Genomic DNA, 144179 nt, shown 5'->3' on the forward strand with positions numbered 1-144179 from the left:
TACTTCCGTCAGCCTTCTCTATGATCAGAATTTTAATAAACATACAGCGTCTTAATAATCAGAGGAAAATAACACAAGCGTCATCTATAAAAAAAAAAATCCACCGGGAAGATAGAATACACGTAGTTTTCCACTCCTCCCACTAATTACAACTAAAACTCCTGGATGGTACAAATATTTATGTTTCTATTTAGGTATTTATAAGTTAATAAGTATATATCATTCATATCTTACGTATGTACTATTACATATCATTTATATATATGTATACAGTTTTGTTTTTACATATAAATACAAATAATTTGTTTATGTACATACAAATCAAACATTAGAAGGCCCTGGAAAATGGAGAAGAGAAGGCAGACTGCCTACAACCTTGGGTCTTGAGGAGCCAGCCACCCGGCGGTGAGCTCCCTGGGTTTTCTTTTTGTCTCATATATCCCAGACTCAGAACTGGAGAAGCCGGAAACCCTTCTATGCCAATAGGCACAGACAAAAACAAAAATCTGCACTCTGTAACCAAAAGACCGGGAGAGGGGCAGCTTAACATGACAGGTAACATTTGGATAATGGCCTCCCTACGCCAGACAAATGCCACCAGAAACACTTTGTGGGGAGGTGGAGTGGGAGCCTGAACTTCCTCCCTCCTGGGCCTGTAAAAAGGAACCACAACACTTGCATCAGGGTCATATCGGAGCAGACCAAATAAGGAGTCAGGACATTCGTCCCCACCAACTGATAATCAAGCCTGCCCATCCCCCCATGCCCCATCCAGTGGTGTCAGGGGACACCGTGAGGGGAGCCAGAACCCACACCCACACTGCCACTGCAGTGTCAGAGAAAACCAGCAAAAGCAAAAGGTTTAAATAAGATCCAGGGTCTCGGAGCACGATTCAAGTATGTCCAGGCCGCAACTGAAAATAATTCGTCATCCCCAAAACCAGGGTGATCTCAAATTGAACGAAAGCAGACAATCAATGGATGCCAACCCCAAGACGACAGAGATGTTGGAATTATCTGACAACGATTTTAAAGGAGCCGTGATAAAAGTGCTTCAACAAGCAATTATAATCATGCTTGAAACAAACGAAAAAATGGAAAGCCTCGATTCAGGTAACAAAGGACACAACTCCACACGCATAAATTTGGCACCTTGTAAGGACACGGAGCACTTCTCCAAAAAACAGAAACAAAAACTACCACAACTCACCCAACATTAAGGGATGGTTCGAACAGCCCCCCTAACGATTCAGGAAAATGAATTCATAACTTTTAAATTCCCAAAAAGAAATTTCAAGGCCCAGATGGTTTCACTGGATAATTGTACTAAATAGCTAAATGAGAATTAACACCAATGCCACACGATCTCTTTCAGAAAATAAAAGAGAAGGGAACATTCCCCAACTGATTTGTAATACCAGTCTCACCCTAACACCAGAGCAAAAAGAAGACAGTACAAAAAAAGAAAATTACAGACCAATAATCCCTCATGAATATAGATGCAAAAGTTCTTTGAAAAATACTAGCAAATAGAACTCGGCAATACATAAAAGAATTTATATATCATGATCACTGTAATCTAACATATGAACAGACTGAAGAAGAAAAATCACATGATCATATTAATCATTGCAGGGAAAAAAAAAGCATTTGAAAAAACTCTACGTCCATTCATGATAAAAAAAATTTCTTTGAAAAAAAAAAAGTCCTACCACACTTCGATAATCAATTCTCTTCCTCCTTTTATGAGTATGATCTTGGGTAAATTACCTAATCTTCCTGAACTTCAGTTTCCTCATCTGAACAAAAGCGGGATAATGAGATCTACCTCACTGAGGTGCTGGTGAATTATTATTGTATATAATAATTATTATAATTAGAAGCACACTTGTTGAACAGTGTTTTGTGGAATGGCTTCTTTCCTGGTTATGTACACTCTGAGCATCACAATATGGCCTCCAAAGTTGGGTGAGACCCTCTCAGTTCAAGTATCTACCTGCTATCATCCTAAAAGTGCCCTCTAATTCAGAACATTATACACGGCCCAAAACCATAAGTTGTGCCTGAAGAAAGTGAAAATGAGGATCATGTATATTTCACTGTTCAGTTAATGTAGGCAATAAACTAGAATTGCTTTATAATGATGATCTGGTATAAACTTCTAATCACTCCTCAGTAAGGGATTAGTGAAAATCTTTAATCAATATAGGTCACATTAATAACAATAACAACAACAGTGATAAAGGGATCTCTTTTGGTCTGGTCCACATATCCCTTTTCCCTGCATTTTCCACATCCTTTTAATTTTTTTTAATGTTTATCTCTTTTCGAGAAAGAGAAAGACAAAGTGTGAGCAGGGGAGGGGCAGAGAGAGGGAGACACAGAATCTGAAGCAGGCTCCAGGCTCTGAGCTATGAGCACAGAGCCCGATGCGGGGCTCAAACTCCCGAAGTGCGAACCTCAAGATCATGACCTGAGCCGAAGTAGGATGCTTAACCGACTGAGCCACCCAGGCGCCCCTGCATTTTCCATATTCTGCTAATCCTTCTGCTGCATGTTCAGTGCAGCCCCTTTCCCGTCTCAAGTTGCTCAGGGGTAGAGTCTTTTTTGTCTCGTTGCCCTTATTACTATTTGCAGAAAATCATTGGTCTTCGCAGACGTACCTGCTAGGTGTATATCTAAATACTGATTAGCAATGTCGCCTCTACGCAGCCTGGGTTATTCTTCAACATACATCTCAAAACTGCCTGCCTGTTATTTCCTACTGAAGAAGGACAGCTTCCCTTCTGCCTGGTTTGCGGTGCCCCAGGCTTGCCCTGGGACCTCAGTGCTCAGAGTTCTGGTCTACCATCTCAGGACCCTGCCCCAGGCTTCTCCACAGTAATGTAGCCAGAGGAGGGGCAAATTCTGCAGCTTTGGCAGGAAGAAAACTTTTCTGTTTGGGGTCTGAGCTAAAAATGGATTCCACTGCCCTATGTGAACAGCAACATCTGTACTTTGCCATTTTGTGTGTTATGATTAAACGTCTTCCCGAGTTGCCGGAGTTCAGAAGATTTACTATGGAGTCGTTTTGGGCTTATCATTGTGCAGACCATAAATGCTCAAAAAATACTGAATGAATAAGTGAATATCTACTGGCGCTGCAGGCCAATCTGACCTGAGAGGACGCATGTACACACACATACACACATACACAACACACACACTCCAAACACATGAAAATGAGAGATAAACTTTTTTTTAACACAGCCAAACTCAAAAGCAAGGGAAGGAAATCCCCAGATGTCAGAAATGAAGGACAGCTCGAAGGAAAAGTAGTGGGGGCTGAAGCCAAACATACAACTGGGGTGTTTAAACAGACAGAGCCTAGTAGGCTAGGGATTCAGCTTTTTTTTTTTTTTCATTTATTTATTCCAATATCTTTTGATTCTTCATTCTTTTTTTTTTTCTTGTTCAGGTTTTTATTTAAATTCCAGCTAGTTAACATATAGTGTAATGTCAGTTTCATGAGTAGAATTCAGTGATGCATCATTTCCATGTAATACCAGTGCTGATCGTAACAAGTGGCCTTTTTAATACCCATCACCCATCTAGCCCATCCCCCACCCACCTCCCTCCATCAACCCTCAGTTTTATTCTCTCTAGTCAAGAGAGACTCTACAGTGTCTTGACTCTATAGTCAAACTCGCTTATAGTTTGCCTCCATCTCTCTCTCTTTTTTTTATCTCCCCTGTGTTCATCTGTTTCGTTTCTTAAATTCCACCTACGAGTGAAATCATATGGTATTTGTCTTTCTCTGATTGACTTGCTTCACTTAGCATAATACATTCTAGCTCCATCCACATCATTGCAAATGGCAAGATTTCCTCCTTTTTTATTGGCTGAGTAACATTCCATCGTATATAAATATACCACATCTACTTTATCCATTGACCAGTCAATGGACATTTGGCCTCTTTCCATAATTTGGCTGTTGTTGACAATGCTACTACAAACATTGGGGTGCATGTGCCCCTTCAAATCAGTATTTTTGTATCCTTTGAGTTAATACTCAGCAGTGCAACTGCAGGGTCATAGGGTAGTTCTTTTTTTAACTTTTTGAGCAAATACCATACTGGCTTCCAGGGTGGATGCACCAGTTTCCATTCCCACCAACAGTGGGAGGGCTCCCCTTTCTCCACATCCTCGCCAACATCTGTTGTTTCCTGTATTGTTAATTTTAGCCACTCCGACAGGCATGAGATGGTATCTCAGCTTTTAATGCCTTCACAGGGACAGAAGACAAAACCTGGAGCCCACGAAAGGCAGGGGAAAGAAGCTAAGCTCCCATATAAAACTGGGAGCCCTGAAACCTTGCCGGTACTGTGACACCGAATTTAGGTACTCAGAGCACTGGGCAAGGGAGTCAGCAAGGAAGACTGCCATCAGCTTAGGGCAATTACTATAAAAAGTTACCCACAGGAAGTAGAAACCAAGATGCCTCTGTACACATCTGTAGTGTTTTTGTGGTGAGAGAATCCCAACTGAAAAATGAATACAAACACTGGCACAGCAATTCGACTCCTTGGTATTTATCCTAAAGAATCAAACACAGGGTCTCAAGGAGATATGTCTTTTTTTTTTTTTTTTAATTTTTAACCTTTTTTGAGAGAGCAAGTGGGGGGAGAACAAGTGGGGGAGGGGCACAGAGAGGGAGACAGAGGATCAGAAGGAGACTCAGCACTGTGAGCACAGATCCCAATGTGGGGCTCAAACCCACGAACCATGAGATCATGACCCGAGCCAAAATCAAAAGTCGGCTGCTTAACCCACTGAGCCACCCAGGCTCCCCTCCAAGAAATGTTTCTACACCCATGTTCGTGGCAGCATTATTCACAATGGCCAAATGTTCATCAGCAGGGAATGGGTAAACAAAATGTGGGGTATATATAAAAAATATTATGCAGCCTTAAAAAGGAAGGAAAATTTGGGGTGTCTGGGTGGCTCAGTCGCTCAAGCATCCAACTTGGACTCAGGTCATGATCCCATGGTTCATGGGTTCGAGCCCCATGTCAGGCTCCGTGCTGACGGCTCGGAGCCTGGAACCTGCTTCGGATTCTGCGTCTCCTCTCTCTCTGCTCCTTCCCTGCTCACACTCTGTCTCTCTCTCTCTCAAAAATAAACAAACAGTTTAAAAAAAAAAAAAAGAAGGAAACTATGACACATGTTATAATACGGATGAATCTGGAGGCATTATGCTAAATGAAATAAGTCAATCACAAAAAGACAAACACCGTATGATTCCACTTACATACGGTTATCTAGAGTAATCAAACTCATAGAAACAGAAAAAATGGTGGCTGCCAGGGGCTGGAGGGAGGAAGGAATGAGGGTTCACTGTGTAATCGGCATAGAGTTTTAGTTTTACAATATGAGAAAGGTTCCGGAGATTGGTTGCACAACGTTGTGAATTTACTTAACACTACTGAACTACACACTTAAGTGGTTAAATTGGTAACTGTTGTTTGCGTCTTTCCGTGATTAAAAATTGAAGACAAAAAAAAATTACTGGTACAAGACCACTGAAACTCTTTAGGCGCCAGCAAGGAAACGGAAAACAGATGAGAGCACAATCAGGAGACTGTGTCACTCTGGAGCACATCCCGATGAAGATGAGCTCACACTCAAAGATGACAAACCTGGGGAAATGGGTCACCATGTGAAAAGTTGTTCTCCAAGAGATACAGACAACAGAAAAATCCGAGAGAATGTAAAGCATACATTCTTACCGAAAACATAAAAGACTGTCTAGAAACCATAAGGAAATAACACAAAAGTAAGGGAGTTACAGGGAAAGGGAGGGGAGAGGTATGATTTTTTTTTTTTGAACAACTAAATGGGAATTCTAGAAATAAACAAATATACTGCCATAATTTTCAAAAAAGAATCGTTGGATGGATTAAACACTGGTCTGACTGATACTGAATCCAGAGCAAGGAAAAGAGCGACATGTTTTATTCGGACCCGAATCTTTAACCAGCGAATTACATGATTTATGAGCCATGATGCAATATCCATTCTACAGCCACAAACAAAATAACATCAGGAATCCCTCCTGCTCATTTTCAAATGGTCAAACTTTGAGTCAGGCACTGTCCTAAGCCCCAAAGATGCAATTATAAATAAAACAGATGAGTTCCTTAGTCTTCTGGTTCTTTCAATCTCATACTGTGTTGTCTAGACAACAATGAGTAGGCAAAAATATAATAATTTCAGATACTTTGATGCGTACGATGAGAAAAAAATGGTACAGAACAATAACAGAGAGTAATGAGGCTTCTCGGGCCTACCTTACAGTGGGCGTTCACAAAATGCCTCTCTACAGAAGTGGCATTTAAGCTGAATTTGGAAGAGTGGGCACCAACCAGGCCAAGATCTGAGAGAAAAGCAGTCCAAGGACAAGAAAAAGCAAGGACAAAACTCTGAGACAAGAAAGAAGCATTGTCATTTAAGATAGACATAGGTAGAAAGGAAGGATAATGATGTTTCCCATCAAACATAGCAACTAAAATGCCATGGAACAAATACATTCAGTTGTTTGCACTGCCAGATCACCGTTGGTTCCCGTAAAGTTCAAGTTGCAACTGAGTTCTAGGATACAGTTGGTGTGGGAGACCCAGAGCCAGGCCCTGAGCCTCGGCCAGAATTACACTGCCAGGGGCAGGCAAGGAAACGCATTCTCTCAGAAGTCCACGGATGACTCTTACACTACATAGTGTCCCTGCCTGAGTCAGCACATGAATTGAGTGCACACTGGATGATAGACACCTGGGACCCCTCAAGCGTCACCCATTCTCTAAAGCAAAGGTGGCAACCTTTTTCTGTAAAGAACCAGAGAGTGAATAGCTTAGGCTTTGAAAGTTGTACCATCTCTGCCACAACTGCTCAACTCTGCCATTGTGGTGTAAAAGCAGCCCAAGATAATAGGAGAACAAATGGGTGTGGCTATGTTCTAATCACACTGCATTTATACAAAACAGGCTGTCATCTGCCAATCCCTCTTCTGCAACAATGATCTCCAAAGTGGTTGAATCCAAGATGAACCATAGGGTGCGGAAAAAAGCATCAAGGCTTTTGTTTATGTCTTTTAGCACAAGAGAGGAAGGAAGGAAGGAAGGAAGGAAGGAAGGAAGGAAGGAAGGAAGGAAGGAAGGAAGGAAGGAGAGATAGAAAGAGAGAGAAAGAAAGAAAGAGAGGAAGAGAGGAAGGAAGGAAGGAAGGAAGGAAGGAAGGAAGGAAGGAAGGAAGGAAGGAAGGAAGGAAGAGGGAGGAAGGCAGGAAGGAAGAAAGGGGGGAGGGAGGGAGGAATCGATCTATTAGTATTTCATACATGGGTTGACATTGGTGCCCTCATTGAATCCAAGTTCCTAAGAGCCCGTGTACAGCATGGAAGGAACTACAAGGGAAGAAAGGATGTCCCCAAATGCAGCATTGTTGGCAGTGGGTCCTCGCCCTTCCCTTCCTTGTCAGTGTGTTGTCATCCAGTACAACTGTATTTGTAACACTCACAAAACAGGCACGTGGCTTCAAAGATTTCAACAAAAAACCTTCAGATGGAAGAAAATACCAACAACCTAGGCACAAGTGAATAACTCACAAACGGCAAAGCCAACGCTTCTCCACTTCCTAGTATGAACACCTGTTAGACACACAGAAGACAAAAATGATCGAAAATTCCCACTGGAAAAAGTCTAGAAAAATATTCAAATCTATATGAGTTATCCATTGTCGTGCCACAAACACCCCCAAACACAGTGACAGAAAATAACACCGAACATTTAGCATCTCACACAATTTCTACGGATCAGAAATTTGGGTACAGCGTATTCAAGTGATTCTGGCTTCAGGCCTCACAAGAGGTTGTAGTCAAGACATTGGCCACAAAGCAATCATCTGAAGGTTTGATTCGGGCTGGAAGATCTACCTTCTAGATGGCTCACTCATCTGGCCAGAAAGTTGGTGCTAGCTGTGGGGAGGGGCCTCATTGTCACCAGGGGTCTCTCTCTAGGAGGCTGCTTGAGTGTCCCCAAAACATAGCAGCTGGCTCCCCCAAGACTGAGGGATCCCAGAGAACGAGGAAGAAGTGACAAAATCTTTCATGACCTCAGAAGTCATAGTGGTCACAGAAACCAGCCCTGATGCACTGTGGGAAGGAAGGGAACAGGTCTGAATACCAGTCGGCAAGAATCAGGGAGGGCCACCGTGGAGGCTGGCTACCACAGTCCACCCTCTGACCCCCAATGATTTATGTCCCTCCTACCCAAGGCCGTAATCAACCCCTCAGGCAGAGAGAGCGACTTCTCTCTTCCCTCACCTTGTGCTCTGTTCAGGCTTCCCACAACTTTGATGAGGCCCACCCACGTCGGGGAGGGCAATCCGCTTTACCCCGTCTACCAATTCAAACTGTTTTGTTTTTTGTTTTTTCAGTTTTATGGAAGTATAATTGACAAAACTGTGTGATATTTAAGGTGCACAACGTGATGATTTAACGTAACCGATTTAACGTAACTGATTTAACGTGAGCATCTTGGCTGTAGGCATCTGTCCCAGAGCATTTTTACTGCGTAACTAATTTGCCATGATGCAATTTTGCCATAAAAAAATAAAGTAACTGGTTGACAGTTTGGTTTCACTTCTCCACTGACAAATCAACTGTCTTCAGCAGAGTTAATGTATCGAAGCTAAGTTAGCAGTTTGGTTTCATTTCTCCACTGACAAAGTTCCCATCTTTCTATTCTATAAATCTCAGCCAGCTCTCCTAAGTGTCGATAGGGCGACTGGTAGACATGGTGATCTCCCAATAGTGGATGATAACAATTACGTGTATTGACTTGATAAAAAACACAGGGATAAAACACACTGGAAGCATGAATAAGAGCATGTGAAGCCAGACTGCCTGCTATACTCTACTAGAAAATGATAGCGTATCAGTGACAATGATAACAAAGCTCCATTACAAATGCGTTACGGCATTAATATTTCTTCCACAATTTCCACAGAACTTTGGAACCATCCATCAATGGACATGTGACAATATGCCAAGAACCAACAACCGTGTAGAAGGCTTTCACAACATAATACAAAGCTCGGTTGTAAATATGGATCCTGGTATTTGGAAAACTGCTACCTCTCTTAATGAAGGCAGAAATTAATAAATCATTTTATTAATTTTTTCATGTTTCACTATGTCCTTCTTAATATCTCCCTTTTATTTTTCATTGTTTTCTCTTTTACAGCAAAACTACCTTATGGCCAATTAGTTATGCAAAGAGGTCTACGACAAGGGTGCCCATAGTGAAAATATTGGACACGGAGAGAATGCTTATCGTGAAAGTACTCCTCCCATTGTCCCATTGAGTGAATCAACACATCCATCATCTCACATGTTTACTTTTTTTTTTTATGGTGAGAACCTTTAAGTTCTATTCTCTTGGCCGATTTCAGTGGTATACTACAATGTTATCAACTATAGGCACCGCATTATACACTAGATTTTCAGACCTTATTCATTTTATAACCGACAGTTTGTACCCTTTTACCAATGTCTCCCTGTTTCCACCCCCAACTCAAATGTTCACCTCATCTAGAAACACCCTCACAGACACACCCAAGATAATGTTCAGCCTGATATCTGGCATTCCCTGCCCCCATCATGTTGTCACTTACAATTAACCGTCACAACCATTAACATAAAGTAAAATAAGTTGGCGTTTAAAACATGTGTTCTTCCGTAATTCTCATCCTATCTAGTTTGTCTTTTTGCACACGCTTCACGATGCACGCACAAGACCGTTACGTATCTGTGCGTGTGTGTGTATGTGTGTGTGTGCATCTCATACACGCACACCGTGTGCTCACACACTCTTTTTCAGAGGCAGAGGTACGAACTCAAAATTTTGGAGACGGCTGAAAGTGAATAGAAGCCCATTCTTTGCTTCTATCTTCAGTAATCATTTGTCAGGCATCTATCTTGCGGTCGGTAAGTGGTGTCCAAATGCAGTGACCAGCTTGACTGCCGTATTAAGAAGTGGCATAAAATGACGTGGTTTTGATGTTAGAATCAAGGACAAATTTCCCTTTTAAAAAGCCAGGAAATGCATGATCCATGTAAAGACCAAAGCAATGAATACCTAAGACAAAGTGCCTAGGGAAGATTTTCAGGGGGGCAAAAAAAAAGATTTTCTGTTTCGGTAAAAATTGTGTCTTATATTTTAAAAAGGCGGGGGGAGGTATAGAGATTTGCCAGGAAGGAAAGGAGGGAGGGAGGTTGAGACGCGGTGAATATCTACCACTGTTAGCTGCCAGCTACTTATTCAAAACACTCTGACTCCCCTTCTCCCCTTGATTCTCCCTTCTACGGAAGCTTTCTTTTCACAGAACCAAGTCATAAGAACAAGCACACTGCCATCCTTTGCCGGTGGGCTCTCCACTGTGGAAGCTCAACTCAACACCTCGATCCGGTCACCACAGACACTCCAAGAACCCTAGTCTCGTGAGCCTGTTCATCCTCAGCCATTGTGGACCAATGTGGAATGTGCCAATCGAATTAATCGAATTGCTACAGTAGGTTGGACACCAACGCACACAGCTTAGAGTAGATGTACTTACAATGCACATTGTGCAATATAGTTTAAGTCACAGGTGAGCACCAATTGCATAATGAGCTCTGAGTTAAATCATTATTATTAAGAATTATAGTCTTGGCCACAAGCAACATCTACCATTGAGTAAGCCCCTTTGTTGAGCCAGATACTCTCTATGCATGATTTTCATACACTGTGTCATTTCATCCTTCCAGGAACCCTAGGAGGTAGGTACTCTTCACCATTTTCTAGAAGAAGAAAGCAAGACTTAAGTAATTTGCCACAGGCCCAATCAGCGGCAGAGGCAGAATTTGACTTCAGAGACTGTCCTCTGAGCTACTATACCAAGAGTTCATCATGTGAAATATTGCTTAAAATGCAAAGTTCTAGGGAAACCTGGGTGGCTCAGTCGGTTGAGCGTCCGACTTTGGCTCAGGTCACGATCTCTCAGTTCATGGGCTTGAGACTCGCATCAGGCTCTGCAGAGTCTGGAGCCTGCTTTGGATTCTGTGTCTCCCTCTCTCTCTGCCCCTTGCCATCATTCTCTCTCTCTCTCTCTCTCTCTCTCTCTCTCTCTCTCAAATACAAACATTAAAAAAAATTAAAAAAAAAAAAAAAAAACAAACAAGTTCTAAACCCCACCCCAAAGATTCTGACTCAGCAGGCCTAAGGAATGCCCTGGAAATTTGCTCTTTTCCTAAAACACCCCAAACAATGCTGATCTGGGTCGTTAGTAGCTTTGTGGAACACACATCATACTGCATTATAAGAGATCTCTTAAACTGGTATTTCACTATAACCAAATATATTGAACTACGTCTTAGATGTTAAAGGTTACTTTAGGGAAGCGGCCGACTTCGGCTCAGATCACGATCTTGCACTCTGTGAGTTTGAGCCCCGCGTCGGACTCTGTGCTGACAGCTCAGAGCCTGGAGCCTGTTTCAGATTCTGTGTCTCCCTCTCTCTGACCCTCCCCCGTTCATGCTCTGTCTCTCCCTGTCTCAAAAATAAATAAACGTTAAAAAAAAAAAATTAAAAAAAAAAAAAAGGTTACTTTATAACTAGCCACCATCTCTGACGTTAGGAATTAAGAGAGAAGAATACCCACAAACACACACAAACTTTCAAAAGTACAAAACGAAAAGGCCAGAGGTTATGATTTGCATTACAAAATTATTCTTCAGTTTACAAAAAGGTTCTTTGCAGTGAGAAATTTGCCAAACAAGGTGCTACATCGCACTGCCCATAAGCTGAACAAAATTGGTCACTGAAACCGAAAAAAGTAAAATGAAATTAATGGCAGAATTCCCAATACATAGAAAAGCACAGACTAGTGACTAGAAGTTTAACCATTTCAGTTTTGTCTCCCATACATTTTTCTTAAACATCTAGTCCTGTTCTTGAGGGAGAGTCGACCAAACAGCAAGTAAACAACCAAAAAAAAATCCTGTTGGAAAGCAGTCAGAAAGAACCAATCATGCCACGTTTGGCAACCTGATCGTTTTTGAGGATTTTAGGCTTGTGGTTTTACATCGTACTTATATGGCACAGTCATACCTTCTGCCGGTAAGGTGGTCCCTCGCTCATATGGGATTCCTGGGTATGTTTCCTCATTGTGGGTCTGGTGTGGACTTCCACTCACACTACCATCTGAATGCGTTTGTGAACAACCAGCCTACGAAGAATTCCATTTACACCATTTCAATCATGTACTTCTCAGAAACACATCGATTACGTAACGTAGCGTGTGAAAGAAAGAACTTTGCTTTTCAACCGTTGATTAAAATTGCTCTTCTCGTAGCGACTTTCCAGCAGCGACGGGAGCCGGGAAGGCCACATCTCTGAGAGACGTGGAGGGGGATGACGCACGAGAACTCGTGCATGGGGCCACTGCACATGATCACCTCTGCTCTGCGGGAGGAGGACATCTCTCGGCAAAGACAAGTGGGAGGCGTCTTTGGACGAGTGGGAGGACATCTCAGGGCAACGAGTGGGAGGAGCCCAGGGGGACATGCTGGACACAAAGCCCGACCTCTGCTCCCAGCTGTTGACAGAGGAAATGGTATGTAAAGAGCCTCCAGGGATAACTAAATGCAGATTCTACTTGGCACTTCTGGATAGAATCACCTTTAACCACCAATTATGCATCGGGCTAAATAGCAGTTCAAGGAAACAGCTGAGGGGTAGCCCTTGAGTGACAGGAGGCAGACCCCTCCGAAAGGGCAAAGGAGACACTTGGTGGATGACTACAGGGCTGAAGAAAGCCCAAGATGATGTCTAGGAGCCAGAGATGGCTTGTGCCTAACAATGGCCCAATGCTACCCAGCCAGGGGCACTACAGTCCTCCAACCCGTCCACCGACTCACCCTCGGTGCCACTGGCCTCCTCATCCTAGGGACAGTCTGCACACATGGATGGAGATGGCTCATCCTTTGGAGCCATAACGCATCCTTTGGAGCACCTCCCCTCCTGTGGAGCCCTTTGCACCTGCTTAGACTCTGCCTTCCCTCCCATGTGGGCTAGTTACAAATGTGTCCTCATCTTTTTTTAATGTTTTGTTTACTTTTGAGAGAGAGCACAAGCAGGGGAGGGGCAGAGAGAGAGGAGCAGAGGATCCGAAGCGGGCTCCACATTGACAACAGCAAGCCCAATGTGGGGCTCAAAGTCCCCAACTGTGAGATCACGACCTGAGCCGAAGTCAGATACTCAACCAACTGAGCCCCCCAGGCACCCCCACAAATGTGTCCTCATCTTTCATTCTATGCATCCAGAAAGATGCTGGATGGATTGCATGGACCTTTAAATGCCTTGACTTGATTCAGCCCATAGGTCCAAGTCCACATTCACCTCTAAGAACACCTGAGAAGCAACCTATCTACAAATGGAAATTGCCACAGAACAAACGAGTGCCCAGGGCTGAGGGGATGCGAGTCGGGTCAAAAAGGGGAAGGAAACTTGAAGAGCATCAACTTGACCGGGTAACACTCTGAAGGGAGGAGGGAGCTGAGAGAAGCTGGCCCACTCCCATCTTCTATGGATTTCTACTACCCCCTTCACCATCCCCAATCAGTCAGGACAGCACTACCAGGCAATAATGATATGAAACTGTTGGAGAAAAATCTTTGCATGCCAATTTCATCTGTATTGTACAGTTGCTGTGGTGGTTACGACCACTGTAATTCCTCATTTAAAATAAGAATGCCTAGGGACACCCAGGTGGCTCAGTTGGTTAAGTGTCCAACTTCAGCTCAGGTCACGATCTTGTGGTTCGTGAGTTACAGCCCCACATCCGGCTCTGCGTTGTCAGCATGGAGCCCACTTCCACTCCTCTTTCTCCCTCTCTCTGCCCCTTCCCACTCCCACTCTCTGTCTCTCTCAGAAATAAACATTAAAAAAAATAATAAAGTAAGAATGGTTAACATTAATTAAATACTTTCCGTGTGCCATGCAGCGTGTGAGGACTCACCTATATTATTTCACTTATTTCTCATGTTGGCCCAACAAGATAGGCATTGCTATCTCTCTTTTACAGAAAAGGATGTCGAGGGGCACCTGGGTGGCTCAGTCGGTTAAGCGTCCGACTTTGGCTCAGGTCATGATCTCACAGTTCGTGAGAGCGAGCCCCACATTGGGCTCTGAGTTGACAGGTCAGAGCCTGGAGTGTGCTTTATATTCTGTGTCTCCCTCTCTCTACCCCTCCCCCATTCATGCACACACTCTCTCGCTCTCGCTGTCTCTCAAAAAACAAAAAAGAACAGGGGCGCCTGGGTGGCGCAGTCGGTTAAGCGTCCGACTTCAGCCAGGTCACGATCTCGCGGTCCGTGAGTTCGAGCCCCACGTCAGGCTCTGGGCTGATGGCTCAGAGCCTGGAGCCTGTTTCCGATTCTGTGTCTCCCTCTCTCTCTGCCCCTCCCCCGTTCATGCTCTGTCTCTCTCTGTCCCAAAAATAAAATAAACGTTGAAAAAAAAAAATTTTTAAAAAAAAAAACAAAAAAGAACAAAAAAAAAAAAAGGTATCGAGGCCAAGAAGAGTAAAGTAATGTGCACTAACTCCGAATGAGCAGCAGTCTGGGGCCATCCAGAATAGCCAAGTGGTCCTAGGGACATAGCGGCCTGTAATGGTCTTAAGCGACAGCCCTGTTTTATAGCAAGGCATAACCAATAGATATAAAAATGTCCCCCAAATCACTGAGATAAGCGTCCATCATGCTTGTGGAAGCCAGGCAAGAAAACAGGTGTTTAAAACATTTGAGAAAGATCGCTATTCAAAATGACGGAAACAAACTAAATTTGGGGGCTCAAAGAAGTGAAGTTCAGTCAGCTGGAAAATGTCGCTGTTGGAAACAGCTCATCACTGATGATGCTGGAGAAATGAAGTGTTGCCATATAGTAATAGTAATAGTCAGAGCAGCACGATTAATAATGTCAGTCAAGCTGCGATGGTTGGACAGATGGCTGTAGGAGAGAAGGGAGGGATTTGAGAAACATTTGGGAAGTCGTCCCCGTCTGACAAGTGTCAGAGACACTTGGGCCGCACCGGCCCACCTGCCCCTTCCCACCACCCACACTCTTGCTCAAAGTGTAATGATGTTTCCAGGTAACATATTCACTTCTTACAACGAACACTTGGCTCTTCGCCTCTCACTGTGAAAGCCCAGCCTCTGGATGCCTCTGGATGCCTCTGGACTTTGGTGCTGGCAGCATCTGAGAATATATATGTGCTGCAGCCCCCGTGCACAGTTACAAGGCCATAGTGAAAGCAAACGGATTCTCCTTGTCTGGTATATTGATGCCGTGAAGCAGAAAGCCAATAAGTGCATGACCTTCTTCCACACACAAATCCGTTCTTTTAACAGGCTTTTCCTCTAAGGCAGCAAGTCTGCATTGGTAGGGAGAACAGAATGAATTTTCCTTTTAAGAGATGTATAAGACAGTACTTGTTTTTTCCAGCCTTTTTTTTTTTTTTGTCCTTTATTTTCCCAGTTTTGTAAAATGTGCTTATAAAAGCCTTTCCCTTCTTGCACACAATGATATTAGCCAAACCGTCTTGCCAAAGGGCCTTCCTTTCTCTCTCTGTTGCTGGAAATGGACCCCAGCCACATAGACTCACGCCAGTTCAGATTCTTATCAGTTACAGTAGAGACGCCATATTTCTGCCTGTATTCCTACCCGACCTCTTGACTACATCGGACACGTGGATATATGGAGGGACAGAAAGACAAATAATGAGATGCTACAGGTCGATAACTGCTTTCGAAACCCATGCTATAATTAAGGAAGCACCGGTTTGATTTTCCTGCTCCCACATGACTCTTGTGTGGGGTGCACAAAGTGGAGACCGAGTCATGTCATAGCACACCATGTGATTGTCCCGATGCGCTACACGGGATCTAGCGTCCGAGCATTCTGTGTCCTACACTTGCCAGACATCCGCCATGTGCCAGGCACTGGGCTAGGTGATGGCCATTCAAAGGTGGATACAAAAAGAAAAAGGCAAAAGAAAACAAAACAAAACAGAACCTGCAACAAAAGGGCAGGGCCACACAATGAGGATTAATGAACACCATTTTTGAAAACTGTTTGAACACCGCTCCATGTTTCAGGCTGAAACCCACCCCTTTCTCCCTCCACCCGTAAGTCAGTCAAGAGCAAAAGGAAGTGATTCGGAATTTTTCTTTCTTTCCAAGCACCTTGGGAAGAGCCAGGCATGGAGACAAAAAGGAGGGGGATTCTGCTAAGGAAAAACACCACCCTGTTTGGCTTTGATGGAAAAAAAGAAAGAAAGAAACAACGGCGTCGTGTGTCGAGGCTCGAATGATGTGTATAGGAAAAGAGTGTTTTTATGGATGACTGCCATGGGCGAAACAGCAGATCTAATCAAAAGCACTACACACGTGGATGTTCCCAGCCTCTGGGAGAAGGGAACTCTTACAACGGCTGGGTTTCTAAGTTTTTCTTCTTCAATTCAGCAGAGGGGAGACAGCCTTACAATGCATAAAATATTCCTCGCAGCCTCCCTGTCCTCCCAGAAGGGGAAAAAAAAAAAGGCAAGAAAGAAGACTCATCACTAAGACAAACCATTAATTCCACATTAATTCCAAACTAATAAAATTCTCTTATCTCCATCACACAGGTGAATTGTGGTGTGAATATCCGTGAGGTTCCATACATATGAGCAGCCAGAATTGTCACTGCTATCCCCTCTCCCTTCCTAGGAGCACAGGAGCGGAGTCTTGGCTTCGGGAAACAAGAGCGCTCAGATTACGGAACCCGGCCCCCTCCCTCTGCCCACCTCTGCCACGTCCCCTTCGTCCCCTTCGTCCCCTTCGTCCCCTTCGTCCCCTTCGTGTTTCCCACCCGACAGGCAGTAACCTAGCGGGCCACCGCCGCGGTCGCCCTCTAGAGGGCGCTGTATACTCCAGGCTCAGGAGGCCTCACCAAGGTCACCTGCGCAGAGCCTGTTCTCCCACTTCCAATTTTTGGAAAGTCTGAACGCGGAACAGGCCTGAACAGGCAGAGAGGAGTGAGAGAGGGAGCCGTGAGAGGAGGCAGGGCCTCGCTCAGAGGGCGAGGAGGAGGCGATCCGGAGGAGAGGCGATCTCCCCGGGACCGCTTCCGGTGTCTGCAGCTGATTGCACCCCTTGGCTCCAAGTTCTCCCCTGCGTGGTGGCAATCACTAGGACAGAAACCAAGGCAAAACAAGAGGGCGGGAGAGGGAGGGCCCGGCTGATGAAGGGCGGGCAGGATCAGATCAAAGATACCAAATCCACCAGGAAACTTCTTTACCAGACCCCAAATAGATGCCTTTTAAAACCAGATCCAGGGGACGCCTGGGTGGTTCAGTAGTTTAATCATGGACCTCTTGGTTTCTGCTCAAGTCGTGATCTCAGGCTTTTGGGGATCCAGCCCCACATCCGGCTCTGTGCGACCTGCTTGGGATTCTCTCTCTCCTCTCTCTGCCCCTCCCCCTCCCCCCCCAAAAAAGAAATAATTTAAAAAGAAATGTTAATTCTTTAAAGCGAAAACAGATCTGGACTCCGCTATTTACTAGATATCCCTTGACAATCCCCCAAATAACCTGACGGCCACGGCTAATAGTCACACGTGCACTTGGGTCATGCCTGGCACCATGAGTTTGTGTGGATGCCTCCCTTGTCTCCCTCCAGCGCACGTGTGATTGCATCCCTCTTAGGGACGAGGAAAGGCACACCTGGAGTGAAAACTTACCCAAGGGAACCCAGCCAGCAGCACAGGAGCTGGGATCTGCACCCTGCTGATGCGACTCCAGGGTCCCCATCCCTAACTACAACGTTCGTTGGACGCTACAGGCCCCGCCTCTGGAAACAGCCAGAAACACTTCATAGCCTTCCAAACCCAACTAGTAAAAGTCAACTCGGTTGAACTCCATCAACCTTGCCAAGATGGTAGAGCAAGGATGTCCCCAGTTTCTACTCTTTCTTGTTTAGCAGAGGCCAAAGGGTAAGGAATATAGAAAAGAAATTAGGCTCCTATGAAGAGTTCATGAAACCCCTGTTAGAAAAACAAAGTATGTAGGCACCTGGGTGGCAGAGTTGGTTAAGCCTCCGACACTTGATCTAGGCTCGGGTCATGATCTCACGGTTTCGTGGGCGCTAGCCCCGCATCGGGCTGGGCTCTGTGCTGAAGGCGCGGAGCCTGCTTGAGATTCCGTCTCTCCTTCTCCCTGCCCCTCCCTCGCCTGTGCGTGCACGCGCGTGCGCACTCGCTCTCAAAATCAATGAATAAACTTTTTTTAAAAAGCAATTAAAAAAAAGAAAAAGAAAGTATGTAAGTTAAGCCTAGCAAATCAGGCTCCTCGAATTTTACTAAGACCCGACATGCAGGATATTCCATAGATTTTTTTTTTTTTTTTAACCAATTGGAGCCCACCCCAGACTTTGAGAACCCAGCCAGGTCAGGTCCTCCTCCTGTCCCCGAGGTGCTCTCAGCTGCGGGCTACCCCACCTGCACCAGGCCCTCTGGTCTGAATCCCTTCCCCTCCCACCTCAGACTTGTTTGCTCCCCACTTTACGGAGAAGCTCCGGCCCCTCCTACCTGAATCTCTTTCGGTTCTTCCCTTGTCACCTCAACAGTTCAATACATCTTCCCTTTTGGGGGTTTTTTCCCCCTTTCGTTTTGGCAAAACAGATGTTCTTTCTCCTTTCCAAAGCACTTAGTCTACTCAAGCACCCGGACTCGACCATTATCCCTCTTGCCCCTCCGTCTGTCCTACTCTCAGCCTCTTCCCCTCTGTTTGCAAACCTGTGTTACCCCCACCCTCTAAGAAATACAATAAACTCATGAAAAAAAAGGTGAAACCTTCCTTTTACCTATGCCCCTCTTCGTAACCGGGTTTACAAAATTTGCTCAGTCATGAGAGTCACCTGGGTGCTCTTTAATGCTATACATTCCCAGGAACTTTCCCCTAGATATTGACTTATCAGGTCTGAGACAAGGCCTGGGAATCCACGTGATTGGGCAAGTTTGGGAAACAGCTCCTTCCAGCTCTCTCTTCTGTGCCTGCACACGCTGAGCCCTTGGGCTACAATCACGGCTGCGTCCTCCCCTCCCGCTCACCCAGAAGCACACTGCAAAGCTCCCACCCTAACAAACGTTTCTCTTGTGGGTATTTTGTAACATGACGACAAAGCCAAGTTGAACTACAAGTCCCAGAATTTCCTAACCTGAAAGGTTCTGGGTGAGAGCCGGCCACTCAGAGAAGTCTGCACGAAATTCATAGGGCAGGAGACAAGCAGCAGGGTCGTGCCCTGATGGAGGTCGGTGGAGGGCCTACGAGCTGCTGGCTCCGTGTGTTGTCAGGGGTGCACTCAGACCCACGGCTCTTCTTCCCGTGGGATCTCCTCCTTCGCTTCTCTGAGTCCTGGGCCAAGCATGTGTGTAGCTCCATGGCAAAGAACAGTGGCTTCTGTGGGTCACCCGTGTCATCAAGGTTGGAGGTGGTGAGAGACAGGTGCAGGTTACAGTCTGTCTTTGTGGGATTCGTTTGTCTTCACAAGTTCCAGTTTGTCCTCAATTCCCACTGCTCATATCCAATCTTTCTTCCCAACTTCTGGCCCCCACCAGACACAGAGGCAACAGCCTTCCGTAGACTTCTCTGTGGGGTCCAGTTGCTATAAGAAATTCCACATGCATGCCTCCCACAGTGGTTCTACTTCTCTGATTCAACACTATTTGATGGACATATTGGTACTAGAAGTGACTCCAGGGGAACAGAACCTTAAAGCTGGGGTTCCTTGACTCGGAACGGGTTTATGTAGAATTTATTCTCTGATATGATTAGACTGAAAGGCATTAATGGCCCTGTCACCAGCGGCAAAAGGGACGCTGGTAGCCAGTGGCATGCAATGGCCAAATGTTCATTAAATTGTCACAAAATACTTGTAATTGTCTAGAAGAAAAGGCTTTTCATGATCAAGTAGTTACTGCTATCATGGATTTTGGTGCAAATAAAGAATGTAACGGTTGCTTTGAAGAGTACTAGAAAACTTAACCAAAGAAAAGGATACATTGGGGGCCTCTAAATCCCAGGTTGAGGTTTGAGGAAAGGACCACAAAGCTTCTAGGACTGCCCTCACAGAGCTCCTGTAGCCAAGATTTCTAGGGCGAAGAAAAAAAGAAAAGACCAGCCTTAAGGATTGCTGAATCACAAAACAAATTGAATTCACAACCCTGCGGGATCTCTTATGTTTAGTTATGTTAAAATTGTTATGTGTATTTTATCACAAAAAATCCTTGCGGAAGAAAAATCTGCTTCATCAAATGGGTCGCTCTTTACACTGTGATCCTCAAACTTTTTGAATTGGAGGAAGCTTTTTAACATTACGAATTTTCATGCCTCGCATTCCTGCCAACACACACACAGAATCACATGATGGTGGTTGTACTTTTAGTGTCCTTTGAAAGAAAAATTAGATAAAGGAAGGTAATACTTAAAAAAAAAAAAAAGTATCAGGACATTGATTGAAATGCTGAAAACAAGAGTTTCTGACAAACCTTATTTGTCAGTGGAAACACCTCTTCCTCCTTGTCTGAGTTTTCTCTTTTTTTTGTTTTGTTTTTTTAACGTTTGTTCTTGAGAGAGACAGAGCATGAGTGGGGGAGGGGCAGAGAGAGAGAGGGAGACACAGATTCTGAAGCAGGCTCCAGGCTCCGAGCTGTCAACACAGAGCCCGACGCGGGGCTCGAACCCACAAACTGTGAGATCATGGCCTGAGCCCAGATCGGACGCTCAACTGACTGAGCCACCCAGGTGCCCCCGAGTTTTCTCTTTCTGAGCTCTTCCTGGCCCTGAGGAACTACAAAGGTCTCCACTGAGGAAGTTTCCTCAGAGAGGATTGCTGATTCTTCCCAGGACCTATCCATATGACTCCATTGCTTCTAGACCTATGACCAGACGCAAGGCCCAGCAGGCCTCAGGGGCTACAGCACCAAGTGTGACCCATGAAGAAGTACAACACACACCAGAAGTACAAACATTCTGTCAACTCTTATCAACTGCATCCTGGGAAATATGCTTTCGAATGAACCCTACATGTGTCGGGTCAGGGTAGAGGGAAACTACTGGATCGGGCCAACTCTGTTGACAGGGTACACTGAGCAGAGATTCTAGATTTAATGCTTTAACTCAGGCCGCTGGGAGTGCTTCTAAAAGTTTGTGTCATTGGTCTCCTGAAACACAGAGAAGAAAGTGACCTATTCTGAAAGAAGTTGAAATGGCAGAACTTCCTTGGCAAACAAAAGAAGGTATCTAGAGGCTATGGAAGATCAGAATTGTAGAGTGGATTTATCATATCTGACCTGTTCTCTCACTCCCTGACTGTGCCTGCCACGAGGGTTCACAGTCCTCCTGTCACCAAGCCTGTGAGAAATGAGTTCATGAGGATGGCCCTGGTATCCTTGAAGAGCTCTATGGTGGCTCTTAACAGCAGGCCAAGAGTAACCATGGGAACTGCTGCCATTAAACTACAAAATTCATTGGGGGGGGGGGTGTGGGGGGGGTGTCCTGGGACAGCAGGGGGCCTTAGTCGTAAAGTTGAGGTTAGCCAGGTTACAAGAATGAGCAGGAGAGCCAAAGCAAGGATCATAAGGATTTGAACCATCAAAATCTTTGGCATGGACAAATAATCTTGGTATCCCTAGACCTGAAATAGATGTACCACCTCCTAGATCTAGTGACAAGAAATCTGAGGCAAATTCTCACACTAGAGAGCAGTGGCCCCTCAACAATTTCCTAGATTTGAGTTAGTTCACCACGCCCGAGCCTTTGGAGTAAGGGTAGACTGGTTCCCCTTGAGAAAGGTCCCCGCTACACAGCTAATGATTAGCTCATACGTCTTCCAAAAGTCGGCTGTGACTTCTAATCGCCAAAATGCTTGCGGACGACAACACTTGACACCGCGGGCCTCCTCCCCCTCGTGACCTCCAATCCGCCGCATCCCTAGAATCACGTGCTTCTGCGCCTTCTGCTAAATCTCTGATTCTCCTTCTTTCCAACCCCTACATGTGAGCACTCCTGCCTTTCTATCCTGCTCCCTTTTCTCTTCTCATTTCCTAAAACACTTACTTTAGTAGTTCCTGTATCTCCTCGCCACAGAGGCTCCGAACCTCTCTCTGCACATCAGCCCTGCTTTTCCGTAACTAAGCATTGAACCCCAGGGGGGCACTGTTGCCGCCTCAAAATCATCCCCTATCTGCTCTGGGCTGAATGTGTTCCCCTAAAATTCACATGTTGGCTCTCTACCCCCAACGTGATGGTTTTAGGAGGGAAGGCCTTGGGAGGGAATTAGGTCACAAAAGCGGAGCCTTCATAAATGGGATGAGTCCCCTCGTAAAAAGGACCCCAAAGAGTTCTGTTGCCCTGGTACCACCATGTAAGAATACCAGAAGTGGGAAGTCTGCACCCCGGAGGGGGCTCTCACCAGATCCCCCCCAAGCCAGCCCCCTGATCTTGGACCTCCGGCCTCCAGAACTGGGAGAAATACATTTCTGTTGTCTATCAGCCATCCGGCCTGTGGTATTCTGTTAGAGCAGCCCAAACAGACTAACACAATACCATTTCCCTTCTGTTCTCCTATTACCAATACCACGATCTCCCTGCTCAGTCACACTAGAAACATCAGGCTTCCTTGACTCCACCTCTCTCGTCCCTTCCCACATCATCACAAAATACTAGCAATCACAAAATCAGTCACAAAATCAGTCACAAAATACTAGCGATTTTATTTGGAGAGTCTCACCGGTCTATGACTAGAAACACAGCCCAAGCTCAAATCCGTGTTATCCCTGGAGGAAAGACAGCAGCTTTCCACTTCTATCCTCTCTCCCAAACATCCAGCCTACTCTTCTTCATATGTGTTCTATCTTGCTTGTGAAGTTCCACTATTCAAAAATGCCCCATGATTCCTACATTCCTATAAAATACAGTCCAAGCTTCCGAGTTTCATATTTTTGCCCTTTATTAACAGGCCCTCAATCTGCATTCTTCACATCATGACATTTTCAGGGCTTTTCCATCAATATCCCAACCAAACCCTACCATTCACTGAGTATGACCCACACGTTCTCATTTCTCCGTCTTTATTCACTCAACATTCCCTGTCTGCCATGCCGTCCTCATCTACACCTGTTCACTTATTCCATAAATACTATTGAATATCTCCCACATGCAAGGGCTTGTGCATATCAGGGCATTATTCTTCCCTTGGATTGTTTGGAATCTGGCCTGTTGAAATCCTATGATTCCTATAGGGTTGGTCCATGTGCCATTTCCATGGACTTCTCCTTGGTCTCCTGGCCAAGGGTGACTGCTGACCACTGCACTCTTCACCTCATACTATGTGTCCATGCTGGATGTTAGTCATTCATCCCTAGGACCTTTGTAATTGCTGTTCCCTCTGCCCGGTAAGCTGTTCCCAGATTCCACAGAGCCGAGTCCCTCACCCCCTTCAGTCTCTGCCCAAATGGCACATCCTTAGAGTCTTCTCCACCACTATACCTAAAATACTCTCCAACTTTCACCTACTTCATTTTTCTTCCTTGAAATTATCAGTTCTTTAAGTGTAAGTGTGTGTGTGTGTGTGTGTGTGTGTGTGTGTGTGTGTGTGCGTGCGCGTGTGTGTGTGCTCATACGTGTACAGCTTGTTGTAAGTTTAGGTAGCCCCAGTGGGATACAAGCTCTATAAAAGTAGGGATGCTGTATCCCCAAAGTGTCCCTTAGAAACAGCAATCACCTCTCCCTAATCACCCATCTTCGCTTCATGAAGAATACCCAACTATGAAATTGTAGTTTATATGTTCTTTGAGCCAGATCGAGTTCTTAGGGCTTCCTCTCCCCGATAATTATACCCACGAGCAGAAAGGGAAAAAGATATGCATTTATTTTCTCCTGTCCAGCTCTTGGTTTTCAATTTTTGTTTCTGGTTATACCTAAGATTCTTTTTTTGTTTTTAAGTTTTATTTATTTTTGAGAGAGACAGAGACAGTACACGCGGGGGAGGGGCAGAGAGAGAGGGAGGGAGGGAGAGAGAGAGAGAGAGAGAGAGAGAGAATCCCAAGCAGGTTTTGCACTACCAGCATAGACCCCAACACGGTGCTTGAACTCACGAAACCATGAGATCATGACCTGAGCCGAAACAAAGAGTTGGACGCTTAACCGACTAAGCCACCCAGGCACCCCCTGGTTATACCTAAAACAACCACTGCCTTCTTCCCAAACTTAGCAGAGTATAAATTAAGAACTTCGCAAATGTCTCTGAATGAATCCCTCTCCCCAAGAAACAGAATGTTGTATCCCTCTTCCACTGCTCGATATCCTCCAGGTGATACTGATGGCACTAACCACTGACCACAGTTCTCTTTTAGGGCCACCGCCTTCAGTGGGGACTATCACAGTCCCTTCCCAGAGAACAGCCAGGGGACCAGGAGTTGCAAAAGCAGAGAATGATAGGAGCGGGAGCAAAGATACTCAGCCCCACGTCCACCTGGCTTTAGGGCAGAGCCATCTCTTCGTGTCCCTTTCTCTCTAGAAGGAAAAGAACCTTGGGAGGGGGCTTCCCTACTTATCTGGATTCTCCAGAGCTTTTATCCTTTAATTTCGTGTATAACATGGAATCAGTATTTTTTACCACTGCCGACGGGATGAGGGGTCTCAGTTGGAGCCTCAGTTGTCCTAGGTGGCGGTGACAGCTCGTTCTCCCACGTGTCTGTCTGAGACCACTAAATTGGTAGTGAAGATGTGTGGTCCTTTCCTCCCCTCCCCACCCCCCCCCCCACCCTGGGCGCGATTGTGAGCACCCAGCACAGAAGGGAAGCCTCGACTCTTCTAATGCCATGTATGGCCCCTACTGAGAGACCAACCTCAGAAAGGCCTCTCGGGACGGGGTGAAGCACCCAAACGTGACACCACTGGGCACGCAGAGCAGGGCATGCCAGGACAATGGGCTCTGCACTAAGGCTTCCACGAAAGAACAAAGCCGGGCCAGTTCCCTTTCCCGACCCTGAAGTGCCACTCATGTTCAACCCCTTCATTTGCAGCCCCCCTGGGCGAGGTTACTTGTTCTGTATTTGTGGTCTCTACGACAGGTAGGTCCCTACGCTACGCAGCTCTGCAGCTCTTCAGCCATCTTCCCCCGGCTTCCCACCAGCCAGACAGGTCCCTTCTGCTTCTCTAAAACGTGGCCTGATCTAGGACTTGATTATCTCACCTCGATTAACTTAATCCACCGCAGAACTGGGCCAACTGAACACTGTCAACCCAAAGAAATTCTTCGCAGATTCTCTGGTGTATTTCTGAAGGGAATGACAGGCTGTCACTCTTAGACAAGTGGCTTGATTTCGCCGGGCCTGGGTTCCCTCACAAATGAAGCGATGGAAGGAGATTTGTTGGTGGCTCTAACCCTGACTGCATACTAGAATCGTCTGGGGAACTTGTAAACCAACCATGGGGCCTAAGCCCCTCCTTCCCAGACCAATTAAGTTAGAATCTGGGGGGAGGGGTGGAGGCCAAAGCCCCGGTATTTTTTAAAAGCTCCCCGGAGATCCTCCTAGGCAGCCAACTTTGGGGAACGATCAGCAGATTGAATGATCCCTCGGACCGCTTCAGTGCCGGCCTCACTTTACCCAGAAGGCCTCCCACGATACACCTTGAGCAGCTGTTATTCGAGTGACCTAGTGTTGAGAGCCATCTCTAACAGAGCGCTCGCTCTGAAAGGAAAGATAGCCACGACACTGTTAACCCACCGGGTGACGTCTTATTATACAAAGTAGGAAGTTCAGTTACAAACAAAATGGCCTCTTGGAGGCTTCCTGTGTCTTTCAAGAAGACAGGCCCGGAGGTCTTCAGGATTTTCTCTGGACCTTCAATTTGTTAAGCAATGCACAGAGAAGACAGTCGTCAACCCCCATGCCCTCACTGCAAAGGGAACAGGCCCCCTTCCACCTGCCCTTACTCATTCTCTCCCCGATCTCTCATGCATTCATTCGTCCAACACACAATTCCGGTGATTCACACAGGCACTGTTGTAGGCCCCGGGCATGCAGTACTGAACAGAAGCAGACCAAAAAAAAAAAAAAAAAAAAAGGGCAGGAGAACTGGGTAGGGACGATGGGACAAGCTGGGAGAAGCAGCCAGGGTTAAGCTAAAGTAACAGAAAGGCCTCACTGATGAGGCGCGACCTGAGCGGTGCCATTATTTCGCGTGTGAGTCCCTTTCTCCATGACATTTTCTGACTCCATACAGCACAGAGCATGTAGTTGGCACTGAGGGAAAAAAAAAAAAAAAAAATCTTCGAGATGGAGGAAAAAGGCAGAAATAAGGCTACGGGGCTAGAGGAAGTGGCGTTACCTGTAATACAACGCATGCCCCTGGGCAGCACCCGCCAGGGCCCCCCCACCCCCACCCCTCACGACTACTTAAAGCCCATGCCAGTCATGCCCCCGACGCGCTGTGCTCCCCACACCGGCAGCGCTCCCTCCCAACTCCCTTCGCCTCCAGAAATGTGGCCAAATCCACTTATAGAGCAGCGTTTTCCAAGGTGCAGTGTTTTTCTGTAGTGAACCTGCCTGCCCCTTGGCTTCTCTCTCAAAGAAGACAGAGACAGCAACCATCCCTTCAAATGAGCAGTGACTTTAGCATGAAACTGAAATCTACCACTGTCTTTCGAAGCTCTGTTAAGCCACGCCCTCTCGGATAAGCACAAAATCACTCACTCCTTCGGTGGGCATCAGAGCTACAGAGTAAACGACAAACCGCGACTCAATAGAAAATGGGAATTTTTTTAAGTGCCCTTCTCTCTTGAAAGATTCTTTGACTTCAACACCACGTAAGGTTCATATCAGCGCCGAGTCTGATTGCCTACTTCCGGCCTAGCTTGTTTGGGAAGAAATAGTCTGATTTTTTTTGTTGTTTTTCATTTTCCAAGTAAAAAGTACCATGATATTGACAGTGCTTTTCCAAAACGACACAGGGTCCTATATGAGGTGTTACCAGGAGAAGGCAAAGCTGTATTTTAAACTATGATGACCTAAGAGCTAAACGATGCCAAAAACACAGCAGTTTCTGGAATGAGCACACAGCTTGGAACCAGGCACCATGTTTTTTAATTCAGGTAATAGGGACCGCTTTGCCAAGCCTGCGTGATTTGACTCTACAATCGCGAGCTCTGAAGCCTCAACCTAATTCTCAAGATTAGTGAGATCTTAGGGCTTGTCCTCAGTACCATCGGGGACCAGAGTGGAAGGCAGATGAATGGGAACCAAGTACATGCGTGGAGCCTTAAAAGAGAAAAGGTTTATGTGTCTGCAGTCTCCAGAGGTTTATACTGGAGCCTCAGTAATAGCCTGGCTGGGAAAGAGGCAGGGGCCTGTCGCTTCCTCCCCCGGAGGCAGAAATCATGACAGTGTCGACTAGTGGGAAAAATTAAAAATTGAAAATGTTACCAACAAGAATGTTGGACTGAATGGCAGACTGCGTTATACTCTGTTGTCCTTTGGATTCAATGATAATATGCCTGACGGTGATTGTTCTCTGAGCCTTAGCGTGTGGCTTAAATACCGACGGGGAAACTCCAGTCTTTTCCACGCTCTCGAAATTGTTCCATGATTTGCTGCAGCCTTGTCACTATTTGTTGCTCTGCCGCTTAGGGTCACAGTGAACCTGAAGCCTTTACTCCGAGGGGAAGGAGTTCATGCTTTCCTGCCCACAGCGAGGTGATCGGCTCATGGCTGTGTTTTAAAAGAAGTCGATGCTACAAAGGATAGCTGAGGAGCCATCTTGCTGTAGGGGGGACATTCCTTCCCCCAAAAACCTAGGGAACAGGGAAGCATGCAATGGCAGTCAGAGACATTGACTAGAGAACACAGACCAAGCCTCCAGTCTCACGGCTTCAGAGAAGAGAGTCACGTCAACCACAGTTGCCATTTACCAAGCACCTATACCAGGGCTTTCCATTCCATACCTGATTTAACCTTCACACCAACCACGCCACATAAGGATTATAATCTTCATTTCCAGATGAGGACACTGATGTCCAGAAGAATCAAGTTATTTGTCAAGGGTCAAAAAGTTAATAGAGGGGCGCCTGGGTGGCGCAGTCGGTTAAGCGTCCGACTTCAGCCAGGTCACGATCTCGCTGTCCGTGAGTTCGAGCCCCGCATCAGGCTCTGGGCTGATGGCTCAGAGCCTGGAGCCTGTTTCCGATTCTGTGTCTCCCTCTCTCTCTGCCCCTCCCCCGTTCATGCTCTGTCTCTCTCTGTCCCAAAAATAAATAAACGTTAAAAAAAAAGATTTTTTTTAAATAAAAAAAAAAAAAAAAAGTTAATAGAGAGGACTTCTGGTTTCCCGTCCAGCATAGAAGGAGCTGAAAGTAGTCGTTCTGTCCTAATAAGTAACAAGCTGAAAAAAAACTGAAAAATCAACAATTCTTCTTGGGTCCATCAAAGAAGTGCCCCCAAACTACTGCCCCCAGAATTGGAGAGACGGATGAGCAGATGTGGAGAAACACAACGTGCCACACCAGACACCAAAGAGCAGAAGCCAACACAGAAACCAGAGCCAGGGCAGAAGAACCTGAATGATAATGACAAATTGCTAGAGCCTGGGTGTGGGCAAATCTCAAAGTTAAAAACGCCAGGGGGACCCGATCATAAGGGGGAACCCACACTTTTGTGAGTCTCACCTCCAAGAGCTCAGCTGGATCCTCATAGTAAGTATCAGAGAAAAATCCCCATGCTTCTGGCAGGAAGAGGGGAAAGGAACCATTTGGAAATATGTCACAGCATTCTATTCTTTTTAACAAGGCCTGCCCTCAGGACAACCTATTGTATCAGAGCATAACCCCCTTAGGGGAAGGAGATGGCCAACTCTAGCCTTCTCCAGCCACCCTATCCCACTTAAGGGGGGAGAAAACTGAAACACACTGGTGAAGTTCACAGTCCAGGGGACCAGGCTCACCAAAAACCTGAGACCTAATCATAGGACTACAGAATGCTTCCCCTCCCCCCACGCCTTCCTACCACATTACTAAAGCCCTACTTCCTGTTCCTTTCACCCAGTACATCACGCCCACCTTTCAATAAAAAATTACAAGGCATACTAAAAGGCAAAAAACAAAAACAAAACAAAACAAAACAAAAACCCACAGATTGAAGAGCCTGAACAAGCATCAGAACTAGTCAGGTATTATAGAAATGCTGGAATTATCAGACCAGGAGTTTTCGAAACTGTGATTAATATGCTAAGGGATTTGACAGAAAATGTAGACAACATGATAGGATGGATGGATAGTATAAACAGGAAAAAAAAATGGCAATTCTAAGAAAGAACTGAAAAGAAATGATAGAGGGACTCCTGCGTGGCCCAGTCAGCTGAGTGTCTGACTCTTGATTTCAACTCAGGTCATGATCCCAGAGTCTCGGGATGGAGTACCCAGTGCAAGCCCACTTAAGATTCTCTCTCTCCCTCTCCCTCTCCCCCGCTTGTGCCCTTGTGTATGTATGTATGTGCTCTCGCTCTCTCTGAAAACAAAAGAAAAAAGAAATGTACACTATTCAGGGAAAAAAGCCAGTGTGAAAAGGCTACACACTATATGATTCCAACTACGTGACATTCTGGAAAATGCAAAACTATGGGGTCAGTAAAAAGAAACTAGTGGTTGCCAAAGGAGGGGTTGGGGTGGGAGAAGGATAAATAGGCAGAGCACAAAGGATTTTTAGGGCAGCAAAACTATAATATAACGTACCTGTACCACACTGTAATGGTGGACATATGTCATTATACATTTGTCAAAACCCATAGAATGTGCAACACCAAGAGCAAATCTTAACAGAAACTACAGGCTTTGGGTGATCATGTGTGTCAAAAGTAGGTTTATCGATGGTAACAAAGGTACCACTGTGTTGCCGAGTGGGGACGGTGGGGGAGCCTGTGCGTGTGTGGGGTTAGGGAGCGTATGGGAAATCTCAGTACTTTACGCTAAAACCTAAAAATGCTCTAACAAATAAAGTCTATTAATTAAAAAAACAATAAGTTTTAGAGCTCAGATTTGACCTCGGGTAAATTTAACTGTAAAACCTTTGCTTAACTTGGCAATGCGACAACATCGTAAGATTAAAGCAGCAGTTCCCAAGCCACTGAGTTGGACCCTGTAGCACTCTCTGTTTCTTTGGCCCCTTCTCTTAAGGCTTCCCAATTCTACCTTCCAACAGCCAAGCGGATCATAGCGTCACCCATGCAGTGAGGAGCTGTATGACCATAGGCAGGCAAAATCATTAAGGAAACACTTCAGTCTCATCAATCAGCACTAAATTCTACTTTATCAGTTACATATTGCTAACAAACAAACCACCGCCAAACCTAGGGGCTCAAAACAAGTTTTCTATTTCCCATGATACCATGCATTAGCCAGGCAGGTCCTCTGCGCTGTCACTTCAGCCAACTCATACAAGCATGTTCAGTGGTAAACCAGCTGGGGCCTGTGCTCAGCTCAGATGGCTGAGATAGCTGAGTCTCCCTCTCTCTGTCTCTCTGTCTCTCTGTCTCTCTCTCTGTCTTTTGTGCTGGGCTTTTTCACAGCTTGGTGATCTCAGATGTTCAAGACAACCAAAGCAGAGGCTCGAAGCCCTCTTTAGCCCTAGCCTCCAAAGTTGTACCTTGTTGTTTCAAGCTATTCCCATTGGTCAGAGCCAGTTACAAGACCAGCCCTTATTCACAGAGTGAGGAAACAGACCCACCTCCTGATGGGAGAAGCAGGAAAGTCACATTGCAAAGAAGCACAGACACAAGAAGGCACGATTCACTGGGGGCCATTATTTTACATACTATTGTACCACAGTCTTCCCTTTGGCCTTGGTGACTGACATGCAAAATTCCCAAGGTCTCATCCAATTCCAGCATCAGACTCAGAGCCCATGAGCTCATGTAGGTCAAGTCCAAGTAGAAAGAAAGGAATAAGATAACTGCAATAGACGCTTCCATTTAAAAAGGAGAAAGAGAGGCACAGAACTGTCACTGGTCCATAACAATTCTGAAATCTGGCCAGGTGCATGTTTCAAGCTTCCTCTCTAGAGAATGGGGAATGTTCCTTTATTGGGAACCAGTTGTGTTACTGGGAGTGGACCCCTCAACTACTCGTCTCCCCAGCTTTGTCCTCTGCCCCAGACTCATGGCTTTACCTTCTGAGACGCCTGCCTTTATCACAAAAAAAATGGCCCCAAGTTTGTAGCTAAGCTTTCTTAGTCATTTTCCTGTCCATGGAAAGTTGGAAGCCCAGAGACCTTGTTTTCATTTTGAAGTGTCCCTTTCAGTCCAGGCTGGCAGCGTTCTCTTACATACAATACTCTCAAAACTTCTGTGGGTTTCCCGTGAATTTTATAGTGTTGGCCTCCGTGTCCCAAAGATGCACATCCATCATTCCTTTTAACACATCCCTGTCTCAATGTTAGACATGTCAAATTGCTGTGAGATATGCCCTTAGAGTTCTTAGAAAACAATGTGTCTGGCTGAGAGGGTTACTTAGGCACCTCCTTAAATTTTTCAGAAGTCTGAACAAAGATCCTACGGCCACACCCTTGATTCAATGTTTACCTTGAGTCCATTTCTTATTTTGAGAATCTTTTGCTGACTGGAGACACTAGAAATGTAAAATCTGTTTATTTTCTAAACAAACATGTCCTGGCTTGTCTATATTTCTGGTAAATTCTAATTTCAAACTAAGTATTTCCTTCTTCAGTTCATTTCTCTCTTCCCAAGTTAAAAAAAAAAAAAAAAAAAAAAAAAACAACCAACAGACACTTTCAACATTTTGCCTTGGCCAAGTGCACAAGGTCACCGAGCACAGTTTCCACACCCCTCATCCCTGTGGCATCGGCTTGCTCACAACACAACGTGGGTCACTCCCTTCCAGCCTCCAGCAGCATTTCTCTCACTGCCCTTCCAGCCTCTGCTGTAAAACCCCATGCTATCCTTTGAGCCTCCACTGACTCAGTCCCAAAGCCAAGGCCACAAGTCTTGGGGTTTTGCTTCAATTACACCCACTGCCAGATACCAATTTCTGTATCTGTTACTTATTATTGTACAACAAAACGCTCCAAAATTTAGTGGTTTCAAACAACCACAGTGTATTCCATCTCATTATTCTGTGGACTGGCTGGGGAGTTCTTCTGCTGGTCTTTTCCTGGGCTGCAATCAACTGGCAGGTTGGGTTCACCTGGGCCTTGCTCTCCAGCAAGCCTTCCAGGCTGAGCCCATAAACACACAAGCATGGTAGTCTTGGGACTATGAGAAAGCAAAGGCTCTAGAATCCAAAGCCTCTAGCTTAGCCTCAGAGGTCACCCGGTGTCACTTTCGCCTTATCCTGTTGGTCAGATCAAGTCACCAGGCCAGCCCATAGTCAAAGGATGGAAAGACATACTCCACATCCTGACTGAAGGGACAGCAAAAGACGTGCATTACAGGGAAATGTAATGCATTAGGGGCTAGTATTATAATAACCTACCACATGATATATATTTTTATGTGGAGAAATATGTGAAAATATCTGCACAACATGATAGTGTTACATCTGAGTTTGGAATGGAGATATTTGCTTTACTGGTTTATTTAGATAAATATAGTTGAGTCATAATACTTTACGATAGTCAGCTAGTGAATGGCCCGTAGTATATTTGGCAAAAGTAATGAATTCTTAGTGATTTGAGATTTTCCGAGGGCTCCTGGCTATAAAATGTTTCCTGTGAAGTAAAATGATATTGCTGAGGAATTTGGGTGGAAATTATAGGGTTTATGGATTAGCAAAGTGAGAATTAATGAGGTTCCTCTGTCTTTACTGCCACCTAAGAACTGAGATTCCTATAAAGAAATTAGTTCTAAGAGTGAAGGCCTTTTTCAAATCATTCTGGCAAAAATGGCATCATATTGAAAGCAAAAAGCTGTAAAAGCCTAAATTTTGCCATTATAGACATCATTTTTATTGCAATGCATAATTTTCATTAATTAAATTTTCACATGGATAACTTAGCAATAAAGTTATTTTTTTAGCAATGAAATCATTTATAATCTAAGTGTACGTCTATAATCTTACCCTGTAATATATTTTTCACAAAGGCTTAGGACAATATAAGCTGTGTGTCCTATCTTTATTTCTCAGAGTCGCTTTTACTGTTTAAATCAAGAAACTTTTATCCATTAAAGTATAACGTCTTGTTTCTCAGATATTTGTGAGTGAAATAAACTGTTGTTTTTACTATCTTCAGAAATGTGTAAAATGAGCGATTATAAAAATACGCCACAATAGCATTCATCGTCTTTCATACGTCAAGGGAGCTAACAACAAAGTTGTGCTAAGGAATGTTTAATAAAATTGTTTTCGCTGGAAGACACGCTACATATAGAGGGAAGATCCAATCAAATGAAATGAGATAGGCTCTCATGACTTAATTTATAGTATTATTAGGCCGTCCCAATTGTGCAAATAGTCTTTATCAGGCTAAAAGTTTTGACCCCATGGATAGTAACTTGAAACACGTTGATACGGCCAGCTTCAGAAGACATTACGTATTCACGGAAAATTAAAAATCTGTGTGCAGAACACTTAAGTGCATTAAAAATTTCAGTAATTCATCTTGTAAAATCTTTCTCCAGCTCCCCTTAGAGTCTGACAGCCATTCCGCCAAAAAGCTGAAAATGTAAAATGATTCCATGAGGTACCGAGAGGAGTCAAATCCATGACAAAAGACAATGGGAGTTTCCGGAGCATGGAAGAAGGGAAGGAGGGGGAGTTCTTAGGGGCGGATGGTGGTGATCATTGCATAACAAATATGAATGCACTTGATGCCACTGAACTACACTCTTAAAAGTGGTTACAGTGGTAAATTTTATTTATATAAATATTTCCCCGCAATTTTAAAAATGTAAAATGCAATCAAAATACCGTAACTACGAAATAAGTGCAAATCAGAACGGTTGTGGGCCCAAAAGAAAACATCTGAGGCTATGGAACAGAATCAACATCGACAAGGACACGAGGGCATAACAGTCAAAAAGTAGAAGAAGAAAACTGCTTTCTCAAAATGGCAGCGCCTACCCACTAACTCCGATGAAACCCTGTTTAAAAGGGTGAGTCACCTGCAGGAGAAGCCTTCACTGTGAGGGCATCCGTGAAAGTGGGCACATTCAGGTCTGAAAAACAGCTCATAGGCTAGGTGACCGAACGATGATGTCTTACATTGGTCACTGTTTACATTTTCTTTAATATCAGGGCTAGCTTAAGCATCTGTCTGTTGAGAGGGAAGCCATGATGAGCCACCATGGAGACACGGCAAAACCAGCCCAAGACAGCAGCAAGGGGTGGGATGCAATTTCGGCCAGTACTTTATAAGAAGGCATTGCACTTTGCCACTGGCGCACGCCAGAAAGCAATTTCTGTTCCAGCAGGTTACTGTTAACTATCTCATTCAGAATACAATTCTTGAAGAATCCGTGAAGGGCTGTGAAGAGGGAGAGCTGACCCATTTGCTCCTGGCAAAAAAAAAGCGTTTTCAACCAAGCTCATTACGTGCATATGTACACAAATATGTCAACCAGATCAAGAAAGCTTGTTTTAAAAAATCTGTCTAAATATTTTATAGTAAATGTAAGAAATAACACAAAAACATTTTAAGTACAAATTAAGCTGTACTTTACTCATTTGGGAGCCTCAGTTGATTTCCTGCCCATGCCTCCTGCCCATTCCCTCTTACCCTGCTTGGGTAGAGCTACTCGTGATGGAAGAGACGTCTGGTGACCTCCATAGCCCTGGGAAATGAAGCACCTGGTAGATGGAGCAGGTTTCAGAGGAAAGCGGGTCATACCCAACTATTCCTTCTACATACAAACCACTGTTTACTCTCGACCAAAGACGAAGGGGCACTGACCATATTACACACAGGAGGTATATATTCCCAAGATGATCACTCGTTATTATAAATGCTAGAATGAAGAAAAGAAGATACTAAATCTGCCCTTTTTGGTGGCTCCCAAACTGGTGGAAGTGTGTCCTCCTAACGTCTCACATTTCGAAAATCCCAGGAAAGGTAGGACTACATCAGAAAGAAGCAGAAGGAAAGAAATTCCTATGAGCAAAGGCCAGCTCAAACCCTGGAGAGCCTCCCCCGCCCCCCCCAACACACAAGCACATGTTATAGAAAATAAACAATATTTTCACTTAACAACAGATGGTTCAACACTCATTGCTATGCCAGGACCTAGCAGTGAATAAATGGCTTCTCTTTCTTGGAATAAGCATTTTCTCTTCCCAGTTGGACTCTAAGCCTGGGAGGAAAGGGTTTACAAAATTCTGTGTCTCGTGTTGCCAGCATCCAGCCTAATAGCCTTCAGGAATAAAGGCTACCGTGGTATTGGGGGTGGTGAACGATAACCCAGGGACGGGATGAAAGGGGCAGGTAAGATACCACCAAGCAACTAGGGTATTTTATTTATGTTTATTCAACAAACCGGTGTAGTACGTACTGTAAAATTAAGGTATTGGTGAAATCTAGCATTCGCTCATTTTATATAGTCATCATTTATTATTCCTCACGGTTCTACGAGTTAATTGAGCTCAGCTGGGCACTTCTTGCTTGGGGTCTTTCATGCAATTACAGGTAGACAGCAGCTGGGGCTGGAGTCATCGGAAGGTTCAATGGAACTGCACGTCCAAGATGGCAAACTCACTGGTGGGCAGTTGATGTTAATCTGTCGGCTGGGAATGCATTGCTGGGAGTAACTGCATGCTATCAAGCTGCACACGACAGGTAACCTGGCCTCCACATGCTTCTTGAGGAATGCAGCTGGGTCCTGAGAGGGAGTGTCCCAAGAAGGAACATTCAAAGAGACCCAGGGTAGAGAGGCAGCGAGATTCTTTAGGATCTATCCTTGAAAGTCATAGACTGTCACTTGAGCTGCAACCCAGATTCAAGGGGCTACACAGGAGTGTGAATAAAGGAGGCATGGCTCCTGGGTGGGAGCAACTTTGGAAAAAAGGGGAAAAAACTGTATGTATATTTCCAGACATTACACAATGTGCTTTACATACATTATTTCATTCACAAAAGACCTAGTAGGTAGGTAGAAGCACCCCTAATCTGACAGATGAGGAACCTGAAGCTAAGAGAAGCCAAGTTACTTGTCTGATGCCACATAGCAAGAATTCTCCTCTGTGAATGGATTCAGGGTGTGGTCAATGTGTGATCACTATTAACCTGAAATACCCTTCCTTATCCAGCGCTCTCTAGAGTGCCAGGCTTTGTTCTCAGGAGCACCGTTGGAAATAGGAAGGAGAAAGGAGTGAAATCCCCTTCTCCCAAATATTTTATAACCCAGGGGAGCTCGAAAATATTGAATTTATCCTTGCTGCTGAACAAGGAAATCTCAATTTTGACAGATCCTGCTCTATCCAAACTACCGAAGTGAAATCAGGGGAATATCCGAGGGAAACTGCCCTGAAAACTCTCCTTGCTCCTTGTTGTGTTCTTCAGAGAGAAATAAGGGGAGAATAAGGAAAACGGGCTAATGGGCAAGCCCCGAGAATGCAGGAGCCCACAGAGGCACCAAGAGACTATCCACCATTGCTAGCTGGATTCCCTCAAAACAAGGAAGGAATTCTGTTAAATGCGTAAACATTTAAATGCTACTGATTCCTCTCCAAGAGGCCATGCAGACAGGGTGTATACTTGAGTTTTTGTGGTAAAGAGTGGGTTTAAAAGGCTTTTTTTCCCTTTCCCACTCTAGTAGGTAAATAGCCAGATAACCCTCAACCGTTTTTATCGCCCCACTGATCACTTTCTCCACCTACAGGACAACAATTTTCCACTCTGCAACCCAGTCAATAGGCTTTTACCTCCCCACCCTACCTACCCTTCTCCTCACACACAGATACCAGAGTTTCTTTAATATGTTACAACTTTTTTTTTAAAGTTTCAGAGTGAAGGCTGGGACATCTTTCAAAGCTATTAGTTTAGTTTTTGATGAGGAAAAACACACACACACTCACACACAAGCAAGTGCATACGTTCTTGCTCTCAACTGTTAAAAGCCTGAGAGTTTAGTTTTAAGAACTTGAGTCACAGTACACCTTATTTGTCCCCTTGTGTCTCTCTACTGCAGCCCTAGGTGTTTTGTATAATGCATGAGTGAACCCCGCTTAGAAATAGAAATGCATTTTCAATAAGTATTTATTATGTTGTTCTGAGCATACAGCTTTAAATTTGCCCGCTGTAGCTTGAAGCATTACACAAACTGTTGGTCTGCTGACTGCCTCTCTGGCAGCAACACACACAGAAAATAGATTGCTAAGGGGTTTTTTTCCCCCCTCCTCCCCCTCTCCTTCTCTCTGTCTCTCTCTCCTGTTTCTTTCTTTCCTTTTTTTTTTTTTTTTAAACCAGTCGTGAACATTTTTTAATCTTGTGGCATTTTTAATCAACACGTATTTCCTTCCAGGACCTATGATCCTCTATTGATTCCCATTAAAATGCTTTTCTTTTCTTTGCCCCCTCTGCTGATCGAATTTCAGATCAGCCACAGGATATGCAACTAACCTTCCGGCACTACTGAACCCAACCGAGCGAGGGTGATCAAAAGGCTTGATGCATTCATTAAACATTCCCATCGCCCGGGCTGGAGCTCTAATGGAAGCTATCTCTTTGCATTGCAATTTTTTTTTTCCTTTTTGTCTTTTCCCCCCACCTCCAAAAAAATGTTTTTTCGCCTTTGATCGCAAGGGGGGAGGTGGGGGAAGAACACGAGAACAAAAGAGACCTATCTTTTTCCCCGGGGCTGACGTCAGTTTGATTTTACTGACAACTATTCGAGCGTGTGTAGCAGTTGGAAGCGGCCCCTAGCCCGCCCCCCGCCCCCCACACCTTCCACTTTGGGGAGAAAACAAGACTTTTAGCGGCTCCGGAGACGCGCCCTGAAAATGGCCCGCTCGGGCCCTGCGCTCGATGCCCTCCCACCCGCTCGGCAAAGGGCATGCCGGGCTTATTTGTGTGGCACGATCTTTACTGGGGCGGAAAACACGCGGCGGGGGGAGGAGCGGGGACAGGCGCTGGCCGGGCGGGGAGAGCCCGGAATGTTCCTCCCCGCCGCGGGGAGAGGACGACGGGCGGGGAAAGTAGTCCCAGCCGGCGCGGGCCGCGAGGGGTCCGGGGCCGAGGCGGCTCCGGGCGGCTGCGGGCGGGGCGGCGGCGCGAGGGTTCCGGGAGCGCGGGGCCCGGGCGCGGGGACCCGTCGCCCCCGCGGGCGCGCGTGCGCGGCGCGGCCCCCCACGCCCCGGCCGCGGCGGCCTCGGCGGCGCCAGCTCCCTGCTCGGCGAGCGCGGCGGCGGGCGGGTCGCAAAACCCGGGCCGGAGCCGGCGCGGACGGGGTCGGGGCGGCGCGGCGGGCCCGGGGAGTCGGGGAGGCGGCGCGGCGGCCGCGAGCCGAGCCGGAGAAGCCCCGCCGGCCCCGAGGGCGCGCGCCGCGCCGAGCGGACCCCCTCCGCGAGCCCGCACCGGGTGGGGGCCCGGGTGTGGGGCCCGCGAGGCCCGCGCCAAGTCCCCGTCGGGCCTCGGGGAGATGCGTCCCCTCGGGGCGCAGCCCGTCTCCAGTCGCCGGGAACCCGAAGATCTATAACCGACCGAAACCATTTCTGGAAAAGTCCTACTTTCCAGGCTTTCGTGAAACAGTCATTACTTCTAGTCTAAATCCGGCGGGAGACGCGCATCCATTTCAGGGGAGAAAGAAACGTGAAAAGTAGACCGATTCTGGGAAACGTGGGTAATGGGGTTGGACCTGTGCCTGCCGTCCACCCGCCGGTCCCTTCCCCCCAGCACACCTGAGCCGGCCGTCCTTTAAGATCACGAAGCGCGGTGGGTGCCTGCTGTCGACTAAGTACTGCGGCACATTCGGCCGGGACCAAGAGGTGGATTTGAAAATGGATCCCACCCCTCAGGATCTTGAATAATTTTATTAAGGAAAACATGCCTCAAATAAAAGTGACCCACTGTTGGCTGGGGCCCTGTTATTCCCGTGGCGCGTGGCCCCTACCTGCCTTTCACTACCTACCCGCCTGGATTGAAATTATGTGTTCACTTACCTGTCTCCCCAGAGGCTGAAGATTCCCAGGGAGGGGGTAGCAAGCCTGGTTCTTTGCATCTGTCCCCACACTTCGGAGCACCCCATTATTAGTGCTTGAGTACGTGTTTTTCTAAACAAGTGCGTACTGGAGGTGATAGGAAAATGCTGCGAAGCACAGAGGCAAGAACGCTTAATTTCGGTTAAGGCGAGGGGTCAGAGAAGGCTTCCTGGAGGAGCAGACATTTGGGCTGCACTCTGAAGACCAGCCATTGATGACAGGCCATTCCAGACTGAGACCACGTGAGTGAAAGAGAGCGTGCGCAGTGGATGCAAATGTGGCGGATGTGAGCAGGGGGGAGGCGGGGGCATAGAAAAAGAAGCCAGAAGAGCACCTGGGTGGTTCAGTCGGGTGAGGTCCGACTCCTGATTTGGGTTCAGGTCACGATCCCAGGGCTGTGGGATGGAGTCCTGTGTTAGGCTCCGCACTGAGCGTGAAGCCTACTTAAGATTCTCTTGCTCTCGCTCTCGCTCTCGCTCTCGCTCTCTCTCTCGGCCTCCCGGTCTGCCCCTTTTCCCCTCTTCCCTGCTCACTCTCTCTCTAAGATAAAAACAAAGAAAAAACAAAAGGAAGCAAGAAGCCTGGAGCTGAAGGCAGTGAATGCCTTGCCATAGTGGCAACAGCCAGGAAACTCACAAAAGATCCCATTTAACGATTCTAGAAGATGGACATGCAAATATAAAATATAAAAAAGAGGACGGATATATTTTTTGAAAAAGAAGAAAAGAAAGAGAAAAGTCAAAAGAAGAAAAAAAAGAACATTTTAGGGGGGAATTTCAGAAAAAATTATATGAAACCAAAAAGAAATGCCTAGGAAAATCCCTCACTTGGGACTCTGAGAAACAAAATAGCATTTGGGGGGGAGGGGTCTGCATGGAAGAGGGAGAGAAGAAAGGTAACATTACATAGTCTCTTATTGATGAAGGCATGTATTGTTTAAAAAAAAAAGATATTAGACATCACTATTAAGAAGGAAATGGAACTCGAAACAAGAGAACAGCAATACATTGAAACAAGATAAATGTCCATCATTAAGGAATTCTAACTAAATTGTGGCACAGTCAATAGACTATTATGCAGCCATTAAAAATGAAGTGTATTTTGGGGCACCTGGGTGGGTTGGTGGGTTAAGTGTCCGACTTCGGCTCAGGTCATGATCTCAGGGTTAGTGAGTGAGAGCCCCGTGTGGGGCTCTCCTGACAGTTCAGAGCCTGGAGCCTGCTTGGGATTCTGTGTCTCCTTCTCTCTGCCCTACCCCTGTTCACACACTCTGTCCCTCTCTCAACAATAAAAACATTAAAAAAAATTTTTTTTAATGAAGTGTATTTATTGGAGAAATATTCACAATATATTGTTATGTAAAGAAGCAACGTTACAAGTCAGAATGTCTGGAAGGACATAACTAAAACGTTAGCAATGGTTCTCTCTAAATGTTACGATTATTAGTCATTTTTCACTTTCTCCTTCAAACCTGTGTTGTCTGAATTTTAACATTGAGCAGTTATTACCTTTTGATTAGAAAACAAACACATGGGGCGCCTGGGTGGCTCTGTCCGTTGGGCATCTGACTCTTGGTTTCGGCTCAGGACGCGATGTCCTGGTTCGCGCCCTGCGCTCGGCTCCATGCAGAGCCTGCTTGGGATTCTCTCTCCCTCTCTCTCTGCCTCTCCCCTGCCATGTGCTCTCTTGCTCTCTCTCTCTCTCTCTCTCTCTCTCAAAATAAATAATCATTAAGAAAATTTTAATACGAGAAAAAACAAACACATGATTAAATAAAGTTTTAGTTTTTCTCAACTGTAGTTCTTATGAAACCGAAGTGATGTTTGTGACATTGGAAATCCCTGTCAAGTGGAAAGAAGACGAATATGGAGGCAGGTTGACCTGAGAGCTGCACAGGATGCCATTTTTTTTTACTCCCTGTGCCATTTGGCTCAAGATACTTCAAGACCTGTCTGGATGCAATAACTTTGCCTGTAAAATGAAGATAGTAATAGTGCCTGCCTAACAGGGTTGTTGGGAACACTGGCTATAATGTCTGTAAAAGGCTTTGCACCGTGTGCGCCTGGTTCCTGAGAGGTGGTCTGTGAGCGGAAGCTTTCATGGAGGAGAAAGAGCACAGGCTTTAGAAAACACCTGTCTTAGCAGATTCCCCCCTCTGCTGCCGTGGTAGCCATTAGAGCCGCCTATAAATATTCCCCCTCTACCCCTCAGACGGTGAGATTGTACTTCCTCACCTATTTGACGGTAGGAGTGGCCACGTGACAGGCCCTCGCCAACACAACGAACAGAAGGAACATGTGTTACCAGTTAGCATTTTGCCATGTTCTCTTTATCCATCTGCGCGACGACCAGCCATTTCCAGGCAGTGGCTGCTCTCTCTGCCCAAATCCAGATTGAGGAGAAGCAGAAACCAGTGCCTCTCCAAAACATGTAGCCCGAGTGAGGAGTAAACCTTTGTTGTTGGAAGCAACTACGGCTTGGGGGCTGTTTGTCACAAAGCCCAATGTAACTCATGCTGACTGACACTTCCTCGTTCTGTGACCTTGGCAAAGCTACTTAACCTCTCCAAGTTTCCACTTCCTCCCCGGTGAAATGTAGATGTTGATATTCCCATTCCATAGGTGGGTGGAAAAAACAAATTAATGTCTAAAGTGCTCAGCCCTGTACCTGGCGCCTGGTGGGTACCTGTGAAACAATAGGGATTATGATCTCACCATAGGGGCTCTTCCCCATCTGTCAAATGGGAACGGGCGTCTAGACTGAGGGGATCCAATGATGCTTGCCACCTGTCTTTCTACCATAGCAACCATATAAAGAGACTTACACATGAATAAGAGATGGTCAACGTAGGTAAGAAAAGTCACTCAAATATTGTTGGTCATCTCCTTTTCGTCCTTGAAGAAAGGCCTCACAACTAGTAGAGTTAGCAGTCACATAGCCAGTAGGTCACATCTCTACCATGACAGCCAAGGTGGGGTGAGGGGGTTGGAACACAGGAAGGTCCTAGTGATCCTCAGAGTCACAGATAGAGTCATTCATGTGAGTGTGATTGAGAGAGTTGGCTAGGACACTGACCACCAATTTCTTCTAGTACAAAACCATCTTCTGTCATCTCAGAGTCTTAACAAACACAGTGGTCTATAACATAAGAGAGAGAAAGAGTTGTGTTTCTGGGTTGTTCCGATGTTCTGTGTGCTTCACTGTGTAGACTGTGGAGTGAAGAGATCACGTGGCCATAAAAAAATCTGATTTTCAGGGCATAGAAAGGCTTTGTTTCTGTTGCTACATAATCAGGAAGTCTCACGGTTCTGACAGAAAATGAACAGTCCTCTGAGGATGTTTGGGCACGAGGCCAGACACCTCAAAGAATCCAGAAGGAGTGGGAAAAGTGGCTCTTCTCCCCAGTGGGGCTCGGCAGGGGGTATCACAGCACCTTCCCAATTTGAGAAGGGAGGCGAACCCGACAAAATTCTCAGGCGACACACAATGGAGCCTCTATTACCTGGATTTCAGTTACGCAAGGCTAATGGTAAATGAGGCACTCAGAAAACCTCTTCACGAGCTCTAAGAAAGAGTCGCACGCAACAATAAGAGTAATGAGCAATGAATAGTCATATCTTTACATTCTCAGGGTACTTTACAGTTAACCAAGAGTTTTCCCATACATTTAGTCCTTTCATCCTTACGGTGAAAGGATCAGCCAAGCTACAGAGAGATGTTGCTTCTACTGTGCCTCTACTTGACTGACTGAAAAGCATAGCCGTTCAAGACTAAGTATTCCGCCAATACGGAAGGCAGAAGCAGAAGTGGAGGATAGGCAGAAAGTTGGCTCTGGGACTTGACAGCCCATCTGAAATAAATATCATCAAGCAGTCGTCCCACAAGTTAACCATAACACAGGCAAGCGATTTCTATTTCCATCACAGCCAACAAGAAGCCACCTCTCCGTTTCCAAAACCACTCCACCGAGCCACTCATTAATGACCACATCCTCAGATGGCTTCCTACCTCCTGCTTCTGCACATGCCCTCCCATCTTCCGTGCTGATGCCCGACTAAGCATCACTTTCACGTCACTTGCTCACGTAAAAATCTCTGGTGCCTACATACAAGTTCCTAGGCCCGTGGTCCAGGTCCCCTGTGGGCTTGCTGGTCTACCAACTCTTAGTCAGACATCCATTCCCAAGTTGTTTCCACCCTGGCTGGAAGGCCCCTCCTTCCCCTTGCCACAAATCAAAATTCTACATACAAGGCCAAGAGATGTCATACCCTCCATGAAGATGTCACGACACCTCCAGCTGACGAAAGCTTTGCCACATCCCCGAATTACAGTAGGTTTTCTACCTTTTAGAACAATCATCCTCAAAGCAGATACACCTATTCCTCTAGGGTTTACTAAGGCTTTCCAGAAGGGTACACTGTCAAGGATATTTGGAGGGAAAGCAACATGCAGATCTTCAAATTCAATACTTGCCTTTTATCGCACACCCCTTGCCCCCCTTTCCCGACAGCTCTCCCCTCACTTTACAAAAGAAAGGTGTCCCCCTCTCTCGTATTCCCAAGCCTACTGGAGTGCGTTGCTCTGGGGTTTAAAAAACCCTCCCGGGCGCCAAGTCAAGGAAAAACGGAAAATATTGGTGTAGGTGGTGGGGAGGTGAATGGCTGTGAGGACTACTGTGTATTAGTTTGCTAAGGCTGCAGTAACTAAGTACCATGAACAAATAGCTTCAAAAAAGAGGTTTATTGCTTCACAGTTCTAGAGGCTAGAACTCCAAGTTCAAAGTAGGGACAGAGTTGGTTCCTTCTCAGAGCTAAGAGGAAAGGATCTGTTCCAGGCTCCTTGGCTGGTAGATGGCCATCTCCTCCCTGTGTCTTCACATCCTCTTCTCTCTGTGCATGTCTGTCTGTGTGTTCAAATTTTCCCTTTTTATGAAGACGCCAGTCATAGTGGCCTAGAGCCCACCCTAATGACCTCATCTTAACTAATTATATCTGCAACAACATCTTCAAATAAGATCATATTTTGAGGCATTGGGAGGTGGGACTTCAACATATAAATTTGGGAGGGACACAGCTGGACCCATCACAGACTGGGTATAACAAACCCTTTGCAAGCCAGGTGGTTTTCAATACCCTGCTTTCAACAAAATGGAAGGAGAAAATAGTGAAATTGTCAGCTGACAGATCAGTGAAACTAATATTTGATAATGGGTTACCCTTTGATTTGGGACAAGTAAGTCAGAAGGCATTCCAAACATTTAAGGATGTTTTTCTAAAAACAAAATTCTTTCAATTCCCATTCCCTTATTTATAAGAACAAGGGTTTTTCATCTCTAAAAAATGAAAACTAGACATAGAATGAATGCTAAACACAGTCATTCTAGCAATAAAGTAAGACGTATCCATAACATCTATAATGTTTAAAAAAGGACCGTATCATCTATCTTATTAAGAAATGCAAACTTCCAATAAAACTTTACTTTCAATGTTAACATTTATCAAAATTTTCTACTCATTTAGGCTGTTTTGATCGATTGTGTAATACTAATAATTATAATGGTAACTCAATCCAGAAAATACTTACAGCCTATGGTCACCGGAATTTAGAAGTGTATAAATTTCAATTTTTATGCAAATGTTTGATAGATAACAATATGATGGAGACTCAGTGAAAGATGTACAATCATAAATATATTAGCATAAAATTCTGAAGGGGAAGTAAAATGTAAATAAAATTTCAAAGAGAAAACAGCACAATATGCAATTTTTGCTTGCTAAAGATGAGCTTGTTTGTGTATTTCTTAAATGGATGATGGCAAGTAAACTGTAATGAGATGGGGATTCCATGGGGATGCATTTAAAACAGTGACGTAACAGTGTCATCTAAAAATGTCAATATTTATGATATTCCAGAAATGATAACTCTTTGCAACAATTTAAATTTAAAATAAAATTATGAATATCAATTAAAAAAAATTTTAAGTGTTTATTTATTTTTGAGAGAGAGAGAGACAGAGTGCAAGCAAGGGAGGGGCGGAGAGAGAGGGGACACAGAATCTGAAGCAGACTCGAGGCTCTGAGCTGTCAGCACAGAGCCCGACGCGGAACTCGAACTCACCGACCGCGAGATCATGACCCAAGCCAAAGTCGGACACTTAACCAACTGAGCCACCAGGCACCCCATAAATATCAATTTTTAAATGTGCGAAGAAAAGCATAGTTTTCTAAACTCTTTTAGGGTCTTTGAGCAAAGCCTTTAAAGATTGATTCCATATACAGCACCAAATTTTGAATTGTCTTGTAGGTGTCTGAGTGTCTTAGGGAATATACAGAATATGGTTTTTGATAGCTCGTTGTCAATCCAAGGAGACTAACTGAATTTAGGTCTTGACCTGGGGTTGTCATAATTTCTGCCCACAGATGGAATGGTGGAATCGGATACATGCGGCAATCTTCGATCCCTTTCTGAAAGACAGCATGGCGGCATGAAAAGTGCGTGGTCTTAAACCACAATGAGATACCACATCACATCCATTAGGATGCCTATTATCAGGAAAAGAAGAAGGAAGGAAAAAGAGAAGAGGAGGAAGGGGGCAGGAGAAAAGAAAGAAAGTGTTGGTGAGGATGTGGAACCTTTGAGCACTGCTGGTGGGAATGTAAATTGGTGCAGACACTGGAAAACAGGATGGCGTTCCTCAAAAAATTAAAGATAGAATTACCGTGTGATCCAACAATTCCACTTCTGGGTATATACGCAAAAGAACTGAGAGCAGGGATTCAAGCAGATATTTGTACACCAGTGTTCATAGCATTATTCACAAGAGCCAAAGGGGAGAAGCAAGCCATACGCCCATCAACAGAAGAACAGACAAAACATGGTACGTACACAAAATAGACTATTATTCAGCCTTTAAAAAGAAGGAAACTCTGACACCTGCTGCAACATGGATGAACCTCGAGGCCATTATGCTAAGTGAAATAAGTCGGGCACAAAAGGACAATATTGTATGATTCCACTTACATAAGGTACCCAGAGCTGTCAAATTCAGAGAGACAGAAAGTAGAAGAATGGTTTCCAGGGGCTGGAGGGAGAGAGGGATGGGGAGTTGTGTTTAATATCAATGTTATTGTTATGTTATCGTTTAATGGGTACAGAGATTCAGTTCTGCAAGATCAAAGAAGCTCTTAGAGATGCACGGTGGTGATGGCTGATCAACAGTGAATGTACTTGTTGCTGAGCTGTTCACTTAAAGATAGCGAAAATGATGAGTTGGGCGGTGTGAGTATTTTACCAGTTTTTTTTTAAGTACCTGGTCTTTGGACTCAGACCTAAGTTCAAATCCAACATCTGGTAGGTATGTGACCTTCAACAGGTTGCTCTCTCGGTCTCCGAGACGAAATAAGAATGCTTAAGTTGGGGGCGCCTGGGTGGCTCAGTCAGTTGGGCATCCAACTTCGGCTCAGGTCATGATCTCACGGTTCGAGGATTCGAGCCCCGCATCAGGCTCTGTGCTGATGGCTCAGAGCCTGGTGCCTGCTTCACATTCTGTGTCTCCCTCTCTCGCTGCCCCTCCCCTGCTCACTCCTCTCTCTCTGTCTCTCAAAAATAAATAAACATTAAAAAAAAGAAGAAGAACGCTTAGCTTGGAGGGGTGTTGAAAGAATTAAAACATTAAAACATGAAGGGATCTATAGAGGGTGCTGGGGATGTGCCACCCAGGTATGCTTTTGGGGACTGCGGTGTCATGGCCCCAGTGGCTGGGGTGTTGGCGGCCAGTGGCCCAGAGCGGCAAACCTCTCAGGTGTCAGCCCTGAAGGGGGCTGCCTTGCCGGGATTGGAAACCCCTGTCAGGAGACATCAATTGGTTGAGGCCAGCTTACAAGGTCCAGCCCTTTGCCGCAATCTGGGAAAACTCTGAAGGGTCATTCCAACCTTAGAGCCTCCGGCGGGTCAGCTGAGATCTTTGTGATCTCCCCTGTCCTGCTTCTCTCACATGCTCACGACCAGGAGAGAACTGCTCCTGTGGGTGGATCTGCAGCTCAGAGTCCCTTTCCAGAGAACTCTCCCCAGCTCCTGATTTCTGGAGAGCTTCCCATTGTCCTCAGAATGAAATCTGAAAAGCTGATCTTTTCCCTTCAAGGCCCTACATGGTTCACACCGGCCTGTCTCTCTTGCTGTTCTCTCTGCCTGGGGGCATTCCTCCTCTGGTAGTTGCGTACCTCATGGGTCCCCTCTCCATCCTTCTGGAGAGGCCTGCCCTAAAATGTCCCCTACAGGGGCCCCTGGCTGGCTCAGTGGTAGGCACGTGACTCTTGAGCTTGGGCTTACGAGTTTGCGACCCACATTCAGCGTAGAGACTATCTAGAAATTCAGTTTTAAAGAGGAGCCTGGGTGGTTCAGTTGGTTAAGCGTCTGACTGCGGCGCAGGTCATGATCTCACAGGTCGTGAGTTCCAGCCCCGCGTCGGGCTGTCTGCTGTCAGCACAGAGCCTGCTTGAGATCCTCTGTCTCCTCTCTCTCTCTGCCCCTCCCCCACTCATGCTCTCTGGCTCTCTCCCTCTCTCTCTCAAAAATAAATAAACCTTTTTTTTAATATTAAAAAATAAAATAAAATGCCCCCCCCCCACACACACACACACAGAATCCTGCTTTGTGTCTTTACCCTGCTCTACTGTTCCTCATAACACTTACCATCACCCGAAATGATACTATATACTCACTTGCTTGTAACCACAAGAATGTGGTTCCCCAAGGGCAGAGACTTCCTCTTCCCGGTGACCTGTGGTATTCCCAGCAACTAGAAAGCCTGGCACATAAGGCACTCAAGAAACATTTGTGGAAAGAAGTCATGAATTAGAGATAACGTACCCCGAGCATGTAACTCAACGCATGGCACAAGTCAGGGGCTCAACAGATGGTAACTATTATTTTTTTTAGCATGTTTCATACCTGTCCAATTCAGATGGCGAATGTCATATGCCTTTTTATAGTGCGAGGCTCCAAATCCCTCCAGAAAGAAATACTTTCCAACTGGACTTGATTCGTTCTAAAGCCAGTGGTGAGGGAGAACTGAGATGATTTTCGTCCAAGCTGGCCAGCTGGCTCTGCTTCATTTGAATGGCCAAGATTCTATCGCATCACGATAGGTCTCTATTAAAATTAATTATGATCAGACTCCATCCATCGCTTCCCCGGGAGAGAAGACAGAGGCTTCCGGCAAAAAGTCGTCCTGGCCACTCTCAGAGACAGAGGGCTTCTCGGAGGCCCTACGTGACATTTCTTCACTGTAATCACCAAATACGGCTAATATTATTCAATAATCTTCTAGAAACTATAAAAAGGGAGGTAATAGATGTGAACTCTGCCCCCAAATCATTTAAAATCCAAACTTGTCAGAGCAGAAGAGAGAAGAGAGTTCCCATTATTTTTCTCCTGTTCCCTCCACCCCCAGCAAATTCCCCTTTCTCCTGAGCTCTGTTCCCTCCAGGTCTGACAGGAGCGTACAGCCTGGCATTCCTATCTGTTTGACATCCCACGTTCTTGGCTGCAGAGTGACAGTGCATTTTATGAATTATATGGCACACAGTATTTCCTGCTTTGCCATATTCGGGGAGCGGCGAATACAAATGTGCGATTTAAATGCTGTTCCCTACTCTGCAGTCACCATGAAACCAGCCTTTAGAATGCGGTGTGGAACTTGCTGATAATTCTTAGCTCTCCTCCTCTTCTTTTGCAGATTCAAGAAAACCTAAGAGAGGGAAGCCCTGTCCTCACCACGAGGAGCACACACTAAGGAAGGGGCAGGTGGCAACAGCCAGGAGACAGGTACCGTGCTTGGGAAATTCACCTGCATTTTGTAATTTCATCCACACCACAGCACTTTGAGGTAGGTATTATTATCGTCAATTTACAGATGAGGTAAGAGGTTAGAAAGATTAAGTAATATACGTTGGGTCACCCAGGTGGCAAGTAATAAATTGAGATCTGAATTAAGCTTTCTTTGACCCCAAAGACTCTTCTAAGACTTTGCTATGTTGCCATGCACTCCTAGGCTGATTCCTTACTTCATTGGGCCCAAACGTGGGTTTCCTCCTTTAGAGTGCCCACTCTAGAGGTGCCTGGGTGGCTCAGTCAGTTAAGCGTTGGACTCTTGGTTTTGGCTCAGGTCATGATCTCATAGTTCATGGGTTCAAGCCCTGCATCAGCACAGAGCCTGCTTGGGATCCTCTCTCTCCTTCTCTCTGCCCCACCCCTCCTCTCTCTCCCTGTCTCTCTCTCAAAATAAATAAATGAATAAACTATAAAAAAAAAAACAAAAAACCTCCCACTCTACACTGGATCCTATCTGAAAAACCAACAAACCCATAAAAAAAAGTTGCACTACCAGATTAAAAATATTGGAAAGCCATGATAATTAAAACAGAATGGCAAGCAGTATAACAGTAGAGTTCAGAAATAAACTCAGGTATATGATAAAGGGAGCATTTCAAATCATTTCAAAAGGAAGAAAAAGTGAATTATTCTAAAATGGTCCTGGGAAATTGGTTAGTAAAACAATCATTAGGTGCCCAAAAAGCATCGGTAATAACCAATGTACCTGGTACAATTAGATGAGATGACGTGTGCCGTCCAGCCCTCTCGGGGACTGCTGAGAAAAGAGATTCAGAATACCTTTTTGAGTTCTGGGCTTTTTAAATCTCTGGTCTATATAGCACTCTGTTCTTAGTTCCTCACACAATCTCCAACGATACTTTGAATTTACAAAGTGTTTTCACTACCCTGTTAGTACAGAACAGGTGTTATTATTCCCACTGTCTATATAAGGACACTGAGGCTCAGAGAGGCCAAGTTCACAGCGGGCACGGCGTGTAAAACTTCAGCACCCGGCTTCCTGATTCCCGTGTCGCGGGCGGACTATCCCCCTCTATACAAGTCTCTCCCCACCCTGCCCTCATTTTCACATGCACACGATTTAAACAGTGGAAAACAAATATCCCCACATCAACGTTCACACGAGAACTATGTTAATTTCTCAGTATTCCTGTTCAGTCTTTGTCCAGAGCACACATATTTTTACCTAATTGCAATCCTAGTTTAATCATAATTTAGTGGCCCCTCTTTCCCCTTAACGTCGTACCCGAAGTCCCCAGTGCTGTTTACGGTTTTGTAGCAAATGACTGATGTTCACCTTCACTGTCTCTTACATGCTCCTCTCCTTTAAAGTCGTCCACGTAAATCTCCATCTCTAATCCAATTGCTCTTAAATGAATTTCTTTCACATGAGCGAGTGCGGGCCATTGTGTTCCTCTTTTCAGGCATCCATTTGTCTCCTTTCCCTCAATGAGGACTCCTGTTTCTTTTCCCAAGCTATGGGTAACTTCACATAGTGTGCTTGGAAGCCTCCGCTTTCAGAATCTCTCTCCTGTGGGTGTACATCCCAGAGCTCTTGCCCGGGTGGGGCGGGGGGGAAGCGGCAGAAGGGGGCGTCTGTTGCCTGCTGGGAGTTTATGACCACTGCATTCCTGTTAAGGATTCACTCCTCACTCCTTTTTTAACCTGTGGCTTCTCAATTTAGCTTGCTTAGGACAGTCATCACTAAAAGTATGATTCACCCCCATGGTTTCCTCCCTGGCCAGGGAGAAATTTCAAACTGAACATTTTCATCACCGTTATGTGTACAGTATGATTCATGGAGAACAGACTCTGCTTAGAGTATTAAATAAGTCATTGTTTTCAATCATCTCCACCGTGTGTTAAAAAAGAGAGACAGTTTGCATATGTAATGTTCTATTTCCCTCCATTTCAGCAGATAAAAATGGCCTCATGGAAACATACCCTGACTTGACTGGTCTCTGTTTGGAAACAAGCAGATATAGGCAGGACATGGAAATACAAGGAGAGACATGGAAAAGATACATTTTTGGTCAGTGTCTGTCCTAAGTGCTCCATAAGGTCAAGTTCAATCTACTTAAAATAACAGTGTTACGAGACCTTAAGAAGTCAGTGCCCTTGTTGGGATGAGTACCAAGTGTTGTATGTAAGCCAATTTGACAATAAATTATATTTAAAAAAAAAGAAGAAGAAGGCAGCGCCCAAGAAGGTTGTCAATAAACACCTACCGGGGGCACCTGGGTGGCTCTGTAGATTAAGCATCTGATTCTCGGTTTCAGCTCAGGTTTGATCTCACAGTTCATGAGTTCGAGCCCCAAGTTGGGCTCCATGCTGACAGTGCAAAGCCTGCTTGGGATTCTCTCTCTCCCTCTCTCTCTGCCCCACCCCTGGTTGTGCTCTCAGTCTGTCTCTCTCCCTCTCTCTCTCTCTCCCCCCTCTCTCTCTCTTAAAATAAACAAACTTTTTTAAAAAATTTAAAAATAAAAAAAGGAAATAAACACCTTCTGAATGTCTACACACAACTCTATTGGCTCTCGGAAGGAAGTTCACTGTCCCCGCTCTCAAGAAATTGATTCTCTACACTGAGTTGTCTGGCCGACAAACACACGGGGAAACTGTCAAAAGAGGGTGATATAATAAGAGGGCTGTAAAGTTTTTGCAAAAGGCTGGTTTTGATCAGGCTTCTAACCGTGAAGTGCTTTTACTTAATGAAAATGGAGATCGGGGCGCCTGGGTGGCGCAGTCGGTTAAGCGCCCTACTTCAGCCAGGTCACGATCTCGCGGTCTGTGAGTTCGAGCCCCGCGTCGGGCTCTGGGCTGATGGCTCGGAGCCTGGAGCCTGTTTCCGATTCTGTGTCTCCCTCTCTCTCTGCCCCTCCCCCGTTCATGCTCTGTCTCTCTCTGTCCCAAAAATAAATAAACGTTGAAAAAAAAAATTGAAAAAAAAAAATAAAATGGAGATAATAAAGCTACAGAATAATAGCAACGGCAATAATAATAACAGAGAGATGCTATTATAACTCGGTTTTGCTTTCAGAAAATGTTTTGCTTGCAAAACATTTGTGCAAGAGGAAGAATAAGAATGAGTTTGTTTCTAAGAACAAATGCAACTATTTTCTCTGCTGGCCATTAAGGAAACTTTCCTGGGGAAGGAAAAGTCCTAATTCCATTTTGGGAGGAAATTAGGGGAATTTATGATTTAGTACGTCCCAGATTGATTGTAACTTTTCATGACCGGGCTAAGATGGGCTCGGAATGGCCAAACACGTTTGGATGTTACGTTTCAGTGAGGCCCGGGCGTTGCCAACAGTTGATAGTTACGGTAGCTGTGATTCAGTTGGGGGAACAGCAGCCTCGACCTGAGAAAAATGTAGTGCTATAGTAACAAGTCAAATTGTTGGCATTGTCAGTAGCTGTGATTTCACTTTATTGATTGTCTCCTGTGAAACATGAGGCTCTTTATTTGAATCATTTGTATAGGTGTCATATTGGGTTAATTGCAAAGCAATTGGATTTAATAATAATATAACGGTGTATCCACGTACATCGATTGCTAGAATTGTGAGATATGAATTGCACTTGATCGTGAGGTTGTGCTTCCAGTGCTATGATGAGCAAGTCCCAGGCTAATCGTGTAAATGTAAGCTGCCCAGGGTGAGCTGTAACATATATGCCAGTCGAGCTTGTAATTGCAAATACTTTACAGGGCTGGAACATGATTGGATGCCCTTGAACTTGAATTGTTTTAAAAAGCACAGCTTTATGTTGAGTTAACAGCGAGCCGTTAAGATCAGTACCAATGTAAACACAGAGAATGAAGGCTTTCTGTTGGCCACGCTTTCCTGCAGATTTTCATAGTTGCTGAAATTATTTTGCTCTTAGCTAAGCTGTTTTGTCTTTGTTGGTCCTTTCAGTAAGGAATGCAAGAAAGATGGTTCTCAAAGTGAACAGAAATTCCCAAAAAAAGCAAGGACACATACAAAATAAAGCAACAACCAAGTCCATTATTTCACAACAACTAAGGAAACAACACAGTCATATATTTGCATAATTATTTTCACATTTAAAACTCGTGGATATTTTTCAGTTCTCCAGTTGAAGAATGTTCCTTTCCAAGAGGGAGGAAGCAGGGGAAAAAATAGACTTTCTGGGAAATTTTCACATCCATATGATGAAGAAAAACTAAAGAAAAAATTCAAGTCAAATCTGAGTAGGAAAATTTCAGAGGTGTCAGAGAAAGAAGAAAAAGGAGGATGAGGAGGTGTTATCAAATGAGAAGGTTAACTCAGTACATATAGTCTGGTATGCTATAGACACTCAATAAACATCTCTGAATCAATAACTCGATTAACCAAGCTTAAAAAAAAGTTGTGAAGTTGGTAATGCATCAAAACATATTGCCCAGATTGCAGTCTATCATGCAGCTAAAAAGGAATAACAAATGTTCTTTATTAGGCCTTTATGAGGCCATTCTTTATTAGGCTACGTGAATTTACCTTAACGTGTCTTCATGTTAGATTTACGTTGTCCACCATTTTCCCCAGCATCATTGCTATAACATCTTCTTAGTATCATTTGACTCCCTGGTCAAATTGGAGAGGTCACTGGGAGAATCACTGACTTCTAGAATTCAACCAAACCCAGCAAGTAAAATCATCCACCTACCCGCAAATTCTTCCCGTTTCCCGACCATCTGGAGAAGCTGACTGTCTCGCCAATTCGAAGACAACTTTGGAGGGTACTAAATCCAAAACAAAAGTAGATACATTGAATGAGCGTATTTATCTATTAACACATTAGCTATGTTTATTAGTCCCCTACAGGGTGATCTCTTTATGAACACAGAGCCATGCTACAAGCTGGTTTTTAACTGTCTTCCAGAAACGTCCGAATGAACGTGCTAAAGACTGAGCTGCAGGTGCTGTCTACACACTAATGAGTTCCATGACCACGTGCTCCGAGTAATGCGTCTATGACCACGTGCTCCGAGCTGCTCTGGGGCGCAGATGACAGCTGAATCAACTGAAAGGAACTGCGGTAAAAGGGGACAAGAAAGGAAGCTACCTTTATCGTGCACGGATCTTTATTCTAATTGAGTGTGGATGTAGTGATAATCTTGCAGACTTAGAAGGAATGCAGGAACCTAGGAAATTGTAAATGGGAGGCCTAAGTGAGATGAGACACTACCAAGGGGAAAACTTTATTTATTTATTTATTTTGTTTAACGTTTATTTTTATTTTTGAGAGACAGCACGAGCCGAGGAGGTCCAGAGAGACAAGGGGACAGAGGATCTGGCGGGCTCCCGGCTGACAGCAGAGACCCCGATGCGGGGCTCCAATTCATGAACTGTGAGAGCGTGACCTGAGCCGAAGTCGGATGCTCAACCGACCGAGCCACCCAGGCGCCCCCAAAACTTCATATTTCTGACAAAAGGTGAGTGCACGGCATTTCCCAGTGTGATGAGGTAACAGGAAGCAGAACCTCCGCTGTGCTTACAGTCCTGTCTCCTGGGCCTTTTGATTTCACCACATAGATGCCAGACACTGGCTTTTCTTAATTACGACAAGACTCCTATTAAATAAAAAGAAAAGAGTAAGAATCAGCCAAAGAAGGAAAACAACATGAAAATAACGAATCTTGGGGCTCCCGAGTGGCTCAGTCAGTTGAGAATCCGACTTCGGCTCAGGTCATGATCTCGCAGTTTGTGAGTTCGAGCCCCACGTCGGGCTCTGTGCTGACGGCTCAGAGCCTGCACCCTGCTTTGGATTCTGTGTCTCCTTCTCTCTCTGCTCCTCCCCCACTACACCTCTGTATCTCTCTCTCTCTCTCTCTGTCAAAAATAAATAAACATTTAAAAAAAATTTTTGACTAAACAATGAATCTTGCCTGACTATTCAATTTTTTATGGAGTTGCTCATGAAGACTCCTGTTGTATAAAAAGTACAGCAATTTTTTTAAAAATTTTGTTTAATGTTTACTTATTTTTGAGAGAGAGAGAGAGAGAGAGAGAGAGAGGCAGACCATGGGCAGGGGAGGGGCAGAGAGAGAGAGAGACTCGGAATCCGAAGCAGGCTCCAGGCCCTGAGCTGTCAGCACAGAGCCTGATGTGGGGATCAAACCCACGAACCGTGAGATCATGACCTGAGCCGAAGTCAGACCCTTAAATGACAGAGCCACCCAGGCACCCCAAAAGTACAGCAATTTTTAACTGTTAGGATGACCCTTGGACCCAAGACCCAAGAAAAGTAAAAACCATGAAGTGCTTTTCTTATCCTAGGAGATTCTTCCTCTGAATGAACTAATGTTAGTTACATTTTACGTATTCTATGGGCACTTTTTTCTTTGTTCATAAGCGTTTTATTCATAGCCTGGAAAACACAAAAATTAAAAATCCTATTTGCTTTTGGCTCTATCTACTCTTGAGTCCTATCTTCCCTTTTCTACCTTATTTCTAAGGCCTCTCCATTATAACAGCAAAGAAAACCCAGAAGCCTACGGTGTCTGAGCAAAATCTCACCAAAATGCTCCACCCTCCAACACCTGTGCCCTGTGCCCCACGGGCAAATACCTACTAAAAAATGGGGCTGGGAAGGGAGATCAGAGAGGGGGGAGGAGAAGGAGGAGGGGCAACTGGGTTGAAAAATGTAACCTGGTAGCATACTGTGGGAAACCTGTGCTCACGATCTATTTCTCTTCAGCTTGAGTTTCTATCTTATGAAAGATTTGCAATCTTTATCCTGTCACGGAACAAATAGAACCATGACTATTGTTTCACAATCTATGAGGCCAATTGCACGGACTGATTGCATGTTTCTTCTTCTATCACATTTCCAACAGTTGCAAATATTTCTCCCGCTGGGAAGTCAGGATGTCACCTTGGTTTACTATGGGAGGCGGGCATTCGAACTGGAAAGACGGCCAGTGATTGGCTCTTGGGGGCGGAGCACAGTTGGTGATCCACCCACCCCCATCCTGTGCTCCGATTACGCACTGATCACTGGACTCATTGCTTCACCAACACCTATTTCGTTTCCAGGCACTTGTTCATGTCCACACCGACCATATTACAGTCCCCAAAGCAGGGCCCCTGCTCTAGCATTTATGGCCATACTTGCCGGACTATCATTATATTTGAAATCAAACTGTCTCAGAAGATGGAGAATACGAGGTGGTCATATTCACTGTATTTTTTCCTGTCCTTTCATCTATTACAATCTATCCCATTTTTTTAGGAACTTCTCTAAACGGTCCCCCTTCAAGAAAACTCTTAACTATTCCACCGTATGACTCTCTTTCTGAACTAATAGTTTGAAAAATGTTGTCTTATATTAATTATGTTGATTTACATCTATTGAACGTATTATTACAATGTTATATTATAATCTCATCCATGCTATTGTTTTTTACCATGTGAAATAAACCCTGCCTCTGTTACTTTCATAAAAATGTAGGGGTGTCTGGGTGGCTCAGTCAGTTAAGTGTCTGACTTCATCTCAGGTCATGATCTCATGGTTTATGAGTTCGAGCCCTGCATCAGGCTCTGAGCTGTCAGCCTGCTTCAGATACCGTGTCTCCCTCTCTCTCTCTGCCCCTCTCCCGCTCATGCTCTGTCTTTCTCTCTCTCTCAAAAATAAATAAACGTTAAAATTTTTTAAAAAAAATGCAGAAGAGGGGAGTTTTTTCTTGTCAAGTATACTACGTGTATGACACATATATACTGGAGTTTATTCACTACATATATATGTTGGGAGTTTTTAGCTTCCTAAGGCTGTTTGTGTTTAAAAACTACTTTGCCTGCACCCTCAGCCCTCTAAAAGAGACACATATATAATCAATTTATTTAAGCAATTATAGATGAAGGCACACACTGTGGATCATCTAACCAAAGATCCTTCGTGACAAGCCTTAAAAATCTCATGCCAAGATAGGAACAGCAGTAGGGAACCTATTCCTATGGGCTGTGCCAGTCTAGAGACACAATGATATCACCTCATAATTATGCCTTGTATTTTCTTGTTTCCTTATTTACTGTCTCTGAGTTTTTAAATAAAATGTTAGAACTATTGGAGTCTGAAGGGCTCAGATATATGCCTCTCTCCCACCACTAACACTACTTAGAATGTCTACTGACATTTTCTATACCTGGTCATCTGCTCTTTGCTTGAACAAACGCAGTGGACATAACATTTCTAATATTGACGTTCACATTATCAGGAAGCTCATTCTTTTTTTTTCAACGTTTATTTATTTTTGGGACAGAGAGAGACAGAGCATGAACGGGCGAGGGGCAGAGAGAGAGGGAGACACAGAATCGGAAACAGGCTCCAGGCTCTGAGCCATCAGCCCAGAGCCCGACGCGGGGCTCGAACTCACGGACCGTGAGATCGTGACCTGGTTGAAGTCGGACGCTTAACCGACTGCGCCACCCAGGCGCCCCAGGAAGCTCATTCTTATAGTGACCTGAAATTTGATTCATTACCTCTAACTTCTAAACTTTGGTCCTAGATACGCTCTCTGAAGGAATAAAGATCAATCTACCCACTTTTCCTAGGAAGCCCTCTTTCTGCGTGCAATGTTTCAGCTTGTTCCGCATGAGTGTTCTCTTCTCCAAATCAAGTCTACTCCATTCTTCCCGTGGTCCTTCTAGGCGTTTCAGCTTCCTTCATCTTCATTCACTGATTCACTTTTACTGAAGATCTACTAAGTTTAAAGTGTTGTGCTGCCTATGGTCTGTATAATGATGGGCAAAAGCGGACATTGTTCTGGTTCTCCTGGAACTCAGAGTCAAGGCAGAGAAGACAGACATTCATCATCCAGTCACACTAATGGATTGATAATTAAAAGCTCAGCTAAGTGCTCTGAAAGGAAAGAGTGGCATTCTGTACAAGCAGATGACGGCAGAACCTGATCTGGTCAGGGATCCAGGGAAGGTTTCTCCAAGAAAGTGGTGATTGAGCTGAGGTTTCAACAAACAGTGGAATAAAGGGTGAAGAGAAGGACAGACAAAAGAAGAGACAGAGGGATCGGCATGTTCGGGGATCCCAAAAGAGAGAGTACAGGGTCAAAGAAGGAAAGAATAGTATGGTGGAGTACAGAGAATGAGGGATAAAGAGGTAACTGTTAAAACTGGGGAGTCCAGGACAGAGAACATCACCAGGAGTCTTGCAGGCCTGGTAAAGGTTTGGGATTTCATCCTCAAAACAATAGGAAGCCACTGAAGGGTGTGGTGAATTGTGGCAAGTTCCCGGTCGCCAAATATTCTGGCTTTACTTCCTCCAGTGTTCCGTCCTGTGGGAAGACCGTGCATCCCTCCCTACTGAACTCAGGGGAGACTTTGTGTCCTGCTTTGGCCAATGAAATGCGGGCAGAAGTGGTGTGTGTCCCTTCTAGGCAGAAGCTTTAAGAGCCAGCATGTGGATCACACTTTCTCTTCAGTCATGTCATTGCTACCATGACCAGCAATGTTCCATACAGAGGCTGCTCCATCAGTGTGAATTCCAAAGTGAAATTTTCATGGAGCAAAGCCACAGACGTGCTGTGAATGAGCAGTAACCTGCTGTTGGTGAAAGCTAATGAGATTCCTGGGGCTGTTTGTTACGACAGTATGCCCTAACTCATTCTGACAGATACAAAGGATTTTACGGGGCATGACCAAATTTGTGTTTTGAAAAGATGAGTAACTACTGTTAAGAAACCAGACTGGAAGGAAACCAAAGTAGATTCTGGAAAACAAGTTAAGTCATTATTACATTGATCCAAGTAAAGGATGATAATAAAGTGGACATTGGTGAACACAGAAATACAAAGATGTAGATATAGCCAAAGCTATTTAGGAGATAAAATTTTCAGAGCTTAGTGATAGGTTTGGATCCTTGGTGGGAGAGGGGGATGGAGAAACAGAGGTATCAGAGATGATGTCTCAATTTCTGGCTAGGTTTCAGATCGACACAGATGGCTCATAAAGAAATGGGTAAAAGAAGAGGAGAACAATACTTAAAAGATCATGAGGTTAGTTTAGAACACACTGAACCTGAGGCACCTGAGTGGCTCAGTGGGTTAAGCGTCCAACTCCGGCTCAGGTCATGATCTCACGGTTCGTGAGTTCGAGCCCCGCGTCAGGCTCTGTGCTGACAGCTCAGAGCCAGGAGCCTGCTTCAGATTCTATGTCTCCCTCTCTCTCTGCTCCTCCCCTGCTGGCACTATGTCTCTCACATTGTCTCAGAAATAAATAAACATTAAAACACACACACACACACTGAACCTGAAGTACCTTTGAGGCAGACAAGTGTTCAGTGGGCTACTGGCCACAGGTCTAGAACCCAAAGGTCAGGTTAAAGAGACAAACTTAGGAATCACTGTATATGGATGGTAACCATGAGCAGCAGTCAGTTTGCTAGGTACAGAGTAAATAGTAAAAAAGATTTAGATAGATAGATAGATGATGGATAGATAGACTGATTTTAGGATTAAATGTTTGACTTTTTTTTTTAAGTTTATTTATTTATTTTGAGAGAGACAGAAAGTAGGGAAAGGGCAGAGATAGAGGGAGATAGAGAATCCCAAGCAGGCTCTGCACTGTCAGCACAGAGTCTGAATCGGAGCTCGATCCCACAAACCATGAGATCATGACCTGAGCCAAAATCAAGACTCGGACGCTTAACCAACTGAGCCACCCAGATGTCCCTAACTTCATTTTATTATCATTATTATTTTAAGTAGCCTCCACACCCAGCATGGAGCCCAATGTGGGATGAATTCATGACATTGAGATCAAGAGTCAGATGCTTAACTGACTGAGTCGCCCAGGTACCCCTAAGATTAAATGGTTAGAAGCTCCAAAATTTAACATCTGGGGACAAACTTACTCTTATCAAGAAGAATTGGCCAGAGAGGAGGAAGGAGAATCAGGAGAATATGATGTCTCCAAAGCCATAAGAAAAGACTTTTTCAAAAAAGATGAAGTGATTAAGTGTCCAGGCTGCTCAGAACTCAAGAAAACCACCATTGGATTGGGACTCCTGGGTGGCTCGCTGGGTTAAGCCACTGACTTCAGCTCAGGTCATGATCTCATAGTTTATGGGTTCGAGCCCCACGTCAGGCTCTGTGCTGACAGCTCAGAGCCTGGAGCCTGCTTTGGGTTCTGTGTCTCCCTCTCTCCCTCTGTCCCTCCCCTGCTCACACTCTCTATCTCTCTCTCTCTCTCAAAAATAAACATCAAAACAAATCGAAAAGAAAAGAAAAGAAAAGAAAAGAAAAGAAAAGAAAAGAAAAGAAAAGAAAAGAAAATCACCATTGGGTTTAGCAACATGAAGGTCACCAGAGGCCTTTGCCAAAGCTAGTTATTACCAGAACGATGAGGCGGAAGTCTGGCTGGTATGGGGCCACACACAGCTCTCCGTGTCCCTGCTGGCTATAGCACAAGGACAAGAGTGAAGCAAAGTCTGGGTGCTGCCGCAAGACATGTGCACAAGAGGATCAAGCTCTTATTTGCGAGTCCTTCTGCCAGGAGCCCACCGACAATCACGAACACGCTCCCTGCGTACACACGGTAACACGTCCTGCCCACTTTCGCCACCCTCTGCAGAAGTTACGCAAAAAATTATAGCTCTGAACCATAATAAAACCATTATTTAACATCACTTTGTGGGTATTTAGGAAAACAGAATTAACTACAGATGCCTCAATATTCAGTTATAAAACTAAACAGACTCTCAAAAAGTTTAGGCACATTAATTTAATCTAATTAAGAGGAAGTACCAAAAACCACAGTCAAAACGCATGCGCGTGCGCGTGCACACACACACACACACACCTTTCTATTGATAGTGTATATATCTATATTTATGTATATTCTTACTTTTAAATTAGAGTGGGTTTTGGGGGGTGAGGGGAAGTAGGAATAAAGAAAATTCTCCCTTATTTTTCTTCATTTCTGGTTCCGACTGCTCTTACAAATACTTTGACTATGTACCTCTAGCTTATTCACTTATAAAATAATCTGATTCTTCTGCCTTTTCACAAAATTCTTTGTTGTATGAATCCCTCTTTTGAATTGTTCCAGACCTGGCCTTTTCTTACCCACCCACTTCTTTGCCCCTCTCCAATCTATTTTGCATGAGCACCTGCCTGACAGAATCCTATTTCTAAAATCCTAGTTTAATTATTTCCTTGCCCTTTCAAGAACTTACAATGGCTCCCTATTTCCCATCACATGAAATGCAGAGTTGTCTACTTAGAACACAAGACTCGCCACAATCTCTCCCTATTTGACTCATTCCAGTGTTCTAACTACCGCCTGAAGTACGACTCCTGCTCGCCTTAAGGCCACGTCAGAACTGGCTCCCACACTCCTATTTGCACTTCCTCTATGCTTTGGTACCCACCTCTCTGACACGCCCTCTGCTACTCTCTTCACATAACCAAATCTCACCCATCTTTCAAGGCCCCGTAGGAAAAATCTACATGCAGAAATTACTTACCTTCTATAAGAAATTTGCCAATAAAAAAACTAATTCTCTGGGGTGCTTGGGAGGTTTAATCAGTTGAGCATTGTGCTCTTGGTTTTGGCGCAGGTCATGATCCCAGGGTCATGGGATGGAGCCCTGTGTCAGGCTCCACACTGAGAGTGGAACCTGCTTGAGATTCTCTCTCTCTCTCTCTCTCTCTTTCTCTCTGCCCCTATCCCCTGCTCGAGTACACTCTTTCTCTTAAAAAAAGATACTAATTCTCTGGAGATTTTACTATTACTATGCCACTCTCTTTTTTTTTAACTAAAAAAAAATTTTTTTAAGTGTATTTATTTATTTTGGGAGAGACAGAGACAGCACAAGTGGGGGAGGGGCAGAGGGAGAGGGAGACAGAGGACCCCAAGCAGGCTCCGCACCATCAGCGCAGAGGAGCCTGTGGGGGGGGACTCGAACGGAGGGAACCACGAGATCGTGACCTGAGCTGAAACCAAGAGTCTGACGCTTAACTGACTGAGCCACCCAGGTACTCCTATGCCACACTCTTTACATGAATCATCTCATCGAATGCTCAGCGTAGCCCTCGGAGGTAGGCAATAGCTTGAAGATGATCCAAGGAAGGATTAAGTCCTCCTATGGAAAGGACCCAGCACAGTGCCTACCCATAATAAGGATTCGATAAACGCCGACGGTCATTATGCCAGCTACAGAGATGTTGTAACCCTCCCAGGTCACACGGCAGCAAGTGGAAAGAGCGAAAATTCAACCTCCTGCTTCGGAGCCCACCCTCTTACCTCACGAAGAGCCCAATGCTCTGTCACGTCGCCAAACTTCTCAACTATGACAGTCAGCTATGATTTCTGCTCTCTGACTTCCTTAGCAGCTGGAGTGTCTGTACTCCTCTGCTGTACACTTGATGGCTATCTTAGTCAGACTCACTTTTTCTTCAGTGTCTGTCTCATCTCAAGCTGCCCAAGAGTGAAGACTACGGGTGTGCTGATAAATGTTTAACAACCGGCTCTCAAGGAGGAGAGGGAGCTGGTTCATAGTGTCCATCCACAGTGTTTGCTGCCTTCAGCGGCATAAACACTCCTACGATGATCTCTTTCGAGATACCAAAGCAAAGTCAACCAACCCGTAAAATTCCTAAAATTTTAACAATCGGTCTTGCGAGTCGGTGCAAGCTGGCTACAGTACAGGCCTGGTACGAAGAACTAGATGTTACGCTGGATTCTCTTGTCTTTGCTAGTGTCAAGCTTATTACCGAGCAAATAGGATACATGACCACATATCGGGAACTTCTGGTTCAAGGTTGCAAGTTACACGTAAACATTTACTTAGCCTACTTCCCCAAATCCCATTGAAATGATGATACACAAAAACTAATGCTCCCATAATAATACTTAAACAAGAAAGGGTGCCAACAGCCAATTAGAAAACTTTACAAATTCATTAAAGACAAGAAAGCAGATGGGCTCCTATTGATGGATAAGCCAAAGGAAACCACAGATTGAAACCGGCACCAGTGACGGCCGCCGTGGAAATGGCAACCATTCCTCCCAGAGAGACCCTCAGCAGGTATGGAGAGCTTACACGGACAGTGGAGCGAATAATCAGGGTAATTAATTAAAGGCTAAAAATTAGCTGGGCTAGTCTGTGCCCTCCCTCTCCTATGTGTTTTGAGCATTGTGTCCCCGGCTACAGGTCTCAGAATTGCTTTCCAAACCAAGGGCAACAGTTCTCTGGGAAGGAACCCCAGTGTGGACATTGGAGGCTGGAGAAAGAGAGAAGAGACTATACTCTCTGGACTTCCAACTGGACCCAGAGGGGGAAAGTGGGTATAACTCCGGCAGCCCCACTAAAGTCAAATCTGTCCCCCACCTCAGGTACTCAGTATCTGTTCAGTGGATGAATGAACGAATCCTATAGCTTGTAGACAGATGAAGGACTCCTTAGGCAACCCAACAGCCTAAGTAAATGCATACAAATTCTGGATTTAAAACCAATAAAAACGGGTTTTAGCGGCCACGTCGAAGAAGAGGGGGAATCTCCAAGGAACACAAATGAAGAGAAACATGGAAGGCAAGGTGTTCGGCATACACTGCACAGCCTACCTCCCACGCGGCTCTGGGTGACCACGTGTTACAGTTCTAGCCAACAGGATGTAAGCAGGAGCAGGCAAGGGATTTCTGGGAAAGCTTGTTTTTCCTATCTATAGATCATCCCTTCCTCCTTGTTTCTTCTCCCTTTTCCTCCCAGGACCATGGCTGTGAGGCTGGAAATGGAGTAGCCCACTTGCCACCAAGAGATAAGCAGAAGCATAAAAGCCACTCCTTGAGGGTGGAGGGACCCGAAGATACAGGGAGCTTGAGGAAGAAGACCCGGCTGAAAGTATTTCTTCCCTTCTCTAACTATTTCCAGCCTTCCTGCTATGTTAGAAAAACAAAACTCTCCCCACTTAGGCTGCTGTAGCAGGGTTTGGTTGCATCCATAAATGACATATTGTATGTCTGGAAACTTGAATGGAAGAAAAACACCCGTGAAAAATGGAAATTCTAGGCCTGAGATAAGTGTGTACAGGGGGTCTGAATGTATACTCCTTGCTTGACCCAGGAATCCTAAACTGAGAAATTAAGTTAAATAAAAAATTAAATTAGGGTGGGGCACTTGGGTGGCTCAGTTAAGCGTCGAACTTCGGCTCAGGTCACGATCTCACAGTTTGAAGGTTCGAACCCCACATCAGGCTCTGTGCTGACAGCTCGGAGCCTGGAGCCTGCTTCAGATTCTGTGTCTCCATCTCTCTCTGCTCCTCCCTCACTCACACTCTGTCTCTCTCTCTCTCTCTCTCTCTCAAAAAAATGAGTAAACAGTAAAAAAAAAAAAAAAAAAAGGAAGACAGATTTGAGGAAATTTCTCAGAATGTAGGACAGAGAGACTATGAAGTTATAGCTAAGAGCCACTGAAAACAGATCAAGAGGTTTCATATATATCAAATAAAAATGCCAGACAGAACAAAGGGCAGAAGAAGGGGAGAAGAGTTGATATTTAAGAAAATAACACCTGAGAATTTGCCAGAACTAAGTAAAACATAAATGAGTCTTCAAATTTCAGAAATATACAAACACCTTACCACTACAGTTTTTTAAATTCACAATTTAATACACATGGTGAAATTTCAGAATGTCAATGATAAGAAAAAAAATCATTAAAAAGCAAACGCTCATATGGAAACCAATTTGACAATAAATTTCATATATAAATAAAAAAAATAAATAAAACTAAAAAAAAAAAATAAAAAATAAAAAGCAAACGCTCTCATTATTCGATTAGAACATCATGCAATTTGTCATCAGCCACCGTAGATCTCTGTGGGAACTGAACTGCATCCTGCTGCTGCACAGGGACAATAACTCTCATCCTAAAATTCTATACCCAGCTAAACTTTTATTCCAGGCTGACAGTGAAATAGACATTTCAAACCAACAAAGTTTGAGACTTTATCTCACAATCACCATAAAAGAAATACTCTTTTTTTAAAAAGATCTACTATAGGGTTTACTTCAGTAACAAAAACAATTGAATCCGGAAGGAAGAAGGCAAGGACCAAACTTAAGGGTGAATTAAAAAACTGGTAAACATATTGTCAAAATTAAATAATGATCCACTCTAAATAAAAAATACTGATGATCAGTTTGAGAGAACTTTAAAAATAAAGTAACACTGGTGGGGTGCCTGGGTGGCTCAGTCGATTAAGCATCTGATGCTTGGTTTCAGTTCAGGTCATCATCTCGCAGTTTGTGAGATCGAGCCCCATGTTGGGCTCTACACTGTCAGTGTGGAGCCTGCTTGGGATTCTCTCTGTGTGTCCCTTCTCTGCTCGCACATGTGAGCACTCTCTCTCCATCAAAATAGATAAGTAAACATTAAAAAAAAAAAAAAAGAACTTGATGATCCAATAAAAAGCAGGAAAGGAGGGAGAGGATGGGGGTGAAAAAAACCCAGAAATACAAATTTAAATAAATTCTAAACAGAAAATCGAAAAACATAATGTTGACTAAACATACATACATTATATAAGTGTAAATAGATATTTTAAAACAAAAACATTGATCAATATAAAATATTGTTAATGGGCAGATATATGCACAAAAATATAACAACAAGGATAGGAAAGATGGTCACCAATTTCAGAATAATGGCTACCTCCAGAGGGGATGGAGATTGGAACTGAAAATAAGTATAAAGGGGCTTCAATATATCTTCCTGTGGTTTTTTTTTCCTGTACTGTGAAAGAAACCAAAAATAAAAAAAGGGAAAAAAGAAAAAAGGGAAGGGAAGGAGGGAAGGAAGAAAAAGGAAGAAAAGGAAGGAAGGAGCCATTCAATGCAAGAGTAATTCCACATAAGCAGTACAAGAAAGTGTCCCCTTGGGGAGCTTGGCTGGCTAAGTCAGAAGAGCATGTAACTCTTGATATCAGGGTCTTGAGTTCGAGCCCCACACTGGGTGTAGAGATTACTTAAATAAATATAAAACTTCAAAGAAAAATATTGCCCCCTCAACAAATTAAGAAGTAGGGAGAAACAGATATGGCACGAATGAGCAGGAAATAAGACCTGTGAAGGATGATTTGATAATAGTGTGTCCTCAGTTACTACTATCGTTGTTAACATTCTAACTGCAGAAATCTGCTGGGAGACAAAATGGGTTTAACTTGTGCGGGAAAAGACTGATAGGAGGTGAAGGAAGGGTCATGTGACTCTAAGAATTTTTTTAAATATTTGATAGAGGTGAGTGGGCATATTTTGGAAGATCCTGTTTCCTCACAATATTTACAAATAAGGATAATCTGACCAATAAAATCTCTTTCCGAAGGCAAAACGGTCCACCATGCGACTCGTTCTCCAACATGCTGGTATGGAAACATCCGGGTGAAAACGTGCAAGGAGTAAAAAGCCCCTTGGGACGTTTCCAATTCAAAAAGTCTCAAGTTCAGAAGGCTCCTCCACTCATTGCCCTTTGCCTTAACTCGGGGTGGGGGGCTCAGAGAAAGGAGGAGACGGGGGACATGAGGTGTAAACCTGCGTAAACCCCCCATTTACTTTACCCACACGTTCCGTGTCTCGGGAAGGCGAAGAATCGGTTGCAAAGAGAGCTGGAATCCATTTCAGCTTTCTACCTTTCCTCTCCCCACAATTTTCCAGAGAGTTGGCCACCCTCGCCTAGGCCAGACAACAAGGGAAAGTGGGATATAATTCTCTCTCTCTCTCAATGCAGGCCGGCCACGGGGACAGTATCGGCAGGAAAAGTTGCTCACAGGCTGTGTTGTTAGGTTTGTGGCGACTAAAATACAGCCCCTGCTCTCCTGTCCCTTTTCAGAGATGACAAAGATTTTCACCCAGACACTAAGACCACCGGACATGACATCTTGGGACAGTCCAGCGCCGACCCTGGGAGGGTCCCATGAATCCTTCGAGACCACCAGACATCACGACCTCTGCCACTCCGGTCAAAAGAGGGATTCTGAAATGTCACTTCCCCCCAGTTCTCTTTTTTTGTTGAGGTGTATTTTACATATTACAAAACATGTATGTTTTGCATATACAATTCTAAATATACAATTATAATTATACAAACATAAATATACAATTTTAGATATACAAAATACACAAATCATGTTGGTGGAACGATACATCCATCCCAGTCATGGTTCAATATAAAGTGGCCCTTTAAGGAAATTTATTATCTGAATAGATCCAATGGCAGTGAAACATGATAGCTTTTATTTCCAAATATCTTGCATTTGCAATCTTAGAACTAGCATCCGAGACGTGAAGATAATGAGATACAGGGTAGTAAATAGTATATTTTACCCCATCTATAAGAATAGTTCCACTTTCCATAGTCATTTAGATAAGAAACAGAAAATGCTATAAATCACTGTAAAGTGATTTGTACTTTAAAGCACAAATCTTAACAATTTGTATGCTGAAAAGTGATTAATCATACTTTATTTTCTTTTCAAATTTTCTTATACTGCCTCATGAATAAGCCAATACACCTTATCTTCTGTCCTATCTGAAAAATCTGGATGAACAGCCTAGGCCGAATTCCATTGTAGCAACAGGGGTACAGAGCTACAAATAATTCTCTTGAAGTCAAAGGAAAATAACAACAAATACAGGAACACCTTCCTCTGAAGTTCCTTTATTTTGGTTTAAACCTCTCTTAACAGGCTCTTTTCAAGTCTTTGGAGCATTATTAAACGATCCTACTATTGATTTTCCGCGCTCAGTACTGGTGAAATGGAGTGATTTGAGGACTAATGACTGAAGTCCACTCACTGTCTAAAGGACAGGTACAAAGGCAGACGTACCTGGAACTCATTCCTCCAACCATCCTCGTAACTTAGACTTCAGCGCCTGGAAATAGGACAGGTGGGAAATAGGACACGGAACTCAACTCATCTCTCTTACTTAAATATAGCACTGCTTCTATTTCTGTGACTTATCTTGGGAAATTTCATAAGTATTGGTATATTTTGCTATTCAGCATGGAGCCGTATGCTTCATTTCTACCTCTGAAATCCAAATTTCCAAGTAATCGCTTTTAGGAGAGCATTCCTCTATTTTCAGCTTCATTCTCCATGGGCCATTTATTTGTGATGCTGAGCCATTGAGTAACTAGAGGTTACAGAAAGAATTTGTCATGCCAGATTCCATCTTAAAAAGAAAAGCTTTTAAGACAAACAAACCAATTTTTTAAATGAGTAAAAGAAATGAATAGGCATTTCACGTAAGGGGGAGGGGAAGAATGGTCTCATAAGTTCAACCTCATAAATAATCAGGAAAATGCGCATTAAAACCACAATAAGACACCATTTCACACCCCATCAGATTAGCAAAAATTTGTAGTCTTACAATACCAAGTGTTGATGAGAATGTAGAAGTACAGAAATGCTCATACAAATTGGTAAGGGGGGGAGGTGTCTTTAGGGGTGGTATGTCAGGATGTCTACAACTTTAAAATGGTTCAGCAAAAAAAAAAAAAATGGGAAGGAGAAAAGAAAAAGCAAATATGATAAAATGTGTTTTTGAAAGTAGGGGGCAGGCTCTATCTAGGCGCAGAGGCTGCAAATTTGAATCATAGTTCTGATACTCATTAATGGTAATCTGGCTAATTTATTTAAGCTCTCTTTATGTCAGTTTCACTATCTGTGAAATGGTGTACTTGACAGAGCTGTGATAAATGCGGTAATTCACATCAAGTACTTAAAGTAGCCTCTGCCTCATCACAAGCCTTCAATAAATGTTAGTTATTACCTCAATTGGCTCCATTTTGCAGATGATGTAAGTTGAGACTCGGAAGGGTGATGTAACTTGTCCGGTCACATCGCTGGTTATTGGTGGCTGAGGCTAGAGAAGCTGGGGCTGCAGGGAAGCTCTCCCACTAATCAGCAGAGACAGCCACACAGCAGCCCCAGAACAGCAAACACCGGAAACAACACAAATGCCCATCCGTTGTAGAACGGACCACTGAATATTGTTACATTTCCATACCAGGATGCTATACAGCCAGGGAAAGGAACAAGACAGATTCACATGCAGAGCATCCAAAAAACTTAAAATGCATGGAAGGCTTTTATTTTATCCTTAAAGACGTTAGCCGGTGCAACAACAAGAGGACTGACTGAGCCACTAAAACTACCATAAAAGAAGAATTAAAAAATATGTTGGTTTACAATCACTTGGTATTTCATCACAGCACTTTTTGTTAAGAGCAAGAAAGTACTCTCTAAATGTTTAAGAGGTGAGGGGTGCCTGGGCGGCTCAGTCGGTTAAGCATCTGACTCTTGATTTTCTGTCAGGTCATGATCCCACAGTTTGTGAGATCAAGTCCCACATCGGGCTCTGCGCTGACAGTGCGGAGCCTGCTTGGCTTTCCCTGTCTCCCTCTCTCTCTCCGCCCCTTCCCACCCTCAAAAGAAATAAATAAACCAAAAAAATAAATAAACATTTAACAGGTAAACAGTACAAAACCAAAGAATTCCTCCTACAATGAACTAATTTACAGCTACTAAAATCATGTTTTTACATGAATATTTAGCGACATAGTGAAATGCTCACTATATAAACTTTAAAAATATAGGATTCCCAAACTTTAAATATATACAAACATATATATTTGCATGCATACATGTATATGTATATACATATATGTATATATGATACAAGATATTTGTGTATATACATATATTATATTTAAATAATATACATGACAGAATAAACCTGAAAGTTCTACATCAAAAAAAAAACTTTAAATTTTTTTTTAAAAAAATTTTTAACGTTTATTTACTTTTGAAAGAGAGAGAGAGACAGAGCATGAGCGGGGGAGGAGCAGAGAGAGAGGGAGACACAGAATCCGAAGCAGGCTCCAGGCTCCGAGCCATCAGCACAGAGCCCAACGCGGGGCTGGAACTCACGAACCGCGAGATCATGACCTGAGCCAAAGTCGGACGCTCAACCAACTGAGCCACCCAGGCACCCCAAAACTTTTTCTTTTTTAAAGGTTTTATTTTATTTTTTTTTAAGTAGGCTCCACACCCAAAGTGGGGACCAAACTCACAACCCTGAGGATCAGGAATCACATGCTCTACCAACTGAACCAGCCAGGTGCCCCTTGAAGGTATTATTTTAAAGTAATGAATACACCCAACGTGGGGTTTGAATTCACAACCCCAAGATCAAGAGTTGCGTGCTCCACCCATTGAGCCAGTCAGGTGCCCCTAAAAAAACCTTTTCTTAAAACTTAAAAGTGGTTTTCTTTGAATGGAGAGATGGAAAATGATTTTCCCTTTTTTTCCTTATCTCTAATCTAGATTTCCCACAGTGAAAATGTAAAACTGGTGACTCTGGAGAGCAATGAGGCAGCCTCTAATAAAGGTGTGGACTGCACACTTACAATCTGGAAACATTTCCACTCCTGGGTGAAAGTCCTCACCTGTGCTCAAGGAGACATGTACCAGAAAGTTCAGAGCAACACTGTCATGATAGAGAAAAAGCAGAAACAACCTACATCCACCTATGCTTCTATCCAGAAGTGTAGATATTAGACGGATATCTAGGCAGCAATTAAAAGTTAGGAAACAGAGGCACCACAAGCAAGGTGGGCATATCACAAAAAAATATAATGTGGAGTGATATATATCTGAAAAGGGCAGAAATGTAGGTGGACTATGCTACTGTTTATACAAAGATTAAAAACAAGCAAAATAAAACTATATGTGTATCTGTATTGTTTATGTATATATGCATATGTAGGAAAAGTATTTTTAGTACACGGAATGATAAACACCAAATGCAAGGCAAAGGTTATCTGTGGAATGTGAGGAAGGGAAACGAGATGGGGGGGGCGGGGAATGGAACACATGGATGGGGGTGTGGGGGGCAGGCAGGGACTGCCAGAATACCTGTAACACTTGATCTCTTGGACTAGTAGAGTACAGGTGTTTGTTGTTATATAATTCTCTGTGGGGTGTGTGTGTGTGTGTGTGTGTGTGTGTGTGTGTGCACGCACGTGTCTGAAATGTCTCACAATAAAATAGTACTCATATAATGAAAGAAAAATTTTAAATTAAGTTTACCTCTAGCCATGGAATGAATGGGGGGTGGGGGGTGGGTGGCCTCGTCAGATGTTAAGCATATGACTCTTGATTTTGGCTCAGCTCACGATCTCACGGTTGGTGAGATCGAGCCCCAGGCTGGGGCTGTCAGCACAGAGCCTGCTAGCCGTTATCTCCCTCTCTCTCTGCCCCTGCCCTGCTCTCTCTCTCTCAAAAATGAATAAACATTAAAAAAAAAAGAAATGTAATTCATCGGAGGTGCAATCATGGACATTTGGACTGATTACGTGTGGGGGGGCACTGATTGGGGTAAGGGGTGGGGAATCCAACTAGACTAATTTTTAAAACTATTTTTACATCTTTATTTTGGCAAAACAAGATTTCCAAACCAGAACATTTTAATTCCTGCAGAAACAGAAACGATTTTCAATGAGAATATCTGATTATAATTATTATCCAATTTTGTTTAAAACCCAAATTATCTCTACTGGGAGAAAAATTAAAACCTATGCACCCCCCCCCCAAAACATCCACATTTAAAGAAGGGGGTAAAGAAAGGCTGAATCTGTAAAGAGTTATAGGCATTTTATTCTCTCAGCATATTCTGGATTCAGGGGAAATTCTGTGGCTCAGAGCAGGCCCTGGATGACTAAACCCCGCTTCCAGCCTTGCCGAGGCCGATCATCCAAGCCCTGGCCGACTTTGTCACAGGGCAGAATGACACATTTGCACATGGTTAAACAGTTTCGTCAGTGAAATAGATTTCAACTCGCTTTAAAAGAAGGTCAAGAAAACATTCGGTGCATTCCACATTTTCCCTTAAGTATACCGTACCTTCCAGTTATGCTGCATTCTCTGTGCCTCAGAGCTCCGAAGCACTATTTAAATTGTGCACATAAATCATTTCATCCCCGGTGAAATATAGTCGTCTCCTGGGGAGAAGGAAGTGGTCACCTGTCCCAAGTGGCTACACCCTGGGGTGAGGACCCGCCTCGGCCACAATCAAAAGGCAGGTAAATCGAACGGACCCACATTCCGTCTTGGAGGCTCAAAGTCTGGAGAAGTTCTCATCTTTTCACCCACAACCTTTGGGTTAAAGGCTCTCGTTTTTAAAACTGGGAAATTCTACCTCCTGCCCACAGGATCTCAGCAGTTCCAGCGGGTGGGAAATGTAGGGTTACGAGAGCGGAAAGGATCATCAAAAAGGAAGGCTGAAGAAAGAAACTCAGGGAGAAGCTGGAAAAGGTTACACAACCCAGACATTAACAGATAGAAGTGGGGGTGGGTAAGCGCGTTCCCAGCAAAGACTTTCCTTCCACCAAAGACTCCACCGTAAGGTTCCTGTAACTCGCAGACGCGGCTTGACTGACAACAATTTTGTTTACACACCACACACCCTTGGGGAGAGCAGTCCTGCGTTTGCAAGCCACTGCCCGCGTTCTAGACGCTTCCCCGGGAAGGGAGCCGGCCTGCGAGGGGGCGGGGCTGCCGGGCCCGGGGAGGCCCCGCCCACGGCTGCACCTCAGCCCCGCCCACCCCGTCACGGGGCTCTCCCGGCCCGAGCGGGTGCAGGGGAGGAGTGAAACCGGTTCTCGGGTCAGCCCACCCCGGGATCTGGCAGAGGAGGGCAGGCCGATACTCGGGTGAGCCTGTGAAAACAGCCGGCATCTGCCCGGCGCGTCCGAGGGCCTCCAAATATGTGCACTCTGTCTGCATTGCTAATCAGGACCTCTGAGGAACCTAGGTAATTTCCAAACCCAAACCCTGCCCCCCCAACACACACACACACACACACACACACACACACACACACACACACACTCGCACCCCGGGTCTGTAGGAATTGCGCGCACACACACACACACACTTTCGTACCCTGGGTCTGTAGGAATTTTGTACACACACACTCTCGCACCCCGGCTTTGTAGGAATAACACACGCTCTCACACCCTGGATTTGTAAGAATTGCACGCGCACACACACTTGCACCCCGGTTCTGTTGGAATTGCACACACACACACACACACACTTTCGCACCCCAAGTCTGTAGAAATTGTACACACACACATACTCTTGAACCCCGGGTTTGTAAGAATTGTGCACACACACATACACACACACTCACACTCCGGATCTGTAGGGATTGTGGACACACACACACACACTCTCTCACCCCGGATTTGTAGGAATAATACACTCTCTCACACCCTGGGTTTGTAAGAATTGCGCGCGCTCACACACACAAACACACACGCACCCTGGTTCTGTTGGAATTTCACACACACACACACACACACACACACACACACACTCGCACCCTGGGTCTGTTGGAATTGCTAATAGGTGCCCCTCCTGTCTGAGGACGTGCTCAGCAGCTGAATTCAGCAGAAAGGATGATCTGAAGGCAGTCTGTGCTCCAGGCCTCCCCCAGGGAGACGAGAGAGAGAGGTCAGCCTCTAGAACTGCCTGGAAGCTTAGACTTTCTTTTGGCAAAGGAGAGAAGTCCACCTCACCTGAGGCTAGGCCAAAAATCACTCTTTCCTGAGGGCCTGGCTTTCCCTGTAACTCAAAGGGCTACCTCTAGCGTAATATTTTTCTCAGTTTCACTAAATTGCTTTCTGTCGAATGATGGTGGGATCTTCGTTTCACAATTAAATCCATCTCCTACCATGACGGCGCCCCAGACTGGGCACGTCCACAAAGATTAGCTCCTGTGTCCTCACACAGCCCAACCGGGGCTGCTATTAACATCTGCTGGGGGAGGAAGGCGACAGAAAGGCCTTCCTAGGCTGTGCTGTTGATGTGAAGTCACGCAGACTCGTTCCTTGCTGGGCCAGCTATTTAAACTCCCAGCTTGCTATACTAGGTCAATGGAAACGACTTCACCCTTGACTTCGTTTTCTCTGCAACCACTTCTCAGAAGCTATTTTCATTTCCTTCTTTCCCTGTTTCTCTCCCTCTTCCTTTCTCTCCCTTCTCCGCAGGGTCACTTCTTTCTAGACTCTGGGAAGTCTGGAGAGGAGGGAGGATTAAAGAGAAATGAAGGGGAGGGAGATGCTATCCGTCAGGAAAGGACAAGGGCAGAGCTAGGACTTAATGCTCCTCCTGCCACATTAATATGGTCAGAGAACCAGCTGGGTCGGGTCTGGACACGCTTTTCTGTTCTGCAGCTCGAAGGTTTTGTGTCTCTTCAGCTTCGGTGATCTTTGGTGCCCCTGAAGGCAAGTGGTACACCTGAATCATAAAGCTTCAGATGAGTTGAGTTCAAAGTTTTATTTTCTACTTTTAAAGCCCACAATAAATTAGGGCAAAGGTAGTTGGAATCCGGCCTCCTGCCCCAGCGTTCCTCGGAGATGATTAAGGTTGGCTTAAGCAATATGCTCTTGAGAAATCAGGTGTAATGAGACCTGGGTGGAGGGAACCGGGGGTTGTTTGTGGAACTTCTTCTTCTCCTCTGAGGCATGTGCCAGTCTTTCTGGAGCAGTCCTGCAACTTTGCCACTAGAGCCACGTGGTGTCAACCTGCCTTCGCTCCGAAAGTCGCGGAACACAAGGCTTCCCAGCTGAGTACCGGGCTGGCCTGTGAATAAGGAGGAAAGTGGTCACTGTGAAGTGTGGGCCGCAGGCTTAGGACACCTCTTCACTCCCTCCACCGTTCTACCTCCACCCCCAGCATCTTCAGAAGCCTCGCTAGCTAATGTTCAGAGAGAAGTAATGCTTCAGAGCTCTGTCACCAATCGGAATGGAGTCTTTAGGATTAACGTGAGAGGATACAGTCAAAACAAACATTCTGCACAGATCTAAGTTGATCCTAAAGAAAGCAATTAATTCTCACTGTTCTGTTGCCCTTATCTTTATGGGGAATCATATTTTGTCCCAACTCTCTAATGTTTTCACATTTCCAGAAGAATAGTCGTTTCTTTCTAAGACTCATAAAAATTACGGTGTTGGGGACAGTCAGCAGCTCCTGGTTTTTTTCCTCCGAGCCTGTCGATTTGCAGATCTCTGGCCGCTGTAGCAAATAACATGCCTTGGAAACCTGGCCGCAGAGATGCCGTTGGTATGATTTTCCAGGTTGTGCCGGACTGTTTCCCCAGGGCCAACTCAGAGCCCCCAGGCTTCAGATGTATGTAGAGACAGGATGGGAAGTCAGAGCAACAGAAGGATGGGGACTTAAGGTGGCTTCGTTCCAAAGCCCTGGGATGGCCCCCCAGTCACACCAAATCCTGTCCTGGAAAATCTGTCTGCCCTCTCAAATCAGGTTCCCGTAATAACAAAGACAAAGCTGGAAGTATCAGCTCCCTGTAGCACGAGCTTGTTGGTGTTTATTAATGCCAGCCTAGTGAATAGACGGGGACCTAGAAAGACAGGAAGAGAACAAAAGGAGATAAGCGAACCACCTTTCAAAGATAAAGGAAATCTTTCCCACTCCGCTTCGTACGGCGATCTAGACCCACGGGAAGTCCGAGGCACCTGGGTGGCTCAGTCGGTTAAGCGTCCGACTTCAGCTCAGGCCATGATCTCACGGTTGGTGAGTTCGAGCCCCGCGTCGGGCTCCGTGCCGACAGCTCAGAGCCTGGAGCTTGCTTCGGATTCTGTGTCTCCCTCTCTCCCCGCCCCTCCCCCACTCACACTTACTCTCTCTCTCTCAAAAGTGGAGAAACATTAAAAGAAAATTCAAATGTACTGGAAGTCAGACCCCGAAGACATACAAGCCCAAATTGATGCGCACATCATGCTGTCAGCTCCATGGGGTTTGCAAACAGCTGAGAAATGACTCCGTCCCTCGTGATTCTCCAAGACATTGTCCAGTGGACTTCGTGTGGACACCAGCTGCCTCTAAACCCCCCTGTTATTTACTGGAGGGTGCTCTGTAAAGAGGAAAGCACCTTGTTTTTTACTTTATTCCACAATTGTGGTCATTTTTATATCACAGTGGTTCCCAAAGCACTTTACAAAGGAATCTGAATTCATCTATTATTATGGGGAAAATACAGAATCTCAGGGAACCGAAATGAGAAAATCCTTTGGCTGAAATTATTTATTTTTTATAAAGTCTCTCAGTAACAAAGAACCTATCTGGGTGGTAAGCAGATTCAAAACCATGGGGAAATGACCCAAAGATTGCATTTTGTTTTTACTCTTTTGTTAATGCTCTCTGGGTCAGTTAGACAAATGAGAAAAGTCAATCATATTCAGAGTGGGGTAGTCTTTTACTTAGGGCTTGGACAACTATTTTGCTGGAAATATAAAAACATTAGAGAATTGAGACAAAATGTGATTCCACATAAAGATAAAGGAAACAGAGAACAGTAAGAATTCATTGCCCTCTTTAGAATCAGCTTAGATTTGTGCCGAATGTTGGTTTTGACTTTATTGCTTTAATCCTAAGGGCACCCTTACAAATCAACATTGACATGTGTCCTTAAAAAATAATGGGTACCCAACTCTTAATTACTTAAATCATAGTGCAGAAAGAATTTTCTAGAACCAGCAGACCAAGGGACCATTCATAGAAGGAGAGCAGGATGAACTGGACCTAGGGGGTGGGGAGGAAGCTATCTAAGTTCCTGATTGTTCCTTTTCTCAAAATTCTTTCTGGCAAAGATTTAATTGCACCAAATATCTATCAATTTTATGATGGTAAGACTATCAGACTTGTTTCATTAAACATTCTCTCTTCTCCTATAACTCTCTAAACAGGATTTTCCCATTTAGCACCCTATCAATCCAGAGTTCTGGTTGTACCATAACTTCAAAGATCCCTTGTATCAAATATTAATATTTGTATAGTTGTTAAAGTATTTAATGATGTGTACAGGGACTCTAAAATTAAATATAGCATGTCATTTATAGTCTTTTATAAAACTATACATGAAAAATTATTTTCTCGCCTTCAGTTTTTGCTAGTAACTTATATTTTAAGTGGTATGTACAATTGTGAAACACTTTAAATTTTTTTTAATTTTTTAAATTTAATTTTTTTATTGTTTGAGAGAGAGACAGAGTGTGAGTGGGAGAGGGGCAGAGAGAGAGAGCGGGAAATACAGAATCTGAAGCAGGCTCCAAGCTCTGAGTTGTCAGCACAGAGCCCGACGCAGGGCCCGAACCCACAAACGGTGAGATTATGACCTGAGCCAAAGTCAGATGCTTAACTGGCTGAGCCACCCAGGAGCCCCAACAATTTTTTTTTTTAAAGAGAGAGCACAGGCAGGAGAGAGGGACTGAGAGCGAGAAACATAGAATCTTAAGCAGGCTCCACGTTCAACTTGGAGCCTGACGTGGGGCTCGATCCCATGACCCTGGGATCGTGACCTGAGCCGAAACTAAGAGTCAGATGCTCAACTGACTGAGCCACCAAGGTGCCCCATGAAACACTTTTTAAAAAGTACAGCACTGGGGCGCCTGGGTGGCGCAGTCGGTTAAGCGTCCGACTTCAGCCAGGTCACGATCTCGCGGTCCGTGAGTACGAGCCCCGCGTCAGGCTCTGGGCTGATGGCTCGGAGCCTGGAGCCTGTTTCTGATTCTGTGTCTCCCTCTCTCTCTGCCCCTCCCCCGTTCATGCTCTGTCTCTCTCTGTCCCAAAAATAAATAAACGTTGAAAAAATAAAAAAATAAAAAGTACAGCACTTAAGCAAAATCTTTTACATCATATAGTGTGGTGGTTTTCAAATGACGTTTTTCTAAATACTCTTTTCCAAAAAAAATATTAAGTAGAAGACAAATAAATAAAACAGAAAAACAGAAATGTTGAGGGGGCAATGGAGGAACAGGTTTTAGGCCTTTCAGGCCTCCTAAGGGCCACAAAAGCACCTTTGAGAAACATTAGGGCATGAGGGAGTGGGAAAGCCAGGGTAGTGTTGTAAGACTCGTCAAAAAGAAAATAAATAAAAGCCCTGTTAGATGACACAGCTCTTCCTTGCACCTGTATGTAAGTATGTATATTTTGTGTGCAGGTGTGTGTGTGAATTATCATTCAACTGATACGTAGTTCGTGTCTTTATCATTCTTACTCCCAAACTGCAACTTTGGCGGCATTTTATGATGGTGCAAATGGTTCTGTGTCTGTAAGTTTCACATTCTGAGTTTTTTCATCCTGGCAGCTCAGAAAAGGCCAGAAGGCATGTTGGGCCACAATACGTGTGCTCTCGATGAAGTTGTTTAGATACATAGCTCTATTTTGTAAAATAACAGTGGCATCGCAAGAAACGATTGTCAGGTTGTGATTAGAACTTTAGAGGCTGTTTCATCCCATAATGGTGATCTGTCTTCAGTTGAGAATACTGAGGTCCTGGAAGTTGAGGGAGATCACCAAGGTCATAGGGGTGCATTCCAGGCCCCAGCACAAGTCTCTGGGCCCCAAGTCACATGCTTTTTTTTCCACTACCGTGGGTCATGCACTGTATAAAACTAATACGAAATTTTTACACCTTGAAAATAACAAAATGTAACTATTGACAGAAATCCATTATCTGTGCATTTGTTTAGACTAATCCAGTCCGGTTCATGATTTAAGTCATAGTCAAGAACCACAGCTTGTGTTTGATCACAGATCGTGGAAACATCCTTAAGCAACACGTGTCACGGGGAAAGGATTTCAGGAGGTCACACGGGAAGACAAAGAACACCACGGTTCCCAAGCACTCATGCGTTCTTTGGAAAGTGGGGGTTTGCAAAACACACACTGAAATTGCAAATGTGAGGCGGAGATGGGAAAGCTGAAACTTTGGTGTAAATGAGCCTGATGCTTTTCCACACTGAGAGGTTCTTTCACACTTAACTCCTTGAGTAGCAAGTGGGGAGAGGCCATCCCAGAGGCTGACGCTCTCCGACAGCTTTTAATGTTTCTCTGGATGCAAAGGACGACTCCTTTGGCCTGTGTTGCATACGGATCGCCCAAATAAGAGAGCTTCATGTGGGTTTTAACTTGTCAAGCATATTTGTGCAAACGCCACATACATCTTCAAATTACATAATTGGACGTTTTATTTATAAGGCGCATTTCTTAAACATGCTATTCTCTGCTTCAGGCGAAGTTGGATTTGTTTGTTTTCGTTCTCTCAGAGCTTTTAAGAGAAATACTAAAGAAGGATTTGCTGTGAACCAAATCAATGCGCTAGTTTCCATTTTTGATTTTTTTGGCAGCTTCTGCTACTGCCGGGGAATATTAGCTCCTGTAATGTTAGTCGTTGTGTGCCTAATTGTATATACAATTAGGTTACATGCATTTCAATATTTGTAGATGCAAATGCTTCAGCGGGAACAAACACAGCAGGCTTCGGGGAGGTGGCTGGACTAGGGGGCGGGGCAAGTCTGTCCACAGCATCCCGTGATGAGTCTCCAGGCGGAGGCTTCACTGTTGTTCCATATAGTTTGGCAAATGGAAGATACTTGTCTTTGTAAAAGCATCTGGGGGTCCTTGGGACAACGATCATGGCGGTTATCTGGTTTATTCAGACTATGTTATGTTCAGGATGGCCTTGATTTGTAAATGATATCTAATTGATACAGTATTTGAGGTTTCCTCAGAACAAAACTAAAAGGAAAAAAGAGAAGTGCTTATTGTAGATCGGATAATACTTGCTCACCGCGCCTCGCAGGATTGGTGTGAATAAATAAATTTGAAAATTGTAAGGGACATTGCAAACCGTGAGGAACTCTTCCCGTTCACTGGTACAGATATGTATTTGTGTTACATTTCAGCGTGGAAGCAGAGATGAAAAATTCAGATGACCGTTTCTATCCACTCCACATGAAAACACGGGACGCTTATGGGTTTTTTCTTTGATAGCTGTACTGAAGTACGATTTACATGCCATAAAATCCAATCATTGTAAGTACACAGAGATTATTTTTTAGTAAACACATATAGTCCTGCAACCATCACTAGAACCCAGTTTTAGAGCATTTCCATGACCCCGGGAAGTTCCCGTATGCCCATTTGCAGTTAATTCCTTTTCTCACCCCAGCCCCACAAAATCACTGATGTGCTTACTGTCTCCATAAATTTCCCTTTTCTGGACATTTCATAGAAGTGGAGTCTTATGAACCTGGTGTCTTTCATTTAGCTTCTGTTTTTGAAATTCATCTGTGTTGTAAGATACGTCAGTACTCGGTTCCTTGTTATTGCTGAATAGTATTCCATTGTGTGGGTATGCCACATTTTGTTCATCAGCTGAAAGACATTGGAGTTGTTTCGAGTGTCTGGCTATTGTGAAAAATGCTGCCATGAACATTCACATATGTGTCTTTGTTTGGACATTTTTTTTTTCATTTCTCTTGGGTAGATTCCTAGGAGTGAATTGTTGGGTTTTATGGAAAGTTTATGTTTAATGTTTTATGGAACTGCTAATCTGTTATCCAAAGTGGCTCTGTCCTTTTATATTTCCATCAGCAGTGTGTGGGGGTTCCAATTTCTCCATATCCTTGCCAACAACTTGACATTGTCTCTTTGATGATAGCCAGCCTGGTGGGTGTGTGGTGATATGGCAATTTGGATTTGCGTTTCCCTAATGACTAATCGCGTTGAGCGTCTTTTCGTGTGCTTATTTGTCATTCATATATCTTAGTTTTTAAATCTCTAGTCAAATGTGCCTATTTTTAAAAACTGGGTTGATTGCTTGTCACTGAGCTAGACCCTGCTTGTCTTTTGCCATTAATTACCACTTCCCCCTCCACTGACATGCGGTCTCTCCTCTTCTGCTACCTTCCAACGTTACTATACTTCGGTACCGCTCTTTGATTTTTCAGTACGAACACATTTTTTTCCTCCAAACTTGATTTTTAAACGTCCTCAAGAAGAAGAGCACTTTCACCTTAGTTTTTTATAAGCCAGACCTGAATAGTAAAAATATTCTGAAAATAGTATATCCCCAATGAATATTTGTCACATAAATGATAGAAACTCATCATCTGTATGTAAATATCATCAGCACGCCTGGTATCATAATTTAGTAAGTCGCATTTAATTTTTTTGCATTATTACTCATTTTGTGTTGAAACTGGTTTATTTTTATTTTTTTAAATGTTTTTTATTTATTTTTGAGAGAGACAGAGACACAGCATGAGTGGGGGAGGTGCAGAGAGCGAAGAAAACACAGAATCCAAAGCAGGCTCCAGGCTCTGAGCTGTCAGCACAGAGCCCGACACGGGGCTCAAACTCACCAACCGTGAGATCATGACCTGAGCCGAAGTCAGACGCTTAACCGACTGAGCCACCCAGGTGCCCCTGAAAACCGTTTTTGAAAGGAAGGAGTGCTTCAGACAGTAAACCTAAATTTAATTATCAGAGAAAGATTAAAAAGAGATTCTGAGGAAACATTAATATTTTGTGGTAGTTAACATGTTAAAATAAATTCAAATTTTTAGGGACTATTTTTTTTTCTGCAAATGTCTCTGAGTGTCTTAACAAAAATAGCACGAGACGTAATTATCAACATAGGCAACTCGCTCAAGTGTGCTCATGAGAAAGTTGAAAGCAAAGCAGGTGCTTCACCCACCACCCGCACTCTGGATCCCAAAGAAAAGACTTCTAATTATAAATATAAACTTACTTATGTATATGCCTGAATATAAAACAAAAACAACTTTCCCCATAACTAGTAAATAACAGGGGGAAAAAAAAAACTTTTGAGTCTTGCCTGGAAGGATGCCAAAGATACACACTTGAGAATATTTTAAGGTAATTAGCATTTTTGTCTCTGTGTCAGTAAAAATAGGCTTTTGCCTGCTACTAATTTTCTTTGGGTTAGTGAGACCATTGTATGAGTGAAGGGCTGTTAAAGGCCATTTATATTGTACAAACAGAGGCACAAATTAGAGAGGGCATGTTAATAAGGAGAGGGGGCTTATGAGTGCTCAATTATGAGCCCAGAACCTGCTTCTATTTTAGGGGGATAGAAAACACATCAATCTTGCTTTTAGAATATTTTCAATTAAAATGAACAGCACATGGCACACTAAACCAGCAAAGGCTGCGGCCATGTGGATTTTGAATGATTCTTACGTACCATCTTAGTATAAAAACTGATATACGTATAATGGGCTGAAATATAATTTGAGATCCCAGAAGACCTAGGTCCCTGAGCTGCATAAGAAATTCTAAAGGAGAAGAAATATAAAACTGGACCATCTGTTTCACTTTTCAGCATGCAACCTTTCGAGTCGACTATTGGGAGGAGGATGCTGTTTAAACCTGAATAGGGATGAAATATAGTACATAAACTCACAACATATCATTAACTTCCTCTCTCCTAAGCACAATCAATAGCGTCTGCAAGCCCAGTTCTGCATGTTAAAGACAAAGCACAATGTTAGCTGCGCGGAGCATTCACTTCTCCCCACACTGAAACAATAGTGAGCAGATTACTCTCCGGCCCTAGGCAGTGCCTCCTGCCTAATTGGGGTGAGCAAATGCAGGCACCCACTCTGCACGGGCAAGTGTTTGGGGAATTTAATTATAGTTTGCATATGCAACCATATGCATATAAGCCCAGTGTGCACTTTCTTTAGCCACTACTCTCCGTGGCTTCCTAGCATGTTTTTTTATATGAATTTAGGAAAACCTTTCAAGATACCGTCCCCCAAGTTACCTTTCCCCTTATGCAGAGTATCTATTTTAGAATTATAGCTAACCAGGCAGTCACTGTTCACATAATGCTCAGAGAGTGGAAACAGCAGTAAATAAAGCACTGAACGGTGGCAAGAATGAACGCCTTTGGTCTCAAGGTACCCCCCAACGCTCCTCAAGAAGCCCGATGCCCAACTCCTGCAAACCACGATTGCACTGGATTTTTTGGCCTTTCTTTTTCAGGTGGTGCCAGTCCTCTCTCTTGAAACCTTTGTAACTATTAAGGCTGAAGTGCCATTTAAAGAAAAAGGAAGGCAAAGAAATGAGCTATAGGAAGTCGTGGTGAGTCATTTGTCAATGAATCCTTTCTTGAGCTCATTGGGAAAGCTGGTTTCAGGGTGATGGGATCATAGGCTTTACTTTGAATTTGTCCGTTATAACCTTAAAGCTTTCTTCAAGGGAGATACATAGGGTTCGTGTCTGATACACAATGTCTGTTGCTATGGAAAGGTTTGTACTTAACCATATTACAGTGTTCTGTTAGGAGCAGGAAGACCGGAATATCAGTTCATCCCTTTTTTAAACTGTGTTTTATGGCCTAAAACAAAACAAAACCGTACAGCACATACTTGTGACATTAGAAAACATTTTAAAGGCCTTTTTTCCATTGTATGTGTCAAGAAACTGTTATGCATTTAAAGATGCACGGTAGCCTCTTACTATGGAATTTGGTAATAACGTTATAGATGTCAATGACGGTTGATTACCTAAGCTCCTCTGATATGTATACCTCTAAATTCATCTCCGTGTTGCATTTCTGAATTCTGCCTGAATGTCTACTGTTGGTGCCACAAGAGAGCTATCATTTTTGGCATGTTACCTGGTACCGTGTTCTTGATGAACAGGTTCAACACAAGGTAGTGCTATGAACACTGCTGTTCGTGAGTCTTTGGTTCAAAATGGAAAGGCAAAGCCCCCCACTAACATTCAAAGTTTGGCTTTCCTGGGACGCGTGAGTGGTTCAGTCCGTCAAGCGTCTGACTCTTGATTTCAGCTCATTCAGGATCCTAGGGTCGTGGGATCAAGCCCTGCACTGTGTAGAGCCTGTTTAAGATTCTCTCTCCCTCTCTCTCTCTCAAAAAAAATATTTTTTTTTGGCTTTCCTGGCAAAATGCAGCAGTTGCTCAAACACAGTCTATACACGTTCAGCTTTCACATTTTTCTTTGTGTCAATTATTGCAAAGTATTGTTTGTTTCATTTTAAAAGAGTAACGTAGGCGTGCCTGGCTAGCTCAGTTTGAAGAGCGTGCAACTCTTGGTCTTAGGGTCGCGAGTTTGAGTCCCACATGGGGTGTGGAGATTACTTAAATATTTAAAGTAAAAGCAGTGTGTATTGTACGGAGCTAACTCCTGCATTTGTTGGAAAACGTGTCGATTCCCAGCATGGACCCTAGAGTCAGGCTACCAGAGTGGGAGTCCCAATATGCATTTGTAGCCTGTGTAAACTTGGGCGAGCTTCTTAGCCTCTCTGTGTCTGTTTCAACATCTGTAAGACTGGAATAATAATAGCATCTATTTCTTAGAGCCGAAGAGGGGATTAAGGAGATAGTTCTGATGAAGCACTGTAAACAGTGCCTGGCACATAGTAGGTATGCACTAAGTGTTGGTTTACTACATTGTTGCATGTTTTTATCATCCTACAATGTTTAACCTTGCCTTTTCGTATGAATATGGAGCCATTTCCCTTTACTCAGAAGCATTTAAAATGGTAGAATTTGGGGCATCGTGGTGGGATGTTTGAAAAATATGTGGGATTGGGGGACTTTCCTGTGTCCCACAAATACTGCTAAGAACATAATTGACAGTTTCCCTGTGACTGTAGGGAAATTTTGGCCTTTAGATCTATAGTAAGTAGGATTCCCTCTTTGCCTGTTGTCCTGCTGAAAGCTCTTTTTTTTTGGTTTTAGGTAATGCAAATGTAAAAGCAGTTTATGTAGATGTATATGTGTTACATCAATTGTTTACATTGATGCTTTATTAACAATCCTGATATGTTCTTAAATGTAGAAAGAGGTTTAAAATAATTTTGATAATTCACTCCACTAGTGGCAAAGCTTTGCCAGTGTCCCAAGTATAGTAAATGGAGAAAAAGAGAGACCTTATTTTGCACATATCCAAACTGATGCCTGAAGTTTCAGCCCAGACCTAGAATTGATTGTTATAGTTGACATTTATTCACAAGCAGTAGAACCACTATCAGTAGGCCTGTTTTCTGTACTCAGAATATAATTTGGTATTGTGAAGTTAATCTGGCTATAATTGAATGGAATTTTTTGTTCTTTAAAGGTTTTTTTTTTCCTTCACATTTCATTCATGTACTATCTCTAGTGAGGTCAAATTCCCCTGTAAATATTATCTGATTTATTCTCACAACATCTCTAAGAGATAGGGTGCATTTGTCTATATTATTAACATCTGGTGTTAGAAGATCCACATTTACTTTGTTGGGAGTCACTGAGAATAAATCTCATGCAGACACTAATGGAAAATATAATAGGAGATAAATACAGGTATGCCTGCAAATGAAGATATTTTCCCACCTTTGAAATCTGTTGACTAAAAAGATAAAAAGTAGAACAACTTATGATGATTGAATAGTAATAAAAAGCAGCATTTAATCTAAATCTCTCCTTCCTGTGATTACAGCATGCTAAATATTACTCAATACCAGCGAGGCTGCTGATGAGCTATGTAAATGTTTTCCAATAAAATTAAATAGATTAGATTTGGAAAGAGAATGTTAATGTTTCTAAGGCTTTTAAAGAGTCTTCTTTATTTTTTTTGGAAGAGCCTTCTCTACAAACTTTTCTGAAAAAGACAGTTTCAGACCACGTCACGGTGTCCTGAGTCGTAGCTGACTGAGCGCCCTTATTTCCACGTGGCCAGAACGGACAGAGGCAACCGTCGTGGGCGAGAAGTTCTTGTCATTTGTGATCCTTTATTGTTAATTCTCTTCGTGTATTTGGCCTGCCGCTTTGTTTTGGTTGTCAGAGTTTGTTACTGAGACAAGAGTCCGATCATCCTGTTCCGACAGCCGCAGATTGAGTTGGCATGAAACACCATGAGGTGAGTCTAATTGCTGTTAATATTGGGAGGATGAATAATCCTATTAAAAAGGAGAACAGTTATAACAAAATAAATAAGTGGAGGCAAGTCTACATTACATGAAAGGACAGCTTGATGAGGGGAAACCCATTAACCCGAAAGGAAACAGTTCTTTGCCTCCAATTTAGCAGTGGTGAGCAAGACCACATTCATACTGAATCAAAATGGAAACGATTTTTCTGAGTCATTTATAGACTTAAATATTAGGTTTTCTCTTATATGGCAAGAGAGACCCTACTGTGATTCCTAATTGTTAATAGAATATCAAAATGCCATGTTAGGTAGGTTTCTAGGGGAACTTTCATCCTGTTCCGTAGGTACTATTAACGAGTCAAAAAAGGGAACTTTATGTTAGGTGGAGAGAACGATACTCTAAACCAGTGCTCCGCAAACTCAAGTGTCCATATCCATCCTTCTGGGATCTGGATAAATTGTGGATCCTGATTCAGTAGCTCCTAGGTGGGGCCTGAGTTGCTGCATTGGAGAGGCCCCCAGGAGATGCCCCGGCTGCTGATTCAGGACCCCTCTTGGAGAAGGCAGGCTGCAGGGAACTACTTTACAAAGAAATCCACACAATTATGGTGTAACTTGCTTTGTCGCCGGAGTTGAATGGCATTGGGATAACAAAACCAAACCACTTGCTTTGCAAATGGAAGTGGAGAAAATGAGTCCATTTAAAGCTTCAAGGACTCCTTTACATTTTTTTAAATTTTTTTTAATGTTATTTATTTTTTGAGAGAGAGAGAGAGAGACCACAGCAGGGGAGGGGCAGCGAGAGAGGGAGACACAGAATCTGAAGCAGGCTCCAGGCTCTGAGCTGTCAGCACAGAGCCCTACGTGGGGCTCGAACTCATGAACCAAGAGATCATGACCTGAGCCGAAGTCAGACGCTTAACTGACTGAGCCCCCCAGGCGCCCTCTCTTTATGACTTTTTAAAAGTAATCTCCATACCCAGTGTGGGGCTCGAACTCATGACCCTGAGATCAAAAGCTGCATGCTCTACCAACTGAGCCAGCCAGGCGCCCCAAAGACACCTTGAAGGACAACTGGGATTACTGTTAAGGGTGAAGCTGTCATGGAATAGGCAGACAGGAAGAAAGTCTCCTGGTTCCTTCTGGAGCTTCATGCATAGCCTCCTTCAATACCTCTCTTCCTGTGGTCATAGTTATCAGATGGCTACAGGAAACATGGACACATTCTGTTCACACAATAGACTCCACGACCCGATTTCATGATGCCTGAGTAAGAGAGAGCATTGTGCTTCTCCTTCATCGTCCCACAAACTAAGTTGTGAAGAGAAAGCTTAACGCTGTAAGCACCTCACAGCAGGTACGTTTCACCCGTTCGGCCTCTGCCCAGCACACGCTGTTTATTGGTGGCTGCATAGCGGTAAGGTCATCTGACAGCCCTCAGCATAAAGTCTGGTGTTGTGGGCTCTCGAATGCATTAATCTTAATCAAACCGCGGATAGCTGAATGAGAGGGAGAACTTTGAATGATTACAGAGGCATTGGAGTCAGAAGAGCTTTAAGTGGGGGAAATGGGTTTTGGACCCTTGAGCGCATGTTAAATATTCTGAATTTGGGGTAATCACAGACTCTCATTTATTACTTATCAGGTTAGTATGTAGGGACAGCATAAGGAGATGGTAGGAAAGGGCATTCCAACTTTACGGACAGTATGTGGGTGCATTAGTCTGCTCTGGTTGCCATAACATAACACCGTGGCCTTGGTGGCTTAAACGACAGACATTGATTTCTCAGTTCTGGAGGCTGGGAACTCCAAGACCCAGGTGCCAGCTGATTCAGTTCCTGGTAAGGAAGGGCCTTCTGCCTGGTTTGCAGGCAGGCTTCCTCTTGTGCCTTCGAGTGGCTGAGAGAGAGCGAGAGAGAGCCATCTCTCTGTCTCCCTCTTCTTATAAAGCTACTGATTTCATTCTGAGGGTCTTAACCTCATGATGCCCTACCTCATCTAGCCCTAAGCATCTTCCTAATGCCCCATCTCCAAATACCATCACATCGGGATAGGGCTTCAACATGTGAATTTGGGGGGGCCACAATTCAGTTAATAGCAGTGCAATAAAGGCTGATGAGACGGTGGTGACTTTGTAATTATAATACAAGCACAAAGATGAATACTGTTTTCTTGCTTTTCAACTTATTATATGCTTTTTATATTTGTTGTCTCTAAAACCACAAGTATAAGTGTATACATCATACTGATGTCAAGTCTGCAAATAAGGTCCTGATGTTAGAGTCATCACATTATTGAAGGCTGCTCGTTCTAAAATTAATTTATTCCCCTACCCACAGTATAACCTTTTAAAAAATTGTTATCATGTATTTATTGACTAACTCACATAATCTTAACTCTACAAAGACAAATTTAGTCCTACTTCACAAAGACAAATTTACATGTTAGAAAAAATATCTACACTTTCTAGTACACACTAGAAAGCCAACATGACAGACAAATGTGACGTAGAAAGATTCGCTTGCTGGGGAGCCTGGGTGGCTCAGTAGGTTGAATGTCCGGCTCTTGGTTTCGGCTCAGGCCATGATCTCAGGGTTTCGTGAGTTCTAGCCCCATGTCGGGCTCTGCACTGGCAGCGTGCAGCCTGCTTGAGATTCTCTCTCTCCCTCTCTCTCTCTGCCCCTCCCCCACTCACACTGTCTCTATCTCTCTCAAAATAAATAAACTTAAAAGATTTTTTAAAAAAGAAAGACTCACTTACTGGTACAAATTCATGGAAATGATGGAGAAAATGGAACAACAAACTGCCCAGATGTCATGAAGCAAGAAACCAAAGTTAAAGCAAAAAGCACAAGACCTGTGGGGGTTTCGGCCCTGGGTAAAGGCCATTGGGGATGAGGAGGGACTGGGGAGGAGGAAGAGCTAGGGACAGGAGATGAGGCCTTAGACTCATTGGGCAGGGAGGCTGAAGCCAGTCTCCTGCAGAAAACCTGGAGACTGAGCAGAGCTAGTAGAACTCCACTCATCGGCCAATGGAAGGAGCCAGAGGTTTGCTGTTATTGAGGCTGAGAGTGAGCACAGGCCAGGGAAGGGACATCATCTGAGAGAAACTGATACCAGCCCTGGGCCTCTTCCTAAGAGGCCTGAATTTATACTGTTTGCTTAGAAAGCTAACTGTAAGTCCATTTCCTTAGAATGCACTCTCTCAGCCAATCAATTAACATAAAAATACACCCAGAGCCTTGAGACCCCTAGGAATCTGACAGAAGCAGAGCATTCTATGAGATCACTTTCACAACCTATGGGTCAGAAGCTGGTTAGTCCGCTAGGGCTATCCTAACAAAGTGCCACAGACTGGGTCGCTTAAGCAACAGAAGTTCCTCCCATTCGTGGAGGCTGGAAGTCCAAGATGAAGACTTCAGCGGGTTTGCTTTCTCCGGAGGCCTCTCTGCTTCGCTTGCCTTCCTGCTGTGTCTTCACGTGGCCTTTCCTCTGTGTGCACGCATCCGTGGCGTCTCTTCCACTTCTCAAAAGGCCGTCATTGGTCATCTCGGATTACCCTTAGGACCTTGTTTAATGTTAATCACTTCTTTAAAGGTCATATGTCTAAATACAGCCACGTGGGGGTTTAGGGCTACAATGTATGAGTTTAGGTGGGAAACCCAGTTTAGTTCCTAACAGAAGCCTCTCAGAAAAGCAACCAGAACCCGCAGAAGATGAATTCACAACCGTCACAACAAAATGTTACAACGTACACAAGGAGTGCCACCTTATAGGAGAGTCATCAGAGAGTTATCAAGAGACTCAGCACCAAAACAACTGCAGATGGCAGAACAAAAATCAGACACTCTGAAACAAATAGAATGAGCAAGCAAAAAGTTCTTAAAAAAGAATCGAAAACATAACGACACAACAGGATGCCTAAAGGGTAGGCAAATTTGGAAGGAAATAAATGGAATGTCTAGCAATGGAAAGTACACTCATTACAATCTCATCGGATCAGGTAAATTAGCGTATTGGACACATCTAAAGAGAAAATTAGCCAATTGGAAGATATATTTGAGGAAAACACCTTGAGTGAAAGAGAGGAGATGACGGAGTGATGATAGATGTGCAAGACGGAATGAGAAGGTCCAACATACACCTACTATGTCTCAGGGAGACACAGGGAGAGAGGAGAAAATGGGAGGCAAACAATAGTCAAACAGAAAGTTAATGAAAATGTTCTATAGTGAAATATTAGAATCTAAAAATTGAAGAAACATACTGATTCCCAAGTAGGAAAAACAAAAACAAGTGTACATCTAGTTTGAGAAAAATCCAACAATTCCAACATTTCCCACAAAAGACATCTCAATAAATAGCAAAAAAATTGGTTTCCTATAAAACATATCCTTTGATCATAAGGCCGTGAAATTAGAAATTAATAACCAACAATAGCTGCTAGGAAAATGAAAAATGACCATCATGTCAATAAAAAGGGTCTGAATGGCACAAACCGTATCAACAGATGCATTGAATCTTTTAAAGTTATATCAATATATACAAGAAAGTGCATCTTTACGGTATGTGGTACCTCATTATTTATAATTCCGGTTTCGTAAATACATCCTTTTCCTTTGCCTCATGGCTGTTTCTGAGACTGTTTTGTTAGCTGTGTCTGGCTGTGATACTAGAGAACCATATTTTGTTGGTACTTTACAAAGAGCTTTCACATACATTCTGTCATCGTCTAATTTCTCCCACTTGGTGATATAAATCGGAGAGGCATTTGCGACATCCTTGACTAGCGTGCAAATCTCTTACCAATATGTGCAAGATAAGTACTGCTGGAGTCAGAAATTTCTTGCCAACCGATTTTGCTTTCTTCCACAGCATATAGAGACTTCCTCTGGGCTTTCCCAGTGAGCACAGCCTTACAGAGGAAAGTTACTGACCTTAAGGACTGAGGAGCTTGAGGACAGTATTCTCTCACCAGTATTAAGTGTTAGATACATGTATTAATGGATTCATCGTTAAAATGATTAGAAGAGAATGGCCTGAAATATGCGATGATGGGGCAGAGACTGCATCGATAGAAAAACTTATTTTTCCCTTAAAATCTGACTACGAAAATTAAATAGACTTTTAAGAATTTATAATGTGTTTTGCAAAAGAAAAAAAAATGTCTCGATTGACTTTAAAAAACATAACGTTGCCTTCGGGCTCCCTTAAGACTTAAAATTCTGTTGAGGATTACGTGCATGTAAAGTCTTTAATAAACCACCCATAGAGGTCTGCTTTGGAAAGATTTAATCCCTGAATGTGTTTCTAGAGAATTCTGGTTGCTATTCCAAATAGGGGCAGGCAGGCCAATGTGCCTTGGGGAGTGTTGCATGGGCCCAGTAGCAACTCCAGGCACAACCAAATGGCAAAGCATTTGACATATAATTCTCCCTTTTTTTATTTTTAGTTTTTGGTATATGTCACTGAGGTGTCTCTTCTCCTTTTCATTTCTATTTCTTTGTTTTTACCTGGAGCCAATCTTGACATCAACTCTCTATATTCACTGGCTTCCACAAGAAACACAGTCAGTCCAGGGACCCTTGGGTGGCTCAATCAGTTGAGTGTCCAGCTCTTGATTCCGGCTCAGGTCATGATCTCTCGGTTCGTAGGATCGAGCCCTGAGTTGGGGTCTGTGCTGACAGCACAGAGCCTGCTTGGATTCTCTCTCTCCCTCTCTCTCGGCCCCTCCTCTCGTTCTCTGTAAGTAAATAAACATTGAAAAAAAAGAAAGAAATACAATCAATCCAAAATCCTTAACGAAGACTTGTGGTGGCATCCTAAAAGGCTGTGTCCCACACTTTGCAAAGTTCCACCCCACAATCCCATTCAACATCTCTTACATCACCCTTGGTCCCCAGTTCCCAGCTATCAGGAGTCACTATAAGGATGCCCTCTGTAACACAGCCTCAGCTGGAGACTCCGTTGATACACCTTCCCCCAGGATGTTCCCCAAAGTAATCCTGTTTGCCACCCACCTTGCCTATCACGCAGGGTAATTCAGTCACCAAGCCCAAGTTCCCTAGCTTATGCCAACACCCTGTAAACTGGTAGCTCTCCAGCTGCAAGAATTTATTCTCAGAGAGCAAAGCGGGTTACAATCAATAATTCTCTTACGTATAAAAGTAAATGCTTTATTAAACTAGCAGTACTGATATTTTTCCCCCAAAACCACCTTTGTCTTATGAATAAGTTAAAATGTCAGGGCGCCTGGGTGGCTCAGTCAGTTGAGTGTCCAATTCTTGATCTCAGCTCAGGTTACCACCTGACAGTTTCTGAATTTGAGCCCCAAGTTGGGCTCTGTGCTAACAGTGCTGAGCCTGCTTGGGATTCTCTCTCTCCCTTTCTGTCTCTGCCCCTCCCCTGCTCGTACGCCCTCTGCCTCTCAAAAAAAAATTAATAAACGTTTAAAAAATTTTTTTAAAAAGTTAGCCTCCAGCATATTGTTTTCTCTACCTCCCTTTAATTTTATCGGATTTTAATTTAGTCACTTCATTACAATGGTTGCAATTGAACAGACTGTTTTGTCCAAGGAATCATTTATTTCTTAAAGTTAGTCAATTGACTAAAAAACAAACAACTGAGCGCCAAAAAGTATTTGGAACTTTGTGGTTTGTACACATAGGTAAATAGTTATCTCCGTATAAAATCCTAGAATCATTAGTTTGTAGAAATTAGGGGCTCAATCAGAGAGTGATATGATTCTCAGAAATTGAGAAAAATTAGAGAATTTCATTTTACATAAATTAGCCTTTAGTGTTTAGACTGCTTCATCCAGCATCATTTTACCAAAATTTCTAGAGATAACGCTTTGATGAGAGTTAGTTAAGTCAAGTAAGGTGAAAACACTGCTGTTGATAAACTGCATGGCTGGTTATCCACATCTTGGAAATGACCTTCCTGTAAAATTGTGTATGGAATCTAACAGTGATTACGTGTGTGTGTGTGTTTGTGTGTGTGTGTGTGTGTTTATATATATATATATATATATAATTTTTATATATAGTATGTATATATTTTATTTATGTATTACATGTATGTAATATATTACATTATAGTATGTATATATTACATGTATATATATTCTTTTTTATATGTAGTATGTATATATTTTATTTATGTATATATATTTTTAAGTTTATTTTGAGAAAGAGCACGTGTGCAAGCAGGGGAGGGGCAGAAAGATATATACATATACATATATATATATATACATATATATATATATATATATATATATGTATATATATATATAAATGTTTATTAAAAGAGAGACGGGAGGGGAGGGGCAGAAAGAGAGGGGGACAGAGGATCCAAAGCAAGTTCTGTGCTGACACCAGAGAGCTGGATGTGGGGATAGAACTCACGAACTGTGAGATCATGACCTGAGCCTAAGTCAGATGCTCAACTGACTGAGCCACCCAGGCACCCCCTAACAGTGATTAACTTTTAAGTCAGGCCTTATTTTCCTCAAAAAATATAACATTCCTGAGGATATGTGTGACAATTTGGAAAGAGAGGAGGCACAGATAAAGAGCAATTCTGGAATACATCTTCCAAACAGAATTGCAATAGAATGATATGGAAAAACTTTGGCAAAGTAAGTAAGGACAGGGTTCCCAGCAAGGCCTGAAATCCTTATGAATGTTCTATGCCTTATATTCTTTTTGTTTTTTAAATGTTTTATTCATTTTTGAGAGAGTGCAGTGAGGGGAGGGGCAGAGAAAGCAGAGCAGAGGATCTGAAGCAGGCTCTCCGCCTACAGCAGTGAGCCCTGTGTGGGGCTTGAACTCACAAACCAGGAGATCATGACCGGAGCCGAGGTCAGATACTCAACCGCCCGAGTCACCCAGGTGCCCCTATGCCTTATGTTCCTAATTTCCTTTATCTAAAGATTTCATGAGACATGAAGATGATCATCTTTATTCTTTGACTTTCCATTGTTCTTTCCTAATTTTTGCTTCTTTCTGAAACATAAATCTTTGAGGTAATGGCTACGTATTAAAGTTACATTGGACAACTATTTTAAGATTAAATCAAATAGGAGAATGCACTTGGGAAAAATTGATTAAATCCAGGTTCCCTAGTGGGAGAGTAAAACAGAAATAATGTTAAATCACCTTCTCCCTGGATAAGGGATCTGCTTGTAAAACCTGGAATATCCTTTTAAAGTAGAATGTTTATAGGGCACCTGGGTGGCTCAGTCAGTTAAGTGTCTGACTTCGGCTCAGGTCATGATCTCACAGTTCATGGGTTTGAGCCCCACGTCAGGCTTTGTGCTGACAGCTCGGAGCCTGGAGCCTGCTTCAGGTTCTATGTCTCCCTCTCTCTCTGCCCCTCGCCACTCTCTCTCTCTCTCTCTCTCAAAACATAAATAATTTTAAAAAGTTTCAAGTAGAATGTTTATTACACAGTCTGGGAAAAACATTTTAGTACATTTGACAAGGTGTTAATTGCCCTAATGTTCAATGTTCTTACATATCGATACAAAGGTAAATAAGTCAATTTAATAAAAAAAAAAAAGTTTATTTGCAGTGAAAAAACTGATAAATATATACAAAGTTAAAGCTCAATTATAATTGAAGAAATAAAAACTTCTAAAACTGAGAAGTGAATTTTTTTCTTTCTTATTGCCAGAGATGAAAATATTTGTTTTGGGCGTGGGAAATTTGTTCTCCCAGGTACCATCAGTAGGAATGTAAATTGATACAGCCTTTTTCGAGAATGATTTGTCAGGATGTATTAAATTTTAACGTGTAAATTTTAACCTTTTTTGAATGTTAATTTATTTATTTTGAGAGAGAGAGAGAAAGAATCCCAGGCTCGATCGATCGATGCGGGACTTGATCCCACCACTGCGAGATCACCACCTGAGCCCATATCAAGAGTCACAGGCTCAGCTGAATGAGCCCCGCCGGGCATCCTTGTAAGTTTCACTTTTTTTTAATGTAAATAACACACCTTTTGATTTTCCAACTCCATTTAGACATTTGTAGTGTTTTACACGTGAAACAGAATAAACATTGCCATATTATTTGTAAATAGCCAAAACCCGCTGAAGAGCCATCCATAAGAATCTGGTTCTTTTATATGGTAGGGCACAATTTGTGCCCACATGCAAATGTTCATAGGAAGGAAACAGCTAAATATGCTACTGGAAAAAAATCCAAGATAAACTGTTTTGTGCAAGAAAAAAAGCAAGTTAGAGAACATCTATATCATAATCCCATTTGTCTAAAATAAATAAATATTTGGGGCGCCTGGGTGGCGCAGTCGGTTAAGCGTCCGACTTCAGCCAGGTCACGATCTCGCGGTCCGGGAGTTCGAGCCCCGCGTCAGGCTCTGGGCTGATGGCTCGGAGCCTGGAGCCTGTTTCCGATTCTGTGTCTCCCTCTCTCTCTGCCCCTCCCACGTTCATGCTCTGTCTCTCTCTGTCCCAAAAATAAATAAACGTTGAAAAAAAAATTTTTTTTAAGTAAATAAATATTTTATGTGTATGCTCTGGAAAAACCACAGGGAAGTGGCAAAGTAGAAGTACTTTTTATTGGCACATTATTCTGTCCCGTACCATTTCTTGGCTTTTCTTTCTCTTTGGTTTTGGTTTTGCTCAGTTTTGTTTATTCTTTTGTTTGTTTGGTTGTTGCCATGAGCATTTATTGTTTATATAAAAATATGTAGCTAACGGTGAAAATAATTTTTTAGGGTTTTTTTTAAAATTTATTTTTGAGAGAGAGCGCAAGCTGGGGAGGGGCAGAGAGAGGGAGACACAGAATCCGAAGCAGGCTCCAGGCTCTGAGCTGTCAGCCCAGAGCCCGACGCGGGGCTCAAACCCACAAGCTGTGAGATCATGACCTGAGCCGAAGTCGGACGCTTAACCGACTGAGCCACCTAGGCTCCCCAAGGTGAAAATAATTTTTACTTTCATTAAATATTTTGTTTCAATGTTCCTAAATCCTCTGGGAACCACAGCAGATGGGCTCTTTCCAAGAACAGGAACACCATTAGGACTATCATCAGTCCCTTTTTCTCTCTTCTCCCCCATGGCATTCCTAGTACCGAGATTCTTCTTTAGTCGTGGACTAGAGAGACAGAGGTGCTCTGAGGTCAGAAGAAGATGGTCAGGGACATGGGCACACCCAGTCTGAGGGGCAAGTGGACCTTAAAAACAAAAGTTAACTGTGTTTTCATGAAAACACCCTATACTTCCATGCAGCACTTTTTCATCTTTTCTCATACCGTCTCGCTTAGCTGCTGTTAATTAAGATTTAAGTGGACAGGAATGGAAGGCACAAGATGAAGCAAATATTCTGAAGCTCTCTTGTAGGATGGATCCGATTCCAGATAACTTTTCCAGTTGTAAAGAGCAGTGACAACAAGAACCAGAAGTATTGTGCTTCGCATCATGTAGATGTCAGTTACATGATGAGAAAAAAATTAAATATACATGCTACGGGAAAGTGGCTTTTGCAGACTGGAGAGCAACTGGGATGCACTCAGAAAGGCTTATTTCAGGGAGATTTTCTGCTGTTGGACTCAAAGCACTGAAAGAAAAAACAAAACAGAAGAGAAATAGGTTGTCCTGAAGGCTGTTTTATTTAGTCCTCTTACATTCCTATCAAATTTTCTTGCAAACTCCCTTGGAGGTTAAAGTTTATTTTAGGAGGCAGTACCTTGGTTGAAGCTGCTTTTCAATAAGGAGGAGGCTGAAGTCAACTCCCCACCCTAATTGCTTTGTGAAGCTTTCTCTTCTCCCTAATCTCACTGTAGTTTCTTAAGAAATGAGGCACTTACATATCCCAAGGGGTTAAATGGAGATTTCTGCTGCAGAGGAGAAAGTAGGGAGTTTGCTGCATTAATCATTGAATAACATCAATCACACATCCACTTGGGCAGTTAAATTTCTGTTGAACAGAGTACAGAAATACCTGGGGAATGTCTCCCTCTTCGTTTGTGGTGGTATTAGACATCTGTCATGAAGACCTTGTAAAAATAGATGTTGGGATGCAAACAAAGTCATTTTAATGCTAACGCAATGCTAGGCACATAATGAGTAAGACTCTATAAAAATTGTTGAGTATATAAATGAAATTCCCAAATAAATTATTGCACCAATTCCCTTAACAGTCTATTAATCGCCACCTTACTGCACACTCGTGTGTTCATTGCAGCAAGCATGATCTTTCTTAGGCACCATTTTGATTTTTCAGCCCCATTTTCAGAAACTATAATAAGTCAAAAATTTTGCTCCTTGGGTTCCTGGGTGGCTCAGTCTAAGCGTCTGATATCAGCTCACGTCATGATCTCACCGTTCATGAGTTCGAGCCCCGCATCAGGCTCTGTCAGCTCAGAGCCTGGAGCCTGCTTCAGATTGTTTCCTTTTCCCATTCACGCTCTGTCTCTCTCTCTCAAAAATAAACATTAAAAATTTTTTTTAATTTTTTTTTTCCTCCTGTAAAATCCATATTGCTGATCCATGTTGAAAGGTTTTCTAACAATTGGTCCCTTCTCCCTAATTTCCCTGTTTAAACGTTATTGCACATTCGTATTATCTTTGCTCCCCTAGAACACATGGGAATCTGCCTCATAATCTGCCTTGCCCAGTCCAAATGGGACTTTTGCCATCTGCAATGCTTTCACCCTCTGCTTTTCCTACCATTCCAGATCCAGTCTCACTCTGCTCTTCATGTCATTTGTTATTCTAGCCAGCCTCGCGGGGTAGAAGTACGGAGCAGTGTACTTATAATAATAAAGTTATGGAGAGTTTTAGTTCTGTTTTACATGACTTCATGTCAATTCAATGCAAGCTTAATGATCTTTAATGGAATATTAGCACATTGGAGGTAAAGGCTGCTTTTACAATTTTCTTACTCTCACCAAAATGTTGACTACATACAGGAATCTTCGTGACCTAGTTAATTTCAAGGGCCTGGTAACCTCTCAGAAAAAGATCAACATGACTTCCTTTGAAAATTAAAAAAACATCATATGGTTTGGTCATATCAATATCATATTGACGAGTCAATAGTGAAAAAGGGTCAAATATTTGTAAGTCAATCTAAAACTGTAATGAAATTCAAATATAAGTCCCAATTTTAGTGTTTGTTTTTTGTTGTTTCGCTGGAACATTAAAAAAAGCGTAGGGATGCGTGGCTGGCTTAGTCTTAGAGTATGCAACTCTTGATCTCGAGTTGTGAGTTCAAGACCCACGTTGGGTGTAGAGATTAATTTTTAAAAAATTTTAAGGAGTAAAAATCACTTTGAGAATTTTTAAAAAATATATTAAGGAGGATATACCATATCAATTATTATACAAATACTTAAAAGCTAGAATAATTAAAGTATGGCACTGGTAAAGAAATAGATATACAGATTAATAGAACATAACTGAAAGCTCAAAAGTGATCCTTGTACGTAAGGAGAATTTAGTTTTTCCCAGAAATGGCATTTTGTATCAGGGGATAAAGTAGGACTTATTAAACAAAGGTTGAAATATTTGGTTGATCACTTGGGAAAATTAAAATTTGGATACCTACAATATAACAACATAAATACCACATAGATTAACAATTCCTAAGTAAGTCAAATGAAAACAAAACAATACATAAAAGTGTTAGTGGATATCATAATTAAGTATTTCTATAGTCTGTAAGAAGAGAGAACTTTCTAAAAATGATACCAAAGACAGAAATTAAAAAGGAAGGGAAGTCCTGATAAACCTTAAAAATTCTACATAAAAAAATCATAACCAATGTTTAATAACAATGAACTGAAAAAAAATATTTATAGTATATAAGACAAAGGGTTAAATAATCTATAGTCTTCTAAAATCAGTCAGAAAAATAATGTCTTGATAGAAAAATGAGTAAGAAACTTAAAAAAGCGACATATAAAAGAATAAACACAAACGGCAAATAATTTTGTGAAAATGTTCAACGATCCTAGTAATCCAAAAAGTGCAATCAGATTTTGACCCATCTGATCGGCAAAGTGCAAATGAGAGAAATTTGGCAACACCTCCTAAAAGACTTTAAAAGGATCTATCCCATGACTTCTACCTTCCATTAGTAGAAGTAGGGAAACATATGCATAAAGAAATGCTTATAGCCACTGATCATTACAGCAAAATATTTGGGAAAAGGTGGGGTGGTATTCAGGCAAATCCCAAAAGCTTAAATAAGTTAGAAATGTACTTTCTGGTCATGTAAATGAAATCTTGAGATAAGCAATCCATAGTTGATATTGCAACTCCATGATTAACAGTGACGCAGGTTTATTCTGTCTTGTGCCTACAATCCCATTAACATGAGGATTCTACCTCGTGGTCCAAGATAGCTACTCGATCTCCAGACATCTCATCCATTTACACAGGAAGTAGTGTGTGAAGATACGTTGGAAAGATACAAAGTTAGAAAGGCACACGTCTTCTCTTTAAACATACGTCCTGGGAGATGAACATATGGCCACACCTAACTGCAAGGCAAACTGGGAAATAAGCCTTAATTCTAGACAGCACCTGCCAGCTAAAAACTGGAGTCATGTTACTAAGGAAGAAGAGAAGATGGGGCATTAGGGGACAATCTATAGTCTCTGCCACATAACCAAAATGTTGACTCATAAATGGTTCAACAACAGATAAGCTCTGGTTCATTCAGACAGTGAAATACTATGTTATTGTTAAAATGATGTTAAGGATCTATTGTTATTAACATGGAAAGAGATGCCCAATGTATTATTAAATGACAAAAGCAGTTCGTGAAATAGTTTTTTTTAAGTTTATTTCTATTTTGAGAGAGGGAGAGAGAGCTCGAGCTGACTGGGGGCGGGGCAGAAAGGGGGGAGAGAGAGAGAGAGAAAGAGAGAGAGAGAGAGAGAGAGAGAGAGAGAGAGAGAGAGAATCCCAAGTAGGCTCCATGCCATCAGCATGGAGCCTGACACAGGACTTGAACCCACCAAATGCGACATCATGACCTGAGCCAAAACTCAAAAGTCAGATGCTCAACCAACTGAGCCACCCAGGCGCCCCATCAAACTGTTTTGATAGTATAGTTTTTAGAGTATCATTTCTTATCTAGTTGCCTTTTCCTCTATTTTGTCTATTGATTGATCAATCTATCTTAAAGTGCTTTTTAGTTTTTAAAATGATAGAATTTCTAAACTACTTTGTTGGGTTTTAAATTTCTGACTATACTGCATTGTGATATGAAATGTGCTATGTATGAAATGAATAATTTGGTATTTGTTGTGACTGGATTGTGTCACTCTCTAGTAATTATCTGTTTTCCGTAATTATTGGGGGCAGGATTCTGTATACATTCATTAGAGCAAGCTTATTAATTGTGTTGTTCAAGACACTTTATATTTCCTAATTATTTGTAAGGCTTTCTATATCAGTTTCTGAGAGATGTGTGGTAAAAATACCTACCATGATAAAGGCATTTAATCATTTCTTTAATATATATACCATTATTTACCTTTAAAAAAAGTTTTTTAACATTTTTATTCATTTTTTGAGAGACAGAGAGAAAGACAGCATGAGTGGGGGAGGGGCAGAGAGAGAGGGAGACACAGAATCTGAAACAGGTTCCAGGCTCTGAGCCATCAGCACAGAGCCTGACTTGGGGCTTGAACTCACAGACCATGAGATCATGACCTGAGCTGAAGTCGGCCACTTAACCGACTGAGCCACCCAAGCACCCCTCATTATTTACCTTTATATATATTTTAAGGCTATATTTTTGGGTGCATGCAAGTTCAGGATTATTATAGGGTTTTTTGGTAATTGTTTCTATTGCTGTTAAATGATAGCCCCCCCCCCCTTTTTCTTTTAAGTAGGCTCCATTCCCAACAGGGGGCTTGAACTCACAACCCTGAGATCAAGAGTTGTATGCTCTCCTGACTGACTGAGCCAGCCAGGGCCCCTATTGCCTTAAATTCTATTTTATCTGGTTAATACTGCTTTTCTACCTCCATTTGTTTAATATTTACATGGCATGTTTTTTCCATAATTTTACTTCAAATTTTGTTGTCTTTTATGCTTGCAAAAGGCATACAGATAGAATTTGTGTCTCAATTCAGCTAATTTCTGCTTCTTAACAGGTGAATTTAATGTTTGCATTTATTAGGATTGCTGATAGTTGGATTTATTTCAACCATCTTATGTGTTTACCATTTTTTTCTTAGTATTTGTTTTTTTTTTTTTTCTGATTCCTATTGGATTGATTTTATTCCCTTTTTCCTTCTTCAATGTTTTGGAAGATCTATATTCTATTTCTTTTAGAGGTTTTCTCTTAAATTCTGAATATACGGCCATCGACTTAAGAAAGCCAACATTTAAACAATTGTTCTGTTCTCTCTTCTCTGGTGTTATTGTTGTCTAGTTTGTTAGTTTCACCTGTTTTTAAAAGTGTCCCCAAATTAACCTTTACTATTAGGGTTGTAGGGTATGCTATGCATAGCACTTCTCTTCCTCTCTGAAATTCAGAACCAATATGGAGAAAGAAGAGGGGGACAAAGGCAGGAATTAGAGGTGGAGAATCAAAATACAATATTAGCTTTATTTCAGGTAAAGCTGATGGGAGAAAGTGATTTTAGATCTGTGGCCAGATGGGCCTGCTGATACTTTATTCCTGAATTAGATGGACTTAGCCCCCGATGGCACAGTGAGACAACAGCAGGTCTCCCTAATAAGGCTGGTTATTCACCACCTGGACCCAGGCAGACCAGAATGTTCCTTCTGTGGAGGCAGGCGGATCGGGAGGAGAGAGAATAGCAGGGCCGAGCCAAGCATGTTGAGGTGTTCCTCCTAAACATTACCATTCTCCTGCCTTTGGGTGGGATGGTTAAGGATGCAGAACAAAGCTATGAGTGTTTTTATATTATCACTTGCATGGGTTCGTAGAACTTCTCTCCTTTTGATGGATATAGGAGTGGGAAGCAATTGTTCCTCTGACGATTATTACTATCATTGCTGTTCTTGGTAGTATTATTTTCTGTAGCTCCTGCTACATGCTGATTTACCGTGGAGCTGAGATTTTAGCTTCAGCATCCTCAACTTGACGGACCCTCCCCAGACTCTGAAACCAGGAGGAAGCAGCACCCTACGATAGGGGAATGGGGGCCCGGAGGTCATTTTTCTCACCCTGGTGGTGGCCTTGGAGCTTCAGGACAGGGGGTGGGCACTGGGCAACAGTCCCCTGCACCCCATGGATTCCATGGAGCGTCAGGATCTTCCTCAAAGAGAAGAATCTGACTGAGACACTGCTCCGCTCTTAGCTCGAGGGCCATGTGACTTGGCACGCCCCACTGCTGAGAACTGCCCTGGCAAGGTAGGGGTGCGAGGGATACTACTCCTGCGAGGTGTGGTGAAATCCAGCAGACCAGAACAGGTTGCTGGCACAGTGAGATCAAAGGGCTGGAGTCATCTGAAGCCTCCCTCCACTACCAGTGGTGAATGTAAAGCTACAATAAATTTTTCTAAACAATGAACGGTTCATTTTCAACTGTATGCCCAAATTTTGACCCACTGTGTGAGAGGACTGATGCATCATTCTACTTCTTTTATAGGACAATATTTGGAAGTCGTCATCACATTAAGAGATGAGCAAAGAGTATGCACTCAGAAAATGTAGGGAATAAAAATGTATTCTAGAGGAGGTGAAGTTATAAAAATAATTAAAGATTGTATTACATTCTGAGATTTTGTAGCATTTAGCTGCAATTTATTATTTAGTTAGTTTCAAGTTTTTATTTAAATTCCAGTTCGTTAATACACAGTGTAATGTTTTGGGCATAGAATTTAGTGATTCATCACTTACATTGACACCCAGTGCTCATCACAAGTGCCCTCCTTCACACCCATCCCCCACCCACCTCCTCTCCAGCAAGCCTCAGTTTGTTCTCTATAGTCAAGAGTCTGTTTTATGGTTTGCCTCTCTTGTTTTTCGCCTATGTTCTGCTATTTAAACTTCTATTTGTTGTGATTTCTGTTCTCATTCTAAGTAAATGTAAACTTGTAAAAAAAAATACTTTATCTTAAGTAAACTGTACGCCCAAAGTGGGGCTGGAACTCAGAATCCTGAGATGAAGTGTCTGTCACATGATCTACTCACGGAGCCAGCGAGGAGTCCAGAAATCTAAACTTTTGTACCTAATTTTCTATTAATACTTTAGCATATTATTTTTTTAAGTTATCTATTTATTTTGAGAGAGAGAGAGGGAGGGAGGGGGGCGAGAGAATCCCAAGCAGGCTCCATGCTGTTGGCACAGAGCCTGACTCAGGGACTGATACCACGAACCGTGAGATCATGAACCGAGCCAAAATCAAGAGCCAGACGGTTAACTGACTGGGCCACCGAAGTGTCTCTATTTATACTGTCTAATAAGAGCTGATCTCAGTTTCTCAAAATACACCCCAGAGGGAAGTCTTTGGGGATGGAGGTGGAAAGTCCATCAGTTGACTCCTATGAAGGGAGTCTCAATATGCTGTTACCGCCTCCTGGCTGGCTGGCCAAAAAAGATGTTGCCTGGTGGACTGAGGAGGCCCGGGCCCAGACGCCTCCACCCAGCCCATTCTAAAGATGTCCCTGGAGACTCTTGGTCTCATTGCAAGAAAAAATTCAAGACACGATGGATGAGCAGTGGAAGCAGGGAAATGTACTAAAGTGAAAGTACGCTCTGGAGATGTGAGAGCGGCCCGCTCAAGAGAGAGCGGCCGCAGCTCGTATTTTTTTCTTAAAATGGGGTCCCCAAATTATGCAGGCTCTAGGCCCCACAAAACACAGATCCACCTCTGTTTGTTTTGGGTTTGTTTAGCTTTACAAAAAGGTTGGCCAGTTTCTCTGCTTACCTCTCTTCCTCATTTCTCACATCTTGTCCAAGTCCATCTTTTAGTTATTCTTCTGGTGGAGATCTGTCGCTGATCCTACTTACTTTCTCTCCCTTTAGAGGCCACTATTATCCTACCTTGACTATGTATTATTTCTTTGTAGCTTAACAAGAAAAAGTTTGTTGTTACACATGTTTTAAATTTTTTATATCAGCGGACTAACGGTGTATATGTTTGTCAACTTGTTTTTTCCACTCAAAATTATGTTCCTGAGGTGCCTGGATGGCTCAGTCGGTTGAGTGTCCAACTCTTGATTTTGGCACAGATCATGATCCCAGGGTTGTGGGAGCGAGCTCCAAGTCGGGCTCTGCAATAGGCATGGAGCCTGCATGAGATTCTCTCTCTCTGCCCCTCGCCCCTGCTGGCACCCTCTGTCTTTCTCTCTCAAATTAGAAGAAAAAAATTATGTTCCTGAGAGTCTACTGTGTTGTTGAGTACAGCTGTAACTTATGCCTAATCACTATCATATCGGATTCCATCACCCATGTTTTATCCATTTTACTGTCAATCGACGTTGGCTTCTTTCTAGTTTTTTACCAGTAGTAGGTATAGTGCTACTTTAAGCCTTTTCATAAATGCCTCCTGGAAATGGATGGTTTCCCTAGAGTTTATATACTTAAGAGTGGAATTTCTAGGTCAAAGAGTACGGACATCTTCATAAAGCAAAACTGGTTCCCCAAATCATTGTTCTAATTTACATTCCCACCAGTACCATATGACAAATTGCCTTGCTCTCCACATTGCTGCCAATGCTTGGTAGTTTTAGGCTTGAATATTTGCCAATTTTGTGGATATGTAATGGTTCTTCATTATAGAATTAATTTGTATTTTTCTGATTGGTAATGAAACCAAGGGACATTTTATATGTTTATTGGCCATTTATATTTTTTATAAAATGCTTCCGTAAACTTTTTGGGCCTTATTAAAGAAATTGATTTATCTTTTTCTTATTGATTTATAAGAATTCTTTACATATTCAGGACACTAATCCCTTGACAATTACATATTTAGCAAGTATATATTACATATAAAAATATATTTAGTAAATCTCCTTCCAGTCTGGCTAATCACTTCATTCTCATGATAGCTTTTGATAAAATGGATATTGTTATTTTTAATTTAGCCTTGTCAATTTTTCTCTGTGGTTTTCAGTTTTAGTTTCTTGTTTGAAAAAATGTGTCCCTGAGATCATAAAAGTATTCTCCCATATTGACTTCTAAATTTTTTAAAATATTATATTGTATATATAGTCCATTAATTCATCTAGAGTTGATTTTTGTATATGATATGATGAAGGGGATATATTGTGGGAAACAGGAAAATGGTACTCTGAGAAAATACTTAAAGGTTGAAAACTAAGCAGCTATGTTTCCAAGTTTGAAAGTTAAAGAAAGAATAACAGAAAAAAACAAAACCCACAAAGGAAGTAGAATAAAAAACACTATTCTACTAAGAGCAGAAACCAATTAAATAATCATCATATAAATGATAGATCAATTAAACAGTAATTGTATTAAATAATAGGCTCAAGGAAGCCAAAATTTTGTTCTTTAAAAAGATTAACAAAACAGATAAACTCTGGTGTGACTACTCAAGAAAAAAGGGAAAAGGCACAGATAAACATCATTAAATTGATAAAGGTGTCATAAGTGTAGGTGCAACAGAGGTAACAAAAAGATAAGCAGATACTTTTAATTAACTTTATGCTGATTAAATTGAAATGTACGGGGTGCCTGGGTGGCTCAGTCGGTTGAGCATCCGACTTCAGCTCAGGTCACGATCTCACGGCTTGTGAGTTCGAGCCCCGCGTCGGGCTCTGTGCTGACAGCTCGGAGCCTGGAGCCTGCTTCAGATTCTGTGCCTCCCTCTCTCTCTGCCCCAACCCACTGACAATCTGTCTCTGTCTCTCTCAAAAATAAATAAACATTAAAAAAAATTATATAAAAAATTGAAATGTAAAAGAAAACATGCAAATATCCAGAAAAATTTGTATTGATTTTGCATTTATATTGCTAAACTCTCTCCTCAATGCTAATAATTTCTGTGTGGATAATTTTGGGTTCTCTACATAAAAAAAATATATATACAACATGCAGATTGTAACAGTATTTTTCTTCTGCCATTATCTCTTTGAATGTCTCTACAAATTTCTTTCTGGAATGTGGCTTAGAAGTATGAGAACTTGTTAGGAAATGACAGATGTTGGTGAGGATGTGGAGAAAGGGGAACCCTCTTACACCATTGGTGGGAATGCAAACTGCTGCAGCCACTCTGGAAAACAGTATGGAGATTCCTCAAAAATTTAAAAATAGAACTACCCTGTGACTCTGCAATTGTACTCCTGGGTATTTAACCAAAGGACACAAAAATAGGGATTTGAAGGGGTACATGCATCCCAATGTTTATGGCAGCAGCATCAACAATAGCCAAACTATGGAAAGAGCCCAAATGTCCACTGACTGATAAATAGATAAAGAAGATGTGGCGTGTGTGTGACACAGATACAAATATTCACACGATGGAATATTACTCAGCCATCAAGAAGAATGAAATCTTGCCATTTGCAATGACATGGATGGAGCTAGAGTGTATTATGCTAAGCCAAATAAGTCAGTCAGAGAAAGACAAATACCATATGATTTCACTCATATGGGGAATTTAAGAAACAAAACAGATGAACATAAGGGAAAGGGGGAAAAAAGAGAGAGGGGAAACAAACCACAAGAGACTCTTTAACGTTAGAGAACAAACTGAGGGTTGATGGAGGGATGTGGGTGGGGGACAGGCTAGATGGGTGATGGGTATTAAGGAGGGCACTTGTTGGGATGAGCATTGGGTGTTATATGTAAGTGACGAATCACTAAACGCTCCTCCTGAAATGTCACACTATATGTTAATTAACTAGAATTTAAATAAAATTTTGACAAAAAAAGAAGTATATACTAGTACTTCTCATTCTGTCTTCCACATCTCATAAATTCTCTTTTATATTTTCATCTCATTATCTCTGTGCTGCATTACAGGTGGTTTATTCAGATCTGTTTTTCAGTTGACCATTTTACGTGATGATTTATTCACTGAGTTTTTAATGTGAAGAAATAAATCTTTCATTTCCAGGGGTACACTTTGGTCCTGGTTCAAATCTGCTTATTCTCTGTTCATATTGTCCTTTTGTTCCGTTATTTCAATTCCTTCTTTTACCTCTTTAATCATTTTACCTTTTAAAAAATGTTTATTTATTTATTTCGAGAGAGAGCATGAACAGGGGAGAGACAGAAAGAGAAGGAGAGGGAAAGAATCCAAAGCAGGCTCCACACTGTTAATGCAGAGTCCGACTCTGGGGCTTGAACTCAGGAATCGTGAGCTCATGACCTGAACTGAAATCGAGTCGGAGGTTCAACCAACTGAACCACCCAGGTGCCCCACCTCTTTAATCATTTTAAACATAGTAATGTTTATAGTCCCTTTCAGAGTGTTCAATTATCTATAGTTCTATGAGTACTAATTTTGTGGATTATTGAGCCTTTTTTTTTTTTTTTTTTTTTTTTTTAGAGAGAGAGAGAGAGAGAGAGAGGGAGTGCATACACCTGCAGGGAAAGGGCAGAGGGAGAGAGACAGAGAGAGAATGCAGAGCCTGACTCAGGGCTCAATCCCATGACCGTGAGATCATGACCTGAGCCAAAATCAAGAGTTGATGCTTAATAGACTTAGCCAGGTGCCCTGATTGTTGAGTCTTTTGATTCATCTTCATTTCCTCATATGGTTTGTAATTTTTTATTGTGAGCTCATCTTAAGCAGTGATGGTCTTTTCTGTGGGAGTCCTGGGTACCCTAGATTAAGGATTTGCCCCCATGATACGGATTTATTTTTGATTATGCAAGAATCCCAGAGTTTTCACAGGCCTTGAGCAAATTTTTTTTCTTGCCCAACATTTTGTTAGCGTGTCAGTTGAGAATTCTTGTTCTATAGAACTAGTACAAAATTCAATCCTATTTAAAAAAAAAAAAAAAAAGGTGGGGATGCATGGGTGGCTCAGTCGGTTAAGTGTCCAACTTCGGCTCAGGTCGTGATCTCACATGATCTTGAGTTCGAGCCCCGCATCGGGCTCTCTGCTGTCAGCACAGAGCGCACTTTGGATCCTTTGTCCCTCCTCTCTCTCTCTGCCTCTCTCTCTCTCAAAAATAAATAAATGTTAAAAAAAAAATTCGATCCTACACTCAGGCTTGGTTTAATTTCTTGGAGGAGATGTTTCTTTTTCCTTCACACCCAATGCCTTGAGGATTACAAGATGCTGTGCTCTTTTTCTTGTTGGAGATCTTGTTAGTGCCATTTTTGTGGACTAAGCAACTTTGCAGGAGCTTTTCCTTAATTCGATATCTTAATTCCAGATATTCATCTGGAGTGGACCCAAGGCCATGCATTTTGTCTCCATATGAGGTTTGCTCCACAACCCCTATTCTCTAGGTGCTGGTTCCTCCTGCCCAACCTTATAACTCCAGCTACCAGAAGATTTCCCTTTCTTCCCTGTTGGCTCAGTTATCTACTTTTATTACATTTTTTTTCATGTTTATTTTTGAGAGAGAGGGAGAGGGAGAGAGTCAGCGTGAGTAGGGGGAGGGGCAGAGATACAGAGACACAGAATCCGAAGCAGGCTCCAGGTTCTGAGTCATCAGCATGCAGCCCGATGCGGGGCTCGAACTCACGAACCGTGAGATCATGACCTGAACCAAAGGTGGACGCTTAACTGACTGAGCCACCCCTCAGTTATCTACTTTTAAAAACACACAAGTTATTTGTGTAGCAGTAATTTATTGTGTTTGTTATATTTTATCCAAAATACCTATGTGTTTATTGCAAGAGAGTGTCACATCAGCCCTTCATGTTGCCAGAACGAGAAGTAGAAGTCGTGGTCTACCCAAGTTTACATCCACATTTAAATAAATCCTCTCCATGGAGTGGGATTACGGGTGATTTTGATTTTCTAGTAAAGCCTTACTTTTTTTGCCTGGACCTCATTCAATGACTATGCAATACATTTAATATCTGAAAATATTATAAAATAATTTTTTTTAATTTTTTTGTATTCATTTTTGAGAGAGAGAGAGACAGAGTATGAGCTGGAGAGGGGCAGAGAGAGGGGGAGACACAGAATCCAAAGAAGGCTTCAGGCTCTGAGCTGTCAGCACAGAGCCTGACGTGGGGCTCGAACTCGCGAACTGTGAGATCGTGACCTGAGCCGAAGTCAGACACTTAACCGACTGAGCCACCCAGGCGCCCCTACTATAAAATAATGTTAATTTTGAAATGAAAAGTGGGTTGTGGTATCATATTACCATACAGTTCAAAAATAATTTTACTCTTAACTATCTATGTTAACCAGGTGGAGAGGTCACACAAAGCTCTAAAATTATTTTAGGGGCGCCTGAGTGGCTCAGTTGATTGGGCATCCAACTTTGGCTTGGGTCATGATCTCACCATTCATGGGTTTGAGCCCTGCATCAGGCTCTGTGCTGACAGCTCAGAGCCTGGAGCCTGCTTTGGATTCTGTCTCCCTCTCTCTCTGCCCCTCTCCTGCTCGTGCTCTTTCTCTGTCTGTCAAAAATGAATAAATGTTAAAAAAAAAATTAATTATTTTACATTTGACTTTAGCATGCATTACAATAAAACATCACCAATTCAGATTAAATGAGGAAAATGAATCTAAATTAGTCTAAAGCTTGAATATTTTTAAAATGATTTTATTTGTAACGAAACTCTACATTCAGCATGGGGCTTGAACTCACAACCCCGAGATCAAGAGTCACATGTTCTCCTGATTGAGTCAGCCAGGTGCCCCTAACGCTAGAATGTTTTTAATGCTGTTTTATTTCTTCAAGTAAATGCAATAAATGGAACAACAGATGGTGTCAGGAAAGGTCCTGTGTTCTATAATAAATAAATACTAGTTATTTTATGCTTCTGAATAGGAAGATATTTCCCACTCCTGTCTCTACTCCTCAATCCTTGTATTTAATAGTTACTATTAAGTTCAGGTATCCTTGAGATTGTTGGACTGATAATTTTTTAAATGTCTACGGTTTCAATTTCCTAATGATATTTATGTATGTCTGTTTCTGGGTATAACTGGGGTGTGGGATGTGTCTTGGGGCGTGAGGGTGCATATGTGTATTTGAGGGAGACTGGTGGGGGCGTGATGTGTCTGTGTCTGATGCTTTTTGGTTCTTTTTTACTCTTTCACTGAATACATTTACTTTTAATCTCGTTCCTATTCAAATGATAATTAATTTTAAATTATTGAGGCTTAAATAATGTTTTTCTCTAAATGATTTGCCAATACGAACGTACTGAAATCGTTTTAATTTGAGGGTCTTTAAAAATCTAAATTATTCTCCACAAATGTCACATAAAAAATCAGCCAGTATATTATCTGAACATTTTCCTCATGGCCCCTTCTTTCTTCAGAAAGCCTTTCCAGTTGGGGCGCCTGGGTGGCGCAGTCGGTTAAGCGTCAGACTTCAGCCATGTCACGATCTCGCGTGATCTCGCGGTCCGTGAGTTCGAGCCCCGCGTCAGGCTCTGGGCTGATGGCTTGGAGCCTGTTTCCGATTCTGTGTCTCTCTCTCTGCCCCTCCCCCGTTCATGCTCTGTCTGTCTTTCTCTGTCCCAAAAGTAAATAAAAAAACGTTGAAAAAAATTAAAAAAAAAAAAAGAAAGCCTTTCCAGTAAATTTTATTGAAGCAAATTCTGGGGATGCCTGGCTGGCTCAGTTGGTAGAGCATACAACTCTTGATCTCGGGGTTGTGGGTTCGAGCCCCACGTTGGGTGTAGAGATTACTTAACAATAAAACCTTTTATTAAACAATAAAAATAAAAATGAAAATAATTCTGCATAGAAGATTGCCAGTGGAACAAAACACGTAAGACAATTTCTCCAAATTGACTTTCAATGGAATATAAACATCTTTTATAAATGTTACAACTTTCCAAAGACGTTAGAAATGTTTTTTAAGGGGCTCCTGGGTGGCTCAGCTGATTAAGCGTCCGACTCTAGATTTCAGCTCAGCTCATGATCTCACAATCTGTGCTGACAGTGCAGAGCCTCCTTGGAATCCTCACTCTCCCCCCGCCCCCCGACCCTACCCCTCTTGCACTCTCTCTCAAAATAAATAACTTAAAAAAAAATTTTTTTAAAAAGAGAAATGTTTTTAAAGTTTTACTTATAAAATGAAAGAACAAACGAAGAACGAAAGAAATGGAGAAAAAAGAACCTAATAAAGTCTAACCAAATACAAATAATGTTGTTGTTTTTTTTTTTATAAGCCTGGCATTTCCCCTTCCAAATTATTGGTAGTCCTGTGCTGGGAGAAGGAAGGAAATGGCTCCGTCGTTATGGCTTAGGTATGCATGGAAGGGCTAACTGCAGCGAACTAGAACAGCCTGGCAGTGTCCAGCCCTGGAATTTGACCCATCTGTTGAGTTGGGCAGAAGCTACAGAACCCAATTCAGCCTCGGAAACCAGGAGAGGTGCGGCACATCTGGTTCCACACAGGCTCTGGAGAGCATGGCCACCGGTCACGGGCCTTCCCTGACACGTGGACCAGCTAGAGACTTTGGATTTTTACAGTCACTGTAGTACTGCTGGTGGGTGCGAGGTGCTAGGTGTCGGGGGTGTTCAGTAAGAAGGGAGCTCACATTTGGCAACCCAGACAGGCAGGCAACATCAAATACCAGTGGATACCAAGGCCAGAGCAGTCAGCCAAGAGTTGTGGGGCCAGACCCCAGGGCCAAGCGGGGGTGAAGGATAAAACTGAGCACATCGGAGCCCCCAACTCAGAAGGATAGAATAATAGGTGGGATTGAGCGGCCGAGACCCAATCCCAGGAAAACAAGATGAGCATGTGGCAAAATGCCAACTGATCTCAGCTCCAAGGCCCAACATCGACCTGGAGGACCAGCAGCAAGGGGGAATTGATGGCCGGTCTAAAGCACCGGGCTGTAGCTCTTCGAATCTACCCTACCCACCGACCCCACCCCCGTGAGCTGATGACTGGTCCTTGAGCCAGAGGGAGCCATGCCCGATGAGGAAGATTAATGCAATTTTTTCAGCTTTAGCTTTACTTATTTTTCTTTAGGTTGTTTTTGTTTTTGGTTTTCGTGACAGAGAGTGACAGAGGGAGTATGTGTGAGCAGGGGAGGGGCAGAGAGAAGGAGAGACAGAATCCCAAACAGGCTCCTTGCTGTCAGCACAGAGTCCAACACGGGGCTCCATCGCACAAACCATGAGATCGTGACCTGAGCCAAGATCAAGAGTCAGACACTTAATAAGTAGGAGCCACCCAAATGCCCCTACTTATTTTTGGAGGTAGATTTTTGATTCAAAAATCAAAACCATATGGACAGGTATACACAGGAATTCTTGTTTCCACGTCATCTCCGTTCTTCTTCTTCTGCCCCCTACAGACAGGTATCCTTTCAGTGTTTGTTTTCACAAATAGAAACAACTATGTATACATATTCTTACTTGGTTGCTCTAACCCTGCTTGTTATACAGAAGAAAGCACACAAAAGAAAGTATACACACACCCATATATAGTTTTCCTAACTTCACAATATGTCTTGTAGATTTCTCTACCCCAAAAGATGGAAATCATTGCCCTTTTTTTTTTTTTATTTTTTAAAAAATCTTTATTTATTTTTGAGAGACAGAGAGAGACAGAGTGAGAGCAGGGGAGGAACAGAGAGAGAGGGAGACACAGAATCCGAAGCAGGCTCCAGGCTCCGAGCTGTCAGCACAGAGCCCCACCTGGGGCTCGAACCCACAAACTGTGAGATCATGACCTGAGCTGAAGTTGGACGCTTAACCGGCTGAGCCACCCAGGCACCCCTTGTTGTCCTCTTTTATGGCCGCATGGTACTCTGCTGTGTGGATGCACCGAGTTACTTTGAACAAAGGCCCTATTAGTGCTGAACATTCGGGTTGTTTCTAATCGTTTGCTCTTGGAGACTATGTCACAAGGCCTGATCCTGGACAGATGTGGCCTGTACTTTTACAAGGCATCGATAGCATAGACGCTGAGGAGTGTGGTGGCTGGTCAAAGGGTAGGTTCACTGATGATTTTGTTCATTATCATCAAATCTTTCCAAAAAAACTTCCATTTTTTGCGAACACTAGCGAATATCTGAGAATTCCTGTTCCCCCTCAGCCTCACCAACAGAGCACGTTGTCAGACTTTTCGATTGTTATCAAGCTGGCAGGGAGGTTATAATTTTGAAGTCGAACGAAAGGTGAATTGTACGTGGTAATGCTTTATTATTTGAAATGTTCCTTCTTCCTTCCTTCTTTTTTCCGTTAAACACCATAGGTCCAAATGTTTCGTGTTTACTTATATAGGCATATATATATATATATATATATATATATATATATATATATATATAAGTTATGTATTCCAAAACCTTAGTTTTGGATTCCAAAACCTGGAGCATTCTGGATATAATGGATCCCACTGGCCAGGGTAGGTAAGATGAAGAATTTGGAATCCTGACTGACATCCAGGCTCCAGAGCCCCCTCCAGATTCTGCACACCAACGTGTGCCGGGCTCCGCCTGACATCAGATTGACCTCCTGGCCTTGACTCAACATCTCCCTGCCCACTCCCTGCCCTCCATTATTACCTGAGGCACGTGGGATGCCACGGAAAGAACTTGAAGGACTTGCATGAAGTACAGCCAGTGGACTAAGAAAAGGAGTAGCCGTGACGCTGTTACCCAGAGGCCCCAGCCAGAGTGCCTCAGGTCGGTGGGAGCGGCTCAGTTGTTTTCAGTAAGTTTTGTTTTCATTAAGTGTTGATAGAGAGGGACACATCTTTTTCATGGGTACTCGGGTCATGAAAAATGGCTTTGAGTAAGCCACTGGAGAAGCGTGAAGTGTTTCTGTGAACACAGAGGACATTCTTGGTGCTCACGACTGTAAGAGATGACAGCACTGTCCTGGGTGCCCGGGACTCCCGTCTCTGTGCTGGAGAGAGTGTTCCTCTTCCCCGCAAGGTTCCTGCTGCTCAACTTTTAGCTGCTTTCACTGTAGAATTTTCAAATGGAGGTTGCCAGAAGCCAAAGGGACACATTTCTGAGAAGATGAAATGCATCTATTCCAAAATTTTTAACTTTAAAACTTTTCAAAACAAAGACATTAAATTAGATGCTGACAGAATCATACAAGAGTATTACCGCGCACCACGTAATAGTTAGCAACTTATTCTTGAGTGAAAAAAATTGAGAGGTTAAAGCAAAGTATCTGGAAAATACATCTCAACTCAGCTATGGTTAGCCTAGTTTTGTGTCAGTCATGCTAATTTTTTTGTTTGTTTGTAGTACAAAGGAATAGTGAGTAACTGTATCTTAATAATCTCAAGTTCTTTGAAAGTATAGTAAGAAAGATTTTGCAACAGTATATTAAAAAAATTTTTTTTAATGTTTATTCATTTTTGAGAGACAGAGACAGAGCACGAGTGGGGGAGGGGCAGAGAGAGGGAAACCCAGAATCCGAAGCAGGCTCCAGGCTCCCGGCTGTCAGCACAGAGCCCGACGCGGGGCTCGAACCCACGAACCGCGAGATCATGACCTGAGCCGAAGTCGGACGCTCAACCAGCTGAGGCACCCAGGCGCCCCTAGCCTTATGATCTTTTTAAAGATGCTATAACAAAAATATACTGTTGGGCGTTTCAGTCGGTTAAGCATCCAACTTAGGCTCAGGTCATGATCTCGCGGTTCGTGAGTTTGAGCCCCACGTCGGGCTCTGTGCTGACAGCTGGGAGCCTGGAGCCTGCTTCGGATTCTGGGTCTCCCTTTCTCTTTGCCCCTCCCCTGCTTGAGCTCTGTCTCTCAAAAATAAATAAATATTCAAACAAAAATTAAAAAATCCGAAGTCTATAGGATGGCCACAAAATCTTTTTTTCATGCTAGTTTACAATCATATGTATATTCCTCTCCAAAAAAATAATATTTTCCCCCATGCCATTCCAGACATCCCAACACCGATAGCTGAAAATCACTGAAGCATCCATGATGGCTGTTGCCAGGTCTCTGAGTCTTGTTATCGGAGCGGAGAACTTTTGTAACATCTGGAGACAAAATTCCCCATTTGTTAAGTAGGGACCCTGAGGAGGTCATGCTGAGGGGATGGTGTCTTGGCGCCAAGAGCAGCGTGTTGATGCTCTGTCTCGTTACAGGAGGGAGGCTGTCTCACTTCCTCATTTCTGTACGAACCATCACGAAGGGCATTCAGATGAGCAGAGTGGCTCATCTCAGTGGTTCTCTCAGGCGACCTTCTGAAATTGCTGCCTGTGTCCTACCATGAAAAGGATTCTCGGAATACTAAGGATACTTCCTTGATTCACTCATGCACAGGGACCTTGTGGCAGTTCAGGGAGCGTCAGCAAAGCTCGAACGTATCAGTCTTCTTGGGGAAGGGGACGTTGCCCCACTGTCACTCTGACTGGTGGCAGAGGTCATTCATTCATTCGAGGAACGCTAATGCAGGACCAGGTCTTATGTCATGCCCTGGACATACAAAACCGTGGGGTGCCCTCCTGGAGCACTCAGTCTAGGCGTGCAGACGTGAACGTTCACAAATATTTACAACCTGACGAGGGCTGAAGATGTGATGTCCACGAGTCGGTTTCATAGCCCGGAGGTGACTATTCCAGGGTGTATTCCAGTACCAAAACCCGGGTCAGGAAGGCTTCGCAAAGGGAGTGACATCGAGCTGCAGTTTGAAAGACAGTAGCTTTTGACGAAGTAGCGGGGGGAAAAGCACAGAAAGTAGCAAATGCAAAGGCAGAGAGGAAGGAGACAGCCTGGTGGGGCGGGGAATTAGAAATGGAGGGCCAGACGCTGGAGGAAATGGCTCAGCATTGAAGGAATGGTCACACAGAGGCACAGCGCGGGGGACCAGCGAAAGTGGGTCAGGGCAGAGAGGACACCATTGTGACCAGGCAGGGCTGTCCCTAGGGTCACCATGATGAGCTGGCTGGCCACAAGAAATGGGCCCCGAAGAAGAGCAGGACCATCCTGGGTGGGGGGTGGGGGGTGGCTGTTGGTGAGGAGGCAGAAAAACTGGTGAAGGAAAAAGAACATGGAGGAGCTTTGGGCTAGGATGGTCTCAGGGCAGAGGAAGAGAGAGCTCATTTTGAGACCTGAAGAGCCATCAGAGTAGCCACCAACTAAGTGGTTCACTTGTCTCCTTTTGTAGAGAAGGAAGTTGAAGTCTCTGCCCGCATGTGCTGCTTGGAGGGGGGTCAAAGACTCTGTCATGTGTCCGTGAAACTCCCATCCCGCCCCACACCCCTGAGGGCCTTTCATTCCTGCTTGGTACTCAGAAGAGTTTAGATGATCTACATAGGCCTCTCACCCTGCCTTTAATAAATAGGCGTAGAATGAAAATCACAGAACACCATGCTTCAGATTTCTTGGTGAAATTATTTCCAAAAGACTGAAGCAGAGGAAAGCCAAGAAAAAAACTCATGGGTTTTCCTAGAAGAAAAAAGGTCATCAGAGATCATAGGTGAACTTTTCCAGTGGCCAGGTGACATTAGAAATCAGAATATAGGGGCGCCTGGGTGGCTCGGTCGGTGAAGCGTCCGACTTCGGCTCAGGTCATGATCTCATGGTTTGTGAGTTCCAGCCCCACGTCGGGCTCCGTGCTGACAGCTTGGAGCCTGCTTCGGATTCTGTGTCTTCCCCTCTCTCTGCCCCTCCCCAAGTCGTGCGATGTCTCTCTCTCAAAAATAAAATAAATGTTTTTAAAAAATTAAAAAAAAAAAAAAGAAATGAGAACAAGGCAGGAATTATGAAATACAGTGGAGGCAGGTGGATCAAGTGTCCAGGGGGTTTGTCCATAGAAAGTCAGCGAGGAAGACTGTGTCACAGTCATCCTGTGTGTCACAGGATGAATTATAATTTGCAACATTGTTTTTTCCAGACCCAGTGAGGTTTCTAGTAACAGTGTGTCTGGCTGTCTCTAGAAGTTTCCCTACTGTTCTCATCCCTCTTTCCCTTCTGCCACAGTTTCTTTCTTCTTTGTCTTCTCCTCCCCTGCAACCACCCTGGATGGTTGGTTCTCTACCCTGCCTATCCCCCATTCCTTGTTGTTGCAACCAGAGGTTCCCATGGGCCCCACATGCAGGGCGTGCTGGAGGCCAGCAGCCCCCTTCACTTCTCCCCTCCCTCCAGCCTTAGTACCAACATTCTTCTTAGCTGGTGGAGAGGTTCGCTGTGCTTCCTTATCACCTCCAAAGTAAAAATGCTTCGCGCCATCCACTGCCCTATTTGGCCACAGAATCATGGAATGACTGGGCTGAAAAAGCACCCCCAGCCTGCGTGCCCCTCCCCCTCCCTCTCCCAGTCCCCGTCTAGCTTCATCTACCAAAGATCAACTGTAACAGGTTAGCAATGGCAAATCCCAGGGTTCCAGCATTTAGGAAGCAGGTTGAGGACCCACAGGCCTGAACTGTCAGGATAGAAAGACAACCTCTTCAACGTGTAGGTGTGTTTTCCTTTCCACACTTTTCAGCTGGGGAATAGGTGGGGCTGTTTATGAGTGCAGTGAACAGAATTTATCCCCAGCATCGCAGTGCCCCTATCCACTGCACTCCATCGGGCTTCATTGCATCCTCTCTGGTCCTGCATCCTCTCTGGTCCTGCAGCCTCCTCTTCTGCATCCAAGCAGGCCTTCAGGAATGGATCCGACATATATTCATAATAAGGTGTGAGTGACTGATAAAAGCTTAAGGTATTACTCAGTAGAAGCACGTTGGTATTTTGATAGGGCTCAGAGCCTTTAAAGAAAGGAACAAATCCATCCGTCTTTAATGGAGAAATTTTAATTAGGTAGCAGGAGAAATGTTTGGGATTGAGTGGAGTATACCTGGTTTTCCTGAAATCACATGACAGATGTTTATTCTACTTAGAAATTAAATGCACACCCGTGCACACCCCCACCCACACCCTACTTATCTATTTAATTCCAGGCAATATGTTAAATACTTTACATATATATGTTTTTCATTTAATTTTTACTCCAACCACCCCTTCCCCCCCCCCAAAATAGGCAAGGTATTCAGTGTTTCATGTACATTCTGCTACCCAAAAAGTTAAGTAAATTGCCCAAACTTGCACAGCCCATAAATGTGGAACTAGGATGTGAATCCAACTTCTTTCTACAGATCGGGAAGCCGCCAGAGGTAACACTCTTCATGTGGTGGGAAGCAGTTTTCTTGCTTGCCTCCTGGGCTGCTTAGTTAAGGAACATACAGAGCTTTAAAAACCTCTTAAGTCATCTTAAAAAGTCCTCTTAATTGTCTGTGTTTTTTTCTCTGAACTTCCCAGTTTGTGTATGTCATTCTCGTAACGATGTGCCCCAAATGAAGCATACTGGCCTGGTCTATTTTCATTTTTCAGCCTATGCAGGATATAAAAAATGAACAGCATATGGTGAAAAGTTAATGAGATTAAAAAAGAAGTTCCCTTAAAATAATCCATGGGCTTTTCTACATGTGTTCTTGGTCTCGTTTCAAACACCACAGGAGTTAAGGGGCACCCGGGTGGCTCAGGCGGTTAAGCGTGTCATCCTTGGTTTCGGCTCAGGTTATGTCTCAATTTCAGGAGTTCAAGCCCCACGTCTGGCTCTGTGCTGACAGCATGGAGCCTGCTTGGGATTCTCTCTCCCTGACCCTTTCCTGCTCACGTGCAGTCTCTGTCTCTCTCGATATAAATAAATAAACTTAAAAAAACACAGAAGTTTTACTATGCTTTAAAAGTGGGGGGAATATTTGCCTTGTTTCTTTTTAAAAAATTTTTAAATGTTTATTTTGTGTGTGTGTGTGTGTGTGACAGAGAGAGAGAGAGAGAGAGAGAGGGAGGGGTAGAGAAAGAGGGAGACACAGAATCTGAAGCAGGCTCCAGGATGCAGGGCTCCAACACACTAAACGTGAGATCATGACCTGAGCCGAAGTCGGACGCTTAACCAACTGAGCCAGCCGAGGGCCCCTATTTGCACTGTTTCTGTTGAGGTCAGTGGGCAACCAATCTCGTAGAATCGGCACGAATAATCACGTTGTTTATAAACAAGTGCCATGCTAACCTAGTACAGACTGAGACTTAACTGTGATGGGGTTGAGCATTAAACATATTCAAAGCCACCCTCTCCAGTTACAGATCTCATGCTCACACGACACTCCTTTAGCCTGCGAACATAATGAGGTCTTACCTGGAGAGGAGGGTGGGAAATCAGTTTCTCAGAGTGGTAGCTCTCTGAATAGAGGTAACAACCTATAGCAACATACGAGGTTGAGCTGACCTTTTAAGAAAAATTTCTTACACCTTTGAAGCAAATAAAAAACAAGTTAGGAGTCCTGTCGTTATTGTATCTATTTATATTAAAGTTTATTTATTTATTTTGAGAGAGACAGTGAGGAGGGGATGGCGTGGGGGGGGGGGTGGCGTTGGTGGCAGAGAGAATCCCAAGAGGCCACACGATGTCGGCACAGAGCCCCACGCAGGTGGAGAGACATAAGGGGCTTAATAAAATAAAGAATAACGTCACACCCTTCCCTTGTGCCAGGCGCTGTGCTCAGGGCTTTGCAGGGATTATTTGATTTAACCCTCAGAAGCCCGGTGAAGTAGATACTATTGGTTTCTCTGTTTTCTTGGACAAAATCAAGGCTCCTGTGGTTTACTGACCTCTGGAAGTGTTGTGAGAATGATATGAGAAATCATGTGCACTATATCAGCTTTAGATTTTGTTTCTTACTAACAAAGAAGAAGAAGAAGAAAGAGGAAAAACCCAAACCAAGCAAAAAATATCAGTTTTTTGAACAAGATAGAAGTTTGTTTTTTCCCACTCATAAACCAGGTCTGCAGGCAGGTAGTAACTGAGCCAGGGCCTTGGCGCCCCTTAAGCACATTGACACGCTTATCTCCAAGGGATCTGGGAAATGTAGACTTTTTTTTTTTTTTTTTTTTAAATAGGTGGTCATGTGCCCAGTTAAAAATTGGGGCTTCAACTATTAAGGGGAACCAGAACCAATGTTGGGTTAGGCAACTTGCTTCTCTGCCATATATATGTGAAGTTTGGGGCACAGGATAGACCCAATAAATGTTCAGTAATAATAGCTATAAAACTCAAAGCAGCCTAAGGACACCTGCGTGGCTCAGTTGGCTAAGCATCTGACCAGTTCACATCACGATCTTGCGGTGAGTTCAAGCCCCCCATTGGGCTCTGCATTGGTGGTGGTAAGCCTGATCGGGACTCTCTATCTCCCTTTCTCTCTCTCTCTGCCTCTTCCCCACTTGCATTTTCTCTCTCTCTCCCTCCCTCAAAATAAATAAACTTCAAAAAGAAAAAAAACCCCTCAAAGCAACCTAGAAATGGCCTGGTTTGTTGATTTAAATACAACTATTTCTGCCTGAAGTTTTCCCTTTTCTAGATCGATGCCCTGTCTCTAGACAGGGATGTGAGTGAGCAGGGAAGGCATACTAGGTGTTCCAAATGCTGCCATGACCCCAGGGCTTGCCTCTCCTTTCCTCCTCCGGATATGCGAGGTGGTTTGCCCCAAGGTTGGCAGCTGTCGAAAGGTGGCAGAAAGCCAAATCACAAAACAGGGATGGTGCCTGGGCCATGGCATTTCCTAAATTAGGATTCTCCTTTCTTCCTATGTCCCCCTTCAGAGACTACAAATGCCAGCTCTGGCCTTTGGCAAATGGGGAGGGATCAGGAGAGCCACACTGCATAATTCCAGGGGACAAGCAGTCATACTGCAGAGAGGCATCCTTTAAATCAATGACACCGAGCGTGGTACCCCCCTGATGCTGTGCAAACAGGGGGCCCGGGGAAGGGGGGCTGATGTCTTGACTCACTTCGTTCATTTGTGTCAGAGTTTTCCATGGATCATCTCGATCTCACAAATTCCTAGCTATGAGAGAAGGCTCTGAGGTCACAAAATGTTTGCCCAGGATGGATCTGAGGAGCTTCTTAAAACCTCTCAGCTGTCTTTAGGTCTGAGAGTCTATGACGAGCAGAGTAGTAGGGGGCCAGGGAACCAGTATAGACAAAGCTTGGTAGGATAGATGGACAGGTGGGGTGGACTGGATGGTGGGGATTCGAGCTGGAGTTTCCAGCTGCTTCATACACTGGGCCAGGAAGGGGTGGGGGAGGAAACTACGTGGGAGGTAAGGCCTGATCATCCATTGCTTCATGTGCGTGTATCTCGTCCGTCACCAAGTCTTCTCATGCCGTCTTCTCACCATCTGCCCCATGGAGGGCCCCTGCAAGCACGCACCAGGCTTCGTGTAAACTGGAAAAAGACATCCATCCTCCAGTGGGCTCAGTCCCGTGCCAGGGCTCAGTGAGCGGTAGGTGAGGCTCTGGCTGGATCGCAGCCCCCACTCATCTCCCTGGCTGGTTGCCCTTGAGCAGTGAACAATCCACACATTCTTTGTTTTTTTTTTTGTTTTTGTTTTTTTTTTAATTTTTTTTTTTCAACGTTTATTTATTTTTGGGACAGAGAGAGACAGAGCATGAGCGGGGGAGGGGCAGAGAGAGAGGGAGACACAGAATCGGAAACAGGCTCCAGGCTCTGAGCCATCAGCCCAGAGCCTGACGCGGGGCTCGAACTCCCGGACCGCGAGATAGTGACCTGGCTGAAGTCGGACGCTTAACCGACTGCGCCACCCAGGCGCCCCAATCCACACATTCTTAAGTGCGGGACTCTTCGCGGTCGGTTCACTTATCTCCATCCCCATGATGCCTCGTGCCCCCATCCAACTTTACCAACTCTCCTCACTTGGATGATGCTTCATCATAACAGATAATCCAGGGAGCCATTTACAGTCTCTGACTTAGCCTCTAGTGTTGTCAGCAAGTAAGGGTATGCATTTGGTCCCAGAGATACAGTGACTAGATGAAAAGATTTTCAGCATATTGTTTTTATTTTTTCCAACGTTTTTAAATTTATTTTTGGGACAGAGAGAGACAGAGCATGAACGGGGGAGGGGCAGAGAGAGAGGGAGACACAGAATCGGAAACAGTCTCCAGGCTCCGAGCCATCAGCCCAGAGCCCGACACGGGGCTCGAACTCCTGGACCGCGAGATCGTGACCTGGCTGAAGTCGGACGCTTAACCGACTGCGCCACCCAGGCGCCCCAAGCATATTGTTTTTAAACTTGTGATCTATTACAGACCACGCATCTGTAGGGCACTGTGAATTAATTAAAAAGAAGTCCTAGATTTCTTCTAAGTGTGAAAAGCACACCTAGATCGCATCGTATTTTTGAGGCTGAACATATTACATTAAAAAAAAAAAATGTAAGCATTGAGGCACCTGGGTGGCTCAGTCCGTTAGGCATCCAACTTTGGCTCAGGTCATGATCTCACGGTTCGGGAACTCGAGCCCTGTCAGGCTCTCTGTTGTCGGCACAGAGTCTGCTTCGGATCCTCTGCCCATCTGTCCTTCCCCCACTCGTTCTCTCTCCAAAAAAATAAACTTAAAAAAAGTGTAAACATTAATATAAACTAAGTTTTAATGGTCCTCTTAGTATTTCTCGGTACCATAATTCAGTGGGAGCCTCCATAACTGAAGGTGGTCAGGTCTCCCTGGCCTGTGAGATGAGCCTGGACCCCTGGGACAGTCCCCCGTTCTACCTCCCATGTGCTCTGGCTCCAGCTCTATCCCAGCAGCCAGTGGGCTGTGTGACAGACAACCCAGATGCGATCGTGTCAGCCCCCTGCTTACAAGCTGCAGCTAGGTAGCATTGCTCTTGGAATATAAGCCCTGATCGAATTGGCTCCTGGAACCAGCCTGGAGGCTCCCACCTCTGGCAGGCCTGCCCCACTCTCCCCTCCACCCCACTGGCCTCCTGCTGTCTGGGAGGCCCTTTCCCTTCTCTGGGTGATTTCTCCCACTTTGCAGCTCTCAGCCCAAGCCACCCTCCCCTGCCGATGTCAGTTTCTTCATTTATTGCCCTCCCAGAACCCTGTATTCTTCCTTCAGAGCATGTTGTCTCTGCACAATTATACATTCATTAGTGTGATCATCGGATTGTCTGGCAGGTGTACTCCCAGTGGTAAATCCCGCCTCCCTGTCCCCACACCTTACCCCATTACCACGGCTGCAGAGTCTAGCACTGGGCCCGTGCAGAGTAGTCGGTCAGCAGTTATTTGCTGAAGGAATGGGGCTGAACCAAGAGGCCACCTTCCCAGCTGCTCCTTGTGGGCTATGCTTTGGGAGGGAAAACTTTTAACACGCACACAGTCCTTGAGAAAGCAGGTCACCAGCACCAGAGAGAAGGGGCAGCTTGACAAGAGACATCTGAGGGTCAGAGAAGATGCCAGGGTTAGCCCACTGCATTTTAAGGCCTATATAGTGACATACCACAATGTGGAAATTTCCTTAAAGTTAGGTAGAGGGGGAAAAAAAAGATTTATGTTTAACAACTTGGATGCTTTTAGAGGGATGCATTGACAAGCAAATTTGTCAAAGAAATTTTCATTTTGTGTAAAAAAGTAGATCACCGAATCCTGTCACTTACCAGAACAATCAGGCAACTGTCAATAATTTACCTTTAAAGGTGCCCACCGAGTCTCTTGATGGATTAGGGACAAAGCGATTGAATTTAAGCAGGGCGAAATAGAAATCACACATGCACTACAGTAATGTACATGAGTTGTTTGGAATTTATTGTACGTGAGTAGTTTCATTTTAGAAGTTTATGTGTACTTTGAAGTAATTAATCACATACAAGGAAGACCCAGAAGGCCCTCAGATAAGTCACTAAAATCTTTCCAGAAAATTGAAGTGATTACCCCTCCAAATGACTTACCTTTGTATTCTTGATTATTATACATGACCTCAAGTATGTTTACTTCCCAGTTTTTACGTAGGAGGAACTAGAGTGGTGTTATTGTAGTGCCTTTATCCACACAGCAGATTATCAGTGATAGAAGTCATATAGATGATTATATGCCATGATATAATCATAGAAGGAGATAATATTGAAATGCGCTGGTAAGTGCCCAATAAGATTTTGATGACGGCAACATGAATGGGGACAATACTGGGCATAAAAATGAAAGAAATGTCACCAAACACACATTTGTCTAAAGAAAAGTTACAGAAAATTTCTAAAGTAGGCTGCAGTGAAAAATGTTTGTGACACACCATTCAAAATGTGGATAATCAAGTGAAAGATAAAAAGTACAATGTTCTAAAATGTAATCAGGTGTTTCTTCCTAGATTTCAGTGATGTTACTATGTTTCTAGGGACGGGGGGGGGGGGGGGGAGGGGAATCGTAGGCGCCCAATGGTAAATTTGACTTAAGGTTCTGGAAGTCTAGCCCCAACAGTGGCGGGTTCCCAGTGTCAGGTCCGAGCTGTGCCTGATTGACGATTAGGGTGAGGGGCTTTGGCTGATGGCCGCCAGCAAGCACAGCTGCAGGGAAGGCTGTTGGGTGGGGAAGTCTGAGCTTGCTTCCTTATTGGCCGAATCCTGTATGACGTTTCAGGGCATGTTTTAAGGTAATTGTTTATCTCCCCTATTGAGGACAGAACCAAGATAATGTTTCTCTTTTTAGTCTCAAAGCAAGCTTGAGATACATTTGTTGGATAAATAAGTGTAGTTTATCCCCACCCGGGTTTATTATCCATGCAATAATATTCTTACTAAGCACAATACTGCTCTTGTTTGTCAGAGTCCCCAGATTTCTTTAAATTATTTTTGCCTAGACTTTTTCAAATCCTACCTAGTGGGTTGCCTCCTAAACTTACGGACCACTGTTAATTTGCATAGTTGTTTCAAATGCTATATCCCATATCTTGCATTTACTCAAGTTATTCATTGCTAACGTCTAAATCAGAGAAGTGAAAAGGACAATTGTTTAGTGCTTTTTAAAGTCCCTGCCCAGGATCAGTAGGGAAATCCCATTAGCTCCATTCATCGCATTTCTCATAAATCTAAAAGGAAAGCAAGTATCCAAAGCCTTATTCTTTAATAGTTCTTATTTGTAAAACCTTGACAGGGCTTTATTCTAAATTGCTTCCAAATTACATAAAGAATGCTGAGAAATATGATGGTTAGTGAATCGTGATAGTTTCAGTTATTGAATAAATAACCAGAATGGTAAAAGGGGACTAATCTGAAAGCAAACAGAATGATGGGCTGCGATGAGGCAAAAAGAACAGAGCTGTGGCATTCTTCAACTACCATCTGGCTCAATCCTCTTTAAGTGGGCAAATTGAAGAGTCTTTTATTCAGCGCCTAAAACTTATTCAAAAGGAGCAATATTTTCATATAGTAAAAACAAAAACAAAAAAACCACCCCACCCCCAACAACAACAAAAAACCCCAAACTTTTTTGTAGCGCAAAAGGAATGTTTAAAAAAAACGATGGGTAATCTTCTGGCTCAACAGGAGGGCACAGAGCGACCTGTGGGTGGGAAGTTCATTGCAGGTACACTGTGGCCGCCCGGCAGCTTTCGGGCCGTCACCCCTGGAGCCTTCTGTGGTTCGAGTAACTTATTAAAGTTGTCACTATTGTTTGAAATTGGGCAAGAGGTGTACAAAAATCAGGACTTCATTAGGAAAAATATACCTGGTGATTTCTAGTACCTTTTTTTCACCAAAAGGAAACAATAATGTGGGGGTGCCATACGGGGTGATTGAAGCAAGTGGTATGATGGGTTACCATCTATAGTTTCAATCGTGCGTTTGTGAAATGTGAACCTGTTTCATCGCTTCCTTACAGACCCCTGACAATTGCTGTTTTGTCTCTTAAGTCATGGATTTTTAAATGAAACTCTAAGAGGCTTTTGTTTTGTTTTCTTGACAAGGTGGGTTTCAAAACTAGAAGTTGAATGGATTAGGAGCCCACCATCATCTTCAGCAAGAATGCTTTAAAAAGGTATTTTAGCATTCTCTGTGGTTTAAAAGACAAAACCAAGTCCTGCTGGCTTTGTGTTGTGCTTCTCTTACAGACTGCAGTGCCTTCTGTCTGCTTCAGGGTGTGGCATCTGCCGTCGGGGAGGAGAAACTGGCATGTGTCGCCTTTTATAGCAGGCTGATTTCATTGTGCTGGGGCCTCTATTTCATAGCCTCTTGGTTGCAATCTTCTAGTTGGCTTGCTGAAACAAATAGAATTAAAAGAGATCTTGAATTACATACCATACATTATTATTATTATTTTTTTTTTAGTTCCGTGATTTTTCTATATGAAAAAATATTTTAGGAAAAGGGCCAGAGCTGAACTTGGTGACTCATTTTCCCTTTTAGGATTAGTTGTGAAAATAAGCCACAAAACATAGTTACGCTTGTTGACATGGACTTTGACATATTTTATCAGTCTGAAAAATGCACTTTTATGATTACATGTATGTATTTAGTTTGAGTCTCAATGTCTAAGAGCATAAATATGTACTTGATTGTAGAATATATGTATATATGCACACAAAACAGACATACTATTTATATTTGTACATGAAAAACTTTAAAAATTCAGCTTTTGTGGTGTATTGTGTATATTTAGTATGTATTTGAATATATAAAGGGAGAAAATCCAGGAGAAAATGTCAAAAAGGCCCACTAACAAAGATGTAGTATTCTCTTGGCAAAAACTGATGAATGATTTGGCATGAATTCATCTTACAGTTCTGTTATTCTCTCTTACACACAATGATATAACCCCTGTTTTCCAGTTGTTTGCATAGAATTGCAATTTGTTGTTTGTACACTCTATAATGACCTTGGGTGTGCACCTGATTCCCCCCCCATTAGTCACCAGTTTTTCCCACCTATCCTTTTCTACTTAGTCATTAACATATTTGCACTTGCTCAAGCAAATAAAAATAACTACTGCAGTTGAAATAAACTAAAATAATCTTTGTAAAAAGCTGAAGAATGAAATGATTTTAGAAAACTATGTTCTACCAAAATCATATACACTATTGCAGCTAGTGTGACCTCTTCAAAGTTCCACTCTCAAATGCTTTCTCTCCATGAAAACGAGGTCCACACTAGTATAAGGGAGGCATGGCTTCAGTTAAGAAGACCTGCCTGAAGATATTCAAAAGGTTACTAACTGATAAATTAACAAAAATGAAAACATTTAAAACATCATAAAGGGATAAGAGTATTTAAAAAAAATGAAGTCTGAAACACTTCTGTTCTAGGATTAGGTCTGGCCAACTCATATTTATTAAATATGTTAATTAATTAAATATATGATCTTATATTTATTAAATATAATACGCATTTATTTCAGTTTTGTTTCACATTGCTTAGAAATATATTGAAGGTAACTGTGCACCTTAACCTCTGAAATATGATGAGAGGCGTCATATAGATTTATGAAGATACGAGCTAAACTTGAGCTGTCACTATTATGGCACCAATAGTTAAATTTCCGTGTGCACGTTGGAGCATAACACACCAGTGTACCTATTTGAAGACTTTCCCTTTAGAGAGAGGACAGCCAAGTGCATTACAAGAAAAATGCCCCTTTGGGAATACTTTGAGTTTTCACTGATAAGCCTACATGCATATATATATGTGCATATATATATATATATATATACACACATACATATATATATGTCTGTCTGTATATATATATATATATATATATATATATATATATAGTGCCTTAAAAAATAGTTATATAAACATTATCTTCGGGGCAGGTGCAGTCAGTCTCAGCACTTATTGAGTACTTGCTGTGTACAGGGCACAGCGCTCCTTGAATGCGGCCAACCTTCCCTTAAACTCTTCCCTAATTTCGCAGCTTGAAGAAGTTGGTGGGAATTACGCTGATGGCCCCAAATCAAGGCAGCGAGGCTAACGTTCTGAAAAATTACATAACTCCTGGGAGAGGCAGTGCTTTTGCACAGATTGCACAAGTATTTTCTTGCTCCGTCGGCTCCTCCAAACCTTGGAGGCCAACAGACAACTTTGTTCCCCAGCCCTTCTCCCTCTTTTGTCTGCTCGTCAGACTCGTTTTCCACCTTTGTATCGTTCCTTTTAGACGTGAAAACAAACACGCGAACGGCCGGTTGGCAAGGAGATGAGGCACGAGGGGAAAGTGCAGCCTCGCGTCGCCCCACGCCGCCGCGCTCCGGGCGCCTGCGGAGCCGGCCCGAGCCCCGGGCCCGGGGCCGCCGGGTGCCCGCGAGGCTGCGCCCCGGCGGGCGGGCGAGCAGCGGCGGCGGCGGGCGCAGGGACCGGCGGGCGGCGGCGGCCCGCGCAGAGTCCAGTCCGCGTTTTGCGAGTGCACACGAGTAATCAGAGAGAAGTGGATAATAGTTGCTCGGGCTCGCTCGGCTCCCTCTCATGCCATGCTGGGCCCGATAGGCTCAGTCAGTCGTGTATTTACCCATATCCGGGTTAGAGAGGAAAAGAGAAAAGTTTCATTTAAACCTGAACTAAAAACTTTCACCATGAAATCACACAGCGGGAACAGGCCCAGACCGTAAGGCGTGACTCCCGGTTCGGCTCCGGCGGGGCCTGTGGAGGGGGAGGGGGCTCGCTCGATTCCCGTCGGGGCGTGTGGATGCGCACAGGAGGGGCCGCTGACTAAAAAGTGGGTTTTATTGTCTCCCCCCGCCCCCCGCCCGGCCTCGCCACGCCGCGGCGATCATGGCCGCGCGGGCAGCAGCGGCGGCGGCGGCGGCGGCGCGGGCGCGGGCGGGCAGCGGCGAGCGGCGGGCGCCCCCCGGGCCGCGGCCGGCGCCCGGGGCCCGGGACCTGGAGGCGGGGGCGCGCGGCGCGGCGGCGGCGGCGGCACCGGGACCCATGCTGGGGGGCGGCGGCGACGGCGGCGGCCTGAATAATGTGCACCACCACCCCCTGCACCCCCGTCACGAACTGAACATGGCCCATAACGCGAGCACGGCGGCCGCCGCCGCCAGCACTAACAGCGCCAAGAGCGGCGGCTCCGAGGCGGCTCTCAAGGAGGGTGGAAGCGCCGCCGCGCTGTCCTCCTCCTCCTCCGCGGCGGCGGCGGCGGCGGCGGCGGCGTCCTCCTCTTCCTCCTCGTCGGGCCCGGGCTCGGCCATGGAGACGGGGCTGCTCCCCAACCACAAACTGAAAACCGTTGGCGAAGCCCCCGCCGCACCGCCCCACCAGCAGCACCACCACCACCACCATGCCCACCACCACCACCACCATGCCCACCACCTCCACCACCACCACCACGCACTACAGCAGCAGCTAAACCAGTTCCAGCAGCAGCAGCAGCAGCAGCAGCAACAGCAACAGCAGCAGCAGCAGCAGCAGCAACATCCCATTTCCAACAACAGCCTCGGCGGCGCGGGCGGCGGCGCCGCTCAGCCCGGTCCCGACATGGAGCAGCCGCAACATGGAGGCGCCAAGGACAGTGCCGCGGGCAGCCAGGCCGACCCCCCGGGCCAGCCTCTGCTGAGCAAGCCGGGCGACGAGGACGACGCACCGCCCAAGATGGGGGAGCCGGCGGGCGGCCGGTTCGAGCACCCTGGCCTGGGCGCCCTGGGCGCGCAGCAGCCGCCGGTCGCCGTGCCCGGGGGCGGCGGTGGCGGCGGCCCGGCGGCCGTCTCGGAGTTTAATAATTACTATGGCAGCGCTGCCCCTGCTAGCGGCGGCCCCGGCGGCCGCACTGGGCCTTGCTTTGATCAACATGGCGGACAACAAAGCCCCGGGATGGGGATGATGCACTCCGCCTCAGCCGCCGCCGGAGCCCCCAACAGCATGGACCCCCTGCAGAACTCCCACGAAGGGTACCCCAACAGCCAGTACAACCATTATCCGGGCTACAGCCGGCCCAGCGCGGGCGGCGGCGGCGGCGGCGGCGGCGGTGGAGGAGGAGGAGGAGGAGGAGGAGGAGGAGGAGGAGGCGGCGGCAGCGGAGGAGGAGGAGGAGGAGGAGGAGGAGCAGGAGCGGGAGCTGTGGCGGCGGCGGCCGCGGCGGCGGCGGCAGCAGCAGGAGGCGGCGGCGGCGGCTATGGGGGCTCGTCCTCGGGGTACGGGGTGCTGAGCTCCCCCCGGCAGCAGGGCGGCGGCATGATGATGGGCCCCGGGGGCGGCGGGGCCGCTAGCCTCAGCAAGGCGGCCGCCGGCGCGGCGGCGGGGGGCTTCCAGCGCTTCGCCGGGCAGAACCAGCACCCGTCGGGGGCCACCCCGACCCTCAACCAGCTGCTCACCTCGCCCAGCCCCATGATGAGGAGCTACGGCGGCAGCTACCCCGACTACAGCAGCCCCAGCGCGCCGCCGCCGCCGCCGCCGTCGCAGCCCCAGTCCCAGGCGGCGGCGGCGGCGGCGGCGGCGGGGGCGGCGGCGGGCGGCCAGCAGGCGGCCGCGGGCATGGGCTTGGGCAAGGACATGGGCGCCCAGTACGCCGCTGCCAGCCCGGCCTGGGCGGCCGCGCAACAAAGGAGCCACCCGGCGATGAGCCCCGGCACCCCCGGCCCGACCATGGGCAGATCCCAGGTAACCCCCGCGCCGGCCGGGCCTGCTTCCGCCGCGGCGGCCTCGCCGCGCGCCTCGAGCCCTAGTTTCTTTCTCTCCGCGTACTTTTTCTGCGTCTTCTGCCGGGGGGGAGGCGGGGGCGAGGCGCCCAAAGCCATTTTAACTCGCGGCTGCCTCCCTCGGAGGCTAGGGAGCGCGCGGCGCCCGACTGCGCGGCCCGGGCCCCCGGGGCCTGGGGGAAGAGGGTCTCGCCGAGGGCCGGGACGCGCGCTGCGATGGCCGGCCGCCGAGCACCCCCGCCTCGCCACCCCACCCCGGGCGCGGAGCCGCGCGTCCGGAGCCGGGGACCGCGCGGCGAGGCAGCGGCGTGGGCGCCGGGGACGGCTCGGGCGGCTTTTGTAACAAAATAGGCGCTCCCGGCCGGTACGGTGCGGGGAGGAATATTGACCCCGTCTTCTCGGTTAGCGCCAACAATAAGCTTTAACTGGGAAAAGAATGAGGAACTTTGTCCTACCTCCAGCCACACCGCGTTCCCTCTTAGCCTGCAAGGTGAAGGCAGGAAAAATAGGTTAGCTTTGTGGCAAACCCAGTGTGTTTTTCGTAGTTCTGCCCGGCCATTCAGAGATACTCGATGCGAGCTTTGAGTTTGGATGTTTCGTAGCGAAAAGAATGCCCCAATTTACAGCGACGTGGAGGTAAAATATTCTAAAATAAATCGATTCCTTCCTGAGAATAGCCAGGAAATCCATTATTTGGCTTACAGGCTGCTGGAAAGGAGTCACCTTCAACAGATAGGCTACGTTAAAGGGACACATCCTGGTTAAGTTGAACTTATTTTGGTCATGGAACAGGCATACATTTTATTCAGCAAGTCCAGGAAAATAGCAGGCCAGTGAAAATTGATCTTTTTGGATCAGATTTATTTGGATTTTCTTTAATTTGCTGTCCCCCAAGTCCTACGGCGTTATTAGGAAGTGTCCTGCACTCTTGCTGTTTCTTGCTCGTAGGCTGAGCCTAAAGACTGACTTGATCTCCTTTGCAAGGTTTGGAATTTGAATTGTGGAGGTAAACTGGCTGTAATAGTCTCCAGACAGCTGCCTCTGAGTTGACATCTAATCTGCCATCTGATTGGCTCCCCTCTCACCATTGGGCATTTAGCACTGCTGATGTAAATAGAAGTGCTGAGCAGTACAGTCACAAAAATTCTTGCCACAAATAATAACTGAGCTCTATTACAAGCAGATGTAAGGTTGAATATTATTTAAAGCTTAAGTTATTATGAATCATAGTTATTAATAAGAGGATTAAATCCTGAAAACATTATGCTGGTGTCCAGTATTGGGCATTTACAAAAATCAGGTCTTTGACAGTCTTAATGTGGACACTGCATATATCACGGACTTGTAGTATGAAGATGTGGCAATTGAAATGTAATGAAGCCAAAAATTTTAGCAATTTCTGGATTTGCAAAGCGTTTATTGAAGTGCCCTTTCCAGATTAAACTGTGGGGGAAAAATGTGAATTGTCAGCACACGTAGTTTAGTGTAAAATTAAAAATGATAACTTAACATTTCAAGATCCTGATATGCAGCGGTCTCTTTTAGGGATATTGAATTAGCTTTATAACAAGATTAAAGCTGTATTTCTAGTAATTTATGTTGTAACGGTGCTGATCATTTAAAATGTGGATAAGGAGTTTCAATTGAATTGACATAAGCATGAAGTGAGGAAACTATAATTTTGTATACAAGAATTAATCAAAGGGGAAACATGGATAATCTTGTGAAATACTGAAAATTATTTCATTATTTTCTTCTTGATTATTTTGTTGGGTTCGGTGGTGTGACCCTTATTTGAAGTGCTTACACATGTATTAGGGAAACTATCTCATGCAAGCTGTTCTGGGTGTGTTTCTTCCAAATAATCTTTCTTTTGTAGACATCTTAAATGCTGTGAAAGTTTTTAAAATCCTCATTTGTTAGGAAGGAATAACAGCGGTTGTAATCTACTTAGCTTATTTATTTTAGGAAGGCGTATTTTAATAACAGTCATATCTTAGGGGAGAGACTCGTCAGAGTGAACACAGGACTGAATTTAACAGATAATCCTGTGAATCCCTGGCCGAGGACATTAGTGTCCACTGGCTTTCAAATCTTTGGTTACTGGAGTTTAACTTTTAATGAGAATGTATTTTCCTGCTCTTGATAGAAAATTTGTGATTATCAATTTTCATTTTTGATGCACACAAGTGAAAACACAGAGGAGGCTCGTGTAACTAAACCCACATAATTAATTTTAAAAAGATTTGCTTTGTCAGCTTGCTTTTAAAGGGATAGTTTAAAATTCCCATCTTGGTAAACTAGAACGGAGAGATGATAGAGGCAGATGTAGGTCCTTGTTACTTTAAAGTATTATTTCTTAATGGTACCAATCATTTTAAGTATTTTGTTTTCTTGGAATGAGAGTGAATCCATTATGTCCTCGGTGTGACCCTTGGGAATAGCTTTTTTATTTCTGAGGGGCAAGGAAACTGCTGGGCATATGACCTAGATTCACAGATTTCTCTTAGGTACTTTGCCGTATAATGTGTGGAATGTGTCTTTTTTATGTATTTTCTTTTTGGGAAGCTAGTATTTATTTAGTATTTGTTGTGATCATTATATTAAGGCATAGTTATTTGTCCAAAATATTGAATCACTATGCCACTATAGGCCATAAAGTACTATTAAATCACGTTGTTAAATGATGAAATTTTCTTGTGGCTTTAGCACATTTAGTTTCATTTTTGATTTTAGGAATTGTTTATATTAGGCAGCAAATGTTTTTACAATTGGGAACAAAATATATCTGTATATTGTATTGGGAAGGTCTTTTTAAAAAGTGAAATAAGCCATTTTATGATACAGTTTGTTGCTGGGTTTTTTTGTGAGCTAAAGTATTTCGATAGAGCAGTTCAAAAGGCGTACTGAGGTCTGCTCCTGTAAGTAATATTGTATAATGTCCACATCTGTGCCAAATTCCATTAATGCTATTTTCACTTCAGTTTAACAGAATATAACACAACGTAATAAAAAGAGCCTTATTTATCATTCAAAGAAGTGACTAGCTGGCTTACAAAGCAGGAAGTTACAGACTGGTTCCTGATGACCTTAAAATTTGTATAAGATACATTATAGCATAACATCATTCCCCACTTCCCCTCCCAGTGATATTTTTCCCTATCTGATGTTTTAAACCTTGTAAAGAAATTGTTGTGCCCTGAATTAATATATTTGCTGAGATATGGCTGGCTGGCTGGCTGGCTGCTGTGTCGTCAGAGAATGTGGAATTGGCAGCTGTGGTTCATAGAAAAGGCCTAGCATTTAAAAAACCAAAACAAAATACATAGAAAATATTTACAGTTTTCTGTTTTCCTAGGTTACCTGGGAGGAAAGGGTGCGTGGTTTAAAATTGTTTTCTTTGGATATCCTGATTTCTGTGTGCTTAGTTTTGAGCATTTTATTTTGATGATAAGTACTCTTTAAGGCAGCTGTCACTTAAATTTACGTTTATATTAACATAAAATTGATAAGTATGTTCTAGGGAGCATCGTATTCTGGTCTTGGCTCTATGATGAGAAGCCTTAACTCCCCTTTTTACTTTGGTTGTGCTTTTTATCTGTATTTCGGAATCAATCTTTGGCAGGGCTTTTTCTGCTTGTTCCATTTTCCCCGGCATCATATTGTATCAGAATATCACAAGCGTGTTGTAGAGATGGAAATAATCCACATCACTCTCAGACACTTAAACTAATGTACCTTCCCTCTAAATATCATGTTATTCCATTAGAATTGAGAGAATAACATCTTCATGCTGGTATAAAAATAGTATTAATTCTGGTTTGAGGGCCAATTTTGAAAATGTAAGACAGTGTAGAGGAAGGCTCATAAATTCATTTGGTAGTTTTATTAGACACACGTTTTAAAGAAAACAGGTGTAAGAGAATGGGTTTGAGTTTTCAGTTCTATTTCTTATTAATGGACTTTGTTACTTTATATTTTGGGGCAGAGTACATCTTAAAAAAAAAAAAATGGCTTCTGATGTAATAGGAACTTACTTACTTCCATAGGATAAATACCTATATGACAGGCTAACTGAAAAGATGATCATTTCACTTATTTAACTCTTGTTCTCTCCTAGGATGAGAGTGGTTCGATTTAAAATTTGTTGGGGTCTCTGAAATTTTGCTACTTATTTTGAAGACTGATTTGGACATGTAAATTTTGGATGTATTGCACTGGGGACTGACTATATTAGCTTTTTGCCCAGCGTCGTAAATTTAGAGGTTTTTCTCACTATGCTAGACTGACACTGCTCAGTTAATGGATCTGTGTACTTTGATCCATCATTGAGGAAAAGGAACTAATAACTCACTTGTGTCACTTTCATTTTGGCCTGTGTGTAGTTTTGGAAGTTTGAAGCTTATATTTACATTTGAAAGAACTGTCATGTATCACTTAAACCAACAGATTTATGGAGGCTCAAAAGGAATGTTAATAAGACTCAAATTCCTTTAATTTTTTTCTTGCAATAATTAGATTTTCAAAGTGGATGTTACAAAATTTTTATGACATTTTATAATGCTGTTTATGCTTACGGGCCACTTGCACATCCTAGGCCTTTTTAGAATCGGATACTTGTTGGTCACAGGGTTTTCCTGAGGTGCCCTTTCTTCATCGGGATATTTGTGCAGATTCTCTGTGGATATGTGAAGGAGCACACCTGGCTGTATGTGTATGGGAGGCTGAGGGTTCTCTATTTGACTTCTCCGTGTGTGTGTGTGTGTGTGTGTGTGTGTGTGTGTGTGTGTATGTGTATAGGGAGGGGGAGAAGTACCGGGCACAACTGCTTACCCACTGAGGATGCGCATATATCACAGATGTACAACTATCAAACGATACTGCTTTTATAGTTCGGAGGCTATTTATACAAGATTAAGTGGCTCTTTTTGGTTTAATTGGATGATTGAATGATAACTTTGATCTAAAAACTTGGTATACGTTGGTGACTTTTTCCCCTGAGAATTTTGGTGAAGAGAAAATGATAGAGGTATTGGTACCCAGGTGTCATTAAGTACACGCTTATTTTGCCTTACGCTAACACTGGAATGAATGGAGTTGTTGCTACATGCATACTGTGGTTTTAACTTAACAATTCACACTAATTGAGTGAGCGAGTGGATTTATCAAACTAAAATGTGTGTCTCCGCAGTAAGTTTTCAGCAAACATGTTCTATTTTCAAAGGCTTTAACTTGGAATAATTCTGAGAAAACTATTTCCTTAGATTTACGTATTTGAATAGGATCCAATAGACAGTTTTCAAAAGCCCACTTCTGAATGGATCAGTGCCAAGAATACTAGAAGGCCACTGAGTTTGACAGATGAACTAATGATGAAATTAATTTGTTTCTTGGATGATGCTTATTGGTAGGAAAGAGACCAGAGCTCTAAGATCTTCAGCATATCCGGTTTACCAATGGACACTCTTATTTTAGGTAGGTGGCAGTAGAATCTGGAACAGATCTGTCATAGCAAGACCGACCTTTTGAATTGAAGTAGATTTGGCCTCTGCTCACCATCTTTTGTAGGATGCACTTCTCAGGGTCTCATTTGGGCCTTGATGAAAGATGAAACTTGAGACTCAGACAGGTCGTTACTTATTAGGTGACTCTGGAAGGGAAGCCATATTTGATGAAAACCGGAAGAAAATCCTGGACCACGCTTTGAAAACTATGGGTTGCTAAAAAAATTATATCTATGTATTTTTTTTATTGCGGTAAAATAACACAGAACATAAAATTTACCATTTTACTCATTTTTGGGTGTGCAGTTCAGTGACATTAAGTACGTTCACATTGTTGTGGACCACCATCTGATTTCCAGAACTTTTCGTCTTCCCAAACGGAAATAAAAAAGTACATTTTTTCCTTCCCTTCCTTCATGTCAGACTTTCAAATGGTTAGTTATAATGTGTATTATAAGGAAAATAATCTTTTCATGGCCATTAATCTTGCTGCTTTGTAGTTGATTAGTAAATCCTTCCTCACATGTTCCCTAGCAGTGCTCATGGGGTGTGTGTGTGTGTGCGCGTGTGTGTATGTGTGTGTTCGTTCCACTACTTCTGCCCAGCTCTGACTTTGGGGTGATCTTCCCAGGTTTTGTCTGTTCCGAAGTGTGTAAGTGTGTCCTATGTGGGTTCGTTGCTTCATTGTCAGGTCATTAAAAATTTAAAAGCAGCTTTTTGAAGCCTTTCTGTTGAAAGGTTTGGGATACTTTGTTGAGAGAAGCCTTGTACTTGGTTAGATGATAGGATGTGGAAAGGAACTGTTAGCATGATCATTTTTCCCTTTACTTCTCTTATCTTTTGCATGTTTAGCTTCTTTTTTAAATTACTTGTTATATCCTTCTATCGGTGAAAGTCATTTACAATGGTCATTTTTTTTCCAGTTGTGTTTTAGGTTTCGGGCCATCCCAGTCCCCCCCGCCCCTAGCCTGAGCAAACAGCCAGTCCGTGTTGATGCTGGGTCTTTTTTCATAGTGTTCTGTGCCCCCAAGTTTGTGCTTCCCCCCTTATGTTTTTAATTTGTAGTCCTTTGTAAAGCTGCAGAAATTCTTTGTATGTGGAAAAATTCCTAAATTAACATGATTGGTCTTTTAATTAAATTTAGAGGCAGCTGCAAAGGGTTGCTTCTTGAATCCTGGTTAGTCTTCAGAAGAGGCTTTTTTGTGTGTAAAATTTGGAATTGTATTTTCGCTGCCATTGATGCTGATATGTAGTCGCATCTTTAGCCGATCAGTTGGGTATATTAACCATGGATTCCACAGAGGACATAGAGAGTGAACTGTGATTTAAGAGTGTGTGCTTGGAAGCAACAATGATTTTTTAAGGTGTAAACACTTAGCATTTGTGCATGCTGTGACGTGTGTGGTGGACAAGTTTCTACTCCAGATGATCGGTTGGCAAATATTTATTAAGCACCCATTTCCTAATCAGCCCAGTGCCGGACGGTAGCTAGGGTCTGGGGATGGCTGTTGCTTCTGTGTGCAGTTCAGAGAGACAGCGTGCCAAGCCTCTCCCCACTGAACCTGGGCATGGCATTTTTGGCATCGTTGACTTAGAACTGGCTCATTTAAACAGAATGCAAATAGCAACCATGTGGGTCAGCAGTCTGTTGGCCAGCTTTTTTTGGGTGGGGGAGTGGATTTTGGCAAAACAAATAACTGTAGATTGTTGTGATATAGTTGGTGTGAGCTAGTGACTCTTTTCCATTTCTACCAATCAATTACTGGCTTTGTGCCGGAACAAAATAAAGATCCCGCTACAAAGAATAATAACTAAGAGAAGGAAAATATAATCAGTTCGAAATTTATATAGAATGGTCCTTTTTCTTTTTCTCAGTTTTCTACATTACATAGGCTCTTGGAAAAAAGTTAAAACAGTCTGCTCAGATTTAGGAAGATACTTGGATTGCTGGAGTATTTTTGGTAACTGTTTAGATAATGTATGCTGGCTGAGGAGTAAATTCAGCTACTGCTTCTGGGTCCTGAAATAAACCTTTCAGAAAGCGAGGCATTGATGATTAGTGGAGGCTGTTCCAGAATTCTTAGTATCTCCTGTTTCTTTTTGTGATGAGCATCTTAGAAGTTAAACCACTCACCGCGCTTCGTAACCTTATTTTGAAATGACTGGTAATTTTAAAATTTGTCTAGAGTTTCGCATCTAATTTATGAAAACTTAAAGAAGCAAATTTGAAGTTTCTGTGACCATATATTTATATATATCAAGCTGTAACCCCATTCTAATATCCTTTAAATTTTCTGCTTTCAGCTCATATTTTTTTATAATAAATTCACTTTACCCAATGAATTATAAATGACCTTGGAAATAGAAACGTAAAACATTGCTACTGCTGAGCAAGAGTCTGTCTGAAGAAGCAGACATATTTCTAAGGGAACTGGTATGTTTGTTGCATATTAGTTTATTTCTGTCATTACGAGGATTTATGAGAGAATGCGAATATATTACGAGGCATCCTGATGTAATGGAAAGATCTTGGGCTTGGAGTTGGTCAGACTTTGATTCATTTGTAGGCTTGAGTGCCCATTTTCTCTGAGATATGGCAGAGGCTCAGTTTCCTGATCTGGAATGTTGGCTGCTGGGCGGGGCCGCCGCTGAGGTCATCTCTGTAAATCGGTGGCATTGTTCCGTGGTGTCTCTTTTCTTCCCACCTGCCTTCCCACTGTGTAGTGAGCCCTGAGTTCTTGTTCTCTGCCTGGCCCTGATGCGGTTCAGGGGTGTGGTCGCAGATAATCCCCTGCCTCCATCAATTAGGTGACCCCAGTCCCTCCCAGCTGCAAAATTCTGTGCTGCTCTGAATTTTAAAAAATATGGTGCCTGATCAGCAATGCACCACTGAACATCTTATTAAACTATACTGGGTCCCAGACATGTTCAGTGAATATAAACTGAGGTCTATGCAAATATACAGATTTTGTGAATACCACGGCAATTTCCCTCACAAAATGTAGTTTTGTACTGATTGGGACTCTTGTGAACAATTGGATGAATTGGTTTTGGTTGATCAATAGAACTGTGATGGATTGGCGTCATTGGATCTCAGGTGCTGCCTCATGGTATTCCGTCGTTAATGTTAATTAGTAGATTCTGAGAATTATTCCTATCTTCTAGGTCTTTGTCCTTTCCACTTTCATGATCTATGAAATTGACTAGCTTTTTTAGGGGAAGTGCTTTCTGCAAAGGAACAAAGTTTCAAAAAATTAAAACTAGGCTTTTTTGCAATTCTGAATGGTGGACTTTGGTCTCTGATTCATGCATAAGTAACTTACTTCTGTATCTGTTTCAATTTTACTGACTCTGTGGTTCACATTTGGTCCTTAGCAAGATTATCATTTACTCTGCGTATCACCAAGGGTGGTGCTGCTCTCCAATAGTCAAAGTAGGGAATGTCAAAGCTGAGAATGGATGCCAAGGGCCTGCCTCGGATATGTAGAGAGGAATGGTTTCTCTTCTTTCTTTTCTTTTCTTTTCTTTTCTTTCTTTCTTTCTTTCTTTCTTTCTTTCTTTCTTTCTTTCTTTCTTTCTTTCTTTCTTTCTTTCTTTCTTTCTGTTAATGCTGAGATTTATAAAAGTATCAGGGACAAACTTTAATTCTATTATGAACAAATCTTACTGAGCACCACTTGGTGCTTAAGATACAAAGAGTAAATATAACGTATAATCCATAATTTTCCCTGGTGAATTGTCATGGACTCCTGGTGTTTTACAAAGTGGAAATTAAAATGAATGGCTACATTATTCTTCTGCAGAAAGACTATATCCCTCAAAGTGCATCATCTAAGAACTATTTGAATAGTTGATAATGTATCCAAACTGAAAATTTCCTGATGCGTGTATTATACCTTTCCAACATCCGTTGCAAGAAAATCTGTTCAGTTACTGCTTCAAGGTTTTATGTGGAGGGTCAGTATACTTGGAGTTTGTTCTTAGGTGCTGTGATATTGATGAGAAAGCGATCTTGATTTGGGTTTTTGTTTGGGCATCATAAGGTGAATTTTCAGCTAAAGAGATGACTTTATAGTGTCATTAGCATGAAGGATTTAGAATTCAGTTCATTTACCTTCACCGTATTGAACAATCTCCTGTGTGTCGTCAGGGCTTTGGGACTAGAGATTTGTGTCATCATAGCAAGAGCCAGGGTATCGGGCAGATGTTTGTGGACGACCTAGTATGTGTGCCTGTACTGTACTGGATGGTGGACCTTGGTAAAATGACAACGCAGGGCCTAAGGACCAGTAACCGTGCTACACAATACAGTGTAAATAGTTTGGTGGGAGAAGTCTTGATGTTAGTGTCTCATCTCACACAGACTAGACTGGGGTCGGGGTAGGGGTAAGAAGGCGCTGCGCTAAATAAAGTCTAATAAGCTGAGAGCTGGTCAGCGAGAAGTTACATTAGTGAAGAGGCTTGGGAATGGAAGCAGGAGGGGCGAGGGCAAGAGCCAAAGGTGTGCAGGTTAGAGAACCTGCAAGATTGGACATTCACCACCTGCGTGACCTTGGGCTAGCCTCTTTACTCCCTGGCGTTTGAAGTTCCCTCTGGTCTAAGGAGATGGGAAGGAAGACTTAACCCATGGAATTGTTTTAAGAAGGACACTTGATAAAGTTCTGGTACACTGCCTGGCAAGGAAGGGGATGCTTTCAAAAAGTAACAAAGGATTGTATTTTCTCATGGATTAGGAATTAAAATGAGTTAGCTGTGGTTCGGTATTAGTTAATTTGACAAGTTAATTTAACAGCCTGTTAGTCTTTCCTCTCGGAACAAGTAGGTTAGCATTTGAAGCCTATTTCTAATCCAGACAGTTCATTTTTTATTGCCTCATGTGTCTGTCCCTTGCCATGTGTTTGGGAAGAGTGAGTGCTGGGGCAGTCGATCACATTTCCAAAATGTCTGCTGTAGTTTTCCAGTCTTTTCTTACAGTCCTGGTTTTTTAACTGGTAAGGAAAAATAAATTCAGAAGATCGATAATTGGAGCATTTAATTTCACCATCATCAACAAATATTTAGTGGCCTTGGTGTCGGGACACTGTACCAGATGAAAAGATACCCGGGAATATTGAAAAATTGTTAAACATCGTGGTGTTCGTTGGTTAGCGTAGAAGAACATGCGTAGGATATCCTTAGGTTATAAAGTGAATATTGGTGATTAAAATAAAGAAGACGGTTTGTGGAATGTTTTCATCTTACTTCCTATCCCATGTAATTAGAATATGGATTGAATAACTCAGGCCTCATAAGCAGTGTAAATTTTGAATGGAAGGAAATTGGTGGTAGGCAGACAGCTTGCAGATTGGTGAGATGGATCTTTTGCTTTTAATTAATTTTCTCCATGTGCTAAAGAAACAGTTTATTATTGTTAACTGTTGAAAAGTTTAAAAAATTATAGTTCCATTTGTTACGATTTTGCTGGGTTTGAAAGTCTTCCCTTTCCCGACTGTTGGTGCCAGCTCCCTTTCAGTTTCATTTGGCTGAGTAGAGAGAACACTCCAGAAGGTGCCATGCTACAGCAGGCAGAGGCGTGCCTTGTGAAGGTCTTGGTTTCTCCCCTGCTGTCCATTATGTGGGGCGAGACTTTTTCCTCCTCCATTGAGACATTTGTCAGAAGTATGAACACTTTAAAACAGTAATGGTTTACTTTTATTCAGCAATTAATTAGTGAAGGTAGGACGTGAAAAGCAATTTTGTGTTTTGTCTTTTATTGTGCATTAAGTTCCTGTAGTTTTCCGTATTGCTGTATTATTAATGAGGAGGGAGAGAAGAATGGAGGGAGAAGGTGAATTTTATTTAAGACAGTTATATTCGGGTAACTCAAAGGAATGTGCTTTTTTAGTCTAACTACCCTTTCCTGGTGTTTCATGGTTCTTTGAAAAACTAATGTAAAGAAGTTGTAATCAGCTCTTAAGATTATTTGCGCCAACTGGTTGTTAATATGTGGACGTTTTATTCTTGGTGCGTCTAGAAACTTCATATGAATGTATTTTATGAAGAGGAAGGTGTACTAGCATGGCTAAACTGGGGAGGCGGAAATCTGGGTTTGATTTGCACGCGTGGTATTTTTTAGGGACGCGCAAAGTTTCACACATGAAATAAACTAGGTAGTGTGTGCGGCATCACATGATCAAAATATTTTTCCCCTTACCGCTGCCAGAAGCTATCTATTGCTTTTCAACAATCTTACTTGTTGGGCATCATGCCAAGATGTTTAAGACAACCCCTTACGTGAGCTGTTCCATTCTTAACCTCTTTGACTGAAGTGCCGTGACCTTCACATATGTAGATTAGCCATGTGCTCTGTGAATTGAAACTTGCTGCCTCAGGAAGAAAGGGTTTTTCTTTTTATTCCACTGGGAATTTGACAGCCATTCATCCCTGACCTGGGCAGAGGTAATGCAAGGAAATTGGATTCAAATGGAACGCGGACAGATAACACAGGGAGGCAGACAAGCTTTCTACCTTGTCGAGGATGAAAATATCCCGCGGTATAGATAATGTGCTGATGCGAAGGATCTGAAAAGCAACAGATACAGAGGGAGATAGATAAATGTAGGCACTTTGGAACAATGGCCTTTAAAAAAGGAAATTGCCATTATGGGCCTTTCTAATTAGTTTTGACTCTACTCTTTCTCTTCCTTTCTAACCTAAGTTTTTGAAGTCTTTTTCGAATTTGTAAAAATTTCTAAACCCTACTTGAGAATTAAATAATACTAATATCGGGGGCGAGCGTGGGCTTAAATATGTTGAAGCTAGATGAGTCTTTCAAAAGTGGAAGTCAGTAGAAAGTTGGAGAGATGAATGTGTCACCTGTATCTAGAAGAATCGGCATGTTTCTTTGTCTCTACGCTCTAAAATTTTGAAATGATACTTAAAGAGATAGTTTTACTCACGTGAGAGTTCTTACTGAGTTTCGTCATGATTAATAAAAATAATGAACAAAAATAACCAAAGAATTTTTGTATTTTTATCAGACAACCAGTTTTAAAGAATGTTCACCTTTGCTTTGTTAGTAAACATACTTGAAATTAAAGTAAAATTCAGTATAAATAATAGTCATGACACTTGATTAGGTTGATATGACAGAGGATTGCGAAGGAAAGTTCTCATTATAAGAATAATGGGTCTGAAGTGGTACTCCAACTGGTTTCTTAGCAAAAGGAGGGGATGATTAGGGCAGTCTGAAATTTATGAGTGCTTTGGTATGGCTTTCAGAGCCGAGCCTTCCCTGGGTACGTTAGGGCTTGCGAAATATTATGGGTCAGAGGCTCGCTTGCTGGCTCTGGGGGAGGTGTTGTTGATATCCAGCCCGTTCTATGGGGTGCAGAAAAGGACGTCTGTATGGGTAATGTGCTTACTGGATACAGTGGACTAAGAGGAACACACAGTTATCCCTTGACCTGAAGAAGACTGGTTTCTTTCCATACGAGGACTATTGAGAAAAACAGGGACAAGTATCTGGTCGTGATCCTGCAGAGCATGGGGTCTTCCGTGGACTTCTGCTAACATGCAGGCACAAGAGCGATGGTCCACAGATGGCAGGACTCGGGGCTTAACCAGCTTGTTTCTGTGCAGCTGCGAAGATGGTGCAGCGGGGACGATGAATGCCAGGCTGGGGTCGTGGGGGGGGGGGGCCCACTGAGAACACAGAAACCGTGGGGACAGGTGCCGAGTGACCCTCCCAGGAGAGCGGGCGCCTGGGTGTGGACGGGACCAGCAGAAAAGATGGTAGTGAGTCAGCAGCCACTCCTTGAGGGGTTTTTCTTGTTTCCTTGTAAACAGTGGCCTGTATGAGACTTTTAGGTGGGGACACGGGAAATCTGTCTCTCCTTCTAGTCAGGTGTCATTGGTAAAACTATTACAAACACACTGCTTTCTGTTCTTCTCAAAGAAATGCAGGTTCAGAGAAAAAGTTTTAGAAGAGCCCTGGGTAATAGTGATACAAGAAAGCGGCAACAGTAATAATAGCTCCTGTTACTGAATACTTACCTGTGTAAGTGTACTTACACACATTGCACATGTTGATTGTAGACTTTTCAACAGTCTTGCAAGGCAGTCTCCCCATTTGTGAACAAGTAAACTCGTAGAATTAAGAAATTTGTTCAGTCTCCGGGGATGTCCGGTGCTACAGCCTGTATATTCTCTCCACTAAAGGAGTGGTTCTGAAACCTGGCTGTGC

At 43.6% G+C, this 144179-nt stretch overlaps 1 protein-coding gene, 3 long non-coding RNA genes and 1 pseudogene across 14 annotated transcripts in view; 3 read left to right on the forward strand and 2 right to left on the reverse strand.

The window, feature by feature from the left end:
- Positions 1-37591: 37591 nt before the first annotated feature.
- On the forward strand, positions 37592-39194 carry LOC147581319 (uncharacterized; annotated as a pseudogene).
- A 7134-nt stretch (positions 39195-46328) lies between these two features.
- LOC147581320 (uncharacterized) lies at positions 46329-51218 on the reverse strand. The gene is made up of 3 exons (XR_015251673.1): positions 50493-51218; positions 49902-49949; positions 46329-48588 (listed from the first exon to the last, which is right to left on the reverse strand). It is a non-coding gene; the product is annotated as an uncharacterized LOC147581320 (long non-coding RNA).
- A 924-nt stretch (positions 51219-52142) lies between these two features.
- Positions 52143-72719, reverse strand: LOC147581321 (uncharacterized). Its single transcript, XR_015251674.1, has 3 exons — positions 72114-72719; positions 53861-54767; positions 52143-53778 (listed from the first exon to the last, which is right to left on the reverse strand). It is a non-coding gene; the product is annotated as an uncharacterized LOC147581321 (long non-coding RNA).
- A 162-nt stretch (positions 72720-72881) lies between these two features.
- On the forward strand, positions 72882-86050 carry LOC147581322 (uncharacterized). The gene is made up of 3 exons (XR_015250890.1): positions 72882-73023; positions 83091-83189; positions 85696-86050. It is a non-coding gene; the product is annotated as an uncharacterized LOC147581322 (long non-coding RNA).
- Positions 86051-128456: 42406 nt separating this feature from the next.
- The window catches only part of ARID1B (AT-rich interaction domain 1B), a 450301-nt gene continuing 434578 nt past the window's right edge, over positions 128457-144179 (forward strand). For 3 of the 11 annotated variants that reach the window (XM_086708214.1, XM_086708216.1, XM_086708224.1), the window contains exon 1: positions 128460-130413. In XM_086708214.1, coding sequence (XP_086564340.1) covers positions 128590-130413 — 1824 coding nt within the window. In that variant the 5' untranslated portion in view covers positions 128460-128589. Of the gene's footprint in view, positions 130414-144179 lie in introns of all 11 variants that reach the window. The other 8 variants (XM_086708217.1, XM_086708215.1, XM_086708219.1 and 5 more) reach the window with 4 other exon arrangements.

Source organism: Puma concolor, chromosome B2 (genome assembly GCF_028749965.1).
Source record: "Puma concolor isolate L17-30 chromosome B2, mPumCon1.1.hap2, whole genome shotgun sequence".
Taxonomy (NCBI): domain Eukaryota; kingdom Metazoa; phylum Chordata; class Mammalia; order Carnivora; family Felidae; genus Puma; species Puma concolor.